The following is a 101,257-nucleotide window of genomic DNA, read 5'->3' as shown; positions in this document are numbered from 1 at the left end:
GCGCGCCAGGTGGTGGAGCGCTCATTTGGCCACCTCAAAGGGCGCTGGAGATGTCTCCTCACCCGCCTAGATGCGGGCCCCACCAACATCCCCCAGATTGTGGGTGCGTGCAGCGCCCTACACAATCTGGTGGAGAGCAAGGGGGAGGCCTTTTTTCAGGGCTGGGCTGTGGAGGCAAGCAGGGCCGACGTGCAGCCACCCGCTGCCCCCAATCGCCAGGTGGACCCCGAAGGGACCCAGGTCCGGGAGGCCCTGTGGGCCCACTTCGATGAGGCCACGGGGTGAACGCTGCCAGGCCCCCCACTGTGCCCCCCCCCATCCTCCACAACACTCCCTGCCCCTACGCCCACACCACGGAGCACCCAACAGCACCCCCGCTCACTTTTCCTGCACAAATAAAAGCAGACACTTGTTTGTGAAATCAAACTGGTTTACTTTCAACTCTGTTCTATAACTAACTAATACAAACTATATACAGGAACTTCTAACTAACTTAAATATGAAAAGTGTACGTATATATTAACAAAAAAACCCAGGGATGATAAGGAAGGGGAGAACTATTTACATGGGAGGGGGGACTGGGCAAACGGGGGGCACAAATAAATAAGTCCAATATACAAAGGAGGGGTGGCCACGTCCTAGCCCCCACGCCCCTATAGTCCAGCACTGGGGGTGGGCAGCCAGGAGCCCCGCCTCGGCCGCAGCCCTGTCCGGGGCTGGCTGGGGGCCGGGCGGACCGGCAGATACGTCCGGCGAGTGTCAGCTGGCCCCAGGTCTCCCTTGGCGGAACGGCCCTCGGTGGTGGATGGCGGGGCGACGAGCAGAGCAGCGGGCGGCGCGGCGGGTGGAGCAGTTAGGGCGGGCGCAGCGGCGCCCGGCGCAGCATGGGGCACCAGGTAGTCCGCTATACGGTTGAATGTCTCCATGTAGGCTCCCCATGCCTCTTGGCACCAGGCCAGCGCCCGCTCCTGGAGGTGGAGGTGGCGTTGCTCCACCCGCAGGTGCTGCTCCGTGACCTCCACCTGTCGGCGGTGGAGGGCCAGCAGCTGGGGGTCCGTCGCCGGCGGCTGGTGCTGGGTCCGCCGTCTTGCCCGCCGTGGGGCCGGTTGGTCCTCCGCCGAGGGGCTGGCCTGGAGCGATGGCCCCGGAGGGGATTCCGGGACCACTGAAGCCTCACTGGCGCTCTCCAGTCCTTCCGATGGTGCAGCTGCAGAACACAGGAGGCGGGGAAGAAGAGTGGAGACAAGCGTTAGTGTGGGCCCCGAGCCGTGGCCCTTGTCCCCCCACCCCTGTGCTGCAGGTTCCCCATCCCTGGGAGATGCTGCTGTGATGGGGTTCAAGGGTCTCCCTGCACTGCACCCCGTCCCCCGGCAGGAGTGACTCTCACTTCACTCAGCAGGGTCTCTGACAGGAGAAGTTTCTTAGGCAACAGATGCCCAGTTTCTCCCAGAAGTGACAGTACAGCAGTCAGAGACAGTCCTTCCAACCCGTCCTGGGGAGAAGACCCCGAGGGGTGCCCCTCTGGGGCGTAGCTTTCCCCCTCCTCAAGCTGGCTGCCTTCCAGCTCTCCCTTCCCCTAGCCTCTACTTGCGGCCCCTGATTCAAAGCCAGCTCGGCTCCTCCCTCCTCTTTGTCCAGGGCAGAGGTGTAACCTGCCAGTTGTAGCCCCAGGATCATCCTTAGCCACTGGGAGCTATTCAGCTGGTTGCTCATATCTAGCCTGAGACTCGCATTTGCACTCCCCCCAGTCCATCACATGCTGCTGCTGCTGCTGCTGCGGGGTGTCCCACCCCCTCCTCCCAGGGGACCCTAGAGGTTCTGCTCCCCCCCAGCCCCAGGGATGGGGCATGGCACTGTCGTGCTGGTGGGGGGGGGGCAGGGGCTGATGCCCTCCTGTGAGGGACATGGCCACATATCTATTACCCCCGGCCCTCAACCCTGGGGGTGTACACCGGGGGGGTACATACCTGACGGTCCACTCCCACGGCTGGGGGACACCCGGGGGGCGGATGCCCGGCTGCTGCTCCGGGATGGCAGGAGGATGTGCAGGCCGGTGTCAGTAAAGGAGAAGTCCCCCTCCTCCTTCTCCTCCTCCTGCTCCGGTGCCCTGGGGGTGGGCTCCATGGGGGGCCCCCGGGGTGCGGGGCTTACCTCTGGGGCGGACTCCGGCTCCGGGGCCTGCTGGGGCTCCTCAGCCGAGGTATCAAGCATGGCCAGAGGGGAGGAGGTGTGCCGGGGGCCCAGGATGTCCCTGAGCTCCCTGTAAAAGGGACAAGTGACGGGGGCGGCCCCAGATCGGCCAGCCGCATCCCGGGCCTGGGCGTAACCCTGCCGCAGCTCCTTCACTTTACTGCATACATGATCTGGAGTGCGGGCAGGGTGACCCCAGGCGGCCAGGCCCTCAGCTAGCCGAGCGAACACATCTGCGTTCCGCCTCTTGCTCCCTATTACCTGGAGCACCTCCTCCTCGCTCCAGAGCCCCAGCAGGTCCTGAAGCTCGGCCTCCGTCCAGGAGGGCCCCCGCTGCCGCTTCCCGGCCTGGCTGCCAGCCTGGGAGCGCTGGCTGCCCTGGCTCCCCTTGGGGGGGGACGCTGGGGGGGCTGCCGTGCGGCCATCACAGCTGGGGTGTGTGTCTGTGGTGCTCAGAGACGTGCAGGCTGGCCACGTGTCTGGGCTGCCACCTGCACGTTCTCTCAGCTTCCTGCACAGGAAGGGAGGGGGTGGGGACCTTTAAGGGGCCACTCCACACGGCCACCATTGAGCTGAGGGGCTGGAGAGAGCGTCTCTCAACCCCTCAGCTGATGGCCACCATGGAGGACCCCGCAATTTCGATGTTGTGGGACGCGCAACGACTACACGGTCCCTACTTCGACGTCGAACGTCGAAGTAGGGCGCTATTCCCATCCCCTCATGGGGTTAGCGGCTTCGACGTCTTGCTGTCTAACGTCGATGTTAACATCGAAATAGCACCCAACACGTGTAGCCGTGACGGGCGCTATTTCGAAGTTAGTGCCGCTACTTTGAAGTAGCGTGCACGTGTAGACACGGCTCTAGTGAGGCAGTGCTAAGTCAATCCACCAGGGCTCTACCATCAACCCTAGTACTCCTCACAAGGAGTATGGGAAGATAACAGGACAGTTTCTCCCATTGACTTCCTTCTGGTGGGAGGGAAACCAGAGAAAATTGATTTTTGGATATGTTGACTCCAGCTACGAAGTTCACATGGCTGGAGGTTTTTTTTTTTCATCTCAAAATCAATTTTTTCTGGTAGTGTAGACCTGGCTGAAGGCTCGAAACCAATTCATACGTCAAGATTTTTGTTGATAGTGTTCCAGCATGGTTTTCTCAGGGCTTGTCTGTACTTACCGGAAGATCAGCATGCTGCAGTCGATCTTTCAGAGTTTGATTTCATGCATCTGGTGAAGACACAGTAAAATCTACCTCTCTGAGCTTGGCCATTAACCCCTGTATTCCACACTATTGTGTTGAGTAAGGGACATTGACAGAAGACTAAAGAGGCTCGACTTATTACCCTAGTACAGACCAAACCCTAGAAGTTTGGACAGTGTCTTTTCTTCTTCTCCTGACAATGGTGTGCCCAAATCACAAGAGAGTTCCCCAACACTAATAAATAGACTACAGTATAGTTTTATGACACCTGTATCAGGCAAAAAATCCCTCTTAACCTGATTAAAGAACCCCTCTTCTAATATTATTTATTAAACATGGCTATATGTAGCATTATTTTGATTCCAATATAAACAGCCCAAATTTAATGTACAGTCTATTTCATTTGTATCTTGTGATGAACATAAACCTCAAGTATCAAGTGGTGATCAAAGCCAGTTTTAACGTGGTAACTGATATTGGTGGTAACAAAAATACAATATGCACAAAATATTTACATACCACTATCAGCAGGTTCTTGCCAGAATTACTTTGTCATTATATGCTTCGTGCTTCACACTCTCCAGTGGATAACAGTTGAGCTGTAATGTGTAGTAGTGTACTTGCCCTTGTTGTAACTGTGATAAATAAATAAATACATAAATAAAAATGGGATGAACACTCACAGGTTTTAAAGATCATATTTGCAATGTGCTAATAAAGGGCCAGGCTCTCCTCCCACTTAAGTGAATGATAAATTTCCACTCAGGATCTGGCTCATAATACAGGTATGTGTATTTATCACAACTAGGAAAAATACTTAGCATATGTATACTATCTTACATGTGAAGAGTGATGTAAAAACATTAATTGAAAACGATGTAACCAAAATATTGAACTATTCCATTTTTAAATGGCAGATTGAATATCTGTTACTTTTAAAATACTCTATCATGTTTGGAGTAGACTAGATTGCTCTTTTGTATTATGTTAACTGCTGAATCTAAAATGCTTCCCCTAACACAAAGTATAGTGTTTAGAAATGTTTTTTTAAACAAGAACACTATTTTGATGGACTATAGCATATATATAGATTTTGAAATGCAGATAAGAGCCTAATCCAGCAAAGTGCTGAGCCATGTCTGGGCAGTGCTGAGTTCCCTCATCTGCCACCGAAGTCCATACAAGTTGAGGTCTCTTACTGTCTTGCAGAATCAGACGCTGAAAGTATGTCTAGTTCTGTGATGTTCAAAAGGTTTTGTGTTATCTTTTGCCATATGTATATACCATAAATGTTCATGTTACATACTCTCCACAATAAATTAACATCATACAAGAGTGAACTCAAATGCCTTTTGTCTTGAATTTACAGCTTCTTCCTGGGTACTTATATGCCCCCCTGCCCTGCCATTGTAGTACTGCCTCCTGTTTCTATTCAGTCCGTTGCATATAAATCAGTGTCTTCCTTGAAACACGTCTGACTCCAAGAGCATGAGACAATTCACTGTTAGTAAAAGTGTTTTTACTTGCAGTCTCTAAGGCCATCTAGTGACACAACTGTGTAAGAGGAAATGTCAGATGCTGTGTGAACTGTAATCTTAACAAACTAGATAAAATTGAGGAATGATAAACTCAACAATTCCATTCATGGATTGTTAACTTTTATTCAGGTAATATTTCAGAAAGTTTTATGGGCAAGACAGATTGCCCAAGGAATTTGGATTTGTATAGTGAATGGGAGAAAAGTTGAGATACTCTTCACAGAAGAGGGAGCAAATGGTCCATCTTTGCTAGCTGTGGGATTTAGTCCCTACAGAGAAAACAGTCCAATTTTGATCTCAGTTACCACACTGTAAATGCAGGGCTTGTCTATACTTACTGGAAGATCAACATGCTGTGGTAAATCTTCCAGAGTTTGGTTTTGTGTGTCCAGTGATACCAGGCAAAATCGATCTCTCTGGGCTGAGGCATCGACCCCCTGTACTCCATGCGATTGCGTGTAGTAAGGGACATGGATGCAAGACTAGAGAGGTTTGGACTACGCTAGGGAAGTTGAGACAATTCTGATATGTTGATTCTAGCCACCCAAATGTTGTAGCTAGAACTGTATAGCTGAACTCGACTGTACTGCCTAGTGTAGACCTAGAGGCAGAGTAACTCTAGTGAAATGAAGGATCAAGGCCCTATTTGTCATCTTGCCACTTTTGTTCTCATCTTTAAACAGATGTGCATACTTAGGTCTGTTAATAAAAGCTTCCAGGATTTGGGTCTAGGTTACTAAAATTAACACAATACTGAAGCAATAATTCTGAATGCAGGTGGCATTCCTTAATGGAATAGAACACCTAAGTACCATTAGAAATGAATAGAAGTGAGCCACACTAATCTCTGGTGATATACTGAAATAATCTGGAGTTTCAGCAAGAATGAACTTTTCTTTACCTTAACAGTCATATCAACTGTTCTTTTCATCTATGATACTGCCTCACTTACTCACTGAAGAGGAGTACAGTAAACCCTTGATTTAACGGACGCTGATATAACGGACTTCAGAAATAACAACTGCTGTGTGCCAGCCCCCCTGCTCCCCTCTTAAATAAATGCCAGGGACTCACCAGAGCTGCCACTGGGGCTCGAGGATCTGCTGGGGTGGCCGGAGTTGGTGAAGCTGCCAGGGCTGGAGGGGCCACTGCAGTGGCTGGGGACACTGAGGCTAGAGGAGGTGGGGGTGGGGGTAATGTGGTGGGGTGCAAGAGCTCTCCTCCCCCCCAGCCCCATCCGCATGGAGCATGTCAACACCCGGCTGCTGCTGCCTGCAATGGCACTGAGTGGCAGCCATGGTGTCGGAGGCCCTTGCAGGCTGGGGGCAGCCATGCTCTACATTTGTGCAGGTGTCTGGGGCCTGGAGGAGCTGCGGCCCTGAGAGCTGCGGGAGGTGGAAGGAGCCAGGCCGCCATTCAGCTTCTCTCCTGGTAACAGGGAGATAGAGGTGTGAGGGGCAGAGGACAGGCGTGAGGGGTGGGCTGGGAAGGTAAGTGCATCATCATACAGTATAACCATGCGGCTATGATGGGCTTTCGGCATTAAGGGACACCACTTCCCCCATCAGTCCCTTAAATGGCCGCTTCCTGTACCTGGCGTGTCAGACACAAAAACTTGGCTGCTTTTATTGCTGGAGAGCGGCAAAGCCATGTTGCTCCTCTAACAAGTGTTTCCCGCAGCTGCCAGGGGCTTAAAGCAAAGTGCACGGTCAGAGCCCACGGGAAGGGGGTGGGGTGGGGGGGTGTCTTACTGCGCCTACATTTGTGTAGGAGGATTTCTCAGCCCATAGGATCCGTGTGTGGGGGGAAGGGGGCTCAGTACTCAGGGGACCCTGGCGTGTGTAGGGGTGTCTCGTTGCCCAGCGCCTCCTCCCCGCGCATGGGGACAACGAGCTCGCGGCTCTCAGGACTCCGGCGTGGAGAAGGAGCTCAGGGCCCGTAGAGCCCCTGCCCCCCGGGTGGGCGCTCTTGTCGGGGAGCTCTCAAGGGCTGCCCCCGACAGCTCCCGACGCCGGTTTAGCGAGCGGAGCGGAGAGGCCGGGTCTGGGCAATGGCGCCACCTGGGGGCGGGGTCCGGCTCTCCATTGTGCGGGACACCTGCAGAGAGGGGAGCGCAGCCGGGCTCCGCTCAGCCAATCCCCGGCTGAGCCGGCAGCGGGGCCCGTTCGGCTCTTCCCCGCCCTCAGCCCGCAGCTCGCACAGAGCAGCGTCCCCGGCTACACAGGCAGCCGACCTGACAGAGATGCCGCTTGTTCGCCGGCTGCTGCTGCTCTAGCGCCCCCCCCGCCCCAACTCTCCGCACATGGCCGCAGCGAACGGGTCTGTCCCCGGCGAGGGGTCCGGGGCCCCCCAGGAGAGCCCGACCCCGCCCGCCCCCTCCGGGAAGAAGGAGGTGAAGATCGTGATCGTGGGGGATGGAGGCTGCGGGAAGACGTCTCTGCTCATGGTGTACGCGAAAGGCGCCTTCCCGGAGGTGAGTCGGCGCCCGGTCCTCCCTCAGGCAGCCCCTCGCCTCTCGCGGCGCGCGGAGACTCGCCCGCCCGCCCGCAGGGGGCACGTGCCGCCCGCGCGAGCCCCTGAGCCGCCCCCCCATTTCTCGTTGTGCCGCGGGCCGAAGCGCTGAGGGGAAGTTGGGTCCGAAAAGCCGTGGCCGGAGCCAGGGGCGCTCAGCAAGGCGCGGCCGGGCACTGGCGAGGGTTGTCGTGCGGCGGGCGGGAGGGACTGACGGGGCGAAGGGGCTTTCCGAGCGCGCGGCGGAGGGTTTCTGGCGGCGGTTAGCGCCCGGCGGCAGGATGCGCGGGCGACCGGTCTGTGCTCGGCTCGAGAAGCACCTGCCGGGGGCGAGGGGTGGGGAGCGGGGGCGCTTCCGTGCGCCGTCGGGGGTTGAAGCTGAGGGGCGACTTTCGCCCGGGGCCTTTACCGATGGGCTCGTTTCTCGGCATGGAGACCGGCAAGCGGGAGGGGTAGGCTGGGGCTTTCGGGTGGGAAACGCGCGCCCCGTAGAGCGGGGGCGAGCTGCCCGTCAGGCTGGAAACCTGCGGCAGCCGGATTATTCATTCCCTTCTCTTTGGGCCCTGCGTGGCGGGGAATGGAAACCCGCTGCTGTAGTGGGGGGGATGGCAGTGCTGTCCCTATCCTTCCTGCTCCTTCCCACGTGAAAGGGGACAAGTCATTTTATCCCCTCTGCTTCACCGTCCCCAGCAGTGAAACGAGCTAATGTCCGTGCACCAGATTTCCTGTAAATCTTAATTCATGCGTGCTTATAAACGGGCTTTGAGATGGCTGGAGGGAGGAAAAGAGGAAAGTGTAAAAGTATCATATAACTAGAATTGTATCTCCTTTTTTGACAGAAATACGCACCTTCCGTATTTGAAAAGTATACTACCAGTATTACAGTTGGAAATAAAGAAGTAATTCTCAACTTGTATGATACTGCAGGTAAGTCACTTTAAACAAGAGCTCCCTTATTTGAAAAATAAGTAAACCAACACAGCCCCTTTCCCTGTTGTACTAGGAAAGGGATTATCTGCCTTAGGCAGGTGGGAAGTTGGCTGAAAGTTTTTGTTATTAATATCAATATGGCAGAACAATTTTTGCACTACAAAAATGATTGATTATGCTTTTATTTGATATATCAACTGTTCTTTAATATTTCAGATCTTTGAGGAACTGTTACTCATGTTGTTTATTTTACCTGCAAAATACTAGAGGTTTACCCAAGTAGATTGCTCCTGTGCTCTTTCATTAGCACAGCATGCTGATACTGGAAAGAATGAAAAAAAAACACCCAAATTTCCTTATTTTTTTCCTGTTAATATTTTTATTGGTTGTGTTAAGAGTTACAATTATAAGAGATCAAAACACAGAGAACCCTGAAAGAATAAACGAATGTAATCATGCCTATGTGTCTGTCAGTGAGAAGAACATCATTAGTGCTTATTAATTTACAGTTTTAATCATGGGTTTGTTCTTAAGAGTGGAGAGTATTAAGAAAGTCACACCAAATAGCATGCATATCTTGAAGGTATTAAAAATCAAGTGCCAAGAAACAAAATGTAATGTAATCAGGCAGGAAAATACTTTAATCTCCCACCATGTGTGCTCAAAACAGTAAAAAGGATTTTTAAAAAATCCTGCTAGTGTTCAAAATACAAAGCCTAACCTGTACATTAGGAGGTTGACAAATTTGTACAGTGTCTTCCAGGAGCTGAACAGAATGGCTTATATTCAGCTTTGTTCATTATACTTTCTAGAGCAATGCTTCTAAAATGTCCAAATGTGTTTTAAAAGACAACCCTATAATTAAAATATTGTGTCATCTCCTCTGTTATACTAATGTGAACCAGGAGCAATTCCATTCGGTAAATAATGAAGAAGAAGATTTAGAATGATCTGGATTGTTTGGAAAACTGGGCACCAGCAAATAATATGTATTTTAATATGGCTAAGTGGAAACTTTTATATCTAGGAACAAAGAATGCAGGACACATTTGCATGATGGGGGACTATCCTGAAAAGCAGTGACTCTGGAAGGGATTTGGTTGTTGTGGGAAATAGTCTACTGTCTGTAAACTTCCAGTATGTCCAAACCATGACCATGGGCCCCAGGAGCAATTGGTGAAAGAGAACATGGGAGAGGGCCAGGACAACTTCCCTCTACCCCAGACTCCACCTCTTTCCACCTCTGATCCACCCACTCCCCATTTCTTCCCCATCCCCTCCTCCACCCCACCTCTCCCCCCTTCCCCTCCCCTTGAGAGATGCAGCCCAGGGGGACTAGTGGGTCCAGCACCCCTTGCACTCACCAGCTGTGTCACTTCAGTTTCTGCTGGTGCATGTGGAGGCTCACCTCCTGCCCTGACTGATGTGGCTGGGAGAGGAGAGAGAGCTGAGGCTGTCACTTCATTTTCCCCACTGCTTCTGTTGGCTGTGGTGGCTGAACCCCGTTTCAGGCACCAGGGTTCCTGCTAGTCCCCACACTACTCAGAGACCGTAGGTCTGCCAGCTGCTGGCCAGTCCCTTGCCCCTCTCACACATGGCATTTGTGGGACATGTGCTTATCTTAGGTTCCCCCTACATATTGCCTGTACTGGTGCCAAAACAGCTCATGCAGTGGTGGGATGCATAAGCAGTGAAAACTACAGGTAGAGTCTCATAAAATGAATTAATGCCTCTAGTCAGTTCAACCTAATTACTAGTTCCTACTTCTTGAAAGTTCTGGGCTTTCAATTTCCGTTTCTCGGTTGACTAATACATAACATGCAAAGAAAGGCACAAGCTAGACAGAAATTTTTTTGTCCTGTGCTCATGTGGTGGTGGACCTTGGCCAAGCGCAGCTAAGGAGTTAGTTATGCCATTTTCCTAAAGACAGAGAAACAATATAGAAAAAGATGAAGGCAGCATAGAAAGGAACACTGGGGCTACGTCTACACTAGCCCAAAACTTCAAAATGGCCATTTCGAAGTTTACTAATGAAGCACTGAAATACCTATTCAGTGCCTCATTAGCATGCAGGCAGCTGTGGCACTTCGAAATTGACGCAGGTTGTCCAGAAGGGGCTCCTTTTTGAAAGGACCCTGGCTACTTCAAAGTCCCCTTATTCCCATCTGCTCATAGGGATAAGGGGACTTTGAAGTAGCCGGAGTCCTTTCAAAAAGGAGCCCCGTCTGGACAACCCGCGTCAATTTCAAAGTGCCGCGGCCACCCGCATGCTAATGAAGCACTGAATACGTATTTCAGCGCTTCACTAGTAAACTACAAAATGGCCATTTGCATGGCCATTTCAAAGTTTTTGGCTAGTGTAGACATGGCCTGGAATGGATTGGAAAGAAAAAGGGAAGATGACATTCAGCACATGCTGTGCTTTGTGTATACCCCCCATTTTTGTCTCAGAAAAAACATCCTGGATTCTGGGTGTAAGAGAGACTAACGGAGAATATTTATACAAATTTGTCCCCTGAGTAAAAAGGGAAAATGTGTAAAATGTAAACAGTGCCAGATAATGATGCAGGGCCTACCTGCAAGAATGAAACAAAGAAAACTGCTTATTGAGTATCAAAACAAAAAAGCAGTAGAGTAGCACTTTAAAGACTAACAAAATAATTTATTAGGTGAGCTTTTGTGGGACAGACCCACTTCTTCAGACCATAGCCATTCTGCTTTTTTGTTTTTGATAGTATATAGACTAGCACTGCTTTCTCTCCGTTGCTTATTGAGTGAAAATGATGTGGATATAGCTGAGTGAATTAACTGGTTAGTAACTGAAATAGTTCAGTTTGCAGTGCATCATTCTTCAAGACTCTTTACCTTGCAGTGTGTGATTTGATAAGTAAAATTCCCAAACTGTTCACTGTCTTGGATGTTTCTAGGGGGAAAAAAAAAAGGATTAGCTTAGCTAATCCTTATGGCTTGTTCAATCAGGTAGGTTTAGAATCTATCACTCAAGTATACAATAGAGAAAGCTGAAGTAAGAGAAATCTAAGGTTGCCCATTGCCATCATCGTGATGTCATACATCTGTTTATTCCCTATTTTACTTCAGCATAATTCAGCTTGTCCCAGGGAACCCCCTGCTGTAGTAGTTTTTCCAAAAAACAGAAGAGACAGAGTTCAGTGGGGCTTACTTCAAAATTAAGTGCCTTCTAAGCAGACACAATCTTAGCTCTTTTGGTAGCATTTAAATTAATCATTTTTGGGTACATTTCAGTCCACCTGCTTTGGTGTGAACTTTTTCTAGTACATTAGGATCTTGCTCACCCAAATTTTCCTGATAAATTGCCAGTATGTCTCCTTGTTTTTTATGACACATTTTGTTCTTAATATTGAATCCACTGATACAGATAATCTGGATGCTACCATATGGTAGTTTTGAGATTTTTTTTTAAATTCAGCAAAGGAGGATGTGAAATCCGCTGTGCATAATCTATGTCTGGGATATGTTAGTGTAGAATTTTGGAATGCAACTACTGTGTCCCTTTTTTTTTTTTAAATAAAGTTGTTGGGTTGTATCGACCATCCATTGTCAATGCAGCGTTTTATCCATTAAACAGTTTTCTAGTGTTTTGTCAAGTCTAATTTTAAATAACTCACTGATGTGTTCCCACCAGTTGTCTTGTGAAACTGTTCCAGTTTCTAGTGGACTATGTGACCAGCTCCACAAAACACTGGCTAAAATGATTGTTGCTAGCAGTTTCAACCGTAAGTCCAAATCCTTTACTGGGATCTGCTCGAGTGAGTCTTTAATCACCATATTAAATCCCATAAAAGTCATTGGGACCTTTTTGGTGATACGGTTCACATGAGATGATCAGTTGTGGACGGGGTTCATACTGTAAAGAACAGGTCCTCTTAAACTCATCTTTTTCTTAAGTTAGTTATTTGCTCACAGTAAAAGCTTATAATATGAGTACATCTTCTAAGGTTCATCCTGCTCGAATGGGCTCAACTCCCATTGATTTCTTTGGTTGCAGAATTAGAGCCAAGAACTGCATGCTTTCTTGTAAATCTTAATGGTGCAGTACAAAGAGGGGAGTTTGAGCATTTGATAGAAACAGAACAATCTCAAAGGATGGTGTTTGTCCTTCTGCTACATAAATGCTGAGGTATTCATTTTTAGGAAATAAGATGTTACAGGACCAATGTTCCATTACAGTGATTTTATTTTTAGCATATCACATGACCAAGGTATAGTAAATCATTTTGTCAGATGAATGTTGATGCACCAGTGTGGCATTTGCTTATGCTAGTATTACTAAAATAGTGTATTCCCATTGGTCTAAAGCAACCCCCAGCACGGCTGACGAGAGTGGCACATGAGCCAATGTTCATCAGTATGAGGCTGGAGCTCAGTCCCACCCTTCCTCCCCCAGGTAGCCAGGAGCTTGTTAAAAGCCATGCTGCCTGTGGATTAACAAAAGACCAGGTAGTGCTGCCAACCTCCAACTAGATGAGAAAGCTCTGCATCTTCATTTATTAATGAAGCTGTTGTAAGTAGGACTATTAGGCTATGTCTACACGAGCCCCAAACTTCGAAATGGCCACGCAACTCATCAGCTCATGGGACTAAGGGGACTTCAAAGTAGGCAGGGTCCTTTCGAAAAGGAGCCCCGTCGGGACAAGCCGTGCTGCGGTGAGGCGCATCAATTTCAAAGTGCCGCGACCACCCGCATGCTAATGAAGCACTGAATATGCATTTCAGCACTTCATTAGTAAACTTCAAAATGGCCATTTGCATGTCCATTTCAAAGTTTGGGGCTTGTGTCGACACGGCCTTAGTGACTTTAAAAAGTATCGCTGGTGCTCAGACTGTACATAAAGGCCAAAAGGTCAAATTTCATCACTCTGCTTTAGAAACGTTGTTGACCGTAGTCTAGAGAAAAGTTTAGTATCTACCCTAGGGTAGTAGTGACTACACTCCACATTAGCTGCTGATAATGGGCCACCATCTTCTGTGACTGAATTGACCTTGTCAACTGTGGCCCTCCTCTTGACTAGGATTCCCTCCTTTTCATGCGCCTGTAAATTTAGATCCTCCACCAGAACCCCCACTCATGCTTCTGATGAAGCAGTTCTTTGCCCACAAAAGCTTATGCTCCAAAATATCTGTCAGTCTGTAATGTGCCACAGGACTTCGTGTTGTTTGTGATCATAAAAGTATCTTGAAAGCACATTATATTGTCTGCAGTTCATGAATAATTTCTTATTAACTGAAATATTTGGGAGTTTGTTTTTAATTTTCTTTGAAGAGTAAGCCATGCAGCCATCTGACTATTACCAATGGCCTACATTTCCAAAAGTATCAATGATTTTTTATGCCTCAATTTTTTTAGTACCCATCATGATACAACTTACTGTACATCCCACTATGAGGTTCAGGTCTATAACTGGGGTGCCTAGGCGCTACCATGCTCCAAATACTTCTGTTTACTAAATAAAGGCCCATGTGACATCATCATGAGCAAACAATAGGGAATTGTGGTCTAAATTACTGTTAGGTGGGTACACATGTGGTTGAAAGGTTGCATTCAAAGACGAGTTATAGATGATTTACCATCATACTGGAGTGAGGGGAGATATCTAGTGGGGTCATATAGGGGACTGTCCTGGGCTCATTCCAGTTCAATATTTTCATTAATGACTTGGAAAGCAAGATTTTGAGCAAATCTAGACCATCCTGGATAGGTGTTTACTTGGTCCTGCCTGAGCGCCAGAGAATGATCAAGATGACTAAACGACCCTGGCCCATGGCAGCACCCTCTCTGGGTGGCGTGGGCCAACACAGCTTGCCCTCCGGGTAACTAGCTGGCCCAGGATTTTGTCCCCTTTAAGGGCCGGCTGGTGGCTGTTGGGCAGCTGGAGAGCCCCGCCCGCAGTCCGGGGCGGGGCAGCAGTCACACAGGCTGTTTGGAAGCCTAGCCCTTGGGTCAGGGCAGGGCAGTGGTCCAACAGACATTTGGGCCCCAGCCCTCTGCTTGTGCGGGGGGGGCAGCAGTTCCACCAACAGTTTGGGCGCCCAGCTCTTGCTTCAGTGCGGGGCTCCAGGTAAATGCGCAGTACGGGGGCCCAGCCCTCAGTTCAGGGTGAGGCCACACTCAAATGCCCAGTTTGAAAGCCCAGCCTTCAGTTCAGGGCGGGGCAGCAGTCAGACACAGAGGTTGGGAAGCCCAGCCCTTAGTTCAGGGTGGGGTGGCAGTCACAATGTTTTCCCCTAACTGGGGTTGGCTTTAGAGAGGCGAGGGGTTATTCCACCAGGGAGGGGGTAGGGGGTCACAGGCCCTCCCACTCCACTGTGACCCAGCCCGGGGCCCTATGGATCGCTCACACCTGAGCTTGGCAGTCGGGATCCAGACCGCAACACACAGTCATTGGCTCAGGGGGATCATTCCCCGGGCTGCTTCCTACCTCTACCTCCACAGGCACAGTGTCCCAGTCAGCCTGGTCTGTCGGTCCCAGCTGGTAGGTCTCATCCGGATAGTCTGCCCTCGGTGGCTCCAGCCAGTCGGATCTCTCGATGTCATTGGGGTAGTCCAGCAGTGGCAGGACTGTGGGCTCAAGGCGGTCGGAGGCCTCTGCACTGTGGGCGTCCAGCAGAATTCCGGGATCTTGTGTTTCTGGGGCCCCTGGGTAGCTAGCCCCAGGCAGTCTCTCTGGTCCTGGCTGGGTCTTGGGGGAGGGGGCCCTCCACCGGCATGAAGACCCAGGTAGGTCCGGGAAGACCGGGTAATAGCCCAAGGGCATCCTTATCTGTGGCTGCCCAGGCTGGTCTGGGCAGCTGGGGGGTAACTCTTGCGGACACGCTGGGCAGTGGCGGATCCCCCGCCCCTGGTGCCCAGGACCCTTGTCAGTGGCCTCTTCCCTGCATGGTGACCCAGCCTTTAATGGGCCTCAAGCCCCAACTCTGGCCCGTCGGGCTCTAGGCGCCACCCTCTGAGGGGCGGGGCACTGGTGTTCTGGCTCAGGGCTCACCCACCAGGGCCTCTGAGCAGCCTCCTCCGCCTCTGAGTCTGGGGGAGGCCACAGCACCTCGCTACAATGACCTTTCAAGATCCTTCTCAGCCCTACATTTTTATGATTCAGGGGCATAATTTTTGAAGGGAAGATGATGGATTTATCTTGAGCATATTGAGGTGTCTCAAGTTGGGCATCCAAAATCACTAGTCATGTTTGCAATTTTAATTTTTTTTTTTTTTTTTAATATATAGTGTCCAGTGCCAATGAACTTATTAAGAAACTGAAACAGGAGCCTCTTGGGGCTAATCTCAGTCAATCTCAGTCTGAAGTTTGATTTTGCTGCATCTTGTTAAGATGGGGCAAAATTAACCTCTTTGGGCTCAGTGTTGACCCCTGTGCTCCATGCAATAGCATGGAGTAAGGGAAGTCGACGCGAGACTTCCAACCCTAGGGAGGAAAGTTGATTCTGGTACACTAAAGGCATAGCTAGAATTGCGTATCTGAAATAGACTTTCTTCCCTGGTGTCAACTTACCCTTGGTGTCAACTTACAGGGGACACGTGGTGAATAGGCGTCACAGGAAGCTCCTGGGTCTAGTTTATATAGTAAACCCTTGAGTTACACAGGGGTTGTGTTTCTGCAACCCCTGCGTAACTCTTCATGCAAGTTGAGGGTGCCGCCTTGGCTCCCAGCTCCCCTGGGTTTGCTGGTCAGTTTCCTGGCTCCCAGAGTGGCAGGGAGCCAGGAACCAGGGGACTGCCTGATCCCCAGCTCCCCTCTGCTTGCAGAGCAGGGCAGCAGTGCTGGTCAGTTTCCTGGCTCCACCCAGTGGAGGGGAACCAGGCAGCCTGGCTCCACTCCTTGGAGCCAGGAAATTAACCACACCTGCTGCCCTGCTCCATTTCCCTGCTCTACAAGCAGAGGAGAGCCCAGAGCCAGCCTGCCACCTTGTTCCCAGCTCCCTAGCACTAGGATACCACTCCTGTTGGCAGCAGCCTGATTCTCAGCTGTGCCCCTGACAGGAGCAGTTTCCCGTTGGGGCAGCAGCCACGCGTCCCTGACAGGAGCAGGAAAACCACTCCTGTCAGGGATGGCAGCCTGATTCAGGGCTGTTGCCCCTAACAGAAGCAGGAAACCTCTCCTTTCAAGGCAGCAAGAGTCAGGCAGCTGCCCCTGACAGGAGCAGTTTTCCACTTCCATCAAGGGCAGCAGTCACATTAACCTGAGACATGTGCAACTTGACTGCACGTATCTTGAGGGTTTACTGTACGTTGTGGCTCACCAAAGATGTCAAGCAAGGTCTTAGGAAAAAGCCCGTATCACAGGGGTCATTAATATAATTGCAAAACACTCGTATGAATGTTGTGTAAGAAGTTGTGTGTATGCTGAAAATTACTGTAAGAGCTGTGCCTAGGAACTGGTTATCAGCAATGGTGAAAAACAGGTTTTTGATCAGAGAAGATAGTTTATCTAGATGGCTGTTTATATGTAAATTAAATGTTGTATCATTCACAATGGGTTTCCTTTCACTGGTATGAACCACATGCTAATGAAGGACCCTGAAAACTTCAAAGGGAGAAAAATAACCAGAAGTAGTAGGAGTGTGGGTGAGGAGTGAACCTATTTTGATGTGCAAATCAATGGTTAGTTCTAGTACATTCAGGTGACCAAGACGACACCCTGGAATCCTTCACCTGGGAAGGACAATGAATTTGCTTGATGAAAGAGGGGTCACTAGGGTTAAATGCAAACGTTGGAAAGAACTTTGAGAGTCTTCTTTTGACAAGTAGGAAACAAGTTTAATCTCTAGAAAGTGCATTGTGTTTTGGGTTCCCCACCCTTAGATATGACCATTTGTTTCCATTATTCTTACTGTCGCTTGCAGTCTGCTCTTTGGTAATAAATTTCTTGTTTTCACTATAAATAAATGCAGCGGTGTTAAGTAAAGCGACCCTGAGCTGAATCTTATAAACTCATGTGTCCTGTTCCCTTTGGGAACAGCAGGCCTGGTAATTGAGTGTTCAGTGACAAGAGACCTGATCTATACAGGGAACACTTGATAGACTTGAGGATTCATGTGTGCCTATCACTATCCTGTATAGAGAGAGTAAGGTCAGTGTTGCCACAGCCTGGTGATTTCAAGGAACTGATACACAGCCCTTCCTCACACCAAGGGCAGGTGGTAGTGAGGAATCCTGATGTGCTGTGAATTAATCACAGATGCATTAGTCAATGGCAGCAGTTAAAATTTTAGCTCCTTACATGGCCATCTTTACATCAATATCTTAGTTTCTCTCAATTTTTAATGCATTTTTCCTCAGAACACCCCTTTGAAGAAGGGAAATACTTTCAGTTCCTCATCTGTAAATTGCAGAAAAAGAGACAGAGAGACTAAGGCCTAAATCTTGAAAGATATTTAAGCTCCTAACTTCAATAAATAAATGGAAGTAAAGAGCCTGTGCACCTTTGTAGATCTGGGCCAAATGACTTGCCCAAGATCGCATAGGAATTTGACCTAATGATTGGATCATGCTTTCCCTTCATCCACCTGAAAGCCAGCTGGAAAGTTCGCCAGCTACTGACTGAACAGTACCAAATCAATAGTTTTGAATAGTAGTCAGTTAAATTAATGCCACATGTTTACTTACTCAAATTTACCTGTTCCTGATTGTTCAGAATACAAGTCCATGAGAGAATGGAGTGCTGATATATGAAAGGCATGAGGAATGAATTTTATTAATATTTAAAATATTTGAAGCAATTTTCAACTTCTGTTGAAACTGTAGTAAAGCAACTTCTGTCTTTTGTTCTGCAGTAATAGAAAAAAATATCTGAAAATGTTCACTTACTCTATTTCACATTTTTATTGCAACAGACTGTAGAGTTCTAATGAGCTAAAGGATCCATTGTGTATATCGTTAACATTTTGGTACCAGGGAGCAATAGAAAAACAAAGCAGAGGTTGTCATCTAGTGGGTGTTGTATTATTACAGAAACATAGTAGTGTGACTTATCTAAAGAAAAAAAGTCTCAGGGGGTAGTGGCGTTAGCCTGTATCTGCGCAAAACAAAGCGAGCAGTCCTGAACCGCCTTAGGCTATATCTAGATTAGAGCGGTTTGTCGACAAATTTTTTTCTGAAAATATCTTCCGACAGAACTTCTGTCAACAGATCTTGGCCAGACTGCCAAGCAGATCGCAAGAGCAAATCTTCTCTGTTGTCAGAGAGTGGTTGAACCACCTGGCTGCTCAGCAAAGCGGCAGCGCAGCAGACAGGATTGCCCGACGTCCTGGAACCCCTTTCTGTTGTCAGAAGGCCCCAAAACCCTCTAGTCTAGACATAATTAATATTATGATTCATGTAAAATCAACTTGACCAAAGTGAATCAGATAGTTAAGTGCATGGCATTTATAAGCCCAAGAGCCTCCAGATTGATATTGGCAAAACATAGCAGTCTGTATGAAACCTTAATATTGAAAACTGTAACAAGATTGTAATATGAGATTCTGATCAGCTTAGTGAAAAGGAAGATAACCTGAGCAGTTGAAGTAATAATTTTAAAGATGGTGGAGCTGTTTTATCTCCCAGTAATCTATTTAAGCACAAAACAGTTGAAATTGCTAAGAGTGAAACAAAACTTTGAGTCTCAAAAGAAACTTATTACATAAATATCAAGGTACCTTTGAACATTTATCTTTCACTCATATAGCAGGACCAGTCAAGCTCTGGAAGCTATTTTGTCTAGTTCAGAATAGTGACCAATGTGCAAAGCCAGACAAACTCTAATAAGAGTTTACATTTCTGTAGTGCTTTTTGTTATGACGCAACTCATTTCATAAACTGTACGTCTACAGTACAACTGAAATGCAGCTCTCTGGGGAGAAGGGCTTCAACCAAATAGCGCACACGGTAACAGTGTTAGAGGAGTGACAGAGAGATAGCTGTGTTAGTCTATATTCTATCAAAACAAAAAAGCAGTCATGTAGCACTATAAAGACTAATTTATTAGGTGAGAAACTTTGGCAATGGATATTGAGTGAAATCTCTGTTCTTCCAGAAAGTTCTCTTGGATCTTCAATATCCACACAGTGCAAAACAGGCCTGAGTTTTTTTTAAAGAGTTTGATCTTGTCAAAGACACTCCCACATATTAAAACTTCTATAACTGAATGTATTACCTCAGCAGGAGGAAAGGATGAGTTGGCTTTGCCATGTGTTAAGCCTGTAGTTTCAAGAACTCAGTCTTTCAAACATGATGTCCAGGTTGCTAAGCCATTTTCTCTCACTTTGTGAAGTCAACGAACAAGGAGATTATGTAAAAATATTAAATGAAATTGAACAAATTAATATTTTTCACCAGTCTAATTCAAGTTAGGGAAGAGATGTTTCATTATACAGCCTCAATTTAGCAACATTTGGAAATCATGAATTGGAATAAAAGTGAACAGAATAAGCATTTTTCCACAGTAGATCTTTTGTATTATTGCGTGCAACTTTCTCTACAATCTTTCTTATCAGAAGCATTTCGTGCTGTAGCAGGAAGTTGGTGGTCTGTGTGCTGCAACCCACAAAGTGTGCGCAATATCTGTTTGCCTGCAAATACATGTTGCCTCTGGTTATTCAATTAAAGTGCCTCACTGTAAAGTGAACAAATTCAGAGATAAATTATCTACATTCACTTAGCATTAGGAGAATTACAGTTCACTGGTGGGGGTGTTTTATGTTGTAATTCAGGAGATCTAGATTTAATATCTGATGCTGGTCTCTTCCCTACAATAAGATCTCAAGAAGACAGGTAAAAGTGTATTCAGCTCTAGAGGGACTGGTGGGAGACTGCTTACTGAGCCTAATTAAAAAGTGACACTGACAGACTCTCTGCAGAGTCCTTCCAGTCCTACATGACCACAAGGATGGTTTCCACTAAGACTGAAAACCTGTGGATGAGGAGTTTAAAAAAAAAAGGTATGTGAGAGAGTTACTTTCATGATTCCAAAGGAGATAGAGAGAAAGAGGACCAGTGATCCAAGAACCCCTTAATGGCAATTGGCAACAGGATTACAAGACTCTTTTGAACAGAGCATGTTTGTTCTAGTTTACAGAAATCCTAAATGAAAAGCAGGTCACACTAAGTAATCAATGATATTGTGAAAAACAATGTACAGAATCTATGCAAGGAATTATGTATATATCACGAATACATTTTTAAAGTCTGTACCAAAGCAGAAATGAAAACAAAGTTTCCTCCAAACAGAAGATAAGAAGCATGTCTGTCTCTGCCAAGATGTAAATTAATCATTATAAACTAACCCAATGGATTCCCTGTTGCACACAAAATCAGAAGTTAGCGAGGAAATGTGAACAGGGAAGCAGCACACAGGAAAATTAAATCTTGAGTGGTTATCCTGGCTTAGAATAAAGCCAATGAACTTTGGGGGCATATTTATGAAGCAGAAAGACACCTCACTATCCTAGGAAGGAAGTGAACAGTGCATTTACATCCTTGAACATAGGATCTCAGGCAACCTTGGTTGAAAATACTATAAAATATTTTGGGGGTAAGAAACAAATGTCAGATTATTGTATGTAACCATTTGTTTCCAATACCTTTGCTATTTTCTGAAGCTTGAGTCTTCAATGGCGGTTTTTGTTTTTGTTTTTTTAAACTCTACTTTAATAGCATGATTCTGAGCTGGATCATATAAGCTGGTGTGTAATATTCCCTTTGAACAATAAACTTGATAGTTCTGGGAGTAGCCACTGTCAGGTGCTGGATAGCACATGAGAATGCTTCAAAGGAATTTAGGGATTGGGGTGCACACATAGGTAACCTGCAGAACAAGAGAGGGCACTACACTGGAGGAAAGTGAGTGGATCACAGGATGCTAAAGGAACCCAGGCAAGGACAAGTAAGGCTCTCTCATGCTGGAGATAGGATAACAAGATGACTCACAGTCCTGGGTACCCTGAAAACAACCAAGGGGCCTCCTGGGGGGGGGGGGGAAATGTATTTATGTAAGTCAGATACATCTGACAGGAAAAAAAAATTCCTCAGATTTTCTAAACTGAGTTCTGAAAGTACAACCTTAAGATACCGCAGACTAAAGAGAATTGAGAATTTTTCTTTAACTTAGAGGTTCTTGATTATGTGATTGTAATGTCCACTTTAATAGGAAATACACCTAATTTGAGGCAGAATGATTGCATGGCCTTTGAAGTAATATGCACGATCCTAAGAACATATACATTGAAAATAATCTCCTTTGCCAGCCCGTCAGCTCATGGCAATGGCAGTTCTAAGTGTAATACTAAGGTTACGTCTACACTGCATTCAGAGGTGAAATTGCAACTCAGGCATATTGGGACTATTCTTAAACTAGTTACGACTGGTAACTACAGCAGTGAAGATTAATGGTAATGTGCTTGCAAGGCAAGCGTGTACCCAGATGAGCATCCACAGACCATGCAGCCCCATCGTCATTGCTATTTAGTCACGTGAACTAACTTAAAGCTAGTGCATTTATGCCTACCCATGCTGCAATCCTATCTTCAACTGCCTTCACGTACCCAGAGAGAGCAGCACTCTTGCTGGTCACTTCAGAGGATGACATTGACATTTTAAATTTTAAATATAATTTTCCTTTGTCAATTGTAGTTCCATGGGACCCGATATTCTAGTAGTAAAAATTCAATTATTTGGTAATTAAAATATTTGAGAAAAATCTAAAAGAATGTGTAAATTACATTAATGCCTTCCTTTTTGCATTATCAAAGTGAAGTACACAGGCAATAAAATATTTTTGCTTTTCAGTTTTAATTATACAATGTATAATTAATTCGTGGTACTCACTTCCACAAAAAAACCTTACACTAAAAAAGAATTCTATTTAATTTACGGTAACACCAGCTAAGATTAAAAGGTACAAAAGATACAGACTTTCATGCAGCAAGACAGAACCAAAACAAACTGGCAGAGGTAGGAAAAAACATCTGTTATGGGTAGGGTATTGCATAATTGGTTATTGTTATAGGAGTTTTACATTTTCCTTTAAACTCATGTTCTTTGAGACTTGGTCTAAATTCTTAGGTGTTGCACCTTTTTACATGGACAGTATGTTATGGAATAGAGAAATAATTAATTTGTTTTAGTTATTCAATTATTCCTACAAAGTTTAATAGCCATTCAGATGATTGAAAATGTCATGATTTTTTGCCAAGGATCTTGGCTGTTAAGAGAGAATTTTAATTATGTTCTTGTGCAGTGTGTATTGTATACAATCAATCCAAGCTGCTTAGGGCCTCCTGCAGGCTGAACAACTCAAACATGTCCCATTTTTGTTCCTGGTTAAACAGGGTACACCTGGTCTAATTTCCTCCTGTCTGATGGGGAACAGGAAGAGAGAAAAGTCCCACATTTTCTTAAGGCCAGGTTTTGACAGCACAATTAGTTGCCATTTCTGGTGAACAGGCAAGCATGCAGTTTTTGACAAGAAACAAAACATCTCTTGAAATAAGCTCTACCATGCGAAGCACTGTGCAGACAACTTGCTCAGGGCACACAGATGCAGGAAAATAATGCTAATAGTTACAATACTGTGAGAACAGAAAGTATGAACATTTTGAAAGCAGAAGTACATATGATGAAAATAATCTTAATGCAGTTTTTATACACCATTTCAGACAACACATCAAGAGAAGGAGAATCAAAACAGATGGAACACAGATAATCAGAAGTTGTGTGTGTGAGCTCACTGACCCCTTCTGTTCTGCCGTGCAACTCTGTTCTAAGAATAAAGTGAAGAAATTCTGACCGCAGCCTGGGTAACCTGGCTGAGAAAAGGGTGTTCTTACACAGCTATTTTTGTATGTCGTCATAAGGGTGAAAGCTGTGAAAAGCTTTGTGAAATGTCTTTAAGTTTTGGATTTCTGGTGTGTGCATGTGTACGCATGTTCATGCGCAGCAAGATAAGAATTTGATGGTTCTGCCATTTTGACACTTCTCATTACTGTGTTTGAGGGAAAGAAGAAAGGCTCTTACAGCTTACTTTTTGGATTAAGTAGATCCAGATTAATTGAGTTACCTGGATTTAGTGTCTCAAAATGTTATTTAATGTAATTAGCTTCCTGTCAAACCTGGGATGTGGCAAATAGTTTGAAGTTCACAATCATCTGATGGTATTCATTGGCCTCATTATGAAATTTTACACCACTTCCTAATAGACAGTTTTCCATATTACACAGATGACCCCCCGCCCCACTATATTTAATTAGCCCTTTTGTTAACCATCTCAGTAGGAGGTTCAAGGAATGAAAGAGGATTGGCTTTGGAAGTAGAATCTGACATCCAAAATTGAATAAAGCTCAGTGATTTAGTTGTATATCCTCTTCCTGTTTCTTAAATGTCAGTGTGTGTTTGTTTTTTTTTAAATGTGGTTAACATTTCCATAATATTTAAAAATGTTATTCAGGATGCAAAGTCATAGTTTTGCCTGACAAGATTTCAAATGTGGAAATACTAGCTTTGCAGCAGCAGGGGGTCTGATGGTGTAGTCACTAAACCAAGATGTCTCTAAATTGGTGATGCCAGTGAGGTGTGGGCATGGAGGTCTTCTGCAGACAGCATTCAGGTTGCTGCCTTTAACCTGCTGCCCAAATGGTGTCTTTTCTGAGCCTGATTCCTTCTTCCTCCCCACTGTGGTTTGAGTGATTACTTTGGGTAACATAATGCTTTCTCTATAGCTAGATATTGATTTAGGATGCTGCCCCTCCCAGAAGCCTCTATGGCCCAAACCTTTCCCTTAGTCTTGTTCTTGGTGCTGGGGATGGAAGTCCACCAGCAACTCAGTTACAATATGCACATCTCTAGCCTCCACCTCCAGCTTCTTTGTGGCAGTTAATTGAACACATTTGGGATATGTCATGTGATTTCAGCTTAAGTAGATATACCCAAGCTAAATCTGTACATGCCAATAGAGAACCCTGGACAGTTGTTTATGGGGCTACCAGGTGCTGAAGCATGTACTAAGATTTTATTTAGCTCAATTAAAGCTACTTCTAGTATGTTCCTGCGATTATGTTCAAGCATTCCTTCCTTCACACAGGTTTTGTTGTTTTTCTTTTCACAAAAAAGATAAAGCATAGGAGCTCAGACAATAGGATTTCATATACAGGCAACCATTTCCTGTTGCACTATTCTTTTTATACATCTACTACAATGTAAGTGATTGCAACAGAGATAACTTGGAAGTGACCATCTTCCAGTGTTGTTTAAAAAATTAACTTTTACCTGCTACAGTTGAAACCCAGAACAGTTTTTAAGAACTGCTCTGTAGTTGTTCATTTTAGGACAGGTGAAGAGAAACAAATAAGAACTCTCCAGAATCAGATCATGTGATATTTTCCATAAACCAGTTCCTCTCTAGCCTTGGCATCATGGTGCTTGTGTATTTTAGTTTTCCTGTGTTCTGCAGTTGCCATTCCTCAGATGTATGAAATATGTAAAATAAAGTTACGCTGGTGAAAATATAGGATTTCTCTCATGCCTTTATCTGGTTATTTTAGTCTAAAAATAAAATACCTGGTTCTTCTCTGCCCACCATCCTCAACTTTGATTGGGAAGCTGAAGCCAGGGGATGTCACATCTGTTTCTTATATTAGTTTCATTTTCACTATCAAAAAAAGCTGTTTTGAGATCCCTGCCATGTTCCTCATCCAAAGGGTTTCTATTCTGTTCCAGATTGGACCAGGTCATTGTGAGTTAGTAAAATGGAACACCCATTAATGTGCTTCAGAAATCACCAGTGTTATGGCAAAGTAGCAGCAAAAGAATTGAGATACTGCAGTTGGTAGCTTTCTAACTGGCTCCTAGAGGGCAGATTGATTATATACAGTTGCCTTTGGAGAGGCTAAGAATAATATACACAAGTGAAAAACATGTTCAAACACACAAATCCTAGCACTATTGCTTTACAACTAATTTTCGTTTTGTTCCTCCTGACATTTAATACAACTTTAGATGATCACCTAAGCAAAGCATTACATTACCCTCCCACTCTGCCCCCCCTCCAAAAAAAAAAGTGGTAAATCTGATGAAAACAGCTATGCAGATTTCAGAATATGAGAAGATTTGAAACACAGTTGTTGGCATGTTGTATAAATACTGCTAAGCACAAAGAAATTCCTTAAGGCTGTGTCTACACTACCTCCCTACTTCAAAGGGAGGATGGTAAGTAGGGTGTTGGGAGATTATTAATGAAGTACTAAATACCCCCTACCAACCCCCCGTGGCATCTTCGAAGTATTAAACTTCCAAGTGCTGGCTCGCATCTAGCCGCGGCTCACCCACTGGTACTTCAAAGTCCCTTTACTCCTCTGGGGGAGGGGGTATGCTTAATGGATCGCTGCATATGCAACGCTGCACTTCATTAATAATCTCCGAACACCCTACATCCTCCCTTTGAAGCAGGGAGGTAGTGTAGACAAGCCCTAAGTGTCTTATTTTGGGACTAAAATTTTAAGGGCCTGAATCTGCACTGCAAGCATCTCCTCAGAAATACTAAATGCTCTTCACTAAAGTGAGAGGGTCTTGGCACGCTGTAGAACTGAATGCTAAACAAGCATCCCGATGCAAATAGTTGTAGAAACCTGAATAATGGCTCATTTATTAGGGAATCCTGCTGTAGCAGTTTTAAATCCATGCCTTTCTTTATAGCATTGTACTTTGAAGTTAAAGCATTTTGAATACAATAAGTGCAGGGCTTTGTGTTGAATACTATGGTACAACAGCTGTTTATTAAAATTATATTGAGAAATGTTAGCAGACAGGAATTCCCTCTATTTTTGTACAGCATCAGGCACACACAGTACTCAGTAATTATATGGAAATAATCAAAAAAGAATCAAATGTCCCTGATTCACTTCTGGGAAATTCAGAACTTCCTGCTGACATACCTGACAGCTGGGACAGCATTCATGCAGTCATCAAAGTCTTTGCTGTCTGCTTAAACATCTGCAGGAAAATTTTGACAAACATGCTATTGGAACATTGGCCTTTGATGAAACAGCATCTTTGATTTCTTAGTCTCTACTTCTGTTTGGCCACCTCAAGCCACTCGCTCAGTGTGACATGACAGCGATCCCTCTGATTTGAAAGTGACTGGTACCTCAAATAAAAGTAGACCAGATTTCTCATGTGAATGTGTGAATAGTAAAATGAATTCCCCAGATGTCAAATTATTCCTAAAAGGAAATTTTTGAAGACATTTCCAAGTGGCAGCTCTGTTAACCGATCTCTGAAATAGGCTTTAAGACTGGCTCTTGTTGCTGTGTATCTTGTAAAATCATTTATCAGCTGGCAATAGGGCCCTTTAGAAGTGGGCATGCTGTACAACATAGCTTTATAAGGCTGTGCTTATTAATGGGTTGCAATCCACCTAAGGGATGAGAGTTATGCTGGTTACCTCTCTGCTTACCCTTGTCAGTAAGAAGCAAGTTTGTTATTTAAGCCTTTTATTTTGATGCATTCACATTTCGCAAAAAGCAGGCGTGATTTCTGCCCTCCATTGAATCCTGTACATCAACAAGACCTTGCCAGTTCCACAGTTTTTAAATCAATAAATTTGCTATGAGTCATGGTGTGTTTGTCTCTCTCCTAGTGAATAACAGTCCAGCCTTAATGTTTCAGATCCTGCAGCATATGGATTTGTGTCTCACTTAGTCTCAATATTCAAAATACTGAACAGTTGTTGAAAAATTCTTTTGTCCTATACTGAGATTTCACAAGGACTCAATTTTGACAGACTTTTTACTATCCAGTTGGGGCTCCAAAATCTCTCTTATACATTGTCAAACAAGGAACTGATCCTATTGAGGACAACGATTTATTAAAAATGTTTACAATCTGTGTAATTACTATATTTAAGGCAAGATTGATACTATGGGCAAAGGACAGATTTTAAAAATATCTATATTAAAATACTGTAAAGAATGAGGTTTCCTTTATCCACGGCATTATCACTTTTTCTCCTCTGGTTCAGGGCAGGAGGATTATGATCGTCTACGACCACTTTCATACCAGAATACAAACATGGTTTTAATTTGTTATGATGTTATGAGCCCTACTAGTTTTGATAATGTTTTAATTAAGGTAAGAGACTTTCATAATTTATCATCTCATTCATGTTAAATTTACTATGCTAGATGGGTGGCAAAATGACTGATTTGCAACAATGCTTTTAGCACGCCCACTCCAAGATTATAATAAATGCAGTGTTCATTTTTCATACATCTAGCACTGGGCCTGAGACAGCTGAGTTCTAGATAAGTTTTTCCAATATTTATGGTCCTCCTAGTTTCAAAAATGGTATAAAAAATACAGAGAAACCAGAAGGGCAAAATTAATTCTGCACTCAGTTTTCACCCTATTGATGCTTCAGCAATACTGTCAGCGTGTGCAGCTGTTCCTGCTGCCATTGTCTGTATAGCTGTACAAATTAGATCCAAATTCTTATTTTCAAAATTTAAGATTGTATTAAACATTATAAAGAGTAAAACAAAAAAAACCCTGTGTAATAGCTGTCAGTGTCCCTCTAATTTCTGTCAGCAGCATCCCGCATGTTTCAGAATATACAAAGTAGCCCTTCCCTCCTTTATAGTGTTTGATTTTTTTACAGCCTGTTTTTAAGCAATTCTGAAACAGTGAGATACCACCCTGCACCAAATGTGTGTGTTCAAAGAAGGTGAATTCTAAAATTAGCATTGTATGGCATTTGATACAAGGGAGGTAAATGTATGCACCTCTTTATATTTTAATTTACTATTGCTCCTCAGTCTTGGTGATGCTCTAAAGTAAATGCTTGAAGACTAAAAACAGATCAAAAGTAAGACTGGTCTGGATTCCAGTCTTGCACCTGACTTTAGAGGATTTATTTGGGGTTTACACTAATGCAAGGGAGCTGTTTGGGGGCAGGAACCATGTCTTACCTACATGATTGTACAGTTCCTGATGTGGGTTGGAGCTCTTAGATGCCTTTATTATATAAATAAAATAATCTGTGTCTAGAAGTGATAGTTGCTTAGCTCTCGGAATACATTATTGAACAGCATGCTAGTTGTGGGGCTAGCCTTGCGTTCTTGAAGTCAGTAGCAACATTTAATTGCCCAGGATAGAAATTCTGAGAATGTAAGGGATCAAGTTCATGTCCTAAAGAAACTGCTAGTTTCCCAACTTGCTCGCACTCTCTCAAACCTGCCCTTGTGCACTAAAACAATGTACGAGGTAAGGTTATACAGATTTAGCCCTCCTTGACCAAAGCACAGTTTACCTCTGAATACTTTAAGGAAAGGAGGGGCTCCACACATTTACAGATCAGGATGTGGTATATCTACAAATACTCTAATAGCCTCCCCTGTTCCTAGCACTGTGTATTTTCTACAGTTTTGTTGTAAATTGAATGCTAATTTTGTTTCTACACATTGTCATTTTGATTTTTTTTAAGCTTATCTAAACATTTAGTTTTCCCCTCAGTGGTATCCTGAAGTAAGTCACTTTTGCCGGGGAGTTCCTCTAATACTTATTGGCTGCAAAACAGACCTTCGAAAGGACAAAGAGCATTTACGTAAGCTCAGATCATCTCAGCAGGAACCAGTCACGTATAACCAGGTACATATAGGAGTTCTGTCCTCTGCATGAATGATAGGCACATGTCTGGGACCATGGTACTATTACTCAGGCATAGTAAGCACTGCCATGACTAATCGAAGGCATGCGAAATCTTGATTCAAAAAAAGAACATCTCACCTCAAAAGCTACTGTTGCTCAGTGATGCAAAATTTACCTTTGAAGAACCACTTTACAAACATTAACCAAGCCTAATGACACACACACTACGTAGGCTAGCTCCACATTACAGATGAGGAAAATTAGTCAGAGGTGAAATGACTAGTTCCATGTTGCACAGGAAACATCTTCAGAAATGAAGTTAGAACCTACGTCTTGCTGCCTCTGTTTTTCCTGTAACAGTCTTCCCTCCTGTTATAGGTCACTGAGACAGCAACAAAACTTGAGTATTCTGTATGCAAGTTTGCGCAACAATGACTTGAAGCGTACCAAATTTTGCAATATTGAAAAACGAGAACCACTAGTAATTACTGTCAGGCTTTGAAAAGGAATTATTTCTGCATCAGTGTTAGAAATGATGCATGTTATTTCCAGTCAGTCAGGAAAAAAGTCTGTCACTCTGAAATTTTGCACATTGTCTCCCATTGTGTAGAATGGTTCCATTTACCGGTGTCAGGGATATGGCAGCATTTTATTATTTAATTCGGCTCAGATGCTGCCCAAGGCCCTTGATACTATTCTACCCATAAGAAAACGTAGACATTTATGAAAGCACTCTTCTAACAAAACAAACACACACACACACACACACACACACCCAGTGTGCCTTAAAAAGACCTAGTTCACAAACTTTTCAGACCCTGTTCAACAATGTGGCTAAACTAAAATTATGAAGTTTTATAACAGCTGTTATTTTGAAATCATTATCCTTGCGTGTACATGATGCAACCACTATTTTGAAATAAAAATTCAAAACAGGGATTGACTTATTTTGAAATTGGTAAACCTCTCTGCACAAGGAATAGCGCCTATTTCTAAATAAGCCAGTGCATCTGATTGCTCTATTTTGAGATAAATCATCTGCAAGTATAGTCTATTTCAAAACAGCTAAGTGCAATTTCAAAATGTATTTTTGTGTATAGCAGTGTTATTTCAAATTAAGCTATTTCAGAATAGCATTCCAGAATAAAGCTGTTTTGCAGACATTCCCTAGGTTTCATATGTCCCTGTGGGAGAGATCCTCCTTAAGCTCAAGATTTGGAACTGCTGCTTTGTTCCCTAAATGCCTTGGCTTCAGTCCCAGCTTTGAGTAGATTTTTTCACAGGCTCCTCTGATACACAGTATACATTTCCCAATAAAGGTCAGACCTCAAACAGGTAAAAGGCATATACCAGCAGATTGTATTGTAGAGTGGAATTCTTGCTGTTTTCAATTAGTAAGTGCCCTACCTTGACTGACCCATCCGTTTGAGTTGACTTCTGAAACTCATCCACACTGTTCCTGGTTCATGCAGAGGGGCCATTCATGCACAACACAATGGTTCTAATGCCACAAACTGAGCATGGGGTTCAAACGCTCATCTTTCGCCGCTGGAGCCTGCTCACATCTGAAACTGGGGAAAGTGTAAAATTGAGATCAGGTCAATTTGATTGTAACAATACAATACAGTGGACCCAACTTTCACATATGGGTCTTGACAGACTGAATACATACCTTATTGCTAATTTAACTGTTCCAGTATGGGTTTTAGACATCCTGTTTAGAAGCTAAATTTGAAAACACACAAATTAGGTAAAGTTTACACCAAGGAATCTCCACTGCATTGCACTTCCAAGCTGGTTTTAGATTAAGCTTTTACAAATCAATAAAGTTGTTCTATAAATTAAGCCCCTCAATTTATCATTAAATATTCGTATTATGGTAGAGCTTAAGAGTAATACCACTTATACTGCCTACTTTGTAACTCCAAGAATACTTAGGTTTGCTACTTTCATTTTTCCTAGGGTGAAGCAGTTTGTCAGCAGATAAGGGGAGAACTTTATCTGGAATGCTCAGCCAAGTGTCGAGAAAACGTGGAAGATATTTTTAAAGAAGCAACAAACATCGCGTTGAATGCCATGAAAAAAGTTAAGCGCCGAAAAAAGAAGAAACGCTGTTTGATATTATGATGATTCAGACCACTGGGACTGTAGAAGAGCTTGTAAAAACCTTGATTCATGTCTTACCAATAGTTTATTTTTTTAAATTTCTTTTTTCATTGTTTTTATTCCTACTTTGACTTCATAATATCGTGTGCTTTTGTTGCATGTGAAGATTTCAGAGTGCTTTATCAACATTAAGTTTGTGGTAGCTGGCTGTAAATATCAAGTCGTGTTCCAAATCCACTCTCTTTTATTTATACATGGGGAGTTTGACTGTTTCATAGTTTTTTCCTAGCACATAGGTGCTATACATCTGGTTCTGATTTATTGGTCTTGTTCACTACTGAATTGACATGGAAAAGATAGAAATAGGTATTTCTCGAGTGAGGTTAAAGCAAAGCAGACTGTCAGATTCAGAGAGGATAAGAATTAAAGATCTATATGAAGGAGTTCTAATTACAAAGCAACAGCTCTATTAACCATTCCCCTGGCCTCAAGCAACTGCCCACTCCTATGTACATGTACTCTTCTGCTGCTCCTATTAGAGCGTCCACTCTGTAAAGCAGCAGCGTAGAAATCCATTCTTCAGTCTCTTCAGATTTGATTTATGATAATGGAAGGTGTTTTGATTATCCTATAATTTAGGATGTAAAAGTATTCAGTGCAGATTTGATACATCTTGCTAAATGCTATACCTCTGGCAGGTAACAGCAGCCACTATTTTGCAACCGAGAGAGGATATTATGTGCAATACAAGCAAAAAGCTTATTTTAAATAAAAGTGTAATTTATTTAATACAATGTGCTCGTGTGATGTGTTGCAATTGAAAGCTGTGTCTACATGTGCACGCTACTTTGAAGTAGCGGCACTAACATCGAAGTAGCGCCCGTCGTGGCTACACACGTCGGGCGCTATTTCGAAGTTAACTTCGACGTTAGGCGGCGAGACGTCGAAGTCGCTAACCTCATGAGGGGATCGGAATAGCGCCCTACTTCAACGTTCAACGTCGAAGTAGGGAACGTGTAGACGATCCGCGTCCCGCAACGTCGAAATTGTGGGGTCCTCCATGGCAGCCATCAGCTGGGGGGTTGAGAGACGCTGTCTCTCCAGCCCGTGCGGGGCTCTGTGGTCACCGTGTGCAGCAGCCCTTAGCCCAGGGCTTCTGGCTGCTGCTGCTGCAGCGGGGGATTCATGCTGCATGCACAGGGTCTGCAACTCGTCGGCTCTGTGTATCTTGTGCTGTTTAGCGCAAGTGTGTCTGGGAGGGGCCCTTTAAGGGAGCGGCTGGCTGTTGAGTCCGCCCTGTGACCCTGTCTGCAGCTGTGCCTGGCACCCTTATTTCGATGAGTGCTACTGTGGCGTGTAGACGTTCCCTCGCTGCGCCTATTTCGATGTGGTGCTGCACAACGTCGATGTTGAACATCGACGTTGCCAGCCCTGGAGGACGTGTAGACGTTATTCATCGAAATAGCCTATTTCAATGTCGCCACATCGAAATAGGCTACTTCGATGTAGGCTTCACGTGTAGATGTAGCCGAAGTGTGCTGCTTACATCCATGTTGAGAATTATACGATGAAATCAAATTATTCCTGCTGCCCTACAATGACTATTTTACTGTCAGGTATGTATAATTAACAGGTATGCATGCAGGCATTCTAGTTGCAGCCCCTCAAATTAGCACCTGCATCCCAAGACTTGAAAGTCTTGGAGAAATTTAATGTATGTACAGGGCTTCCCCCCCACCCCCAACAGAATGCATCAGAACAGTGTTCTAGCACTGTTTTTTCCTGGTGCTGCCATTTTGGAAGCCAGTTGGGCTGCTCCGAGCCACATGTGGCTCTGTAGGAGCCATTTCCAGCTCCCACTATTACCACACTGAAAAGAGTACAACTCTGTTTAATTGGTTTATTGGCCAGCAGGAGGGATCCAAGCTGCTAAACCAATTAAATTGACTCCTACTGTTTGAGCATGGAAGGGTGCTGCAAGCTGCCCCTGTTGCACTCTACATAGGGGGTGCTGGAGGGAACTGCATAGCCGCCGTAAAGAGGAGACAGTGGCTGGCAGCACACAGAGCTCCTGGGTAAGGTAAGTAAAGCCTGGGTTGGGGGACAGTGGTTTGGGGCTGCAGGGGGTTATGCCTTGGGGTGGTTTGGGACTGGGGGTATTTCCAGCATCTTTTTTCCCCTCACAACAAGAAAAGCACTGTATGTGAGATTTCTACAGTTGAACTTTTTCCCCAATTACACTACAGAAATAGTATGTTTTAAAAAAGATAAATTTTGCAAGAGGTGGGTTTTCGGAAATATGCTATGGGTTGGGGTCAATGTACAGTCCACCTTAGGGGGAGAGTTAATTGTGGTCATAGCATGTCAGCAAGTTCCCTCATCTGAGGCACTTACATTTGCAGTCTTTGCCAGGATTCCTGCTAACAGGGAGACACCTGAAAGCTTAGCTACAAAAATTCCAAAGGTCAGATTATTAGATTAGAAACAGCACATTTTCCAGTTTGATTTGTTTGTGGATACAGCGGAGATATGGATTGCACCAACATGGATTTTTTTTCCCTATTTCCTTTGTATTGTATGCTAAAGGGATACAGAGGTTTTGTTAACTTGGAACAGACCCCAAAACAAACCTTCAAAAAAAATATCCAAGGACAGTTAAGATTCATGGACACCTTTACATATCTCCAAGCTTAAAATGGAATAAATTTGTAAATCCAAAACAAAAACAAGCCTTGGACATTCTATTCAGCTCTAGAGGCAGTGTGCTCAGATTGAACGTTAAGGGAAGGAAAACTTCCATTAAAAAGCTCTGATTCAGGAGCTACATACTCTCACCAAATGGAAAAACACACTAAGGTGTGGATGTGTGCTTTTCTTAGCAAAGAGATAAAAAAAAAAAAAAAAAAAAAATCTTACTGCAGAGCAAGTTGTAGCATATAGGCAAAAATTCAGTGTTCTCTAAAAAGCAATGCCTAAAACTTGATGGCTATATCTACACTAGCCCAAAACTTCAAAATGGCCATTTGCATGGCCATTTTGAAGATCACTAATGAAGCGCTGAAATACACATTCAGCGCTTCATTAGCATGCGGGCAGCCACGGCACTTCGAGATTGCCACGGCTTGCTGCTGTGCGGTTTGTCCAGACAGGGGTCCTCTTTGAAAGGACCCTGGGAACTTCCAAATCCCCTTATTCCTATCTGCTGATAGGAATAAGGGGATTTCGAAGTTGGTGGGGTCCTTTCAGAAAGGACCCGTCTGGACAAGCTGTGGCAATCTCAAAGTGCTGTGGCTGCCCGCATGCTAATGAGGCACTGAATATGTATTTCAGCGCTTCATTAGTAATCTTCGAAATGACCATTTCAAAGTTTTGGGCGAGTGTAGACATGGCCAGTATCACATTTGCCACTCTATTTAGCTCACCCTGTGTACGAAGGGCCCCAGTAACAAATTTATGGGTGAAACCAGACACTTGGGATACCTTTACACTACCCGATAAATTCGAATTTATTAACATTGATTTTACAATGCCAGTTTTCTAAATCTGATTGAGTATTCTCACTTCCCACAGGCTCCCAACAAATTCAATACATTGGTAATTTCAGTGTGGAAGCAAACATTGACTGTTGCAGCAGTGCATTGTGGGAACCTATCCCACAGTTCCCTCAGCCCCACTTTCTGAGCCAGGAACAGCAGCGCTGGCAGTTTTCCAGGTCCAGCAGCTTGGGAGACTAAGGAAACTGACAACACAGCAGCCCTAGTCAATTTCCCAGCTCCTGCTAGTACAGTAAACCCTCCATTTAATGGACTAATAGGGATGTCTGCCTTTCCCCCTAACCCGTTGAATGTGAGGGTTTACTCCCCCTCCCCACAGGCTCCCCCAACCCCAGTCTCACCCCAGCTTTCCCCCAAAAGACAACCACCCAAAACCACTCCCCCACCAAAAAAAACCTCTCAAAAAACCCCAAAACCCTGCTACTCACTGACTCTGGTAGAAAAGCTGCTGGAGCCTGCTGACTAGTAGGATCACCTCATCCCAGGTGGCCAAGGGCGCCTGCAGGGTGGGTACCCCCCGCACTGGCATCTGGCCCTATGCATGGCTCAAGCCATCCAGCAGCCGGGTACCTGGCCCCCAACACAGGAGTGCAGAAGCCAGGTCAGTTTCCCAGCTCCCACTAGTAGTGTGGAGCTGGGAGCCAGGTGCAGCATGCACAGCTTTGGGGGATAGATAGGGGACACCTGTGGAGGCTAATAAACTTGATTTCAGGACATGGCACTTCCATATAGGCCTTTAATCAAACTTCTATATTCAAGCTTGATGCTATTATACCCATCACAACTGCAATTTTGTAATCTCAAGATTAGTGCACCCTAAAATCAAGCTGATATTTTCAGTGAAGAAAGTCATCTGGTAATATCGAGCTAACTGCTTTAAATTCAAATCTATCTCAGCATAGGCACAGCTTCAGTTGCTATGCTCTTGAATGAGCTGCTCACTGGAAAGTCAGTAAGACAAAACACCATTATCACCTGTAAGTGACCACTTTTCAGAAGCGATCACTCTCTCTTATCTGTCAGTCCTCATCTCAAAGCAAACCTACACAACACTTTCAGAAGATGAGTCTGGGAGCTGAAATTTATAGGTTGACAGTAAAAATCATGAACTAAATAAAGACACTGTTGTAATAAGACATAAATTCAACCTATAACCTACTATCAAACCCATCCCATCCCATCCCAGCTGCCTTTCCCCCTATGAGTGGAGGGTGTTACAGGCCACTTTATCTTGAATGCATGTAGCACTTTAAAGACTAACAACATTTATTCAGTCACAAGGTTTCATGGGACAGACCCACGTCTTCAGATCTTATAAGGTGTTTACTTATGCTAAACACTGACATGATGGCCACATTTGCCAGACCTGAAGTGCTGTGTAAGCTTGAAAACTTCTCTCACATCATCGATAAAAGCTGTGGAACACATTACCCTCCTTAAAATTCTATATGACACTTTACTGTACAAGAAAAAAAATCAAAATAAATTTAGCTACAAACAAAAATATTCATTTTTACTTTGGCTGACAAGATCTATTTACTGGTCAGATTCAAAAGGTTTCAGTCTCTCTCTCAAATGAAAAATTCCTGCTTCTCCTATGAAAAGCACCCAAGAAAAAGTAAAGGATTATGCAGTAAATACAGACCACTCCGTGTTATTCTGTGTGAAGTGTATAAAAAAAAAAAAAATGCCTTTTGGCATCTGTAGTATACATCATAACCATTTCCCCTCTTTAGCTATTTTTCTGAAAGCCATTTCTCTATCCAACATATAAATCATTTGCAAAAATCTGCGAAGTTGTACAAAATTACAAAGTATAAAACAAAAAAAAAAGATTTCAGAGAGAGTAATTTGGCTGGCTTTATGGAACAAAGTATTTAATGAAATCATTTGGAAGCTATAATGTATGTGCAAGCATATAAAACTTGTGGAAGGGCACAATTTTAAAATAATCACTCTGGGCCCAAATACAAGCACAAATTCACGTCATATGCAACATAAGTGAGGGCACAGAGTATTAAACCATGTATATTAAGACAGCAGAATTCTGCATATGGTGTTTAGTCACCTTTGGTCTCAGTTCAGCTTGCAGAAGGAAAATTCAGGATCACTTGAATCCAGCAGGCAACTTAATAGTTCGGGCAACCAAGCTAGTACAATATTAATAAGTATTAATCATTCCTATTGATGTTTTCTATTTCCATATACACAGCATCTCTCTTTCCATAATGGAAGTAGGAGAAATTAGAAGTCCAAGTACTCCAATTACAATCTTTGGTCAGGAAGAAAGTGGTTTTGGAAAATAATCTTGAAGGCAATATTTTAAAAAAAAAAAAAAAAAAAAAAGTCTTCAAACAGCTCTATGTTGTACTATTTAATTTGTGCATTTTTCTGGGCTGACCAGATTATCTGATTTCTAGCAAAATATCACCAGGCTTCCAGCAAACAAAGCCCATAACACAACACAACAACATTTAAACCATTAACTTAAAAAAGTTTGTTCTTTAAATAGTTTTTAAAAAGTGTGCATAGCAGCATGGTACAAATATGGGCAAGTTTCACAGTACACACAGGTTAGCACAGGCCACTGAAGAAATTGTGTTTTAATTAACAAATTTTAGAGATAGACATTAGGTCTACATTAACATTTTTTAAATTTTACAAATGTGTACCTGGGATTTCAGAAACAAAATAGCGCTGAACCAAAAATAACCCCAACCCAACAACAGAACAAAAGATGAAGGGAAAGAATCACAGTAAATATTACTTTCTCCCAGGATTGGTCTTTCTTCGGGCAGGTGCATTCCACTTTGTTGCTGTATATAAAAAGGAAAAACACTGAATATGTTTTGTATTAAACAATTAAATACTAGGGCTGCAGGCTGGAGAGCAGTGTTTGCATAATACTGTACAGCAGTCTGTGCTGAGAGAGAGAGAGAGAGAGTTCACATTCTTACCATAACACAAAAAAGGGTTCTTCCAAAGTTTGTTTGCAATATATTTGCAGTTTACCAGACTGATAAATTATCTGCTACAAGTGGAAAGAAGAGAGATTCCACATTTTAGTGTCCACCATTCCAACTCAGTTTCACCGTTTCTTCATGTTATCTTTGTTTTTCTGTAGCTTTGTGTGCACCACTTTTAAAGTAGTAAGAAAATTTCCAAGGAAGAGCAGCAGAAACGTGAGAGCCAGTACAAAAACCTGGGACGGAGAGGGGAAATAACCAAAATACAAAAGTAATGATCCATTTAAATTAAGACAGCAGTTAGATTTGGTGGGGGGGCTGTTAAATAATAACCCCATCAATTGCCTAAGAAAGTGAGTCACCATATATGAAAGTTGTATACAAAATGAGAAGTATTCCCTTTAACCTGGAAACTATGAAAAAAAAAAAAGTGTGTGAACAAGAGATACTTTTCCATGTGATAAGAGTCTGATATATCAGCTGTTTTCCAGTTCCAATTTTAGAACCAACATTTGTCCTTACAGAAGTAAATTTAAGGAGGTAACCAAATATTATACATCAAATTGTGCACTGATCCCCTTAGAATTTGAGAAGGATTGCTCTGATTTTGTTAGCAGTAGTAGGGGCAACAGGCACATAGAGAGTGAGAAGATTCTTGTCCAAAACACAGAAGAAGTCACGAGTGGCTCAGTGGTTAATGGGTATACTTCTATCATGATAATTTAAATGGGATTTTGCAGCCTTTAAACATTAAGCAGTTTACTACATTCATACAAAGATTATTTTTCAACTACGTTACTGTATTGGAGATGTCGTGGGCCAGTTTATCTACCCTAAAGCTACTTGGGTTGTTCATGCTGGGGCTATAATTTAGTCCAAAGCCTCTGCATATGAAGGAACATCCATCTATATATGAGCGGAACTACACGCTTAAGATAAAATCACTGGAAGGTGTGTTGTTCTGTCCCTCCAAGAAACAAAGCTGAATGCTCGATTGTGTGAGGAAGCTGGGGCATGGGGGTTACTGAACTTAAAAAAATTAAAAACCCACTCACATGAGATGCCCTGACCCAATGGGTGTACAAAGGAGTCTCCTCCATCACTCCTTCAGATTTCATTTGGACTCACAGGTCTTAAACGCCAGAGGGTATTTGAAAGTCTGTCTGACCTCTCTGTGTAACTCAGGCCAAAGAACTCCCCAAATATAATCACTTTTGAACAAGGGTATATCTTTCAGAGAAATGTCCAGTATTGATTTAAAGATTGTTAGTGATGGGGAAGCCACCATGACTCTTGGCAAATTATCCCAGTGGCTGATCACCATCACATACAAATTTACACATTATTTCCCATACGAAATTGTCTAATTTCAACTTCCAGCCCATGGCTCTTGTTAAAGCTGTCTCTGTTAGACTGAAGAGCCTATTATCACATATCTCTTTCCTATGGAAGAAGCTTTACACGGTAACCAAGACATGCCTCTTGAGAGAGTATCACTTTAAGGCAGGTTTTTTAATTCTTGTGGCTTTTCTCTGAACCTGCAACAATGTATTGACATTCTTCTTGAATTGTGGGTACAGAACAAGACAGAGCATTCCAGCAATGGATATGCAGGGGCCAAATACAGAAGCAAGAGAACTCCTCTACACCTTCTTGAGATTCACCTGCTTATACTCCCACCACTGCATTAACATTTTTGGCCACAGAGTTGCTTTGGAAGCTCATGTTTAAACAATTATCCATAAGGAGCCCCACATCTTTCAAATTCCCTGATTCCGAGGATAAAGTTCCCAATCCTGTAGGTACAGATTACATTCTTTATTCCTAGAGGTTATACAATTCTTTATTCCTAGAGGTTATACAATACAATACAATATCACAATGTGTATTGTTGTGTGAGTCCAGCTTCCCAAAAGATACACATCACTCTATATCAAGCACAATACAAAACAACTGAATTATAGATATATACAGTTTGTTTGCAATACTAAGTAGAAGAGCATCAGGATGCTTGAAGACATGGTAATAAAGTGGAAACTACCATATTCTTTATACTTACCTTCTGTTTGGTAGTATATTCAACTCATTCAAAGGAATTTATTCTGACAAATTCCAGGTCCATTTTCAGACTGAAGCATTTGGATCAAATGATAAACTCTATTTCTAACAAACAAGAATTCTGATGTTACCTACCTGCCATTCTTTACATTCCTTATGCCTAGACAGTCCAAAAAGTGTGATTGCATTATAGAGCTGCCAAAACTAAAAGGAGAGAGAGAAAGAGAAAACACTTAATTAAAATACAATACAAATAAAAACAATTTTGGAAAATTAAACAGCTTACAGATACTTGACAAGTTGGTTGTGCCCAGGGACAAGGGGCGGGGGGGTGGGGGGGGAAGAACTGTCCAGTTTTAGAAGCCACAGCTATGCCTGAGGTACAGGTCAGACATCTGTTGCAGATCACGAAGGAGCAAAGCATTGAATAGATATTTATATTTAAGTCTGGTTCTTCAAAAAGTCACCACATTAATGCGACTCAGGCTTTTCATGCACAAGTGCATTCCATTGTATGATATTTTACAGGTACATGCCCCTACAGGTGAGAAGGCTGATTGGGGTCGGGGGGGGTGGGGAGAAGAATCGGTAAGATTTAAGTTCTCAAAAGAATTAAATTTTATAGCATTTGAGGTTGTTGTAGGAATTAGTTTTGAACGAATCACAGCAGCAGAGGAACACTGAGCCTTCCATTTCAAACAAAAATCAAGAATAATCAATTCATCTGGGGAGATTTTTCCAACCATAGTTGTGTGTGCAAGAGGGAAGGAATAAGTCTGTTATTAATCCCTTTTATTTAAAATGTTAGGCAGTACCCTCTATTACCATGTCATCACGTATGTGTCCATAGCACATACCATGTACTGCACTGTACAATGGAAGACATGATCCTACCCCAGAGAGCTTGAATTCGGACTCTGGTCCTTAGACTCTATGAAACTTCAGAGGTTACACAAGTAAAGGATGGAGGATTGGTGCTTTAATTGGACATGGATGGAACAAATCTGTACAATACTGGATAGCTACATGAAGGTCCAGTCACAAAGCAAAGTGTAGTTTCATAGAATCACAGAATACTAGAACTGGAAGGAACTTTGAGGGGTCATCAAATCCAATCCCCTCCACTCACAGCAGGACCAAGCACTCAAGTCTTGTGCACAAGTGCCAAAGAGTTTTCTTTAGTAGTACCAACAGAGAAAACCTCCTAAGTGCCCCGGCTTCCTCCTGCTAAAAGCTATATTTAATTCCAAGAGATTAAAGACAGAATTATTTCCTCTCCTCTTCCTCACCAGGATCCCAGTGAAAGTCATGTACTGGAGAGTGAGTGTCTGTGTCCATTACACTGTAGATACTTCCCAGCTGTTTTCTGTGGAAGTGGTACTAGGAATCTCAGAGCAGAAATTATAGGATCACTTTCTTCACATTCACATCTTCCATGGATGCCACCATAACTATGTAACATCTCAAGCAGGGGTGCACAAAGGGAAAGGCAGGCCCCCTTGGGCACAGCACGATTGGCTGCTGGGTCTCAGGGTCATTCATCTCATTAAAAATTTTGAAATACTGTTTTTAATGTAGGTGTATTCATATTTATATATCGATGAATACAGTTTTTACAGTCTACAGATTTATTTTCTTACATGTGCCGAAAGGGTTTTTTCTCCACATGTACATAACAGAAATTTCCACCAGTTTGGATTACATTAGACAGGTTTGGGGGGCGGGGCCTGCCAGTTGCAGGGATGAAAACTGGGTCCTGACGTAAAAAGTTTGCTCATGCCTATCTAGGGTATGCATTGACCACAGATTGTATCATGCTCTGTGGATATAATAGGAGCATTTTCCCACAAATATCCGGAAGCCAAGTGCACTCTGGTTGAATGCAATGCTAACTTCCGGGAAGGCATGATACCTTTGGCAGGACACGCCATGGAAATGCAGCTGGTAATCCATTTGAGAGTCTTGTCCTGTAAACAGGATGATGACTTCTCATTCATTCTGTGCAGGAGATGAAGAACTGAAAAGGGCTTTGTTCTGACCACATTAAAAGCTAAGGCTCAGTGTACATCTATAGCTTTGCATCCCTTGGGTGAGGGTAGGGGAAGAGGACAATGGGGATAGCCTCAGCTAGACCTTGGCAGTGCCCTTCCATTTACAATTGTCAACCCCAATGAGCATGGATGTGGGATGCAAGTAAAATTTCCTGGGGACAGAACCTGGTATTTGTGCTCTATGCACTTAGCCACTGGTGGAATGGATGCAGGAGTTTACCACAGCAACTTGATATATCACATTATCTCATGTACAGCAAAGGCTGAAGCAGCCAGGTACAAGATGTTTATCAGCTTGTGACAATTCTCCTCTACCAACTCCATCTGAATGCCCAGAGACACACCCAACCTTTTCAGGGGTTCACGGTAGAGAGTCATCCAGTGCTGGGGAGACCATCAACCAGTGACGACATACTCAGCAGGGCTGATCTTGCATTGCCCAGGGAAGACTGCTGGCACAAACACAGGCTATGATAGATCCAGTCATCCTGTGTCTGGAGGACACTGACCATTCTGCACCAGCCATTTGTGGTCCGTTGGTACTAGGTGGGGAAACCTCCCTTCTTGCCAATCTACTTCTATGAAGATGCAGAGATGTTAATCTTCATGCCAGAGGCATCCCCCAAGGTATCCAATATGGCTAAGGAGATGGACTATGCAGCACCAGAAGCCAGTTATGCCTAGACCAGGCTTCCCTATCCCATGATCCACTCTTGACAATGTCTTCTGAGAGAGCAGGTGGCGGCCCTGGACTGCCTGACATAGGAAACCTGACACTGATGATGAGTATAAACACTCCCAAGTCCAAGACAATGTTGTATAAGGAGGAGTCCTTGGAGCTCAGGATCTGTGTCAAGGCTGTGTTATACCAGTGGCAGCACTGAAGAATTCCTGACTAGTAAAACCATGTGATAAGGTAGAGGTGAGATTCCCTGGTCCAAGACTTTACTACTGAGGCCAATGAGCGAGCACCTGATCTGAGACTGATGAGGCTATAACAGACCCGAATGCTAATAGCCCTGGCACCTGTGATGGTGCCAGAAGAGGATCTTTGCCTTGAACCAGTGGTGATGGTGGAATGGCCCCAAAACGGACAGGTGGGCCACCACAAACAGCAACGACTGATCTACTACCATCAATGGTGAGATAACAGATCACGTTGGTCCCGGAGTGCATACAGGAGTCAACAGCTCAGCCCTGTAATAGGCACGGAGAGAGAATACTAGGAGTGGCATGCTGAAGGGTATGCACTACACCTCCCATACCTGAGTGGCCTTCTATTACAGAGGAGGCCTGTACCACGGACTTCAACGATTCTTATTCTTCAAAGGATGGGAAAGATCTGTGGTCATGCACCTTAAAAACTATGGTCATGGTGAAGGGGGCTCTCTTTAGGGTCTGTCTGCTGGAAAGGCCAAGGAAATACTCCTAGAAGGCATGGTCAATAAGCACCCTTCTGCCAAACAAGAGAGATCCCTGACACAAGGCAAAAAGCCATGAGAATTCCTCACCGGCTCTCTTCTCGGTTTCTAGTTCTGAATTTAAAGCCGTAACAGATTAGACACCCATCTCCAATAGGACCCAAACATTTTAAATAGCAAGTCCTTCAGTCACTAACAAGCATCAGTTCAAGGTAGCTGAAGCAGGACTTAAAACCTGCAGACCTTGGCATAAGGACCCCAACCAGGTAAGTCCTAAAGTCCTGTGGGATCCAAACAAAATTAAATAAATTAACAACAAAAGATTTCCAAAGACTACAAATGTGTACCACTAAATGAAAAATGAACCAAAAATATAAATAAAACTGTTCACAGGAGAATTAGGTTATAAAGCCCAGGAGTTTCCAGACTACCAACCACAGAGGATAAGAAGATCATCATTTATATCACGGGCTCAGGGCACAAGAAACCCACTGAGCTGCCTCTATGGGTATCACTGGGGAAAACTCTCTGGCACTGCACACACCTACGCAGTGTAAGGAACATATGCAGTCACTAGAAGGAAAAGAGGAGAAATTCCAATAACCAGACAAAAAGAATTCCACAGGCAAACTTCTCCGATTACAAAGGCTAAAAGATCTTCATGATCTCATTTAAAAAAAAAGACATTTCTTCATTAAAAGAGAGAAAAATCTAGTGACTCCAGGTTTCTGAAATAAACTGTGTTAAACTAGTCTTCCCACTTTCCACCATTTAATAACTTATTTCTAAAAGAGATACCCATTTCACACCTCTGGAACACAGCTACCATCGATACTATGGGACCCAAGAGGCAACTTAGCCTTTTGCTACAATTACAGCTCTAGCAGCTCTGACAATCCCTGGCCTCTGTGTTCAAGTAAAACTAATCAGTGAAATGTGTAGGAGCTCATGTCTCCAACTTACATGCCCAAAGAAAAGGAAGGGGAGAAGGAAGGTCAGCCCTCGCCACATCCAAGACTGAAATCCTTCTGTAAAACCAGAATGTAAGACACAAATGAAATAGAACCTACGAGCCAACACATCTCCATCTCTCGCCTGAATTATCATCTGTTATTAATTTCTGTGTCTTCTTCAGACAAGATCTCCAAGACAAGGAGCTGTGCATTTTGTGGAAAGCTCCTAGTATACCTATAGCTATATGTATAAAAAGACAAATGACAGAGACACAATTTTTACATTTCAGATTACAAGGTCTTCAACATAGTAGTTTAACACTATTCTTTTCATCCAAAAAAACAAAAGGGTCAATCATTTAGTTTCAAATGTCCTACCATCTACATGCTTATTTTGACTAAAGCAGGATAATGGAATGATGCAGTGAAGGCTGTGAGATACTCCACAAAACGTGAAGCAGGCTTTTTGAGAACTCACATTTAAAACTTTAAGTCAATTAGCTGCTGAAAGCAACTTAAACAGTTTGTGTAAAACCAAATTAGGAGTTATAAGAACCACTCACCTACTGTGAGATCCAAGTGGTTTCTTTCCCCTAATGCACGGAGTCTGTAAAGGCAGCCACTTTGATAATAATACTGTAGGAACTGTACACAACCTGGAAAAACAAAGGAATTTAGCTGGAACAAAATCATGCTGCACTTGCTACGCTAGCACAAACATTAAGAAGAGTTAATTCATTGCTATCAGCTAACTTAGGCCTGAGCTGCTCTAAAGCCATGTCATCCCAGATACCTTTCTGAGAGATGCAAAAAATCCACACTGCTGTCTGATGTCGTTAAGCCAACCCATGATTTAAGCCTTGTCTATACTTAATGGAAGATCAACATGCTAGATTCGATCTTCCAGAGTTCAATTTTGCGTGTCTGGTGAAGACGTGGCAAAAGTCGACTTCTCTTGGCTTGGCCGTCAACCCCTGTACACCACACTATCGTATTGACTCAGGGACATCTACATGAGACTAAAGAGGCTCGGACGTCAGTAGGGAACTAAATCGATTCTAGCTACGCAAATGCTGTAGCTAGAATTCATATCTGAAAGAGGCTTATTTCCCTAATATAGACCTACCCTTAGCCTAGGTTAATAGGAAAAAAAATTTCTAGGTCAATAGCAAATAATTTCCATCAAACCATGCCTCTGGGTGGCACAAGTAGTGTCTATAGTGAAGAACTACGATAGTGCCCTAAACCAGGGGTGAACAATAAGCAGCCCTCAGGCCAGGGTGCAGTTTGCCAAGGTACACCACTGGCACACCACCAGACACTTTGTTTACTGGAGCATCTGCAGGTATAGCAAGTTGCAGCATGCGGTGGCCTCTCTGTCATTCCTGGCCAATGGAAGCTGCAGGAAGGGTCATGGGCCAGGTCACCACTTCCCACAGCTACCATTGGCCAGAAACAGCAAACAGCAGCCAATGGGAGCTGTGAATGTTTGTACTTGCAGACACACAGCTAAACAAAGCAGTGAATGCTGGCAAACGGCATCCAGACCATGGGCTGCTTATCAACAGGCCCTGCCCTAAAGTATTTCAACTGTAGACAAGCCCTTAGTTTAATACTAATGATCTCCTAGGAACTTTTGTATTGAAGAAGCAGAAGTGTAAAGGATCCATATTTCAGACAAGAATTAGCAAGGTAAGATATACTTACTCTGAAAAATTGAAAATGCTAAAAATTGATTGCGAAACATTTGATACATGAGTCCATCTGGCCTGGTAGAGGGGGCAAAAAAGAAGAGTCAAACTTTTAGTTTAACAAGAAACAAAAAATAATTATGAAATAGGAAGAAGGAGTTTCATATCTGAGCCCATCAGTGAATGACGCAAGCAGTTGTTCTTGTTATCCCATGCAACCTACTAGGCTCCAAATGTCAGCTTGTACCAAAGTATATGAAAAAGCTTGTCGTCAGGAAACATCTAGTCACCACAAAACTGGGCTGTGGTCAACTTCTCTCTCTGGGTCCTGTTCTCTAAGAATGTTACCTTCTCTTGTTAATTTAATGCCAGTTTATTATTTTAATAAAAACTATTTATATTCCTTCAGTTGTAATAACGACCTAAATGCCCAACGTAGATGTATTAAAAAAAGATAGGTGAAATCATTTAAAAACAAAAAAGTTTTGTTAAATTACATAAAAGAATGTTCAAATAGTTTACACAAAAATCACCCTAAACAGAAAATAAAGATTAACCTCAAAGAAAAAAATACCAATTTGGATGTTATTTTCCTTCTGCTAAACCCAGATTTTAAACAAGTGGAAAAAAATATTTATTGAACACAACTCATGTCATTTAATGCCTCTACACAGAGATTTATCTTAGCTCTTTTAAATTTCTTAGCTCTTTACATAGAGCAGCAAATCAGGGAGATTCAAACATTTTGCTGTTCCCATTACTGATACTGCTCCAGTAAAACACTGCTGTAACTGTGAACTCTCCAGCAGTGCTATATTTATCTTTCCAAATGTGACACAAGAGAAAACATGCAAAGTACAAAGCTACAGCAAGTACCCGTGCCAACACATTTATGCCAGGTCACTTCAGATGATGTCTCACAGGAGGGTTAAAAAACAACTAATGAAAATCTGTCAGTTAAGTAAAAGGGAAAAAAGCTTACCATGTTAACATGACTCCAGAGAGAAATGTGGAGACATAATGATGAGACACCCACCAGCCCTTAATCCTTAAAAGAAAAAAGCAAAGAACAAAGCAGGTAAATTAAAGAGAGTGGGAAGGAAAAATCACAAGCAAGAACCATACATTTAAGGCCAGTCTTTTTATATTGAGATGGAAAGTGACTGGCATAAACTGGAGAAAGTTATCAGTCTGAACAGAACGTGGCAAATTAATTTGGCTGGGTCACTACTAGTCATTTCAGGGCTAGGATTTAAAAAAAAAAAAGAAAATCAAATCAGTAGAAAATAAGCGAGATTTGAAAAACAGCACTGAGGCAAAACAATCTACGGCTGTTAACTTCAATACATAACCTATTCAATGTTACTGAGAAGCAAAAGCAGTCATTTTATTTCTACAGTTGACGAACACCCAACCAAACTTCACGAAATACCAAGAAAGCCCACAGCTCCCATTCAATTTTCAGTCACAAAAAAAAAACAAAACAAAAAAAAAAAACCCCACCAGGGAGCAGCAGACTTAATTCTCCCCAACCAGATCCCATCAGGGCTAAAACTGACAGCTCAATTCTGGGTTTAGAACAGTTCTTCCTCAACCTTTTTGTAAAGTACCCCCCATTGCCTACAATTTTCAGACCCACCCCCACCATTACAATACATTTGTTTAAACAACTTTATCAAAACTGGTTGGAAGAAATTGCCCATAGGCCATAAGCTTGCCATTGTACAAAAAAAAGGATAAATAAAAAAATAGATTAACATTAAGTCCAATTTTTTTTAATTCATAAAAAAAGTTCAGAAATACCGAGCTGATGTACCTTCTAGAAGAGCTCAGCCTACCCCCAGGGGTACACCTATGTACCTAAACAGGTTGAGAACCACCTGTTTAGACTACTGGCCTCTCCTTTTTCTTCAGCATAAATAATGGATATACTTGGCCAGTGATGCTCCGAGAGGTCACTGAACTTGTGCCACCCGCTACCTTTTCATGTAATAGCAGCAGAGAGTTACATGAAGTCTTCCAAGTAAGCGCTAGCACATCTCCTTCCTCCTCCATCAGTGTAGAGAGAGAATGGCCTCTGCTGGGTACCACCAATGTAAGAAGCAAAATCTATGCAGCATTAGGCCTGCAAGTTACTTTATTTTAGAGGAAGTGATACAATCGACTACACAGAAGTGATAGAAGGAAACAGTGATGTTCTCCTGAACGAATGAGCGCACACACACACACACACACACACACACACACACACACACACACAAGGTTCTGCCTTTGAACACCACAGCTTACACATATCTCCACACCTGTTATTTTTCTAACTGATACTGTACAATTTGCATCAGCAACGCACACAGGGAACTCATGAGGTGGGCAAGTGAAAGGGGAAAGACTACCCAGCAAACTTTTGCTGACCAAAGTTATGGTGATCTAAAGTCACCAGTTAGACTGCTTGTGTGCGCGCATACTGGGCACCTTGCATTGCTGCTACAAGTACTCATCAGGAGAGCTTGTGCTGATGTATGTATCCCAGAGTGCAATTCACCACCATCCATTGCCTTGTCTTAGGAGAAGTTTTGGCAATTCATGGTGTGGCAGGAATGAGTTAAAGGGAACTGGGAACAAGAGGCCACCTTCCCACTACCCAACTTTTTCCACTCCATAATGTCATCGCTATCACATAATTTGCGCTTCTTTTGGATGTTCCATGAAGGCACACAGAACTTGTCACTATTCCCCAGGTGTGAGTCTGCACAGGTCTACACTACTGTCATGAGCAATGCAAGCACAAAAAAGACACAATCCTCCAAGAATTTGCAGACCTGCAAGAAAAGCTGCGGAGAACACGACAAATTTCCCAGACATCAGGTTGCTGTAGGACTTACCAAGAACCAAGTCAGGATCAGTGATGGCATTTGTGGAACAGCTGCAAATGGTGGAGCGTAACTTCTCAGCCTGACAAACAAGCCCTGAGTGGTGGAACTGTGTCATAATGAAGATTTAGGATACTGTGCACCCAAAACTTCTGAAACCACTGCTCAAGACCACATTCTTGGATCTGTGCATAGAGCTCCACCTGCCCCTCTAATGCAGGGGCACCAAAATGAGAATTGTGCTAATGGAGAAGTGAGTAGTGATCACACTGAAAACTTGCAAGGCTGGATTGCTGCTGTGAGAATCATTCTGGAGTTGGAAAACCCACTGTGGAGGACCTATGTTATGCAAGCATTAAGGTGTGTTAACAGTCTTCAGTTACACAGACAGCGCCGTGACTCCCGGCAACATGCAGGACAAAATGCATTTTAAGCAATGGGGTTCTCAAAGTGCAGCAGTGCAATACACAGCATGCCCTATTCTGGCATCACGCTACTTTGCCATGGAGTAACTAACAGGAAGGGCTATTTTTCCAATGGTTACACAAACTCTGGTGGATCACTGGAAAAATAATCACCAACATCAACGTTAACCGGTCAGGAAAGGCACGTGACGCTTGCATCTTTAACAACACAGGACGGCTCAGAAAACTACAGGCAGAGACTTTTCCAACTGGTGGATTACATTTGATGATGTTCAAATACCAGTAGTAGGCTGAATCCACGAAGATCACCATTTGTTTCCCTGGTCCATGAAGCCATACATTGCACCAGCATCAAGGAAGGATCAGCCACCATCTCAAAACAGGTGCAGAATGATAGACAAAAAGTACTTTCGGTAGACTGAAGTGAGGTTATGCGATGGTGCTTACTCACAAGACAGGATCTCAGTCAGAAAAATATCACAATGGTTACACCATTCCAATGTGTCCTGCGTAATGTCTCTGATGCAAAAAGTTGCTGCTGAGGCAGAAGGCGGCAGTGGAATGGCTGTTTGCAGAGTCTGAAAAGCCAGATACAAGGGCTATCAAAAAAAGCTCAGTGCAGAGCTACCCAGCTCAGGTAATCTTTGAAAGAGCACTAACCGCGAATCACAATAATAATGTGTTGGGATACACTGTGCTCTGCCTAGCCCTTTCCTGAACCTGTTAGGAATTGTGGGGCATTTGGTGCCCTGTCAGAGATGCACACCTATTGCTTTTGTGGTGCTTGCTGTACATTTATGATTACTACACTGTGCTTGACATAACTCATAGGCTCAATGACAAAGAGCACAATCGCAAGTAGGGATATTAACCGGTTAAGTGGCTCTTCTCAGTTAACTCCAATGGAGTCTTTCCACCGTGGGGCTGGGAATGAGGTTACAACAGTTAACCAGTTATGTGCTAACATTTAACCAACCAGCCATTTTAAAACAAAGCTAATCACAAGTAATTGGACCTTTTACTTAACACCAGCCTTTTTCAGAAACTGGTAAAGATGAATTATTTTCCAGATAATAGTTTTATTGAACAAAAAACACTTCAGGGAAAAAATTATCTGTCAAATTTAAAAACAATACATTAAAACTTGAATAAATTTCTGAAACAGAGCATAAAGGAGGAGACGTAGCATTCATGTCCATTGCAGACTACGTCCTGCTAAGTTGGAGGCACCCTCACTATAATGGAGAAATCACGTACATACTTACCCAATGTTCTTTCCCTGCGTCAGGTTCAGCAATGGTCAATTGCCGACATGGACTAGACTGCAGAGTCTCAAACAGGTCCTATCTCATAGCACAGCTCAATAATCTTCCTGTCCCCAGTTGCACGTTCTCCTGCCTCCTCCTCCATGTTCACACCAGGGGCCAATGACTCAGGCTCCCTGAAGGCATGCAAGACACCCGGGTATATCACGCTTTTTTTTTTTGTAAACGTGGCGAGTGTGGCTCAGCACTGGGGAGACTGTTGGCCTCCTTGGTATACCTGCCACTGTTCCTTCAGTTTTACACAGCTCTGCTGCTGGTCCCTCTTGTAACCCTCCTGCTGCATCCTCCATTCAGTCTTCTCCCAACTTGCCCAGGATCGCCTGTTCATGGCCTGTCTACTCCAAGGGGGAAGAATATAGTATGGTCAACTGCACACTTTGCAAACCTCCATCTTCGCACGCTCACCAAGAGGAAATCCCTTTTCCAGATTTTTCAAAACTTCACAAGGTTTTAAGAGATGAGAGAGGTAGTCTGGTCTCCATGGCCCCAGGAAGCAGAGTTCAAAACTGTAACTAGAGGATCCATACCTGGCCATGAGAGACAGCTGCTGAAGGACTGTTTGGTCAATGTAGGGAATGCAGTGTCTCCATTAGCACTGCATCAGTCTCAATACACGGACCACAGCTCAACACCACTCATGGAGCCAATGTTCTCACGGCGTAACAGAGCGCTCACTCTCAATGGGAGACAAATTTAAGAGCAGATACATGCACTATATCAATGCAAGAGGGCTTACACTAACCTAATTTTTTTTTTTTTTTTAAAAAAAAGGAGTAAACCAAGCCGAAGGGAACCAACATGGCGCACTAGTCTGACTATTTGAACACCGCAAGCAAATACAACTCCTGACTAGAGCATCTTTAGGACTGAAGGGAGGTGGGTTTCTACAATGCAGCTTTTCCCAGCAAGGAGGAGAATTAGGCAGGAGATTAAACTCCCATTACTGCATTATAGACAGCGTCATATATGCAACACTTGCAGCAGCTTTAGAAAGAAGCGTTGATGTATACCAGTATGATTCAAACTATCTAGCATGGAAGGAAAGAAGTAACCAAAACATTGCCTGATAGAACCATGACCACTGCCAGGATATTAGCAACAAGCTGCATATCATGTAGCTGCCTACAAAGCTGAGCAAATAAATTAAACTTCAGTCTTGATTTTAACAACTTTTCTGTAACATTGATACAGAGAATTATTCACAGTTTACACCGATGGGAGAACCCTGTCGGTCAGTATAAGTTGTGTCTACACTGAGGTGCAAGAAATCCACCTCCCTGAGAGGCAACAGCTAGGTTCTTCCCTCAACCTAGTGCTGTCTACACCACGGGCTAGGTCACTTTACTTGCGACACTCCTAAGAGAAACAGGTGGCTTGATCTAATTTTAATGTAGTCCAGGGCTCAGACTGAGCACCATGAACCAATGGAGATATGGAGTAGCAAAGTATTAATCCACCAAGTCCACAGTTGCCTGAATTTCATATTAGTTTGTAAATCCTTCATGCAGCCAGAGACTGACAGATGAAAGTGGGTGTTACTAAACCCATAGCAACCAAGAACATATCCCCCCACTGCAAAGCATTAAACACTCACACTAGCATCTACCCTGGAACGAAGTGCAAGTTGCGATCATCGTTACGGACAGCTTAAGTATGCTAGAACAAGGACAGTTGTTTATTTTTGTCAAGGTCCAAATTTTTTTTTTTTTTTTTTTTTTTTTGAAGATAGAGTGAAGGTCCAGATTCCAGAAAAAATATATCAGAGTCCCTCCACCTTCCCCCACCCACACACAGCAGTAAATAAAGTTTGGGGTCTAGTCAAAAAACCTCCAGCGATCCAGATTTGATCCAATCATCAGCCCATTGACACCCCCGCCTCCCGTTTTAGAGGCTGGTGCTTAGGAAAAATTGCTAGTGCCCTCAGTCCCTATCTCTTGGAATCTCACAGCATATAAACCACAGAAGTGAGACGTGACACATTATCGACCTTATCACGTTGTATTAGGAGTGAAAAACACGCCTGATGTGCCCTGAGACAATATCCTTTAAGGCCAGGGTCAGCAACCAAACTGGCAATAAGAGCCCCCCACCCCGAATTTGGTAAAAACTCAGTAATTCAAGAGCTGCAATGCATGTGAATACGAGATGGTCCTTAAACGTCAGACCATACTTTTTGTAACACCCATTTCAAGAACAGCGTGCACACAATTATTAGTAACATGAAGCATGCTTACTGTAGGATGCTCACTAACTTTTTACATATTCTATTACCTCACACTTCACCTGTGCATTTGTACTATCATCTTCTTGACTTTCACTTTAATGATGCCAATTTTACTTTGCATTTAAATTTTTCTCTCTTTCTTAAAATGGGTGTTGCCCTTCACAGCAGGAATGCCATAAGCTTCCTTTCCAAAAAGATCAAGGCTGTATTAGCAACACAATCAAAACAGATACAATATCCTATCCCACAATGAACTGTAAAGGGGGAATAATCCAATGTTTCGAGATCACATTTTGTTTGCTATTTAGCTATGACTTGTTCATTGTTGGGCTCTTAGAAGTTTACTGTTTACCAAAAATAATCAGGAGGTTCCCTCCCCCCGTCCACTTTGCAATTTTAGTGTCAGGAGACACAAAGAAGTCCTTAAAGAGCTGCATATGGCTCCAGAGCCACAGGTTGCAGGCTCCTGCTTTTGGCCATTCAGATAGTTGTCCTGCCCAGGAAAGGTGTTTCCTGTCTTGATGGCTCTTCACAGTAATACTTAAATGAGGCATCAGGCTGGAAGTGCTGACTTTGATGCTCTCTCAACTGCTTGCCAGCCTCCCTATAAACAATTTTTCCTACAGAGGGCCTCAGTTGTGGACAAGCAGGAGAACAGAGGGTAGGGGAGAACAAAAGTGAAAGAGCAGGAGTGGAGCTTCTCAAATGACTACATTACATAGACTCAAGAGCCTAGCAGGGGGCCTGATGATGGTCACATATAAGAACAAGTGAGAGAGACACACACAGACAGACAGACCCCACACACACACACACACAAACAGAAAAAAAAAAAATCTCTGGATTGTCAATCTAAATTTGCTTCCCAAGGGGGTTTTAAACCGTTCCTCCTCTCTGACACAGCAGCAGCTTCTTCAAAACCGGCCATTCCTCCTAATATTAATTCCTAGATGTTCAGAAAGTGTTTTAAAACATGGTCTGCAGGAGGTTAAATAAAACACCACAAAGCAATCTGTTTGTGTTCTCGTTTGCTTCTTTAAAGTGCATTACAAAGATGTGAAATGGCTTGTTGGTTAATTTTTGTTTAAAACAGTAGAAATCCAGGTCACATCTGTTTTGTTTTACTTAGAAGACTTTACAGATAGCTCAGGAAGTTAAGCAATATTTATTCAGACGTTTTAAAACTGAGTTAATCAGCCAAACAGTCTTGGGAAGAAAGATCTGTGGTACAAATTTAACCTCTCTGCTTCAATGAAAGGCAGGTAAAATCATAACCCAAATATGAGACCGCCCAGGAGTCCCTACTCAAATCAGGGAACACCAATCTTGACATTCCTAAAATTTCTTCTAAAATGCAAGCAGAAAAACAAAGAACCACCAAAAATCCTTTGTGAAGTTTATTAGAAAGCAGAAAAGTGTATATCCTTTTCCCTCAATCATCAGGTGCAGCTAATCTTTAAGGGTTAAGCCTCTAAATGTAAACCACGAGCCATTTGATCTCAATCGTCTTGGAGACAACTGTTTTTTTGAAATTAAACTAGAAGCAAAGTTCTAACTTAAAATGAGGGGGATTTTTTTAAATACTGTTCTCTGGCTACAATTGTTAATTTTATGCTAATAAGAGGATACTTATAATTGTTGCTGCAATCCAGTATCAAAGGGGTAGCCACATTAGTCTGGAGTTTCACAAATAGCAAGCAGTCGCGTGGCACCTTAGAGACTAACGAAGTTATTAGGTCATGAGCTTTAATAAGTAAAACCCACTTCTTCAGGCTTCACCTGTAATATAGACTAACCTAGCTGAATCATCTCTGCTTACAGTTTCAATTATATTAGCTAATAGGACATTGAGTTTCTCCAGAGATGTTTTGTGTACACACAAGTATATATGGGGGTTCCCTGCCTCTTCCTTTTTAGTATGTAACGGGAGACATTTTCATATAGGGCTTTAGATAAGTGAATGATTGAGATAAATGGCCATAAACTCCTCCCTGTTTGTCATTAAACCCTGGCAAACATTCTGCATCTCATTCGTTACAGTTCAATTATATGTATACTGTGCTGTCAACACACGTCTTCCACCATCACTATTTTAGTTGGTTTACTCATGTATTAAGTTCAATTAAGAGGAAGTTTGTTAGTTATTTGGTTCCCCAGGGTAGTGTTTATTGGACAAGGATGCACAAGTTGAAGTAAAGTGATTGTGCTTATTCAAAGTGTGGCAAACAAGCCAAATTAGAGAACACTAATTAATGGATCCGTTGCTCGTGTGTGCACGCATGTGTATTCATTATCAGGATTGTGTGTTTAATTATTGCTGTTTTCCCTTCCCTAATGAGGGCCAATCTAGAATGGAAGAGCAGCAGCTCAGCAGGGGGCCACAGGATCTAACTTCACAAGCAACAATGGGCCCAATCTGTATCTCCATTACGCCAATTTTACACCAATTACACTCAATTAACTTAATTATTTCTTATAGACACTGGAGTGAGAAGAAGAACAAGGCGCAGTTACTGTCCTGTCTTGCCAGCCAGGAATGTGACTTGGCTGGCTTCTAGGACATTGGGAGAGACCCTGAAATGGCACTCAGTATAGCCACTGCTAGAAGTGTATGCAGCACAGCACATCTCAGCATTACACTGGTTTATTACAGGGGTCTTGTGGAACATACACAAGACTTAAACCAAAAATCAGGCTAAATTCCATCTTGAAGAAAACGTTCCCTTTTTTAAAATTGCTATATCTCCAGACATAAGGGTGCGGGGGGGGGGGTCAGAGGGGGAAATGCAGGACATCCCTAGTTGAAAGCCACTATTAGTAATGCTTCTTTAGATGCGACTCAGAGCCCTACAGCATTCTCAGAGGCACCAGGGAATATTCAGGACACGAAGCCAAGTCCAGCAGAAGTACAAGCGTACTGTCAACTTGATTTATCTTCAATTGATCACCACCTGTTTTGTTTTTGTGGGGAGGACGGGAGATTCTCTTTTGTAATTTGTTTTTTACATTCATTGCTCTAAATACTGATTTTAATTTCTTTGAAGTAAGAGCCAAGAAATTTTTCTGCTCCTCTGCAGATGCTTGTTAAAAAGTCTCTTCAGGAAGAGAAGCTGACTATGCATAGCGCTAGCAAATACACTGAAAAAGGAGAGAAGTTTTCCTGGTAGTGTCTTTCAGTTTTGGCAACACTCCAGTTATTAGCAGCATCTAGCATTATAATTAGTAACCCCTAAGTAAGTGTTCCCAAAAACAAATCAGTTTTCATATTGATGATGGAACTTGAATTGGCAAAACAGGAAAACATCTAAAGAGCAACTCCAGCTATAAATAAATATGCAGATAATTTAGAATATTTATATTGAATGCATACTTTTTTTAGAAAAAGAGAGGAAACATTAGATGAACACAATTTAAACTAAAGAGGTTATATAAAGTATTTAGGGACTTTATTTTTAAGGTGTGTAGTAATTTACACCTCCATATAATTATATCCATTTTAACAGCTGATTTTCCTTCCAACCCCACCACATCAATGCTGTCGTAATTTAAATATGTTTTGCTACATGGTACATTGACCTCTATCAAGAAGTGAAAATGTGATTTATCGGGTTGCAAAAATAAATAATGAACGCATTACGTGATCTGAAATATAATTAAGCTTCTCTGCTCTTTTTAGTATGGAATTAGGGTTTCTACTGTGATTTTAAAAGAAAGGTGGCAGATATTCATGCAGTTCCAAAAATACCAAGATCCTGCAAAGTTATAAAAATACAATCTTCTCAGCCTTTTGGCTAAGATCAGAGAATGTGCCTATTATTAACTTATGTGTGAGGCATCTAACAGCTGCAGGGAGACAGAATAAGTGATACAGAAGATCTCCAATTTTATCTTATGCTTACAATAATGTCACGTTACACTGAGTTAACAGCAAGGGGAGGTAGTTAAAGCACAGTGGAAAATTTGACTGCCAAATCCTCCACATTTGCAGGAAATCATGCCAATTCAATTTCTATAAAAAGACAGGCTAGCTTAGTACTAACTCAATAAAACTAGATTATTAATAAAAACACATTCAGCACTCTGGTGTAAGACATCAAGGCAGAATTTCTTCATAACTAACCTTTCCCAAGTGGATGTGTGCGTTTGGAAATAGATTGTTTAACGGGGTCAAAGAACAGAGTGACTGTTGAGCAGGGTTTTTATCCCATCCTTACCAGGACTCCAACAACAAACCATCTCTGCCTTTTTGTTTCAAGTGAATCCTATGTTTTGAATACTTTGTAAAATCATATGGTACCTTGATCCATTGCTGATGAGAATGCTTTCCCTGATTGTCAATGTGCAGTAATACCAAACCAATAGGAAGTTAAACACTTCATCTGTCACCCTGTTAAAAAGAGTAAAGAAAAAAAAACACTATTATAATAAATATCCATTTTGAGATTATGCTCCTTCTCTATCCCAACAAAAGTGTAAGTGGAAAAACAGCTCACATGAAACCACATTCAGGTCCTGGATCCTGCAAACCATTAGGTACATGCCTAACATTCCAACTAACTAGTCCTGCTGAAACACCCCTCTACAACCCTACACTTTGCCTTTTCTTCAACAACTATGAAAACTGGGGCTGGGGAGGGAAGGGGGAGATTTCATTACTCTGGCAGACTGGGAGAGCACCATGTGATAAAAGACTGGGATTCCAAGCTGATGAGCAGGTGTGTAGAGAAAATATTAATTCCATTTGAAGGACGGAGTGCTCCAAAGAAGATGATGATCCAATTAACACAGGCATTTTCAGGCTAATTCAATGAGCAGACACTATCAGATCTATATAAATTGAATCAGCTAAACACACTAGAATATTGTACTCTGTTTTCACAACGAAAATTTTGGGTTTATGCCAATGAATTACAATCTTAACAGATGATGTTGCATTCATGGCAGATTTAAAAGGCAACAGGAGGGCTAGGCTCCCAAAATAGATTTTGCTCACAATTAAATACAAGAAGCTGTACAACGCTTGAGATTTTCCTTTTTTAAAATTTATGTTTAGAGATGGAAGTGTTGGCTTTGATTTGCATTTCCTCTATGTTTGCTGTCCCAAAGGCACAAGGCTGTCATAGTGTCTGACCACCAGCAACAAAAATCAAGGAGCCTCCCATTGCCCAAGCTGAGCTACATACACAATATAAACAAACGACCAAATATAAAATTCAAAAATTCTTTCAGCTGTAATTTATGGTGGGACTAGTAGCAAAGGAAAGGAAATTAGCTTTAAAAGATAGGGTGCCTGATCCTCCAAATATTCCCATATGTGAACAACTTTATGCAAATACGTACCTCTGTTGAAGAAAATGAACTACTCACAAGTCTAAGTGTTTTCAAGATCACTACTATGGATTACCTTGACAGCACTTTTTAAACTTTGAATTCTGCACTGATCACAATGGAGTTAGTTTTAGTAGCTTCTGCTACTGAAATGCAGAAAAACTAGTGTTGAATGTTTAGTTTGCATCCGCTATATCTTTATGTAAAATATATAAATGAGAAATAAAAGTTCTGCTTTACCTGTAATGAAGAATAAACCTGCATGCTACAGCACCAAGTAACAAGATTATTGTCAAATAAAGTTTGAACTTTTCATATTCATCTTTGTAGGCAAACCTGGGATGAAAAAAAGCAAAAGCATTAACTATTTCTACCATTAAAACAAGTAACACACCTGCCTATTTCTGGGTTCAGAACTGTTTTACATTCTATAAGGAGAGTTCTCATTATACACATATGTAGTGTATTTAACACCCTCTGCGTTCAATGACAAAAAAAAACTTAGACAAGTTTTTCTTGGGCTTTTTTTTTTTTTTTTTTTTTTTTTTTAAATCAACTGTCATGGTGGAGCGGCAGAGACAAAAACAAACTTTAAAAGTAATCCTGGAGAACATTCCTTCCTCGTGTGTCTCCCCAGTCCTCCAATCCCACAATTCTGACTCCAGTAAGAAAATGCAAGGATGGTTTAAGACCTTTGTACTTATATGGCACCTCTGAAAGAGTCTTTACTTTAATAAAGCTCTTCACTGACATGAATTAATTCAGTCTCAACATCCTGCAAGATGAATAAAATATTACACTACGTTTTTCATAAGGCAGCCATGGAAAGTGAAAGCAATGGTGTGACTGCAGCTGGATCTGAAAGTTTCTAACCCAATTCAGAGCAGATAGGGTTGCCCCATGAATGGCTGTGACGCTGCCAGGATGAGCAATCGTGCGTTGTGGCTGACTGCACCATGCTACAGGCATAATTCACCAATTCCCTCCATTTCCTTCTATGGAGTAAGCATGTGTATTTTCCATTTTGGTACAGATACAGTTTAGAGCTCTCCATATGCACCAGGAGGAGAAGGAGAAGCCAGGCACTTGCACACAGTTCAGTCACAGACTAGGATTTTTGCTTTCTATATTCGCAGCTGCCCCAGCTTCAGATCATGTTCTGCGAATGTGCCTCCCTTCTTCTAGGAGGGCAGAGGCAGGAGATCAGAATGGTTTTCTTGATATTGGTTGGCCGAGGGGGGTGCGGTGAAAGGGAGCTTCTAGGTCCTGGTAGAGCAGTAGTGTGGCATTTGCCATGATCTTTATGTACTCTCTGTTGCAGCATTTTGATAGATATTTGCTGGCACCATGTAAGTAGCACGGACACAACTGTGCTGCTAATTATGCAAAAACCAGCATTAATGGGCTTCAGCTCCAAACCAGAGCACAACATTCCTCTGTGGAACGGATGGGGAGTAACATCAATCTTGGGGAAATCAAGGCTTGCATGCACCAATAGCTTTCTGCATGATGTTGCCCTGGCCTTAGTTTTCCTTTTGGTTTGTTAGGGGCGGCAACGGAAGCTGAGCAGTAGGTCCAGAGTTAAAGGATTATGATGGTGCATCAACCCACAGAAATTGATGTTTAAAGTCTTCTTGGCTTGGGTATTATTCAAATGGGAAGCTGAGCCCACTGTTTGAGGCATTTGGCTTTAACTGACGTGAAAGAGATTTCTAATGCTCTTAAAGTCCTCACTGAAGCATCAGGCTACATCTACCTGACCTGCTCGGACAGGATCTTCCGGGCTTTGTTTTCGTGCTTCTAGTATGGATGCATGAAATCCACCTCTCAAGGGTCGCAGTCAATCCCCGTACTCCTTGCGAGATGCAAGGACTAAGGAGGTCAATGGGAGAGAGACACTCCCATTGACCTTTCCCTATACAGCCAAGTTAGCTGAGTGGAGATACGTCAATTTTAACTATGCAACTGGCATAGCTAGAATTGCGTATCTACACCTAACTTTTAGTCTAGAGTAGACATAGCCTCAGAATACAACAGGAAGTCTGAGTAGCCACTGGAATGTCCTCCATTTACATGAACTTGAGAGAGGATCTTGGTGGAGTATCGCTGGTATCAGGGTTGAAGAGTACTGCAGACAGAACAGACTCTTAAGGAAGCGTCTTCAGTCTTTGTGGGCTTCTCACAGCATCACTGGGATATTCCATGAATCACTGTTAGATTGTATTAATTTTATAAATTGAGATTAAATGAGGTTTAAAAAAGGTTGTGGTGAAACCAGAACTAAAGCTTAGGCACCTCGACTGCAAAGACATCACGTTTCTACTCAAAACTGTAGTTGTACTTCCAATTCTAGGCTCAGCCTTACTCTGTAACATGGTTGCACAACAGGGATTCACACTGAGAATACCTCAAAGACAAAGATGAGATAGATGTTTAATTGGAAGTCTCTCACCTGTGAATTCTCTATCACTGGAGATTATGTACAAGCCAGAGAGAAACCAGTTTCACCAAAAACCGAGGGGCTAGTTTCAGGACTTGAAATTAAAGCATACATTTTTCCCCCCCACTCCTTTTCCATATATAAATGGATCATATTTTCTCTGAAGCCACTGAGACTAAATATAGTTGAAACTACAATACCATATTTACAGTTACAAAAAGTCACAATTTATGCTCTTCTGAACTTTGCAGCCCATGTGCGTGGCCCTCAAATATTAGGTAAGTTGTTTAAAAACAAGTAAATTGGATTCAGTGGAATTTAGAACATGGATAAATCTGGCTCAGTATTTTGAATGATACATAGTTCTACTGATTGTAGGGACAGTTCCCTGGTCAGATTATCGAAAAAATATATATCTATGTTGTAATTTTCAACATCTGTCTTCTACTAACTGGGAAGAACTGTAAAAAAAAATAAAATTAACAAAAAGAACCCCACTTACTTTGCCTGATTACTCAGAAGAGTTACATTCACGTTCCCCAGCACCAGATTTAAGTACAAACTGAAAGACAAAAAACCTCCATTGAATATAAAAAGAACCATTGCACAGCGAGCTAGATTTAGATAGATGAGTCAATTCTAGTAAGCAGTATTGTATATTTGGTTTCTAGGTTTTCAATTATAGCAAGCAAAAGATAAAACCACACAAAAAGTTTAGGAATATAGCTCACTACTCTCTTCAAATTAATCCTCAATTTTAACTGCTGATTGGTTTGTTTCGTTTTTAAAACCAGCATTTTTATAAATAAGAGATAAAAAGTTTCTGGTGATAGAACTCTTTGGGATCAGGAGAAACTATGAATCAACAGGCAAAAGAACCAGGGGGTAATATTTTTATAGCAAGATAGCTACATCTGGAAGAAACAGCCTATGAATGGCCTCCCAGTGTTAAGATAGTATCACAGATGACCTGAGTACCAAAGAGTAAAAGCTGATAAGAGTATACTACAGTACAGGAGTATTCACATGAATATTTTGAGTAATAAAGTACCAGGTTATCCAAGACACAAACCTCACATATAAATTTCTTTCAAAAGCGAAGGATGGCTCTATGTCTGGTTGGCAGCCGGTTTCAAGCAGAATACCCCAAGGGTCGGTTCTGGGGCTGGTTTTGTTCAACATCTTTATTAATGAGCTGAATAAGGAGATGGCTTGCACCCTCAGCAAATTCACAGAAGACACTAAATTAGGGGGAGAGGTTGATATGCATGAAAGTAGGGATAGGATCCAGGAAGATCTAGACAAATTGGAGGATTGGACCAAAAGCAATCTGATGATGTGCAAGCACAAAGTCCTATGTTTAGGACAGGGATTGGCTAAACAGCAGTTCTGAAGAAAAGGACCTGGAGGAGATTACAGTGGGAAGAGAAGCTGGATATGAGCCAACTGCATGCCCTGGTAGCCAAGAAGGACCTAGGGAAATAATTATTCCCTATTTATTCAGCATTGGTGAGAATGCATCTGGAATATTGCATCCAATTCTGAGGACCCCTTTTACACAAAGGTGGTGTACTCACTGGAGAAAGTCTAATGGTGGGTAACAAAACTGATTAGGTAGCTGGAACACACAATTTATGAGGAGACGCTGAGGGATTTGGGCTTAGTCAGTCTTCAGAAGAGAGGACTGAGGAGGGAATATGATAGCAGCCTTCAACTACATGAACGAGGGTTCCAAAGAGGATGGAGAGAGTCTGGTCTCAGGGGTGACAGGATAGAACGAGGACAATGATCTCCAGTTGTGGTGGGAGCAGTCTAAGTTGGACAGTAGGAAAAACTAGGAGAGCGGTGAAGCACTGGAATGCGTTACCTAGGGAGGTAGCAGAATCTCCTTCCCTAGAGGTCTAAATCCCAGCATGAGACAGCCCTGGCTGGGATGATTTAGTTGGGATTTGCCCTGCTTTCAGTCAGGGCGCTGGACTCATTGACCTCCTGAGGTCTCTTCCAGCCCTATGAATCTATGAAATTTACTGTTGATTCGTCCTTACCTCACCGCTTTAATTTTTCTGCAAGTATGGAGGTGACCCTGGGCACATGTGTATTCGAGGGAATTGCACCTTTAACAGATGGTGTGGCATTCATGGCAGATTAAAAAGGCAACTGGTAAATTATTTCAGAAGAGATATGCTGAATGAAGTACTTGTAACAGTTGTGTTAGCAATATTAATTTTTTTTTTTTTTTTTTTTTTTTATAAATACATACCCATTTCTTTTTGGTAAATATGCTTCCATGTCAAAGAAAACATGCTGCCTTTCTTTGATCTGGGTGTTAATTTGCTGTATGAGATCAGATTCTTCTGGACTAGATGTGTATTTGCGCCTGTGAGGATGGTTTAAAAAAAAAAAAAAAAAAACAAACAAACACAAAACAGAACCCTTCTTATGAAATGTATTTTAAAAGGGGATGAAAGTCAGCTTTAACTTAGTAACTTTTTTTTTAATTAAAGTATTTCCTTACCAGGACTTCTAAAAGCAAGAACTTAGCTTTAAGATTTTTTTCAGTTTTAACAGCACAAGATTATTTTCTTCTCTTAACACCTTTTCTCTATTTTCACACTATGTAGCTCAAGCTGAACAGACAGACTAGTCAATAACTGCAACCAAACAAGTGAACATTTTTGATCAATTTCACTTTTTGCTGCTCAGTCATTAGCAGTACACCAGATGTTTGAATCACAAAACCTGCTAATATTATGAATCCTTTTAGAGGGAAAAAAAAAGTGCCACTATCTAACTTTTTAAACAATCCTACAGATTTTTATAAAATGTTTGCTTTTACAAATTCTAAACTGATCTGAGCATGCTTTTAAATTGAAAAACATCCAATTAGACCATAAAAGGCAACGTGAAGAAAAACCAAAACAAACCCACACCATATACTCTTTCAAAGTGACATTATGCATCCTTCAGAGCCCCAAACTACTTTAAATCCAAGAAAACGAATAGCTCACTATACAATTAATGGTATATTAGATGGGAGAAGGTGGGGGGGGGGAAAAAGGACTTTCATTAGCTCTTCCTTCTGCACCTCCTCTTCTGAAATCAACAGTTCTGGGGACAGCAGGTGATGCCAATTTAGGCATTGCCAAATACTGACAACATGAAAGCAATAGGGGAACTTTCCATTAACTGTGTTATGCTAACCTCAACCCTACTGCTGTTCAGCACTCAAAATTCTTATGCGTCCAACCAGAGGCAGAGGCATAAGGATGGAAGGAAAAGATGCAAGTCCTGAAATACTGCAATGAGGGACATTTAAGAAAACCTTCTAAGAGTCAGAGTTCACTACTTCTTAAAGAGAAAATCTGGGGGCGGGGGAAGAGAGTAGCAGGTTTTATACCCAAACTATACTGCAAGATAACACCTCCATGGATTTTCAAAGTTAGTGCCTAGCTCAGTTAAGAGATTATTCCAGTTGCAATTGAAAATGTGTGAACAAATAGGGGGTAGCCCACCACAGCTCAAAACAAAGGGGAAAATGCAGATGCCTTCGTACTGGTAGATCAAAAGGAAAGAGGAGTTCCTCTTTCATCTTTTCCCACTGGGAAATGGGATAATAAATTGTGTCACATCAGGAAATTCTGAAACGGAAATACTAGTAGATGACTGCCGAAAGTCCAGGGAGAACAAAACTGTCCACTTCTCATCTCCTGCTCTATAAAAATGTAGCTTAGTCTGGTGGTTAATCAGTTACATATGATCTGCCACTGACCGTAAACGCTAAGAAATAAATATTTGATGAGCCAATAAGCAAATATTAACCAATAAAAATATCAAACTTTAAATCTCAAAAAAATTATAAAAAACTATTCCTGCTTTAGAAGTATATTAACAAAACCTCCAACGCACTAGAGGAGAAGTCTCATACTTGCGTTAAATCATAGAGTTTTTGTAAATTTGGCAAGAATGCAACTTTGCTCTTGCAGGTTTGGGGTTTAAAATAATACTAGTCTACATATGATTTGTCACAGCCAATGATTTATGTGATAATTGGTAAAAATAAAATTAACATGAAAATTGGAGGTAGCCTGCAATTTTGAGACACAATCAAGGCAATTTATTTAGCCTGTTGCCCACATATGTAAGTACACAGCTTCTGTTGCTGGTGAGAGCTGAGTGCCCAAGTACCACAACAACAGACAGCAGAAGATTACAATTGAAGATTATAATCTACCTTCAAATGCAACCACATGGCTACCAGCAAATTCATGTGAGTTTTCCATAATTAGAAGAAACAGTTTTACCCTATTAAAACTACAGATAAACAGACTGATTGCAATGAAGTCTTGCCCTATGAAAATATTTCTATAACAAAATATAATCATAGGGAGCGATTCCATATTGGCTTTTAAGGGATACCCTAGATCAGTGTTTCTTAAACTATGTTCTTCGGAACACTGATGTTCATGAACAAATCGCAGGTGTGCTGTGTCTGAAACTTTTTTGATATCATATGCTGATGGCATATTTTCTGTTATTAAAACCAGATACAATGTTACTTCTTCATTGCTATGGTACCTGGTTAAATTACTTCATTTTGCTTTTGCTGTATCTGTTGTTGTGGGGAGGCGGGGGAAGAGGAGAGCATGTATTGGGTCTGACTTACGATATTTTTTTCAAAAAAAAGGTGTTCCATAGTCTCAAGAAGTTTAAGGAACACTGCACTAGATGATTTAATTGATCTTTTCTACACCTGTAAATCTGTTATGGTGGTATTTAGAATAAAAATGTACATAGCTGTGTTAACCCGCTCACTTTCTAGGAAAGTGGGCATACAGTAAAATAATATTTATAGCCTGCATTTCAGTAACTCACGAGAAACCCCTTAAGACTATCCCATTACCGTTGGAGGCTGTATTGCAGGTCTTTTAATTTCCTCTTCTGTTTACGAATGGAGCGGCTGCATGCAGCCTGCAAGTTGTTCAGTTCTTCAAGTTTCTGTCTATATACTTTATGAGTTTCCTGCAAAAAAGAGAAGTAGAAAGAAAATGTAATTTCTTTGAATCAGAAAAGTTTTTGGAGAAAAAAAAAAAAAAAAAAAAAGCCACAAACAACAAAGTGCACCCTATTTTTCTGGAACAGCAGACCCAACTGGTTCTACAGCTTGCTTCTGCCTCCCTAGAGGAGCAGGTTTTCCTGTAAGTATGGGTGCTATTTTTACCATGCAACCTACTTTTGAGATAAGATCTGCATCTTCCAGTGACTTCAACTGGAGTTGGGGTGCACAGCACCAAAAACAAAGTGTCAGCTTCATGATTTTGAGACCATTCCTGGTGGGGAAGGTATCTGCCACTGAAATGTAGCCAACTGCTTCATTTAATTATAAACTGTTTTCATTCTATGAAAAGGCCTCAAGATACTTAGGACACATAAATGCCCAGTCCAAGTGATTATAAAAAGTTTCATTAAAAAAAATATAAGAAGCCTGTAAGTGGGGAGGATGAATGTCTCGTAGTTTCCTTTGCTGTTACAGGGGATGTCATTTATACTTCATAATGAGCTGTTCTACTCAAGAAATTTTCTCCTCCTGTCTGACACCATGACAAAGTCCAAATCCTATGTTTCTTCCCCATCTGTTTCTATGAAATGTCCAGTCAAATCGCAGATCAAGGACTCAGATTTCACTGTACAATAAAATGAAAGGTGAAGAGCTTGCAAGAAAAGAGGAAAACTGATCACATTTAAACGTAAAGACCTTCTTAAACACTTTTGCTAATTAAACAAACTTGAACGAAGAGTTTACTGCTACAGCGTGGTCTCATTTGGTTGAAGGTATACAGCCACAACTGGTGTGAAGCTATTCCTACTGGCACTATGCTCTCACATTCATGGATGCTGTAATAATGCTTTCCTACCATCTCAGCCAGCTAGGGACTGCCATCTAATCCTGATGAATGATCACCTGGCCTGGGTTAATGTGGTCTTCACCATCTTCCAGCTGCACTAAAGCAGTAGAATATATCTGGGCATGAAGCCACTTAAGACACTTCATCAGACAGAGAATGCTGCAGTACCTCTCCTTACCTCCTTTCATGGAGGTATGTTTTACAAACACACAAAGTAATTTCATCTGCAGTAAATGTTATCTCCCAAATGTTTGGCTTTCACTTAGGTTTTGTTGACCACTGCTCCACATCCAGCAGTTAACCTGGCACAGATCAGAGGGAGAAAATGAACACGGAGAGATATGTTCCTGGAGCACATGCAAACCACCTGCATGGACAGTTAAATGCATGGAGGAGAACCACCCTGGAAGAGAGGAGGGTGGATAGACAGGACTGAGTGGGGAAGTGTGACGTGTAGACTCAGAAGGAGATGCTGAAGCTGAAGGTGCATCAAAACAGAGTTTCTGAGGTGCCTGGTACATGAGTATGGAGCACCATTTGCAGCCCATGCTATACTACAGCCCTTCTCACCATCTTCCATACCTGCCTCCCCTCAGCATCCCAGACTAGGGACCAAGAGTCAAGAGCAGCTTTCTATTCTACTCCTCAGGATGTTTCTCAGAGACGAAGGATGCCTTATTCCTACCTGTGATACCAAGGGCAAGAGGCATTCTGCATAGTCACCTCAGAAGTCCCTGCCATGAACTCCTTTACTGAGTGCTTCATTTTATCCCCTCAATAAAAATGTATAACTTCTCAAAAGTAACTTTTTATTGCTTGTGTTGCACAAGGGAGGAGTTTTACAGGCTTTACAGACCAGCATTCATCATATGGGGCGGGGTGAGGAGGAACTTCCTCAATAGCAACAGCTGTGACACAGTCATGTCACTCAAAGCTATTTTCAAAACCTTTCTTTCTGATTTGCAGTGCTCCTCACTGTGCTCTTCTTATTGCCCGAGGGTCTGGCTGCTCATAATTTGTGCCCAGGTGATCTGTCCTGGGCCTCCAGCCTGGCATGAAATTTTCCCCCTTCCTCTCACATGAGTTATAAAGCACACAGAAGGCTGCCACAAGGCAAATGCTGCTTTCATTGAGGTCTATCCAAGTCAGAAGGCTCCTGAATCTGTTTTTTAAATGGCCAAATGCACATTCTACCACTTCTCTACTTGCTCAGCCTGTAGTTGAACTGCTCCTTACCGCAGTCCAGGCTGCCTGCATATGGCATCATGAGCCAAGAGAGCAGGGGGTAAGCTGGATCTCCCAGGATCACCACTGGCATCTCTACACCTCCAATGGTAATTTTCTGGTCTGCGAAACAAGTTCCGTTCTGCAGCTTTCTGAACAGACCAGAGTCCCTAACGATGTGCATGTCACACACTTTTACTGACAATCCCACCTTGATGCTGATGAAACAATCCTTGTGATCCACCAATGCGTGTAACACTGAGCAGTACTCCTTACAGTGTCTCTACTCTTTGGCAAGGGGGTCTGGTGCCAAGATAGGGATGTGCAATACATTGTCTCACTGCAATCAGGAGCCCCGTCATGACAACACAATTTATTATGTCCTGCATGTGTTTCCCAGAGCGATTGGTGATCAGTATCCTTCTGCTACAAAGGACACTGATCGCCTCAACTCCATGGATCACAGCAACCCTCACTGTAGATTTGATCAATCTAAATTGATTCCCCACTGTGTGTGTGTATGGCATTGCAAGCTTCCACAGAGCCATTGTCGCTGGCTTCTGAGTTGTCAGAGCAGGTCTCATTCTGATATTGCTGAGCTTCAGGGTGGGGAAAAGCAATTCACAAAGTTCCACTGAAGTGGCCTTACACATGCAGACATTTTGTAGACATTTGTAGCCACTGCTGATCATCCCATACCTGCATAACAATGCAGTCCCACCTGCAAGCTTGTTTTTCCGGCACCAGAACAAGCACTCCACTGTGTACAAAGTACTGAGTGTGGCCTGCACGTCCCTGTTCTGCCCCTCCAGCATTTCACATTCATGTGCATCAGCATCCTCCTCAGAGTCCTCCTCGTTCTGAAAGCTGCTTAGGCTCTGCACATACCACACCACAACAATAGTTTGAAGCTGGACGGGGTCGATGCTAGCTTTGCAACAGCATCTGCATGAATACCCACTGAAAAAAAGAGGGTGCAAAAACACTTTTTGCCATTGCTTTCCAAAGGGATCGGGGAGGCGGTAAGTGCACTATGGAGGCAGACAACAGATACCCAGAACCACCCTTGGCATTTCTTGTCTGATCATACACTGGGGACCGAACCTACAATGCAAGGGGGCAGCAGGAACTGTGAGATAGATACACAAATTACACTGCTGACAAAGTCAAAGCTGCCCATTCTAACAGGGACCCACTCCCTTGACTTTGTTTGCCAGTGTGGACATGTACCCTCGACTTTAAAAAAAAAACTGAGTGCTAAAAACAAACCAACCAACTTTACCAAACACAACCTAATCTAGTACAGAGGTACTGTTAGAAGCTGACAGTAGCCACCCATCAATGTGAACAAAACTTGTTTGTCTTAGTGATTGGCACAATAAGAAGCAGGACTGAGTAGACTTATAGGGTCTCCTGTTTTAGTTCTGAGTATAGTTATGTAACAAACTACATTTTTATGTTACACATTCCTAGTAAAGAGATTGCACTTCAGTACTTGTATGAAGTGAATTGAAAATCCTTTTATTTACTATCTTTTACAGTGCACTGATTGGGTCCTTAACTCAATTAGGGGATTGTTGGGTTTTCTTGGAAAATAAAAGGAAAACATACATGCTTTATTAAAATGATTGAACAGGGAGTGAGAATCAAGTGCACAGATCATCTGCCTTCTGCCCTCCCCAGCCAGAGTGAGGAATGCAGCCAGCTGTGCACTTTCCCTTTGCTCCCTGACAAAGGGGAAGAGCCAATGTTCCCCTTCAGCCCTCCTGCCTAAAGGGTACCTGGAACATGGGACTCTTGGGGCTACAGCCAGCCCCCTTCAGCCACCTGGTGATTCTGTCTCTTTTCTGTATGGTGGGTTTTGAGATACAATCCCATTCTAGGCACCTCCCATTTCCCTGGCACAACCAAACCCTTACAGTGCTTAAAGAGGAAGCTGCATGCCACATTCCTAAAACAAGGTGAGCAAATCAGAGATTAGAGGGGTCGGGGTGGGGGGGGAGGTCAAGGATTAGATTAAGCCAAGGAATTCTTGACCATCCCCCCGCCCCGCACCCTCTACTCTGATTTGCTCACCTTGATCATTTTTTTTTCTGATTTGTCCTCCTTGATTGGTTCTCTGTGCCTTAAATATTGAGTCTGTTCTGGTCTGCCTATGGTCTGAAGAAGTGGGTCTGTCCCACGAAAGCTCACCTAATAAATTATTTTGTTAGTCTTTAAAGTGCTACTTGACTGCTTTTTTCTTTTCAAGGTAGAGTGCTGAAGTTTGACCTTTTGACGTCCATGTATGGTCTCAGTGCCAGTGATACTTTTTAACATCACCAATAGTCCTGCTTAAAACAGCTTAATTAATACATAAAAATGCTTTACCATTTAGGGGGTGGTTGATAGCATTACCTGGTCTTTTCTTAATCCAAAGGCAGCACAGCTTTGAGCAAGCTCCCAGCTGCGTGCGGGAGGAAGAGCAGGGCTGAGCTCCTACCTTGCATGCCAATGAGAGAAAGAAAGAAAAGAAAAAAAAAAAAAAAGCCAACCAGCTCATGTGCCACTCTTGGCACCCATGCCAGGGGTTGCCGACCCTCGTCCTAGATATATTCAATCTTTCGTCATACCAGGAGTCAGGCTAAATGACCTTTTAAGGTCCATTCCAGCACTATACTACTTTTATTTCATTGCAGGCCTAGCCAGTAAACAGATGTTGAGTAAAGATCAGAGGGAGTTTAATTATACATTTGTCAGTTTTCCTAACAGCGTTCAGCAATACGTACAGTGATAAAAATACACAGAAAAAAATTTGCTTGTCTTCACATTAGTATTTAAATATTCACTTTTTCAGTATACACATCTACTAAGAATGAAACACAAATTGCACAGTATGCACTGGATTTCAGCTTCTAAATCCTCTGGAAGCAGGGCAGCAAAGCCATAATCTAAATAACCCTTTCCAGAACTGGACACAGCCCCTCAAATTAATTTTTAAGACTCATTTTTTTTTTTTTAACAGAAGGCCGTTTAAATATTAACTAATTCTGCTTCTCTTAAGCTTGTGCAATCAGTCTTTTAGACTGTTTACACTGTCCAATTTAAAAAAAAAAAATAAAAAGCTGATGTCCAAAGGGAGTTAAAATTCTCTGGAATACATTATACTCTGGCTCTGCTTTAAAAAACTTTCCTTTAAAGGCTAACAAAATAAACTTAGTTTAAACTTTAAACTAATTAAGATCAGATTTAAAAGATGGCAACTTCCACAGCTACCTGAAAACAGAAAATTATAAAATCCACTTAATTGTCCAGAAGAAAAATGTTGACAGTGAAGTCATCCGGGAAAAACTTTACAAAGGGTACCATTTTGCATCTCAATGGGTGCATAACTCTTTAATGAGCATAATCCAAAAATGAAATACTTTCCTGGACATTTAACTTCAGCACAGAGCATTCCACACAGACAACTTAGAACACTTAAGGACTTCAGTTTCTTAGGAGAAAGGTACCTGTGAGAAGTTAATAATCTCTGCAGGGTTGTAAATACTGCAACTTTCCTGGAGTTCATAAGCTCCGCAAACAACAAGAAGTCTTGTGGCACCTTGTTGCTCTCCAAGCTACAGACTAACACAGCTACCTCTCTCATACTTTTCACCATGCATAAGCTCTGCAGTGTCCTGTCCTCAGTAACGGATCATTAATACAAATAGAAGCCAGGTTATCCCACACATTTGGGAAACAAAAGTAGCAGAGTCAACATACCTTGTGATCATAACATGACAGCACCTTTAAGGTTTGGTTTTGTTTTTTAAAATAGGTGCACTGAGATCTGTTTTTCTACTGCATACACCACTCTTGGTTAATTAGATTTGTCTATGGTATATATATACACAGATACACATATGTGCACTTACCTTACAGGGCTGGTGAAAGGCTTATTTAGAGGCCGTAATATGCTGACACATCTAGGCTACAAGATGCTCTTCCGGAAGAGCTTCTTTCGAAAGAGTGCGTCCACACACAAGAAAAAGCAAATCAAAAGAGTGATCTGCTCAATCAAAAGATCATCCACACAGCCCCCACTCTTTTGAAAGAATAGGCCAGGAATTGAAAATGAACACTGGTCTTTTGAAAGAAGGGCCCTGCCGACTGTCTAGCCACATTTTCTTTCAAAAAGGGGCGCTCTTCCTTAAACAGGAAAGGAAGAGTGATTTCAAAAGGAGCACTACATTCTTTCGATTTACTTTCAAAAGACCACTGTGTGTGTAGACACTCCATGGCTTCTTTTGAAAGAGCCCCCTCCTTTCAAAAATCTTTAAGGTAAAGATAAGGTAATCTTTTTAAAGCAACAAAGGAGCCAGGAGAGAGACAAAAGGGCCAAAGAACAGGTTATGAAAGTTCCTTACCAATGTCGGAGGGCTTCCCCAAATTCTCCATACCAGACCTGACAAGAGAAATCGGTTGGAAAGGAGCGTGCTCTCGCTGTTGCTGAATTCAAGTACTCCTCTATAAGTCATATTTTTAACAACTCAAAACTAAAATAGAATAATTATTCAATCATCTCAGAAACTTAGGGTGATCTCTTGATATGCCAATTAAGTAACTTCATTTAAACAGAAAAAGAACACTCAGCCAGCCTCTTTACCACATACAAATACATCGTCTTTACATCCATACACCCCAAGCCTCCTCATATCAGACACAGAAGCTATGCAGGGATACGCAGGCTAACTGCCCTCAGTTCCTTATCTATGCTACTGTGCAGGACAGTTGGAACTGGTAAAAATTAGCCTAATTTTCATCACGTATGTAGCTACACTTAGAAATAGACAGAGACTTCCCCATTGGGCATAGGGCATGATTTGTAATCTACGTTGCACACAATGGCTGCTACAGAAACTAAACATGCCATACTATTTTCCTAGTTTCTGCATTGCCTCATCACTCCCACTTAGAATACTTTAGGACAGGGTGGAGAACAGCTCTCCGATGTCATTAAGGCAAGGGGCAGGAGCAGTCGGGGGGGGTGTCTGGGCAGCGTGGGGGTGCAGGTGCAGGCTGAGGGTGTGGGTCTAGATGAGTGGAAGAGTGCAGTAGGGTTTGGGGTGTAGGCTCTGGGAGGAAGGGGACTGAAGTAGGGTGTGGATGGGAAGTGTGGGCAGCAGGGGGGACAGGGTTTGAGGTCCAGGGTCTGAAAAAGTGGAGGCACAGGAGCTATCTGGGGGTGCACCGTCTGGGTGATGGGGCTGCATTTAACTTTGCAGCACCCCAGATGCACATAGCCCAGCTCACAGGAATTCCAGCCAGAGCGGTGGTAGGAAGCCTCCAGGCAGGCGGCCACTGCTGGTGCTGCTCCTGCTCCTCCTCCTCCTGGCCGCCAGCAACTGGCAGTGGAGCCTGGAGCTGCTTCTTTCTATCATGCCCAGTCCTCCTCCACCCCCAATCCCAGCAGAGCCTGGAGCTACAGCACAACTTGTCCGATCCAACCATCAGACTTGGGGCTCCACACCCTCCACAGTCCAGAGACCACAGAGGTGAGCACTGAGCCTCAGGATCCAGAGCTGGACCATGGGCTGACTGTTCCCCACCCCTGCTTTGAGCAACATATGATCGTGACATATCAATTACATGTCACATCTGCCAGTCCAGACTTGCTAATTGCCCTTAAATGACTGGCAACAATGCAGAAACTCCTTCCCCTCACATATATTCACATGCAACCCTGCATTAAAGTTCCATCCTTCTAATACATGTTCAGAGACATGTTTAGTAATGGTGACAAGTACCAGAGAGGTAGCCCTGTTAGTCTGTAGCTTTGAGAACAAGTAGTCATGTAGCACCTTATAGACTAACAGATATTTTGGAGCATAAGCTTTTGTGTGCAGAGACCTGCTTCATCAGATGCATCTTGTTGTTTAGTAATGGTGTTACTCCAGCATGATCTCCAAGACTAGCCACTTCTGTGCTGAAGTGCTACAGCATCCCCTTACATCTGCATGAAATGCTTTCACAGCTTTCTCCACACAAAATACAGCTACAGTAAGCATCAGAAGCAGCCTTTCTGCAAGCTCAGAAATAACAGAACGATGGAATCATTGGTAAGGACATGCTAAGGTGAAAGCTCGTCTCACCAACAAAAGACGATCCAATAAAAGATCCTACCTTACTCACCCTAGCTCCTAATAAAACCTTCAATATCAAGACTCAAAACTATAGTAGAGTCACTTTAAACACACACACGCGCACGCGCGAAACCCCAAACTGATAGAATATGATCTTCTGAGAAACAAAGTGTGCTAATAGGAGTGAATCAGAATAAATACAAGATTAATATGATAGCATGTAAACAAGGTACTATATATTTGAATTTTTCTGAGTCTGTTGAAGAACTGCTCCTAAACAGTAAGAGCTGAATAATACCAAATTCAGCATACAGCTTCCCCTTATCTTATAGCAAGGTAAGGGTTTGATGGGGGGGGGCAGAGGGGCTGAAGCCTCCCCCAACCCCAGATTCATTGCTTACTGTTTCTCTTCCTCACTATCAGAGAGTAAAGGAGAAATGCAGTTTGCTGTATTTCTCCTCACTTTAGCTAGGGAGGACAGGGGCAGGCAAGCTGTGCACTTTCCTCTTGCTCCTTCACAGGAATGGGAAGAACAGCAAGCAGGGGCAAGGAGAGTATCAGGGCAGCGGTCTGAGTGAGGAGGGACAGGTTCTGAAAAATACACATTTAAATTAAGCATGTACATCTTTTTATTTAAGAAAAAAAAACACATTGATATAATGTAAATTCCCCTTCCCCCACAAAAATTATAAAGTATTGCTACTGATATTGACAGGTGAACTAATACAAGAAATACCAATGGAGTTTTAATTTGACTCCTGTATTCAAAGATACAGTCTCATGCATAGTATTTTCATTATTCATAATAAAATGACTTAGGTGCTCTCCTGCCACTGCACTAACGAATTAATCCATAAACAAAAAGTTACACACTCTCTAATAGAAACAGATATAATAAAAGTAAAAAAAATGTAAGCAGTCTACAGCACCTTAAAGGCTAACGATGTTATTTATTAGGTAATGAGCTTTCGTGGGCAAGACCCACTTCTGAACATTTTGGAGCAAAAATGAGAATACAAGGCGGATATAGTAAGGGGCAGGGGAAGAAAGAAGTACCAGGGGGATTTCACCCCTAAAAAGCGTAAGAATAGTCTGTAGGCTTTTTTCAAAATACGGCATAAAATTATTTCATCCGCAACAGAATGAAAATATACCAAAAGGAATAAGAGCTTATCCGAAACCGTTCAATAGAAGTTCAGACTAAGGTTTAGAACACAAAATAGTTTTCTCTACAACCAACAAACATCCTTATGCAAGTAGTTTCTCTCCTCGCTGACAAGCATCGCATCCATGACCCAGTGCCACGTTCCACCGCCTTACTTTCGCCTGAAAGTTATTAACCACAGCGAGTGAAAGAAGAGCTACAGCTAACGGATACACAGCATAAATCCTTCTTCCAAGCACGGCAAATCCCAAGGCTTTCCCTCTTCAGTTACCAATCACAGACTCCCATTAATGCAAGGCTAGGTTCAGCAGATAGGAGAGAGAATCAGAACCGCCAGGACTCCCTCCAGCTGCAGATCGTACCCCTCACAGGGGAAGGCCAAGGCAAGATCATTCATTTGTAAAAGGACCCAGACACGCTCCGACACGCACCCTTCCGTCGGTGATGAAGGGCTGGAGGGTTGTTTTTTTTTTTTTAAAAACACTAGAGGTTTTCCAAATATCCTTCTCTCAATCAACATGAGAGAGCCCTGCCAAGTAGAAGCCGATTCGCTGCGATGGGGCCCGGTCCCAGCACAGCCCAGAGGGCACAAAGGGGGTACACACACAACAACGCAAAAAAAGCTTCCCCTCCGCCAAAAGCACAGCAGTGGTCTCTTTGCAAAACCCAGCCGATCCCCATCACCTGGAGCTGCTGAAACTCCTCTTCCAGCTCCCGCCATTCTCGCTGATACCTCTCGAACGGTAGTAACATGGTGCAAAACCAGCCCGCCCCCGCCGCGCTCAGCCTCTTCCAGGAGACTCCCGAAAGCTAGAGCAATTTTCTAGCTCCTTATGCTGCTGCTACTGCAGCAGCGCGAGCTTCCAGCTGGTCAGAGCCACGTGCACACCCTGTCCTGACGTCATCATGCGAACTCCGGGGCTGGGTGAGAGTGACTGAGCACGCGCGGCCTCACGCTTTGCCTCCCACCGCCCCGTGCTCAGGAGAAATGGCGTGGTGCTGCTGCCGCCTGGTGTGGGAGCTACTCTGGTGTAGCAGCAGTGCTTCCCCGTGCAATCTGCAGACTGGGATCTGCGCTCATGCAGGACATCTGTGGCTTTAATGGAAAGGAAGAAACGGTCTGCTTAGAGCAGCCGCTGCTAACCCCGATCAGCCTGACATTACCAGCCAAGGTCAACCGAGATCTGCCCAAGGACATGTGGCACTTGGAGATTGTTTCTTTTCCAGCAATAGATAAAAAGGGGAATCGTTGCATAGGATAAGAATTAAGTGCAGTCTTCTGCAGCACAGGTGTGCGTTGGAACGACAGGGATACAAGGTGAGAGATTTCAGAGAGAGAACTGTTAGTCTGCTTCAGCAAAAACAAGGAGTCTGGTGGTAACTTAAAGGCTAACAAATGTACTAGGCTCAGAGGGTAGCCAGGTTCGTCTGTAGAATCACAAATAACAAGTAGTCCTGTGGCACCTTGGAGACTAACAAATTTATTTGGTCATGAGCCATTCATCTGAGGAATTGGGTTTTGCCCGCAAAACCTCATGATGTAATAAATTTGTTAGTATGTAAGGTTATGTCTACACAGCAGTGTTATTTCAGCTACTTTGAAACAGTGCATCCAGACACAACAAAGCCTATTTCAAAATAGAGCCCTTGGACACACTATAGCTTATTTTGGAATAGCCCCTATTCTGAAATATCTATTTCAAAGTAGACACTACTGTATTCCTTGTAGAATGAGGTTTACCAACTTTAAAATAAGCCCACTGCTATTTCAAAATAATTTTGAAATAGCGGTTTCATTGTTTAGATACAAAGTTATTTTGGAATAGTGATCATTATCCGGAAATAACTTTACTGTGCAGACACACCCTACAGTGCTATAGGACTGCTTTGTTTTTGTGACACTTACTAGGTGAGAGACAGGGCCTGATCAAAGGGAGTCTCATTTTCATAGCCTTGTGGAAGCACCACACTGAAAAATCAGACTGACTTATGCGGCCCATTCCCTTCCCTGTCAGTTAATACACAGATTCTATAGCACAAATGGGCCCAAGCAACTAGCCCCTATTGTGGGGGAGGTAGAGCTCAGTGGTTAGAATATTAGCCTTAGAACTGCAGGGTTGTGAACTCAATCCTTGAAGGGGGGGTCTTTCAAGGGTCTGGAGCAGCTGAGGGATGGTGATAGGTCCTGCTGTGAGTGCAGGGGACTGGATCTGATGATGTCTCAAGGTTCCTTCCAGCTCCATGAGACGTGTTTGACTCTTGCTGTATTGTTCCTGTTAAGAAAAATTGATCATATGAGTCAGGTGTTTCTTTCAGGGATCCAAGCTTGCTTCCTCATGCACTCTGACTAAAAAAAACTCTCTCATGGCTCAATCCCAAGGACACAGTCACATGACTTCTCTCCAGTTTCCTTGCTTTCTCATTCCCTTCGCACACACGGATACCCATGTCAGTCCTGGAAAGTATGCACAATACATGTATCTACAATATCTGGAAAGTACATACAATATTCCTATCTACCCTGTTCCTCATAGATGGCAATGAGAATAAATTATCCACTGTATTATTTCATTATTGCAAGCATTTGTAAGATGTCTATCACTGTGGTATCCAGGCTCACTTTGTAAGGTTAAAAGCAAAATGATGTCCTAACATAGAAAGCAAATTAATGGCTCCCACAGCTCTTCATCTTAAAGGACAGAGATGAGGAGAATGTTGACAATAGGCCAAATGCCTGAGGTGGCCACAGGAAGTCTGTACAACATGATGAATCTTACAACACTTTTTTAACATGATGGGGCTTGGGTGAATAAGGCAGAAGAGCAGAAATTAATTCCCAAAGAGATCATCTACAACAGAGAATGTGCTCTCCCAGCCCCCCAAAGCCTCACTTTTGTAACAGATTAAGCATTTTGGATGAACATAATTGGCATGATTGGTCCTAACCTGTTAAGTTATTACAGACAGTGACCAGAATCTAAAATATCACCTCAAAGTTGACTAGCAACCGGTGCAGGATGAGAACCTCTGTTCTTTAATGTTCCCTAGACCACCTTGCTCAGAAAACAGGCTCCTACACCTTGCACAAGTTGAACCTTGTGAGTTGCCTATTTAATTATTCTCAGGTAGAAGGCACTGTGTATTCTAGTATTAGAAGGAACACAGGCATGTATGACTGTGATGAGCTGTGCATCAGAAAGAACAGTCACAATCTTTTGGTCAGCTAGAAGAGTCTCTCAGCACTGTTGCTATCTAAGAATCCAGGAGCATATATGAGTCTGTAAGGGTACATCTACATCGGTCCATCTTCCAGGGTTCGATTTCATGCACCTAGTTGGGACGCAAGAAATTGAACTATCGCGTCAACAGTTGAACTCTGTACTCCACAGTCTTGCAAGGATTAAGTGATGTCAACAGGAGAGTTTTTCCTGTCGACCTCCCTCCATGAGGATAGCCAGGTAAGTCGATCGTAGATAAGTTGATTCCAGGCTATGATTGACTTTAAGGTCTAGAATGTGGACCTGACCTAAGACCCAGTTATTGCAAAGCCCTTTAAGAATAGATGATGAGACCCTTAATTTTTTCTCCTATCGACTACCATCACTTCCACCTTATCCACATTAAGTCAAAAAGTTTTCCAGGTCCCTATCTTTGCAAGATATTGAGAGTATGGGACAGTTCTATCTAGATAGACTTGAATCACCATTCTATTGATGGCATACCACCTCACAGTATTTCCCTAGTAGCTTCACTTTAAGACTGAACAATGAGGGTGACGTGACTGAGAGATCCTAGCAAGCGTGGAGACATCTCCCATCACCTCTGTCTGGTATATCTCTGACAGGAACAAACAAAACCACCTTAAAGTGATTACCTCTACCCTCAGAGCTGTCCAGTCCATAGGATGAGGTGGGCCAGCCACCGCAAGCTCTGTGCTTTTGGAGGCCTCACAGTGGCTGCGAGGGAAGATGGGCCGGGGCCAGCCGGGCCTGGGATTACCTGGGTCCAAGGGTTGCTTGTGGCTGCAGGAGCAGTGTGGGGCACTAGGGAGGGTTGTCACCTTCCCCCCCCAACACACACTCACAATGCGGACAGCAGGAGCAGCAGCCTGCTCAGCTGTGCCATCCTCCCATCCCACTGTACCTAGCTTCTCCACAGTGGGCTGGGAGGGCAGCAGAATGGAGCAATGGTCGCCCAAGCCCCTCCCCGCCACCTCAGGCCCCGCCCCTTTATGCCCTTGCTAAGTTCCATTGTCCCAAGCAGATCGCCAACTAATGTGACTCAGCCAGTACCTGGTCTGAAATGGCTGGTGTCCCTCTCATAAAAAGACCTAATTCATCTCGAGCTATAACAGAGCCAGACATTCTCCAATTCTTTGCAGATCTCTCCAGGATAAGTTACACATCGAAGTCGGAAACTCAGGAAGGATGGTGTATTTAATTTTTTCATATTTCTCTGGCTCCTGAGAGATCATCTGACTCGTGCAAAGTGGACTGACTGTTCCTCATAGTGAGAAATGATCAATTAGTATTCTAAAATTGACTGTGGGGGGGCTATCAAGGCTGATGGGTCAACACACTTGTAAACTGATAGGACTCTCGTGCATGAGACAGTAAAATTCTTAGTCTTGAAATATAGCCATTGCATATAACTATGCTGTAGATATGTATTTATGTTAGAGCATCAGATTTATTGAGTCATCTTCTAGTGACAGTTCAGTCTGTTCCTCTTTCATTAATCTGTCATCAGTAATACCCATAATGAAGCTGCTGTGGAAAGGAAAGGACATTCAGGTATTATGTCTATGGAAAACATTGTTGCAGTTCCCTTCAGGTCATCTATTTGCTTTCAGAAAAGCAGGATATTTGTAATTCCCTGGGAGTTTTTAATCAAACAACATCTTTCACTCTGAGAGCAGAGCATCCAAACACTGGAGGAAGAGGGAGCAATCGGCAAGCACACAGTTAACAGTAACAGAGAGAGAGCTGTGTTAACACTGTTGACAGATAACAGTGAAGGACAGCAGAATTTGGCCAAGATATCAAGGCAAACCCCTGGCCTTATGAATAGTGCTATATCTTTTATGAGGTTCAAAAATACCGCAGCTTATATAGAGTTCTACATTAGTATGCTATTTTGGACCAATTGTGTGGTGTTAGAAAAAGAGTATAAGGTTTGACAATCACTTTTTAGACCACAACCGCATGTTAATACTTAAGCATACAGACAATTAAAAACATTCTGATACGCTGTGAGGATGGAATACTTCCTACTAGCAGAATATTTTTCTTCCTTTTGTGAAAATTATCACTCCATCTCTGCTTATTTATTTGGGGAATCAGCAGATGGCGCTATTATGTATGATGTTTACATATTCAGTAACTTCTTTAACGTGAGCAGAAAAGTTAGCTCTGAGAAGATAGAATTATAGTATGTGAGACAGTATTGAGTGGGGGAATCTTTCAAAGAACATGACTTGATCTGAGTCACTTTTCTGGAAGCAATTCTTACATGTAGAAAATGCCACCTACAGTGATTCCTACAAAAAGATTTTTAAATATATTTATACTACAATTTGTCAGTCATTAATGAGTTATTGGTTCAAAAGACTTGTATGCTGTTCAAGAGATTCATAAAAAAATGTCATGAAAAGGTATGGTGATGTGTGTAATCTGGTTACCTCTGCAGCTATTTTAAATTTATTTAATCTTCTTCCCACCACTGAATAATTCAGGAATATAAGTACTCTCACTGTATCTGACAGAAGATTACAATATGTAAGTTTGTATAATTTTATTATTTTAATTATATCTGTGTATGTAAAACAAAACAGTGTGGCAGATTAAACTACCAGAGATCTTTAGGATTACAGAGAACAGGAGTTACTAATTATGTACTTTTGGAATCAGAAGTTTTTAGTCTATGCCTTCAGGAAAGGGGAAGAGATAGAAGAGAATTAAAAGGATTAGTTGGGGCTTGACCTGGATTTGGTGAGTGTTTTATTACACTGCATATCTCCCTTAAAGCTTCTTCCTCCAAACAAACAGGAGTGGGATGGGGTTCTTGAACAATAGCTATTTTATAAATCTCAGACAGGTATTGGTGCATTATCTTTTCTATCCTGATTAATGTTTACCCTAGGATAATGGTGCTTCTAAATTAAAAGTCCCTGGTGATAAAACTGTACCTCAGAATGAAATTGTTTGTGGCTTAAATAGCTTTCTCCCTCACTAAAATATACTTCAGAAAACTGATTTCTTTTTTCCTTAAGTGATCTACTGACTAACACACACCTGATCAAAAATATCTAAGCATTGTGAGTCCCCTGACAAAATTTTACCCAGCAAACATTTATCTGAGGGAAAATGTCCTTCTCCATCTTCTGACTAAGCTTTATTTCAGGATAGATTAATTATGGATTTCAGCTACCTTCACAAACTGAACTTTACATAAGGATAAAAAGTATTTTTGGGATAAACTACACCCTCATTAACATTTAGCACCTATGGAAAAGAAATGTTTGTAGGTTAAACTGCCACCTGCATATGCCTTTATCTGAGAGCAAATGTTGTGTTGTTTAAATTCTTCCCTTGCCTTGACACAATTTACCTCATAATGAAATTTGTTTAGGTGTTTTTGGGGTTTACTTGACAGTTACTCGTGTCAAACCAGGTTTAGGCTGAACTGCCCCCTCACTCCCATTTTTATTTTTAATCTTTGGGTGAGCTGAGCGAAATGTAGTGCAGCTCTGCTCCACGTGCTGGAATAGGAGTGAAGCATTTAGGGATTCCTGTGTGAATGTCTCATACAATACAGGCAGGATTAATAATGTTCATAGGAATTACTTTGCTCTCAGGACTTATGTTACCATTTAAGTGGCTGATGCACCAGCCATGTTTGTCACGCAGTAAAGAGGTTACACAGAACCTTTATTCAAAAGCTCCTCTCTCACCAATGGAAGATGGTTCAATAGAAGATTTTACCTCATCTATATTGTCTCTCCCCTAGTCAATCTCTCTCTCTTAGGCCTGTATCAAGCACTCTTCAAAGATTAGAAAAGCTGAAATTTCAAGGGCAATGCACGGATATCAGGAAACATTAAGGAGGGGGGAAAAATATTTGCACTGAACATTGGTTGTATTAGGATTTCGCAGTGATTGAAATGAGAGTGGGATTCCATTAGACCACCACAGATCTCTCTTAATGTCAGATACTTTATGGTATTAGTGCAGAGAGATGCAAAGAAGGAATCAAGAAGTAGTCCACTTCACTTTATAGCAGACAACTGCTGCACAGAGTGGAATAAGAGAATGTCCATCGTGGGTTTCTAAAAGAGGCATGTTTGGGTCTGAACTTTTATGTAGTTCTGATGTAGTATTGACAGAATCAATATGAATTAGAACTGCTCAATCTACTGCATTTGAATTGGCAATTGGGACTTGACCTGGGTTTGGATCAGTTATTGCTCTGCATATATTCATTGATGCCTCTTGCTCTCCACAGACAGAAGAGGGATGGAGTCTCAAAGAGCAGCTACTTTCTAAAAGCCGAGTGGTGTTTGTAAGTTTTTCTGACCTGATTAACATTTACCTCAGAATAACAGTGTTTCTATATTAGATGATCTAGATTAGATAAAATTAACCCTATTTATGGTTCAAATGACTACCTCACTGAACTATACTTCAGAACACCATTTTTATTGTTTTGAGGGGTTCTTTCTTAACTGATTTGATGACCCACACACATTTGTGAAATCAAAATATTATAGTTCCCTTGCTTAACTACCTGACTGAACATCAGAGGAGTAGCTGAGTTAGTCTGTATCTTCAAAAACAGGAGGACCTGCGGCAACTGACTTCTTCTTGTACCTGACTAAAATTTACCTCAGAACAGAACCAAAGTGCTCATGGCTCTCAGCCACAGCAAGCAGTTAGCTGAGGGAAAATAGACCCGCTCTTCACTCTGACTGTAGTTTACCATATAATAAAAGTGTTGTTTGGATAATCTTCTCCTCTGTTAACCTTTACAAGGGAATGAGTAATCTAAATGCCTCATTGTCCCATCATCTGTATTACAATCACCATTGTTTGGATTTAAATGGATTGTTTTTATCTTGGGATCAAAGTTTTATGGGTTCACTTGCCATTTTCCTGTCTACAATTTACATAATAATAAAAATACTTATGGTGCAAATTCCCAACCCCCACTTAAAATCTTCCTTGGGGAAGGCCTCCTTCCACAATCCTGTTTTATCTCAGAATTTGTTTGTTCTGACTTTCATCTCCCTGCCCTGCCTGTTCCTCAGAATAAAGAGATTTAGCAAAGGGCTGCTGGCACTATTTAATTAACATACATTTTAGAGAAAATGTGGTACTACCAACTCTTACAATTTTATGAAACGTATTGCAATATTTTTGGATTTTTAGATTCCTGTTTTCTGGAAAAATTTACATTTCTTTCTAGCCCTCACGGCTGCATAGATAAACTTTAAAATGTGACCTAAGTGTATTCCATGGTTCAAAAACTAAAAGACAAATAAACTCCCAAATTTACCATTTAAAAAAAATCTTGTGATTTTTAAGAAACTCTTATGAATTCTTGCAGTCTGCCCCATGAAAATTCATTTTTTTTTTATCTTTTCTGAACATTTGCTCCACATAACAGGTTTCGGTTAGGCATTTCTCACTTCACGTTCTGCATATTAAAGATGTCCATGTCCACTAAACCACATGGCATAGGCCTGAAAAATCTTTCCAACTAGTCCAGAAGTGTGGGGGGAAAAACAAAACAAAAAAAGAAACACCTCACTGCTGTGGTCCTGACTGAGGCTATGTCTACACTTACCTGGAAGGTCAATGGCTGCTATGCAATTTTTGGTACTCCAATTGCGTACCAAAAATTGAATTTGCAGACATCGACTTCCGCAGTGGTCTACGTGGCAAAAGGTCGATGGGAGTGCTCTTCCTGTCAACCTTCCTTAATCCTCATGGCTCACGAGGAGTTCTGGGGTCAGCATTGACCCCTGGAACTCACCGTTTCGCCCATGCACGAAATGGCGTCCCAGAAGATTGAACCTAAGCAGTCAATCTTCTGGCATTAGTATAGATGTAGTGTGAGAAACCAAAAGGGAGACGCTCCCCTCATTCCCTCACACACCACCCCCAAAACTTAGCAGGGGCCAGGGCTAGTATGTTCTGTGGGCCTCTCTAGCCTCTGGAACTGGTGTGCAAGGGGAATGAGGGGTTCAGTTTGGAGGGGACTGCTAGGAAGTGGGCTTAGAGTGTGGGGTCTGGGTGGGTGGGAGAGTGCAGAAGTGGGTTGGGAACTGGGGGGTCTGAGCGGGGAGGGACTAGGGGTGTGCGATCTGGGCTACAGTGGGTTGCAGAAGTAGACTGCAGGTGGGGGATCTGGGTGGGAGAGGGATGGTAGTAAAGGGGTGGGGATTTGTGCAGGAGGGGTTGCAGGAGAGGGATGTGGGGTCTGGGCAGGAGAAAGGTGTAAGAGAGGGGCAGAGGCCTGGGTGAGAAGGGTCCACAGGAGCAAGTTGTGGGGTCTGGGTAGGAGGAGAGTGCAAGGGGATTTGGGATTAGGGGTCTGGGAGGGAGGGTCTGGGGTCTGGGAAGGAGGTGGTGGGAGCAGGTGGGGAGGCAGGGTGCAGGAAGGGAATGGGAGTGGGTGTCTGGAGGGCAGGGTGGCACAGGAGTGGTGAAGAAGCATGGGCAATAGGAGTGCAGCTTACCTGCTCACCCCCAGACGCACATGGCTCTGCACCTCTTCCTTCCACTCCCAAGCACTGCCCTCTGCCGCTCTGACAGGCAGGAATTCTGGCCAATTGAAGCAGTGGGAAGAACTCTCTGGGCAGTGCTGCTGGGGCCCCCGCTGCTTCCCCTCCCCTGCACCAGGCTGAGGGAACAGCAGCCCTGGCACTGCGTCGAGTCAGTTCCTCCCCTTTGCTCCCAGACCCCCCAGCAGAGCCTATGGTCTGGATCTGGCCCCAAGTTCGCCTGACCCAGCCCACGAGGCTCAGGGCTCTGCAGTCCCAGCCCCTCTGCAGGCAGATGCTATGGAGGAGAGCCCAAAGCCTCAGGGTCCAGGTCCCCACTTCTGTACTTAGTCCCTCATTCAGCTTGTGTAGCCACTTGAAAACAGTGTAAACATGAAGCTTGCTCAGCCTTTTCCAAAATAAATCACACTGAAAAGTGTAAAGACTCAATTTGTAAACAAATTATAAAATATTCCATATGTTTCATGGTCTCTTTAGGAGGCATTTCTCCAACTTTACACAGCATGACTTATCAAAAAGGAACACACACCCCCCCACACAGATGGTGTATGTGGTTATAGATGTCAAAACTGAAAAGGTGAAAGCACTGTACCGGTAGACAGCCACATCAGAGTTCACAAGGTTCATGAGTGCCATCTATTGCTATTAACAGAATTCACTATCACTCTTGCTTGGAAGGGACTTGCTAATTTTTTTATTGCAAAAGCCTCCTAATAGCTTGCTGCAAAAGCAACAACACAATAATTCTCTCTGAGCTTTTTCTGTGCCACATACTAGGGAAAACTCAAATAGGAAATTGCTCATCTCTCAATACCAAACCTCATCTGGGGTGCAAACCCAAAATTGTGTTGTCTGGTGCTGCATAGAGAACTGTATGGCTCATTAATTTGCCCCTTTCCTCAATTGGAGGAAGATACACATAGCTGTCTAATCCCAGTTATGAATTTTTAACTATAAAAGATAGATTTTAAGTGATTATAAAGGATAGATAACAGATCAAAGCCGATTACTGAGCAAATAAAGTTAGCATGCAAACTAAGCTCAATATTCTATGGAAACTGTTTACAGGTAATAATATCTCACTCAAATTGTTGTTTTAGGCATTTCTTTCACAGGCCAGATACTTCTTCCAGCCTGGGTTTAGCTATTCTACCTTCCTTTTGTCTTGGTTTCTTAGCTGTTTCCAGCATTCCAGGCAGGAGTTTGGCAACGAAAGAACCTAGGTAACTCACTTTCATGTCTTCAATATGATTTACCTATGGTAGGAATCATTTGTTTCCCAAGTTCATCCCCACCCACTATTTGTAGAAAAATACTAATAGTCCAAGGTGGAGTCCAGTTCCAGGTGACATTATCACATGATCTTGCAGTGTCAAAGCAACCATGAGTCAAAGGTTGTTTGCAGCATGGGAGCTTCTCAGAAAGGTGGGAGATAAGTATCCTGAAAGTCCCATTGTTCCCCTTAATGGCCCATCCCAGCTGATTACATTCTGTGGATGGGCATTCCTCAGCTGTAAACAGAGTTGTAATAGGTATATAGACAACATTCCAAACTTTTTAAATACAAAAAATGATACAGGCATACTAATAGAATAATCATAATAAGTAAATAATAAGTCTTCCAATGATCAGAGAGGTAGCCATGTGAGTCTGTAGCTTTGAGAACAACAAGAAGTCTTGTGGCACCTTATAGACTAACAGATATCCACAGTAACAGAGAGGAAGCCATGCTAGTCTATACACTATCGAAACAAAAAGCAGTGAAATACCACTTTAAGGACTAGCAAAATAGTTTATTGGGTGAGCTTTCGTGGGACAGACCCACTTCTTCAGACCACAGCCAGACCAGAACAGACTCAATATTTAAGGCACAGAGAACCAAAAACAGTAAGCAAGGAGGACGAATCAAAAAAAGATAATCAAGGTGAGCAAATCAGAGGGTGGAGGGGTGGGGGGGAGGTCAAGAATTAGGTTAAGCCAAGTATGCAGACGAGCCCCTATACTGACTCAGAAAGTTCAGGTCCCGGTTTAAACCACGTGTTAATGTGCCAAATTTGAATATAAAAGCCAGCTCGGCTGCTTCCCTTTGAAGAACGGGTGCAAAAATTCTTTTTCAGTAACACACATACCTTTAGAAAAAAAAAGCAGTCAAGTAGCACTTTAAAGACTAGCAGAATATTTATTAGGTGAGCTTTCGTGGGACAGACCCACTTCTTCAGACCAGAAGTGGATCTGTCCCACGAATGCTCACCTAACAAACTATTTTGCTAGTCTTTAAAGTGCTACTTGACTGCTTTTTGTTTTGATAGTGCATAGACTAGCACGGCTTCCTCTCTGTTACTATTCAACATACCTGTAGGTCATTAATAGAATGCCCCATTCCATTAAAATGTTGACTTACTGGTTTGTGGATCCTGGAGTGTTTTGATGTCTGTTTTGTGCCCATTAACCCTTTGTCTAAGGGAGTTAGAGTCTGTCCAATATACAAAGCATCTGGGCATTGTTGGCACATGGTGGCATATATGATGTTAGTAGAGGAGCATGAGAAAGTGCCCGTGATTCTGTGAGTAACGTGGTTAGGTCCAGTGATGGTATTTCCAGAGCAGATATGTGGACAAAGCTGGCAGTGGGCTTTGTTGCAGGGGAAGGTTCCAGGACTGGTATTGCTGGGGTATAGACTGTGGCTGTTAGTGAGGATCCTCATAAGGTTGGGAGGTTGTCTGTAGGAGAGAACAGGAATGTCACCCAGGGCCTTCTGGAGTGTGGCATCCTGATTAAGGATAGGTTATAAGTCTTCAATAATTCGTTGCAGTGGTCTGAGTTGGGAGCTGTAGGTGATGACCAGTGGTGTTCTGTTCTTGGCTTTTTTGGGCTGATCTTGGAGTAGCTGGTCTCTGGGTATTCATCTAGCCCTGTTGATCTGGTTTTTTACTTCTCCTGGTGGGTAATTCAGGTTTATGAATATTTGGTGAAGATCTTGTAGTTTTTGGTCTCGGTCAGTTGGATCAGAGCAAATGCGATTGTATTGAAGAGCTTGACTGTAAACAATGGATCTAGTCATGTGTGAAGGATGGAAGCTAGAAGGGTGTAGATAAGTATAGCGATCAGTAGGTTTTCGGTACAGTGTGGTACTGATCAGGCCATCCTTGATTAGTACTGTAGTGTCCAGGAAATGCATCTCTTGCATGTTGTAATCGAGGCATAAGTCGATGGTGGTGTGTAGATTGTTAAAGTCTCTGTGGAATTCTTCTAGAGTCTCTGTACCATGGGTCCAAATCATAAAGATGTCATCAATGTATCTTAAGTAGAGGAGGGGTAATAGGGGACAAGAGCTGAGGAATCGTTGTTCCAGGTCAGCCATAAATATATTAGCATATTGTGGGGCCATGCAGGTGCCCATAGCAGTTCCACTAATCTGGAGGTATAAATTGTCCCCAAATCGGAAATGATTGTGTGTGAGAACAAAGTTACAGAGGTCAGACACCAGATTGGCTGTGGTGGCATCAGGGATGGTATTCCTGATTGCATGTAATCCCTCTTTATGTGGAATATTAGTGTACAGGGCCTCTACATCCATTGTGGCAAGGATGGCGTTATCAGGAACTTTTCTGATGTTTTCTAATTTCCTCAGGAAGTCGGTGGTATCTCGGATATAGCTGGGAGTGTTGGTGGCATAGGGTTTGAGGAGGGAGTCCATGTAACTGGATAGTCCGGTGGTAAGGGTGCCAATACCTGAAATGATAGGGCGTCCAGGGTTTCCAGGTTTGTGGATTTTGGGAAGTAAACAGAATAATCCAGGCTGCAGCTCAGATGGTGTGTCTGAGTGAATGAGGTCCTGAGTAGCAGCAGGGAGTTCCTTCAGTAGTTGTTGTAATTTCCTTTGGAATTCCAAAGTGGGATCAGCGGAGAGAGGTCTGTAAAATGTGATGTTGGAGAGTTGTCTGGCTGCCTCCTGTTCATAGTCTGACTTGTTCAGGATGACAACAGCACCCCCTTTGTCCGCTGGTTTGATTATGATGTCTGGGTTATTTTTGAGACTCTGGACAGCATGGCGTTCAGCATAGTTGAGATTGTGTCTCATTTGGCATTGTTTGTGTATAATGTCAGCCTGAGCACGGTTGCGGAAGCACTGTACGTAGAAATCCAGACTTTCACTACGACCCTCAGGGGGAGTCCACATAGAGTTCTTCTTCTTTTGTTGTTCTGTGGTGACCTTGAAGCCTTCTTTCGCCACCTCCGTCTAAAGGAATTTTTCCAGCACACCTATGAACAACAGTCTGACTCTCTCGACCCCCACTACCAACAACAAAAGAAGAAGAACTCTACGGGGACTCCCCCTGAGGGTCGTAGTGAAAGTCTGGATTTCTACGTACAGTGCTTCCGCAACCGTGCTCAGGCTGACATTATACACAAACAATGCCAAATGATTCCATTAACCAAGGATTAAACAGAGACTGAGAGTGGCTTGCAGCTTACAAAGGCAGCTTCTCTGCCCTGGGTGTTAAGATCTCCCCATTAGACTCTGACAATGGCTCACATCCCCCTGTCTGATCTGACTTGTTTTTCCCTCTTTTGATACTTACTATCGATAATGGGCTATTTCCACCCTGGTGAATAGACCTTGTCAGCTCTGGCCCTCCCTTTTTCTGGGGCCCCACTCTTTAAATACCCCTTTGAAACCACTCCCCCCAATGCATCTGATGAAGTGGGTCTTTGCCCACGAAATCTTATGCTCCAAAATATCTGTTAGTCTAAAAAGGGCCTCAAGACTTCTTGTTGTCTTCCAATGATACTTCACATGATCCATTTTGCATAAAACATCTTAGTTATTCCATATTCATATAATAACAATGGCTCTGTGAAGAACATGGGTCACAATGTCACAATCAGATTAAAGAATATTTAAATAAATTAGATATATTCAAGTTAGCAGGTCCAGATGAAATTCATCCTTGAGTACGTAAGAACTAGTTGAACCAATCTCAGAATCATTACCAACTATCTCTGAGAACTCCTGGAGGATGGATAAGATCCTGGAGGACTGGAGAAGGGCAAGTATAGTGCCCATATTTTAAAGACAACCCAAGAAATCAGCCATCCTAACTTTACTACCTGGAAAGATACCGGAACAAATTATTAAACAATCAGTTTGTAAGCACCTGGAGGATAATTCAGTTATAACAAATAGTCAGTATGGATTTTGTCAAGAACAAATTTGACAAACCAACCTAATTTCCTTTTATGACAGGATTATTGGGCTCCTGGATAGGCAAGAACCAGTAGACGTGATATATCTTGATTATACTAACGCTTCTGAGATAGTCCCACGTAGTCTCATACAAGGTGGATGTACAACTGGTTGAAAAATCATGTTCAGGAATTATCATCAGTGGTCCACTGCAACTGGGAGGCATTTCTGCAGGGGTCACTTCTGGGTCTAGTACTTTTTAATATTTTAATTAATTAGTTGTGTAATGAAGTAGACAGTATGCTTATAAAATTTGTAGATGACACTAAACTGGGACGGGATGCAAGCATTTTGGAGGACAAGATTAGAATTCAAAATATCCCTGACAAACTTGAGAATTGGTCAGAATACAAGAAGATGAAATTAAATAAAGATAAGTCCAAAGTACTTTGCTTAGGAAGAAAGTCAAACGCATATCAACAAAATGGTAAATAACCGTCATGGGGATGTACCAATGAAAAGGATGTAGGATGATAGTGAGTCACTAAGGCCACATCTACCCTGCCCCTCCCTTTCAAAAGGGGCATGCAAACACAACTGATCAAAAATGCAAATGAGACAATGATTTGCATATTCAGTGTTCAATTTGCATAATGACAGCCACTCTCTGTTTTGGAAGTGCTGTTTTCTAAATGGAAAACAGACATGTAGACAGGGCTCCTTCAAAAGAAAGCCTCCCTTTCGGAAGCACCTTTCTTCCTAATTTTTTTCAGGAAGAAAGTTGCTTAGAATGGAAGGTGATATGATTTGCAGTGGTTCTTAGTTCTCTGAATAGTAACAGAGAGAAAGCTGTGCTAGTTTGTATACTATCAAAACAAGCGCTACTTGGCTGCTTAGTTCTCTGAGCGTGTTCCATGGTCTGGGATCACCCCTTAAGAAAGGATGTTTCTTGCACAGACTAATCTTTAAAAGTGTCATAGAAAGTTCTACGTGACCATAAGGAGCAGAGCACAACCCTCAACAGTTCACTCTGTCACTCCTGGCAGAGCTCTGCTCTCTCCACTCTTGTAACATTTGTGCTTTTAAACTGCTGACCGGGGCAGTTTTTTATGTCTCCTTCAGTCGGTGACTGGTGTGGAATCAGCTGCCAACTGTATTTGAGACAGCATTACAGGCTTTGAGTGTGCCATCCATTTAAGCCATCAGTTGTTGTCAAGTGTGTCCAAGGGCATGGAGCAGTCTTTCGCAGCCCTCGTTTAGAATTCTTCATCATATTATAACCACAACACTCCCCTATGTGCATCATAAGAATGTTGATTAGATAACCAAATACGATAACACAGTAGTATGGCTATTGCTTGCACATGCCAGATCCATCAGTAGCAAAAAATGCTGTCCCGTGTGTGCCATTTGTACTGTTTTTCATTCCTAGACTCCTCTTCACCCTCTCCTATTCCATCTGAGCTGACATCTCTCTACAAATCTCTATCTCAGTGGTGTTCCTCCTTTTCAGGCAGCAGGCCAGACAAACTATTTAAAAACATTCTAAGAGCCTCAAACAGCACTTTACTCAGCTCACACAAAGGAAGTCGAAATAATCTACTGGTTACACAGAGCGCTCCCTGCTCATACCAGTTCCAAGGTTGGTATAAGCCAAATTCTCCCAACTCAGTTGTGATCATAAAGCAGAGAGAGTCAGGGGTGTTTTAAAATTTGTTGTAATGTGGCATCGTTTTAAACAGTTATGGTATCTGGGTTTTATATGTATAGAATCCTTTCTACTCTTCATCTCTTTCCTTTCAATTACATTTTAATAAATTACTGAAAGGATTTTTAAGCATAGGAATAAAAACAAAAAATTGGTTATTTGTGACCTGAAAATCAAGTATCTATTACATTGAAGTGTTTCAAACAGTTTAAAGAGCTTCTGACACCAGGGCTACATCTAAACTACAGAGATCTTCCAAAGGAACTTCTTTCGAAAGAGCGCATCCACACACAAACAAGTGGCTCAGAAGCATGATCTACTCTTTCGAAAGAGAGAGCATCCACACAGCCCCTGGGTCTTTTCAAAGAATGGTCCAGGTATTGAAAAATCAGGCTCCCTGAGGACTGCTCTTTCAAAAAAAAAGGGCCTGCGGAGCATCTACACACGTTATCTTTCAAAAGGGGGCGCCCTTCCTGAAACAGCAAAGGAAAGTGATTTTGAAAGGAGCGCTGCATTCTTTTGATTTACTTTCGAAAGAATGCTTTTTGTATGTAAAAGCTGCGCAGGGACTTTCGAAAGAGCCCCCTTCTTTCGAAAAATCTTTCAAGAGATCTTGCTAGTGTAGACGCAGCCAAGATCTCCACCAAAACACGCATTCATTCCCCTCCTAAGTCATTAGACTTCTCGCACAATTGAACATAGGTGCCTAAATTTCTTTAGTTTCCAGATTTTTCAGTGTGATTTCTGTGCCACTGAGTAAACCTTGCATGTTACTTTCTATTTAGTATACTGGTATTTTAGAAATGCTATTTTCACATCTCTTTGTTACAGAGATTCTGAAGGAAATATTTTTTAAAAATAGTGTCTTTCACACAGAAGACCAGTAGCTATGAAAAATCACCCCTTTTCTCCTTAACAACCCAGAGCAAATATGGTTTTATGGAGGCATGAGTTGAGTTTCAGTAGTTAAGGTCAAGATTTATTACTGTCACAGTACAGAACAACTGCACCTATATTCTCCTGCAGCGGTTCCTCTCTTAAGCTTCTGAATACAAGTCTCCTTCCCTCTTGGCCAAGGTATTTCCAGGCTGCAATTTCCTTCTGACACTGTTGTTTCACCAGCAAAACAGACTTTCTAGTAAACAGACCTATGTCTTTGAAACCTATAAACAGTGTAATTATCACAGTTATAATTGTCACAGTTATAAGTTATCACACAGCTTTTATTTGGTATGTACATTTATTGTTAAGCTGAGGCCTTACAGAGAAAATGCATAAAAGCAAAAGAGCATGCACGAAAGAACATAAGAATAGCCACACTGGGTCAGACCAAATGTCCATCCAACCCAGTATCCTGTCTGCTGACAGTGGCCCATACCATGTGTCCCAGAGGGAGTGAACCGAACAGGAAATGATCAAGCGATCTGTCTCCTGCCATCCATCTTCAGCCTCTGACAACCAGAGGCTAGGGACGCCATTCTTTACCCATCCTGGCAAACAGCCATTAATGGACCTAACCTCCATGAATTTATCTAGCTCTTTTTTAAACCCTTTTATAGTCCTAGCCTTCACAGCCTCCTCTGGTGAGGAGTTCCACAGGTTGACTGTGCACGGTGTGAAGAAATTCCTTTTATTGTTTTTAAACCTGCTGCCCATTAATTTCACTTGGTAACTCCTAGTTCTTATATTATGGGAACAAATAAATAACTTTTCCTTATTCACTTTCTCCACACCACTCATGAATTATATACCTCTATCATATCCCCACTAAGTCTCCTCTTTTCTAAGATGAAAAGTCCTAGTCTCTTTAATCTCTATGTTTACACAGCCAAGCTGTCACACAATAACAGCAGTTATTTTGAAACAACTTTGGCAGTGTCTAAATGATGCACGTGCAATGTCAAAATAAAATTGAAATAGCAAGTACCGTATTTTGATTCTGGTAAACCTCATTCCCTGAGGAATGTTGCCTATTTCAAAATAGGCCATAATGGGCTTTAATGGCATTATTTCAAAATAGTGTCTTGGACCCCAGAATGCCATTTCAGAATAGTGGGTTGCTGTTTCAAAATGCATGTTGTGTCCAGTTGTGTTATTTCAAAATAAGACACGAGGTATAATATCTAATATAATATATAAATAAGACATATCTTACTTTGAAATAGGGCTGTCACATGGATATTGCCAAATAGTCCTTTGAAGCTTATACCACTTCCCAGGGTTTTACATTAGTCTGGTCTCCTCCTTATAGACCTTATATACAGTTCCACAAAGATACATAAATATTTGGATGTTTAACACAATTGCCATCTCTGTCACAATTACATTATTATTTTTATTACAATTGCCCTTCAGGAGGGGCTTCCATTGAGAATGATGCCCCATTATGCTGTGGACTGTTCAAACATGGAGTGCCCATATGTTCTCCTTCCTGAGATTTGTGCTTCCAAGCGCTGAGCAACCTTTCCCATTCTGTGAGGTTACCATTCTCAGTCTGAAAGGATCTCTGATTTTCCTCCTATCTGAGAACTCTTCCTAACGGACCTTATGTTGTGGGCTGGTTGCCTGCCAGCCTTTGAATTCACCAGGAAGAGCAATGATAGAGCAACAAGGTGGGAGGCGCTCTCTGGGGGTGCTGCAAGGCTGTGGTTTGGAGACCCTTCGGAATGAAAGACATTATGAATGTGAAATAGACTGAGAGCCTGTAGTCATTCAAGCCATCTCTTTTCCTTCATTCCTAAGGAGAAGGAAAATACATAGTGTTGTCTGCAGTAATAACACTTCTGTTTTCATTAGCAAGTTACAATAATGCCTGTAATCAGATGCATTAGACTTCCGACTGCCATGAACTGCATCCTTTTAAACCCGCAACATAGGCTTGTCTGTTGTGAAGCGTCTGCCAGAGTTGCTATAGCTACCCCAGCAGAAGTGGGAAGCTGTATGCACAGCTATTGCTACATTTCACCAGAGCTACCCAGATTGCTGCTGCAACAAAGACAAAGAGGTTAGTCTGCCCGTATTTGCTGTTCAAAAAGGGAAGAGGGGAATGATTTTATGTTAGGACCCAAGATTCATTGTTACTGGTTATTCTTCTTTCATTGCTTGGGCACTGCTGGAAAGGAAAGGATTAACAATAGAAAGGTTTATAGTAATTAGCATAGAAGGAACAAGGAGAATTCCTGTGGTACTTTAAAGATCAAGAGAATTTTTTTGGGCATAAGATTTCATGAGCAAAAGCCCACTTTAGAAACTTATGCCCAAATAAATGTTAGCCTTTAAAAACTCTTGTTTTTAGCCGATACAGGCTAACACAGCTCCTACCTCCCTTTTATTAGCATAGAAGACTTTCCTGTGTCATCCTATGCTGTGCTCGTCCTCCTGATTTGCTGTTCTCAGAACTACAAGCAGATATGGGGCAGAACCTGCCAGGAGAGGGATTGGGGGAGAATCTTGAGGCATCCATTTGGGGGGTGGCTAATTCCTTTTAGCCCCTGTAGGAATCTGTTAACTCAGTAGTCACTACAGCAGTCTCTCTGCTACAACAGCTGATACACACACAGATTTGAGCTATAGACAGCGCCACCCAGAGCCCCTGTAGGCACCAGGGCAAGGTGGGAGGGGGTCCCAGATCTGTGCCCCAGCAGGGGCCAGGCCAATGGCAGAAAGGGTGCCCCCCTATCAGTGGGCCTGGCTGTAGAGAGATCATTGGCCACCCGGGAGAAGTTAGTTCAAAGAGCTGCTGGATTTCCCAATACCATTAACCTCATCTCAGAAAACTAGCTCCCTAATGTAGACTCTACAGGCACTAGTAATAGACTTCAAAATTGGGTTAAACATACGACAGGAGGGAAGAACAGAAAAGGGCCAGGTTGCTGCTGAAGACCTAGTTGCGGCAGCTACCCATCTAAGCTGCAAGACACTGCAGAGTGCTGCTCTCTATTAATTACTGGCTCGCAGCCCAGAACCACTGCTCATTAGAGCAGAGCTGCAGGAATCAGACTCAAGGCACAACTATTATCTGTTTGCCTAAATACTAAGGCCAAAATTCCCAAGAGCTCAGCCTCTATTAAGTCATCTAAATAAGCAGACAGATTTTGAGATAAAATCACATCATGGGGCTCATGCTGGTTCCTAGCTTTGAAAATCTGTCTCTAAAGTATCATTAATTATCATCATCATCATCATCAACAACAACCATGGGCTCAGTACCCATTAGTGTCTGACGCCTCTCTCTATTTCCTTCCATCTTTCCCTGTCCAGTGTGGAGTGGCTTAGTTTCTGTAGCCTAGCTGCGCACCAATGTACTGTATCACCTACCCATTCTCTGTGGGGTCTGCCTCTTCTAAAGTATCGTCTCCTTACATAGCCTACATTTCTACTCACTTCAGCTGGAGATTTCGGGCTGCACAGGAACATCAGACGGGGACCCCAACATTATGTTGGCAATCGCCAACTTGTAAGAGACAAAATTCATAACAGTCTTTTTCATTAGAGCACATGAAATTGTTGAGTGACCACTGACATTTATGTACATTCTGTGATTTCCTGAGTGCAATACATGTATGATACCTAAAAGTTTACTTTAAAGATGAAATTAACTCAGACCTGCAAGCAATGAGACTCCAGTTGTAGGTGTTCACATACACTACATGCTTGAAGCACCCTCTTGCATGAGCAGTAAAACAGATCTGTGGTTCATTTTCTTCCATACTCAAATTGCTGAAAGAGTTACAGTTTGCTGGGGAAAACAGGAGAGAGCAGTTGGCCAGCTTGTCATCACAGACACCAGACAGCTGTCGCTCTCTACTTGCGGGTTAGCTCACTCTAGAGGAGTCATGGAGCAAGTTGATTTTTAAGACAAAGCTGGAGTGCTCAAGAAAAAGCAGTCTTGGTCTTAGCATGTCAAACATTCTGTCTCCAGTTAGCATCTGCAGCTCTCTAGATGATAGTGGCTGTTTTAGGGGGTGAGATGACATCTGACAGACAGATGGTTGGAGCTGGGTGAAATATTTGGTAAAAAGGCTTTTAAATTAAATTTATTTATGGTCCAATTTGTAAAATACCCACAAAACAAAATAAATTTGACAAAAATTTAAATGCCTTCCACAATAGCATTTATAGAAATGACTTTCAGAAGATAAAGTTTAATCCTGGAGAGCAAATCATGACCCCCATGGGAGCTTATAGACTAACAGATATTTTGGAGCATAAGCTTTCGTGGGCAAAGATCTGCTCCATCAGATGCATCTAGACCAAAATCTATGTATCTAGACCAAATACATATAGACCAAACTATCTGTCAGTCTGTAAGGTCCCACAGGACTTCTTGTTGTTCTCGAAGATACAGACTAACACGGCTACCTCTCTGATACTTAGCACTTCATTAGTAATCTCCCATCACCCTGATTAACATGCCCCCTTCGAAGTTGGGAGCAAGTGTAGACCCAGTGTAAGACATTAATTTTGATAACATACCATAAAGCACATATTAGTAAGAACAGCAGCCTCTTATGGTCATAAGTGAGAACTGCAGCAAAAAAACAACTGCGTGAGAGGGTGAAACCTATTCATATTATGGGTATTAGTTTTGTATTTCCTGATGTTTTTATTTAACCTTGCATTCTCAACACTGCATTATTATAAAGCAAAAACCTACGGTAAGGTAACATTAAGATGACATAAATGGAGTTAAAAACAGGAAATGCAAATGTTATCTTTCTCATATACAGCTGTTAGGTGACCAGCATTGCACATGCTGTATTTAAGAGATTCATTTAACAGTCTAATTAGTAATACATAAATTATGGGTGAATTAAAGGTCACATAAGAATCTTAAATATTAACTTTTTTAAATTTAAGATTGTAACTTCAGAATTGTATAAAAGTAAGCAACTGTGTTTACTGTATTTGTGCTATTTGTTTTGAGGAAAAGGAAAACAGCTGAAATACTACAGTTGTGTGTTTTTGGATGTCAGTGAGGGACAGAACATTATTGTGTTTCCTGTGTGTGTATGATTTTCCTTGTCTCCAAAGAGTGGATATGCTTTACCTCATAGAGCTTTGTGGATGTGGTTAGCAGTTAAGAATCTAACCTGCCTGCACCTGAAGGAACAGTAACACACACTTGGTTAAACTCTGTGCCTTGGGTCCCTATTTGCACAGTAGGGACAACAACAATATTTTCTTATCTCACAGAGCATTGTGGAGATACATTTTTTGACGTTTGTGAGGTGCTTAGGTATTCCAGTGAGGAAATAGATAGCTGTAGTTCAACCCACTATACTGCTCTTTCAGTGAACTGAGCCCAGATGCAGGTAATATAGAAGGAGTCTGTGTTGGCGCTGGTCTACATTAAAAAATTAGGTCTAACCAACTACAGTAAACTCTTTCATATCCAGAGCCCCCGGACTGGGAGGCTGGTGGATATTCAGATATTCTGGATTATAGAGAGGTATACCTAGCAATGCATAACAGTAAAGAAAAACAAGATTAGATATTAAGAAATAAACAAAAATGTATGCAAAGTACTTCATTGACCAATAATAGTAGTATTCTACACTGTAAACTTATACTGCATTTGGTGCATTTATTTATTCGTATTTATTTTCACTAAGCTGTAGTTGTGGAAAACGTAACTAAAATTTAATTATGGTTAAAATGCCGGTTATTTGAGAGTTCCAGATGATAGAATCCTGGTTATAAAAGTTTACTGTAAATTGCTCCAGGGTATGAACCCCCCCTACCCCCTGCCTCAAGCAACATAGTTAAGATGAATATCAGAGAGGTAGCCATGTTTGTCTTTAGCTTCGAGAACAACAAGAAGTCTTGTGGCACCTTATAGACTAACAGATCTTTTGGAGCAAAAGCTTTTGTGGGCAAAGACCCACTTCATTAGATGGATGAGTGGGGGGTGGCTTCAGAGGGGTATTTAAAGAGTGGGGTCCCAGTAAAAGGGAGGGCCAGAGCTGACAAGGTCTATTCAGCAAGGTGGAAATGGCCCAGTATCAACAGTACTTATCAAGAGAGGAAAAAACAAGTTACTTACAAAGGCAGCTTCTCTGCTCTGGGTGTTAATATCTCCCCATTAGACTCTGACAAAGGCTCACATCCCCCTGTCTGATCGGACTTGTTTTTTCTTCTCTTGATAAGTACTATTGGTACTGGGCCATTTCCACCTTGCTGAATAGACCTTGTCAGCTCTGGCCCTCCACTTTACTGGGACCCTACCCTTTAAATACCCCTCTGAAACCATCCCCCCACTCATGCATCTGATGAAGCGGGTCTTTGCCCACGAAAGCTTATGCTCCAAAATATCTGTTAGTCTATAAGGTGCCACAAGACTTCTTGTTGTTCAGTTAAGATGAACTAGCTCCCAGTGAAGACAGTTCTAGGGCCAGAAGAATTCTTCCATTGGCCTAGCTACTGACCCTTGGGAAGGTGGATTACCTGCATGAAGGGGAGAACCCCTCACATCGGTGTAGGCAAAGGTGACTAGTGCAGGGATTTCGGGGGGAGGCACTGGTGATGTTCCCCTGCCCCACACCCTCTCTGCCCTTGTTCTGCCCTCTTGCTCGCCATCCTCTGCCCATGTCCTGCCCTCGTCTGCCTCTTTGTCCAGCAGTGTCACACCACTTACGTAGCATGCAGAGGGACTCCCCGTTTCATCCATGGAGTGGCACGGCCCAAGAGCAATGTGAGCTTGCTGACACTGGGGGTGCATGTGACCCTCTTTGCATGTGTGTGCGTGGACACATCCACACACACACACGTGTTGCCTCTGGGTGTAGGGAGTGGCTACACTGAATTGCTGCTGGAACACCACACTAGGATTTCAAAGGAAGACAAGCCCCTACTTTAGGGACTTTTTATCCTTTTTTTCCTCAGTATGTTTTGTCATGTAAGTCAGCAGACATTCCGCTGTCACCTCCACCTTCGCCTCCCCTGCACTAAGCCTCAGCACAGCTCACAGGCAAAGGCTCCACTGTATGCCCCAGGCACATAGGATCTGCTGCGGCACAGCCCTGTTAGGTTGACTTCCCCTGCTTTCTGTGATGATGCTTTTTATATTATTCCACTTAGCTCCTCTATGGCCCTCTGGTCTAGATTCATCTTGCAATGACTTTAAATACTCACAATAAAGGAAAATGGAGTCCGACTATCAGTATACACCTTAGGATTTTGATGAAATCTCAGCCTAATTTAGCGTCTCTTACACAGTTACCATGACGTCATCAGAACCCAGTTATGTTGGTGCATAACAATATAGCTCATAGTTAGGTAGTACATGTGGTTAAAGGGACACTGTTAAGGCTGACTGTAGACTGGGTCCTGAAGTATAGAGGAATCCTGCTCTCTGAAGTGTCTAAGAGAGCAATACCTTTGTGTACGTCACTACTCTGCCTGTTCGCATTGACCGAATAGAAGGGCTGAGGTAGCGGCAATTAGTTATTTATTTTTATTGTGGTAGCACCTAGAGTCTTTGTCCAGCTTGGGGCTCCATTGAGCTAGGCACTGTGCAAATGCATAGCAAACAATAAGCCTTGGCGGGATAAACATGTTCATCTGTATCTGTAGAAACAACAAGGAGTTCTGTAGCACCTGAGGGGCTAATGGAGTCATGGGCAGTGGGGCCAACAGCCCCTGTGGGCCCTGGGACAAGGTGGGAAGGGGGCCTAGCTCCACACCCAGGAAGCATGTGATTTTGATTTATAACCATCTATCTCAGTCCCGACCACTCTTCCTAGCATGAAGCACAACCCCCCCACGCTTTTGTTGTTTTTTTTTTAAAGTCCAGCTTCCACAATCAATATTCTACTCAGTCCAGGCAAAGGGAATGGAAACCACCTGAAAGTCCTTTCAGGATTGATGGCACCTGCTCCGCATTCCGCATTCATTAGAACATATGCTGGGGTGGCAGAGAGGAGATAAAGGCAGTTTGTGGGGGAGTTAAATTTTCTTCCTCCCTGTAGCAATTGGACTGATTAAAACACTTCACAGATTTTTGTGTAATTATTCTGTGTCCTGCATGATAGACATAGTATAGATCTCTTTTGTGCCCCCTGGGTTGCTGGGAACAAGGGACAGTATGGCCCTTGCGGAAGTAGGAGCAAGCTGAGGGGCTGCTCTGGCTTATGTCAGCACTGTTTCCATAGTGCTCAGTGTTGCATCATTTCCCCTCCCATGCCTATGTTGTGAGCTGCAAGAGAGAGCTGTGCAGGGGCCGAGGCTGCTCCTGCCACAAGAGCTTCACCAAGGCACAGGAGCTCCTTTAGGGTCCCTGCATATCACTCGAACCGCTTCAAGGGACTGGAATAGGACCCATGACCTGGCCCACAAGCTTCTAGTGAAAAATTTTACCACTTTCAACAAGTAAATTTTTATGCTACTATATTTATTTTCAAGAGCACACGATAAATTCACTGTATGAGAACCTCAGAGCAAAATGTCACAGCCCCATTACCTTCAACTGAGCTATGATGATTTACGCAATGGCTCATTGTCTATTCAGATATATTTTAGTATTTTATATGCTTTTTAAACAATTGTCTTTTTCCACCACCTCTCCTCCCCATAAAACCACTATTACAGTGGTTCCTTAGATAATTTGGTGGATTGGATTTCTGTCGCATTTCTGGAGTCATTGAGAAGAATGCCCTGGTCAGATTAAATGCATTGAATGAGACTGTCATTTGCAATACTTGCTGAAGATTTCCTGCATGCAGAATATGGCACTCATAA

The 101,257-nt window shown here is 42.7% G+C and overlaps 2 protein-coding genes and 1 long non-coding RNA gene across 4 annotated transcripts; 1 reads left to right on the top strand and 2 right to left on the bottom strand.

Annotated features, from left to right (window-relative positions):
- Positions 1–7,230: 7,230 nt before the first annotated feature.
- Positions 7,231–34,200, top strand: RHOF (ras homolog family member F, filopodia associated). Its single transcript, XM_075012419.1, has 5 exons — positions 7,231–7,401; positions 8,279–8,366; positions 27,407–27,516; positions 28,897–29,031; positions 30,994–34,200. The coding sequence occupies exons 1-5, from the start codon at positions 7,231–7,233 to the stop codon at positions 31,156–31,158; spliced, it is 669 nt and encodes a 222-aa protein (XP_074868520.1). The 3' UTR covers positions 31,159–34,200.
- Positions 19,981–30,977, bottom strand: LOC142022502 (uncharacterized). The gene is made up of 3 exons (XR_012647979.1): positions 30,704–30,977; positions 30,439–30,602; positions 19,981–26,379 (listed from the first exon to the last, which is right to left on the bottom strand). It is a non-coding gene; the product is annotated as an uncharacterized LOC142022502 (long non-coding RNA).
- A 1,761-nt stretch (positions 34,201–35,961) lies between the features above and the next one.
- On the bottom strand, positions 35,962–75,658 carry TMEM120B (transmembrane protein 120B). 2 transcript variants are annotated; one of them, XM_075012479.1, is made up of 12 exons: positions 75,524–75,658; positions 65,344–65,462; positions 62,704–62,820; positions 60,946–61,005; positions 58,244–58,339; positions 56,973–57,062; positions 46,814–46,879; positions 45,848–45,909; positions 44,704–44,796; positions 44,151–44,215; positions 39,851–39,919; positions 35,962–37,507 (listed from the first exon to the last, which is right to left on the bottom strand). In XM_075012479.1, exons 1-12 carry the CDS (start codon positions 75,590–75,592, stop codon positions 37,343–37,345), a joined length of 1,071 nt encoding a protein of 356 aa, XP_074868580.1. In that variant the 5' UTR covers positions 75,593–75,658; the 3' UTR covers positions 35,962–37,342. The 2 variants fall into 2 exon arrangements, with proteins under 2 accessions (XP_074868580.1, XP_074868581.1); XM_075012480.1 differs by having other exon boundaries at positions 37,370–37,893.
- Positions 75,659–101,257: the final 25,599 nt, after the last annotated feature.

Source organism: Carettochelys insculpta, chromosome 18 (genome assembly GCF_033958435.1).
Source record: "Carettochelys insculpta isolate YL-2023 chromosome 18, ASM3395843v1, whole genome shotgun sequence".
NCBI classification, from domain to species: Eukaryota; Metazoa; Chordata; order Testudines; family Carettochelyidae; genus Carettochelys; species Carettochelys insculpta.
The sequence above is the reverse complement of the archived record's forward strand: the minus strand, read 5'-3'. Positions and strand labels throughout refer to the sequence as shown.

Excerpts from the sequence above, each read along its gene's own strand:
- RHOF (XM_075012419.1), top strand. The coding sequence starts at position 7,231 with ATGGCCGCAGCGAACGGGTCTGTCCCCGGCGAGGGGTCCGGGGCCCCC. Across the intron at positions 27,517-28,896 it reads TTGATAATGTTTTAATTAAG|TGGTATCCTGAAGTAAGTCA; the intron begins GTAAGAGACTTT and ends TTTTCCCCTCAG. Across the intron at positions 29,032-30,993 it reads AACCAGTCACGTATAACCAG|GGTGAAGCAGTTTGTCAGCA; the intron begins GTACATATAGGA and ends CATTTTTCCTAG.
- TMEM120B (XM_075012479.1), bottom strand. The coding sequence starts at position 75,592 with ATGTTACTACCGTTCGAGAGGTATCAGCGAGAATGGCGGGAGCTGGAA. Across the intron at positions 57,063-58,243 it reads AGGTTTATTCTTCATTACAG|GGTGACAGATGAAGTGTTTA; the intron begins GTAAAGCAGAAC and ends TCTTTTTAACAG. Across the intron at positions 44,216-44,703 it reads CCACTTGGATCTCACAGTAG|AAGGATTTCAGTCTTGGATG; the intron begins GTGAGTGGTTCT and ends CTGGTTTTACAG.